Raw genomic sequence first — 144179 nt, forward strand, 5'->3', positions numbered from 1 at the left:
TGACTTCAACAATTCATTTATTCATATATTGGTGGAATATTTACTGTATTATACAGATGAGTGTCACATTTAAAGCAACGACTCCCTGTTACGTGTACCATAGCTGCAGTAGTGCACTCCATGGACAGTTAGAGGGTCCTGTGAACACCAACCTGCGATGGCTGCTGGCTGTGCTGTTTATAGAACGCTTCCAGCTTTGGGATGGAAGCGGCTCGAATCCGAATCCGATCCTTCACACCTAAGACTTTGCTGAGGGGGATGGCGATGACCCTGAGAAGACAGAGACCAGAAGAGATGAGGAGGGAAAAATGCATTTTGCTGCTGTTTTATATATATATGCATATATGTGCATAATAGCAAATGCAACCCTGTTAATAAAACAAACGGGAGTAATTCGTTTTGCAGTACTTGAAGGATTAATGTGTGACGTCATCAACAGCTGCTCGATGTGCTCCAAACACAGAAGAGCAACGAGAGGAGCTCATTACTCCTGACAGCCTGTGGAGCTGCTGCCGTGGCGGGTTGTGCCCAGACAGCCTTTGCCATTATCCGATCCAGCATCAAGAGACACTTGATCTGTGTGTGTGTGTGTGTGTGTGTGTGTGTGTGTGTGTGTGTGTGTGTTACAGACGGAAGGAGACAGAAAGATCAACAGAATAATACAATATGAGGGTATCAGCAATGAATACATGTTTAGATAAACGTGCGTGTGTGTAATTCTATCTCAGAGATAATGATCCTGAAGTGTGCACGCAGGGAGAGATCGGAGATAATGAGAAGGTCAGGGCAGCTTCACAGAGGGACACACAGTGCTCTGGTTACAGGAACACACACACACACACAGCTGTGGCCTGAGAAGATTGCGTGGAGACACACCTTCCAGCTGGCCGACGTCTACGCGAGCACAAATGAAGGTGCCCACCTCTACGACCTCTACGACTCGCACACAGCACACGCCATCATCCTCTGACCCCGGACTACTCTCACAGCTAATGTTACCAATCTGCTAAAACATCGCTGATGAAGGTACAGACGAGGATGCTAATCTTCAGCTCTCACAGACAATACAGCAGCTGACGATGATGATAATGGAAAGGCGTGCGAGCTGTGGTCATGTGGGCCGCGTCGCTGCCAGCCCCGAATAAATTCTTGTCCTGTTACCAGAGGAACTGGTTAACTGTACAAACAGGTTTACTGTGATGTTTCTTTTAAAGCAGCTTTGCTCACAAGCATAAATGTGACTGGCAGAATACTGTGAAAGCTCTCGGGTTCATCAAACGTCTGATTTTGTGCCACTAACATTCTGAAACATTCAATCCTGTAAAACCAAGAAGGCGTTTGAGACACTGAGACAAACGCATCATCAGACCAGATGCACTCACAGATTAACTGTAGCCTCGAATTATTATTATTTCTCTTTAATTCATCCAAAGGGCAGCGTGTTCAAATGTTACGTTAAAAAGAACGCTATGAAATGCGTATAAAGAGGAGTGAAGATCTACTTTCTTGTAACTGAAATATTCGAAAACCAAACGCAGTCTTTTAAGAAGTGTCAGGTATCTGAAGATAACATTCAAATCCCTTCAGCTGTGATAGCAGAAATATTCTGATCTTTTCTAGGGAATCTCTTGAAGCACCGGGAGGACACATATAATAAGCACTAGTAGGATTTTCTGTGCGATCACCCCGACAGCAGCCACTGACTGGTTGGTGTGGACTACACCTTGCAGAGGCTGCTTACAGAGAATCAGCATTAGTAGCCATGCATCGTAAAACCTCAGCTATAAACTTCTGTAGTCGCCATGTCCGAGTGTTTTCCCTCAAAAACACTCGGACACACTTTAACACAAGGCTGGAACGAGCCTGGGGGGAGACGGGACTCTCACACAGCATGTAGCACATGAATAAAGGGAAAAGGAGGCGTTCCTCAGCAGCTTAGCAGCAAACACCCTCCAGACAGCCACCATGACCAAAACAAGTCAAGCAGAAAATTACTTTTACCCCACAAACAGCATCATACTGCTTCCTTCAACTAATTAGGTAAAACTGAAAAGGACAAAGCTGTGCGCCACATAACTTACTGCTCTGCTGATTTCAGCCTAGCAGATAAAACGCAATTTAATGACAACAGCCAAAAAGCAGAGCTCGCCGTGAGCTCGGCCTCACCTCTCAAAGATATATCTGATGGCTATAAAGATCAGAGCTAGTGGCAAGGTGTAGATGAGATGCCTGGGTAGAGGAAAGTGGCCCTCTCCTTCCTTCATCTCCATGTCTTTCCAGTGATTCCCAGGAGGGATCCAGAACTCTTCCCGCCACAGCCACTCGTTCAGCAGGGCCTCCATTCTGTGGGGCATGAAAGAGGAAGAGGTGAGTACTGTCTGGCCGCACAAACACAGTTTACCAGAACGGGAAGCGGATTCAAATTAATGACAAAGAGGAGAAGAGGAAACTCTCTGTTTGCTCACGCACAGAAATGATGGAAAAGAACAACTGCACAGTGTCATCGCTGCTACTGCATCAGCTCACATGGCAAAATGTTTCCATTACATGATCAATAACGGTGATTTCACCTCTTTACATCTAGTTTATCAGCAGTGCAGTGTTTTCCCCAGAAAATATTCACAAAACATTTTTAAGCAATAAATTAAAAAGCACAGCAGCAAATACGACACCTTCAAATGAATTTGAATTATTTCATGTTTCAGCCTTTAACAGGTGACATTTCCTGTTAAATGTAACCACAGAGGCACAGCAGCTGCCGCCTGTCACAAACATGAATCAGATGCAAACCCGCTTGTTCCTGACTCAGTGGGACAGTCAGCTTATCAGCACTTCAGAAAAGAAACCTGGTGTTCAGGTCCAAACACCTGAGCAGCGCATCGATATTATCAGCAGACGTGTCTCTGCGCGCTTTTCAGCAAAATCTACGCAGCGCAGCCTTCATGCGTTCAAGTCTCTGTCTGCACACACACACACACACACACACACACACACACACACACTGTATGCTGTAAGCTCACTACGGTTATTTCCTGTAAACACTCGACGGTTTGCACGGTCTGGGTTTAAAAGCTGCTGCTGCTGAGATCCAATCGATCCGCGTATCGATCAGGTCGTAGCTGTGGAAGAACGTGAGCGCAGATGTGAAAGCCTGCGCAGTCAGGTGACCAGACAGACCATAACCACTGTGCGCCGACTGCACGGCGAGTGCGTCAGATTAAAACACGCAATAATTGATCCATCAGCTGTTATTCGCGGAAGCACAGCAAACCCACGGGTCCATCAACCATTCAACAAACCACCCAGAGAGCTTCGAAACAGCGTTTATGTATCTAACACACCGCAGAGAGGAGATGTTGTGCTCACCTGTCCGCGATCCTGTGATGGAAGATGGAAAGCGAGGCAACAGCGGCAATTTAGAGAGGAGGGGCGTGTGGACGCACCCCGCTCCTACCAGCGAGGGCGGAGAGCGGGCGTGTGCTGTCATCATCATCATCATCATTCTCTGCTCTGGATCTTGCGCCACAACATGAGGATCATAGTATTTTCTCACCAGCCAAAATCTGCTCAGCCATTCACGGGGACAATGCCACGTGCTGCCGACAGGGGGCGAGAGGAGACGCGTTCAAATGAGGCTCGCGAGATTTTCTGCTCGGGTTGTAATTTCACTTCTGTTTATTTTGGGGGGTTTCCAACATATCGCAATTTTGGTGGTTAAACATGAGGCCCGGGGCCAAAATGGGCCAGGAATAACTTCAGTTCGGCCGCTTAGAAAAATATGAAGGAGGGCAAAAAATGTCTTAACTGTATTTTTTCAAAATAAGTTTTACAGCTTTTCCTGCTGACAGAGATTCCCCCCCCCAGCCGTGTATAGTACACCAAAGCAGTCGAGCAACAGTTTAATAATTAAATGACAGAAACCATTTTTTACTGTCTGCGACAGTTTGGCTAACATTTTCATCAATCAAACAAAAGTTTCTATTTTTTAAATATGGGACAGTCTGGACGCTGAGCTACTAGAAACTGTTCTGTAATTTTACACAGTTATCATGCAGAAAACTGAGATTTAAAAAAACGATTTTAGGACTTAAAAAAACGATTTAGGACTTTTGGATGTCCAGTTAAACGTTTTTACACTAGCACAAAGAGTTTCAGTGGTATGTGGCCCTCAGTGAAAAATTAATTTAACGTTCCTGGTCTAAATGTTTCATGAGGCAAATAGAAAATATTAAATTAGTGTGATTTTCTGATTGTCCTGGATACGTCTAGAGAATAAGAGGCCCAATGAGAGCTAATATCTTCATGTTTTTTTCATGTATGATTGTATGTGGCTAACACATCTGCAAATGAAATCTTTACTGTTAAATATTATGAGCGCAGCTTTAAAAGAGATTACAGTGACCTCAGGATGCACTGTCACACAGTTTTACGAGTGATGTTAAAGATTATGTGCTCGTTATCAGCAGACAGGAAACCAGAAACAGAAGCAAAGCAGAGAAAGAAATGTGACACATCCTGTCACTGTAAAATCTTATCAACCTGTGAGTTACACCAGAAAGCTGATAAGCTTTATGAGCATGTTCACATGATGTTGCCTTTCATTCCAGTCATATTTCAACAGCACTATGAATGAAAGAGAAATGCATGATGGGAAGAGCCCCACTCAGCAGTGCTTTATAATATACAAAGCTTTATTTTCTATTTAGTCACTGGGTCAAGGTCATTGAATTCAGTGAAAGCCAGTTAATTTATTTTGACATCTAAATATGTCACAAAACTTGCTTTTCTGCTTCTCACCCAGATGAAAAGTGATTATATAACTGGCTGGATACCAACAACCTGCACAGGTGCCCGATCACATGTCGAAGATGATTTTGTTCTCTTTATTTGGAGCTGTGAACTAATTCAGTGTATCAGGTAATGCAAGAGATTTATTACATGCTATAGTAAAAGTGTGCGGTCTGTTAACATAAAACACAGTTCATGTGGTGTTGGAAAATCATTTATAGTTAAAAAACACATCTCCAAAAGTTGATTCTGTTCATCTGGACGTCTTCAGTGGGAGAAACGTTTGGAACGACTTGTTCAGTCTCAGCTGACTGCAGGTTTCAATCTTATCAACAGGACATTTGCATAATGACTGAAACCAGCCCACTGAAGGAACAATGGGCTGGGAGGTCAGTTCATGATCATAATTATGAGCTCACCCAGTCCTGCACAAACATGTTGCATAAATGTGCAGCTACACTCACATGTAGTCATCAACACATCCCTTTAATACAGGAAATTCAGTTATTTACATACTGAAATGCTTTAAAGTAAGATGTTAGCAAATGTACGAGGCATTATTAGGTAATTAGCACCAACATTTATTTGATCAGGTTGGACCAAAGTAAACAGAAACATCACGGAGCTGAAATCTGGACTCTGAACAATGTCACAAACTGAGCTTTTTGAACACAACTTTATGGATTTGTTGAGCAGTTTTCTCATGAGGACCCAGTTTAGTCAGTGTACTGTTAGTGTGTGTGTCTGTGTGTGTGTTTATGTGCGTGTGTCTGTCTGTGTGTGTTTATGTGTGTGTGTCTGTGTGTGTGTTTATGTGCGTGTGTCTGTTTGTGTGTGTTTATGTGTGTGTGTCTGTGTGTGTGTTTATGTGCGTGTGTCTGTTTGTGTGTGTTTATGTGTGTGTGTCTGTTTGTGTGTGTTTATGTGTGTGTGTATGTGTGTGTGTATGTGTGTGTTTATGTGCGTGTGTGTGTTTGTGTGTGTTTATGTGTGTGTGTCTGTTTGTGTGTGTTTATGTGTGTGTGTCTGTTTGTGTGTATGTGTGTGTTTATGTGTGTGTGTATGTGTGTGTTTATGTGTGTGTGTCTGTGTGTGTGTATGTGTGTGTTTATGTGTGTGTGTGTTTGTGTGTGTTTATGTGTGTGTGTGTGTCTGTGTGTGTCTGTGTGTGTGTGTGTGTGTCTGTGTGTCTGTGTGTATCTGTTTGTGTGTGTGTGTGTGTGTCTGTCTGTTTGTGTGTGTGTGTGTGTGTCTGTCTGTTTGTGTGTGCGTGTATGTGTGTCTATGTTTGTATCTTTGTGTCTGTGTGTGTTTATGTGTGTGTTTGTTTGTGTGTGTGTTCCTGTCTAGCTATCTTTGTGAGGACTGAAATCTGCATTCTACTATACTTGTGAGAACCAACAGTCATTGTGAGGACACACTCACGGTCCTCACAAGTTTGAAGCCTTTTTGAGGCTCAGAATGTGGTTTTAGTGTCAGGGGTACAGTTAGGTCGTGGTCAGGTTTAGGGTCTGGCATTCATTGTTAATGGTTTAGGGTCAGGGGCTGGGGAAACCATTATGTCAATGAAGGTCCTCACTAAGATAGCTGAACGGGCTTGTGTGTGTGTGTTTATGTGTTTATGTGTGTGTGTTTATGTGTTTGTGTGTGTTTATGTGTGTGTGTTTATGTGTTTGTGTGTGTTTATGTGTGTGTGTTTATGTGTTTGTGTGTGTTTATGTGGGGCGACTGTGGCTCAGGGGGTTGGGAAGTGCATCTGTTGCCGGTTTGATCCCCGGGCTCTCTGTCCTGGTCGTTGTGTCCTTGGGCAAGACAGATGGCGCGATATGGCAGCCTGGCTTCTGTCAGTCTGCCCCAGGGCAGCTGTGGCTGCAACTGTAGCTGCCTCCACCAGTGTGTGAATGAATAGTGGAATTGTAAAGCGCTTTGAGTGCTATATAAATGCAATCCATTATTATAATTTATGTGTGTGTGGAACACTGGTGTTCACAGTGAGTTTGTTTCCTATTTTAAAGCCAATCACAACATGAGATGCACAAACACTGCACACTGGTTAATGAGACAAATATTAGAATAACTGTGAGTTTTTCCCCATTAAAACGTCTTTAATAATGTATCCAAGCACATGTTCAGAAACTCTGAATGTCTGCTGCAGTTTCAGGTGCTCTCAGCAGTTCTGTATTGACCTTGTAGCCTTATTGTGTTACATTATTAAATTCTGTCCTGTTAACCATCCTCTCCTGTCCTCAGGGAGGAAAGCTCTCTATGCTCTTTACCTTCTGCATGGTTGGTTTTTGGATTCTTTCCCTTTTTGATACCTGAGCAATCACGACGGGATTACATCACAACTTTAATTTAGAAAAAGACTGCTAGTATAAAGAGACAGCTCTGGTGAGCAGTTTTCTTTATGCACTGTGACCCTGAACCATTCTCGTCATTGCCAGGTGTGTCTGTATGTGAGAACATAAGTGTTAGACATCAAGCAGACTTTATCCAGGGTGCAGAAAGTCTATATGTTGTTTGACGATGTCCTGGTAATTGTCCAGTGAAATGACAATGGATCATTGGTTGGCATGCATCCTGTTCCTGTGTGCTCCATCCTAAACTAAACACAATATTTCAGAAGTGAGAACCTGTCGAGGAGTACTGAGTACTGCTTAGTAAGAATATGTCACCATGCCTGGATTTACAGAGTCATGTTAGCTACTAGTTATTTTTACTTTAATCTCAGGTTATTTACACCAAATAGCCTTTTTTCCCCTTTTTTGGCCATTTAATCTTATCAGCTAAAGAATCTGTAACTACAGTGTAGAGATACATGAGCACAGTGGTGGTTTATAGAGGGAAATGGGAAAATGGGTGGGTGGGACTGTGTTATCAGTGCGTGTATGCGTTCAGGGTCTTTGTCTGTGGGTGTTTGTGCTGATGCCCCTGTAGCGCCTCCCTGAGGAAGCAGGCTGAACAAGTTAAATAAGACCCCCCCCTTTTAGCAATCACCTGGTGACAGTGGGAAGGAAAAACTCCTTTTTAATAGGCAGAAACCTCCAGCAGAGCCACGCTCAGAGAGGGGTAACCATCTGTTGTGAACGGTTGTGGGTGATAAACCTCAATAAAAATGATTCAAATATGAAATGTCCCTTTTTTTGATGTTGCCTAAAGCTTAGGAGATAGTTCCAGTTTACTATCTAACACAGCTGACACGTTGTGTCTGCGAGGAAGCAAAAAGGTTGTGTGAGAGAAACAGTGGTTACTAGATGTAACTCAGGTTCAAGAGAAGTGCCCCTTTAGCCTCCATCACTGATTGGTGTCCAGTGACTTTAGACTTTAGAGCTTTTATTGTTCGGTTTCCTGCACACTGAAATTGGGTAGCAGGACCACAAAGGTGCAAAAGTAAAGAAAACAATCTACAACGAGGAAAAAGCAAAATATATGTATCCATATATGTGAGTAAACTGTAGACATGGTGTATGCGTCGAAACACTGAAACAGAAACATTGTTGGGCTGTATACAAGGGCAGTTATATAATATAATAAATAAATGAATAATGGTGAAGGAGCTATGGTGGATGGTAATTCCACTGAGAACAAAATATTGCACCGAACAAGGAAAGACTGAGATATTGCACATGGCAGCAACAAAGTTGATCAATAGCAGCGTCAGCGTGGTTGTATGGGAGAAGTGTGTTCACACTGCATTAAGAGTTCTGACAGCTCACAGGAAGAAGCCGATCTTTAGTCTGCTGGTTTGCACCTGATGGATCTGAACCTTATCCAGAGGGCAGCATGTTGAATAGATGATGGTGTTCATCACCAACCCTTTACTCCACCCTTGAATATCAGCATGCAAAAGTCCTCGAGATGACTGGAACATATAATGTTTACTTTGGTTACCATTTTAGTTTAGCATTAGCATTAGCACTACAGGTGTCAGGTATGTCAAAGGTAAACTTGTAGAGCTCACCCAGGCAACATGGCTTTTAGGAACGCAACCCCTGATCTGTGAACACCAAATAAAAGAGAATACACTAGAGTGTCACAGGTGTTCACTCACCTGCCTTCACAAGCCTGTGAGCTGATTGAAAAAATTTAAAGAAAACTGCCATCTGCCAAAGTGCCATTAGGTTATATATACTGTGTTTTGGACAAATGAGTAGTCAGTCCTTTACTTCATGAAAGTCATTTATCAATCACACATGTAATTTTCTTAAACATGGTGATTTGATGCTTCTACCTGTTGTATAATTACCTGATGAAAAAAGTTTGGAAAGCTCAAATCTGAATGTTCCTCACAAAAACATTCATAACGAACAACACAGCAGAAACACAGAGTACAACACGTGTGTGTCAGTGTGCTGCACAGATAAATCTCAGGTTAAATAAGAGAGAAAACAACAGGCTTCTCTGCATGCAGGACTCAGTCTGAACACCAGGTATTTCTGCATTTCACCACCTGTATTATTACAGCGAACGAGTGACACACGCTTATGTTGCTGTGCACACACACCTGCATCAGCTGATGATGGTGTTACCTGAAGACTTAAAGAAAGAATCCAGTCACAGTTAACCTTAAGATGGACGGTTACCTTGAAAACGTGTATTAGAGTTCATATAAAACCATATAAGTGAGACATTTACTCAAAATGCAGAAAAGTGAGTCCCACGCTCGTCTCGGGTAAAAAAGTGTGACAAGACTCATGGTGGGAACCTTTGAACAGCAATCTTATAACACTTCGAGTATTGAACATGAAGGAGAAGTTCTAAGTTGTGCCTCCTTTTGTCTTGGCCAACAAAAACACAGCCAGGGAGGTGGGGAATGTGGACAGGAAGCTGCAGGAAGCTACACAGCAGCAGCTCTGAGGTTGGCTGAGCTGGAAGTGAGCGGCCTCCTCCAAGAAACACAGACAGCGTCCCACAGATGTCAAATAAACCCATATTCACATCTCATCTAAACCCATTCAGTGTTTGTCCAGACACACGAGCATGCATGGATGCTTTGCATGTGCTGCATGTTTAACATTTTTCTTCTCTTTCTCTTGTTTTTTCTTGGTTAAACACACTCATGCACGTACATTTAGCTTTGTCCCCTGGTCTCTGTCGGTCCCTTGTTTTGTCAGACTTCTGTTCTGGAAGATCTCTTCCCTTTCTTTGTTTCCACTCTTTGTTTGTTTTATTATTCATTTATGTTTTTCTCCATTTTGCTTTCTATTAATTTCTCTCTTCAAACATTCTTTGTGCTCTCTGCTGTTGTTTTTATTGTTTTGCATTAGTTAATCCCAGAGTGAGACCAGTGAACTTTGCAGCTCTAAGAGCGAGTCTTCGCTCACACAGTCTGTCAGAGGCGCAGTTAAAACAACAGCTGCAGGCTTTCAGTAAAAACGGTGCTGCTGGAGTGATTGGAAGTCTCCTTCACTGACTGACCTCATTCATCACTGACACAGATGCTGCTGTGCTCCTGCAGGGGGCACCAAACATCGCAGGTTAAGCATTGGACAGGACGTCGCATACACTGTGTTTTAAGCATTGCTGCTTTATAATAACTGTGCTTACTTAAAAAGGCATAATAATACAATTTTAAAATGAAAGAACAGATCTGAAGTATTAATCATTTTAAAGTGTATTTGTGCTTCAGTTTATAGCAGTGCCACTCCAGCAGAGGGTGGAGTCAGAGAAGAGAAAATATTATGTGCAGTTGTTTAACCCACAGAAGCGTCTAACCTTTAATTATTGAGATACACAGAGTGTAAACTGGATAAACATACTTTGTGTTAACAAGTTCTGCAGAACTAAAAGTGCATCGAAGGACATTTTCTCCAGAAATCACCAGTTACTGGTGTAATAGTTGTATATAAAAGACTTTACTCTGCTTTTCTTTAAATGAGAAGTGGAATAAGAGGCACAGGCATCAAAAACAAGCTACATTTAACCCTTGTAATGTCCTCGGGATTTCCATACTCCTGTTGCCATATATCCGGGGGTCAAAAATGACCCCAGGACAACACAAGGGTAAAAAATGTCCTTTGATATTTTATTTTAAACAAAAGACAAATTATCCTCCAATTAATTCCTGAAAATAAGTCTCCAAGCCATGACCAATAACTGTAAAGGTCACGGTTATTTTCAGGAGAATAATGACAGCATCGTTGCTCTTAATGGGTTTCCCCTGTAGAGGTAACAATAGAGAAAGAAAAGTGGACGTAACCCGGCCACCAGCAGCACGATTACGTGTGCCTGTGCACAGAAATGTGCTCGCGTGCTTGGAAAAAGGTACATTTCCATCCTTCAAGGGGACCTGGAGAGGTAAACATCATTAGTCTTTGAGACGTTTGATGGTCGAGCATAAAGCCACAAAGCAGCTCTCACCCACCTGTTTACAGACTTAATTAACAGGCAAACTTCAAGCTAGATGGAGGCTATGTCATCAGTGGAACCAGGCTGGGGGTCATGCTCTCATAGCTTCACTCTGGAAGAATTTAAGAGACCTTAAAGTCATAAAATATAACCTCCCAGAAAACCAACCTACGCTGAGTATTGGCAGCATTAACAGTAACAGAACTTATTGGTCTTATAATCAGAAAAACTGAGGAGGCAAGCAGACCACGAGACAAAGCATACACGTTTGATTATGTGTCGTTTAGTTAGCAAAAGGTGAAAAGGTCCATTTTCATCTTTTTATCCACAGTAAATGGAAACAGTCTCACTCGCTGTCACCGTGAAGGCTGATAGAAACAATAGCATTAATCAAAGGCGATTCATATTTATATGAACCATTTTTCATAAAGGATTAAAGAGGACATGAAGAGAAAGGGCACTCTGAAATTAAACTATAGTTACATTATCAGGTTAACGAGGGAAATGTAATCAAAATGTCTTTGCAGGAGGAGGAATTACTCTGCGAGGAAGCGTGGCTTGTCTGTGGCTGCCATCATAAAAAGTCTATTTTGAAGCTTTAGTTTAATGAATGTGACGGTCCCACGTCTGTGACTCAGTGTTTTGAGTTTGTGGTTTCATTTTGGTTCTTGCTGTTTGTTGTATTTCACTTTGTTTAGTTTGAGCCTTTAGTTCGCGGCTTCACTTTACTTCTATTTGAATTCTGGTTTCTTTGATCTTCTATGTCGTGTTTGAGTGTGTTAGGCTCTCGTCTAAGTGTTAGTCAGCGACTTCCTTCTGCTGTTTTCGCAGTCCTGTGTCTCTTCTGTTGTGTATTTAGTTGTATTGGTTCCCTGTGTCGTTACCTGGATTCTGTTCACCTGTGCCCGTTGAACCCAGCAGCGCTCGTGTCCTCTAACTGCCCTCTTGTGCAGATATAGTTGTGTCTTCCTCTGAGTCCTTGTCATAGTTTCCTTTCATTGTTTTTCTGCCTGCATTGCTAATGTAAATGTTGTTTCAGTCTGACTCTGGGTCCTTTTCCTGTAATGTCTTAATTTTAGTGGTTAAACTGTTAATCAGAGAAATCTGATAAATGAATAAATTTACGAGTAAATCAAAATGCTTAAAATGTTTCTGTGGCCCAAAGAAGATTTAACAAAGCCTTTAGTCTTCGAGGTGATCCACGTCTATCATCGTTTGCTTTGTCAAATTCTCCCATTGATTTCAATGCAAAGTGTTTGGAGTATTTCTTTGTTACCTTTTTAAAACAGAACATTTCGTACAAACACACAAATGCACACAGACGCTGGACATTGATTAAATAAAAATGCATATTAACATAAATGTACTACAACAGTCAAAATAGGACTTAATGGGGAAAAAAGATTTGCATTAAAAAAAGAAGTTCTCCTACTTTAATGATTAGTTCGTCTCTCTGCATCACTGCAGCGCAAAAGCTCTCTCAGCCATGTTTCAGTGATTATGCAGCTGCACTTTTCCAAAAATAACCATCAAATAACCGTCTCGGGTTGAAGCAGTCTGCTGTCCAAACGTCTGCTCTGTCTTGATCTTACCTAAAAGTCTTTTGAGGATATTCCAAGAACACAGAGTTTAAGACCAAAAGGGATTTTTCATATTTAGTGTTTCTGACAAACATTTGAAATCTTTCCAAAAGTTCTGGATCTTTGGATATTCCCACAGCCAATGAAACAAAACACCCTTTTCATTCAGGCATTTAGTGCACACATCTGACTTTTGTTGCCATGATGCCAGGTCTCTCTTGGAAATGAGATTTTTAATCTCAATGAGATCTTTTTACCTGGATAAATAAAGGACTAATAACTGGCAGAGATATGATGGGAGTTAAGTACGTTCTCGTCAGCCACTTACTCTGAAGCTTAGTTTAGTTTTCTCAGTGATCTCTTTGCCCGTATCCATGTTCAGAGTATTTAACTCATCCTGTAATCATTCATCAACATCTTTGTAGTGTTCCTCGTGTACCACTTTATAGAAAGGCGGTGACATTTACACTGACAGCGGTGTGAACTCGTCAGTAAGATTTGCAACTTACATAGCAGCAAAGCAACATTTTCTTTATTTTTCAGAACTAAACACAAAAATCAAGCAGGCTAATGTTCAAACACGGTTTCACTGTTGTTCATACAGCATCAGAGGACGTGTCGCATGTCTCATCATGGTGCTACATGCACTCATATAAAACAACAGAGATCAGTGGAATAACTGAACACGTGACTGATGACATACACAGTAAATCACAACACGACCTCCTTTGAAAGAAAAGCAACAATTCTGCAATCAGCTCTGTCACGTGGACTTGGCCACACTCTCTCATCCATGTCAGAACAAATGTTCTCACTTGCCAAACATCTTGGAAAGAACCTTCAGGCGTGACGAATCCAGCCGGACTCTGGTCTGCTGTGATGTCCCTGCATGCCTCATCCACGGCCCGGAGAAGGGTCACGTGTTGATGCGGAGACTACCATACACGTTCCACCTCAATGTGGAGAAAATTCCTCAATAAGGTCGAGGACAGCAGGAGTATCAGGGCGACTACACAGCGGCAGAGTGTGGATGGGTCTGAAACCATTGCCTGCACCAGCTGAGATTGATGGGACATGAAAATGTCCCATTTAACAAGACGCACTGTTTTTCTAATGTAGCCGCACACGGTGATGTGTTGGGTACTTCCTCTTCCTGCTCCATGTTACAGCACTGCTACGTTGCTGTGGAAACCACTCAATAATACTTCATCAGTAACAAACTGGTGTGAGTGGATCTGAAATTTCCATGAACAAAAATGAAGTTAACATCAGCCAACATCTGAAGTGTAATATGTAAATAGTTTTTGGAAATGGTAACACTTTGATGCTGAGTTGGATCTTTGATTTAGCTTCACGTTATCCGAGAAACTGGAAACCCGGTTCTGAAGCTAACGTAGGAAACAATTCTTACTACGGTACAACCAGTCGTGCAGCGGCTCTAAAACGTCTGGAAAGAGAAAACCAGGTGAAGCCCAGCTGCCAAATCATTGCTATCAGCCTTTCGCCCTCAGCTAGGACTACACCTGATGACCTGCTGTTATGCAAACCTGGTGTTTAGCTACTTTTGTTCGGGCTAAAGGTCACAGACATTCTCATGTATACATGTGTTTTGTGGCATTCCTCTGAGCTTTGTTTTATTCCTTCAGCTCCTCTGGTTCGTCCTATCACGGTCCAGTCTCAACAGTTATAATGATAATAATAATAATAATAATAATAATAATAATAATAATAATAATAATAATAATACTTGGTGGATTTGGAGAGAGAGGCTGATTCAGAGAAAATAAACAATCTTCTGAATTTCTTTGGTTCTGCACAAACACATCCACTCGTGCTCGTTCAAACGTGGCCATCTGATGGTCCAAACAACACGAGGGGGAGAATGACGTCACTACGCCATGTTTCACTAAAACACATGAAAGGACATCGACCTCTCAGCACCACTTTGCAAAGTTTGAAGCAGATCACAGGGGTGTCCAGGAAAGCAATTCTTTGATTTAGCAGAGGAACCGGTCAGTAGGAAAGATCCATGGAGATGAAGGGAATTAGAATAACAGCTAAAGACAGGACAGAAATGCATGTAAGTGCAAAGAATCAGTCTTATTCTCTAAGACTCGATTTGCTGACAAAAGCAAACTGATTCTGTTGATAGGAGGACGACAGCCTGCTGTTCCTACTGAGAGCATCACGCTGTCATGAACACACCGGCTGGTCTCACTGCTGTTGGATGAATCCACGTGCTTTTAGCAGGACAATCGTAGAAAACCTCTACAGGTTATTGGTTTTTGTCCTTAAATGTAGAAGATTTCCTCACACAATTGTTGGGTTTTTCTGTGTTTTTCATATTTACAGCAATCATCTTAATATTTGGAAACCAGAAAAGCTCCGATCTGGAAAATCTTGACTCCAGAAGATGCTCGGATTTCATCACCGCTCATCATATTAAGTATACACACATTGTTCTTTTTCGGCCTGATTCCCACATGACCTTAATTTTGTTTGTATTCTGCCAAAAGTTTAAAATACAAACGCAGCCTCATTGATCATAAATTTTGCAAAACTTTCCAGAATTCACAGTTGTGACATTAAACGTTTTAGAGGATTGGCACAGATCGCTCCCTTTGACAACCTCCACTTAGTCCTTCACAATGAATCTCGCGAGCCTTACTTCATCCCAGCTGCCCTCAGCCTCGTCCTTTGGCTTCACAGGTCAGGACGTGCACAGCTGCCTCTCTGCACCTCAGCTTTCATTGTCTTCCCCTGACATCACAGAATTACTCACAGCGCACGTCTTTCATCATCATTTCAGTAATGATTATCATTATCATACTGCCATTAAGTTCTCTGTAACTGCATCATATTTGGCTGACTTCTTTCCCATCTTTAAGAAAAGGGATCACAGGAGGAGAGGAAAAAATGAAGGTTTGGGAGGCGCAGAGGGATGTAGGGTGGAGGAGGAAGGAGAGGTGCCGGGGTTGGGGGTGGAAAACAATGTTCAAGTTGGAGCAACATATGCTGCTGTGGTCATAAGTTACTTGGCCTTATTATTATGATGTAAATACTAATCAGATGTATTATCATCTGATTGTTGGCTCCCAGCAGACAAACACCAGTCCCAGTCTTTTTATCCGTGCTTTTATTGCCAGCTGCTACTTTGATTCTTTCCCCACCACCTCACTTTTGCCCTTTTGAGCTCTGAAGTTGTTTGAAGACATTACACACCACGTCTGCCACATGATCTCACGTCACAAGCTCTTTGTACAAGCAGGTAATGAGTGTGTTGTCTGAGCAGACCGGCCCCTCAGCGAGGCAGGAATGGTCGCCCCGGAGCAACGACGCTTATCATCGGGAACAACAGCCTGGAATGTGTCGGCACGGTTACAAACCTCCTTGTTTTCATAGCGATGCTGTATGTTGGCGAGTGGGTGGGTCTCTGTGAGCTAAATGTTCATTGTTTCCTGCACCTGCTGAACATACACTCACCAGACACTTTATTAGGTACAGCGTGCTATTACCAGCCACAGCTGACCTCCTTCTGCTGTCATTGGACTGAGATCCTACTCAGGTAGGCCGTGGTAATGATGAGTGATTCAATGATGCTCAGTAGAAGGGAACAAAGTGTGCTCATCCCCCATCCCATTACACCACCAGGCAGGATGGATCCCTGCTTTCATGGTGTTTATGCCAAATCCGGACACCTCCATCCAAATGTTGCAGCAGATTCGCCTTTTCCAGTCTTCTATTGTCAGCTTTGGTGCAAATCGTAGCCTCAGTTCCTGCTCTTAGCTGCACCTGCTGTGATCTTCTGCTGTGGCTCTTTTGCAAACCGTGTTTAAAGTGATCGAGTGAAGCAGTTTGACCATTCTTCTCTGACCTCTGACCTCTAGCATTAACAATGCATTTTCAGTCAGAAAACTGCCATGCAATGCATATTTCCCCCTTCTCAGCTTATTCTCTGCAAACCTTTAAGATGATTATGTGGGAAGATCCCAGCAGAGCAACAGTTTATGAAATTCCCAGACCAGCCAGTCTGCTGCCAGCAATCATGTGACATTCAGAGTCACTGAAATCACCTGTCTTAAAGCCTTCCTCCCATTGGATACACAGCTTCTGGCTATTAAAGAAATCAATGCAAGTGACATGTGCTTCCCAACAATCTTCCACCAGTTTTCAACCACACGACTCACGCAGCTCTCGTTAGCTCATTTCTCTTACAGGCTGGCTTCAGTCTGTTACACATCATGTTTTTATCATCTGAGCAATCCTGAGACATTGTCAAAATATATCTAAACTAATTAAAGAGCAGTATATATCATTTTAATAGACAATAAATAGTGAAGATAGCTGGATCATTTCATAAAATGTTATTCCCACGGAGCTGATTCTGACATATCTGAGATGTAAACAGATAGAAACACAGCAGCAGCTTTAAGTAAATCACCATTAAGAGACAACATATTACGTCGCATGGTTTACATGCGGTTTGGTAGGAGCTACACATGTTATCTCTAAAGCTTCGTAAATCTGTAGAGCGAGTGGATTTTGGCACCGACGCCTCTTTCCATTGTGAAATTGAACCGTACGTCATGTCGTATAAAAGCCCGACAGCGTGCACGAACAGCATATGTTACATTTCAGGCTGAATACCACCACAGCACGACGTGAGCCCACAGCTGTGTCTTGCACAGCTGGCTGCTTCCTTGAACTTGCCTGCAATCTCTGCTGAGGTCTTGTATCAACAAAACTGGGATTTTTTTAAACACTGTAAAACCTCACAGCTCCCAGAGAAAAGCCTGAAGTGACTCGTCTGGATTTTCCTCTTTTTGTCTGTCTGTCTTCCCCACTCATGTCTTTGATTGTTATCAGTCACATGTACATCGCTGCATTAAACCTACAATAGATGATCCATTGGCCACTTGTGGGCAGCAGAAACAAGCTAAGATCTCAGCATTTTGTTCCTTTTAAAGGGACAGTTCACAAAGAAATAAAACACACACGGTTTTCTTCTGGCCTGTTGTGTTACTTATAAATCAACACCACTTTTGTGTTGTTGTGCATTTTGTTGTCTGCTAGCTCTTAAAACTACAGTCTTACTCGATGGTGCTTTTATGTTTTTGAGGTTTGGCATCACACTTCATGCATTCTTGGAGTAAAGTGGGTTTTACTTGTCTAAACTGCACCTTGCTGCGAGCTGTTCTGCTTCCAGCTCCTGTCCCTTTAAGGCCACCCTCTGGATGGATAAACAGCACTACAAGCTAACATGTTGATTTGATTTTGGGGTGAACTGTCCCTTTAAGCACATATGGCAAACCTGTCAGCAAGCAGGAAATTAGCATTCAGATGGTCACATAGTGAATGCCACTTCAGTGTTTGATCTCTCCGAGCTCTGTGGGGTTTGTTTGTTTTCACATCTCTGCTCCTGAATAATATTTCAGACTCTTTAGCTGCGTAATGCTCCACTCTGGCACTGCTGTTTGCATGAGCTCTGCCATTTGATATGTCGTTATGATAAAAAAATATGAGCTAAAGTTGCTTAATCTCTCCTTTCCTTTTCTTTGTATGCACTAATTTTAGCTTCTTATCACCTCCACACGGTCCTGTCTTCATGCCTCCACTCTCCTGGGCTCCTGACCCCCGCTGGCTATGAAACTTGACTGATCCCACTCAGGAATTTGCCCTATATCACAAGAGCTGGGGCCCACTGGAGAAGTGAATCACATGAGCATTTTGTAGGTATAATGAAGATGGACGGGCTGCAGAGAGCGCTGACAGTACGAGTCACATTCCTCAGGCTGCTTCTCACTCACACATCCCCACATCACTGTGGTATGCTTTACTGAACTCTAACATTACTGAGCTTAATCCTGATTTATTCAGTGTATTCAAACTTTTCCTCTTCAATATGTAGAAAAAAGACACAAACATACTTCAGTTATGCCATCTTTGCGTTATTAGCACGATCGTGCGTGGACCCTGATTGAGAGGAAAGAGGCCGACACTCTTTCCACACTGTTTCTTCATCTGTGAAGAGAAAACACGACCCTGCTTTTGACAAGTGTGTGTGCTTATGCTTGCTTTCTGTTAATTAGCTCTCGATGTCTGCCTGCATGTGGAGTTTTATTTGGTGACGCAGAGTAAAGTTTGCTAATCAAGTCAAACACTGTGCTGCTGTGGTGGAGGCTTTCAAAAATGTGCAGAACAATCAAACCACCAGCTTTCAAGCAGGATAATGGCGACCACGTTACAGTATAGAAAGGCTTCCACTGGTTTCCTCACTAAGACCACACACAGCTTCAGTGTCATGTCTCTGCTTCTTTTCCTTCTGATTAACATTACAGGAAGCTTTGGGAAAATGTGATGCCAAGGTTTGCTGTTTATTCAGGATATATATTAAAAGTGTTTTTCACAGCTTTGAAAAAGCATGAATTCAAAGAACCACAAAAATGGTGAACTGGCAGCTGAGCAACATCTCTCAAGAGTTCAACAAGTCTATTACTGACATGAGCAGACCCACAAAGCACCAAATATTGACTCTTTCTTAGCCCGTCTTTCTTTAGCGCTGGGCTGGCAGAGCAAACAGCTGGACTGCCACAGCACTGTCTTTCATCCTAACAACCCCTTGTGTCCCACCCCCGGGCCTCTGTCTGCTTGTACACCTACAGCACTGCTTTCTCCATGTGGGGGGCCCGCATCACTTCAAAGCGCCCTGTGTTGGAGCTCCAGTTGGGTGACAAACAGCTATAGCCCAGCTGAGCAGGATCACACTTGTCAGAGCAAAGGAAACACATGTTGGAGAGTGGCTATGGCTAGAGTGGCTACTTGTGGTTTGGACCAAGGGAGTCACTGAATAAGATTGCATGTCCTTACACTCAAACATAAAGATAAAAGCAGAACGTGCATTTATGCTTACAGCCTTTGCCTTAAAAGAGAAACCATGTTTGGCAGATGTGCAAAGAAGGATTCTGAGATCTTTGTAAAAAGAAAGAAAATACAAGCAGCAAGCTCATGGAGCCAATAAATAATTTAATAAATATCATATTTTCCGCACTATAAGGCGCACTTAAAATCCTTAAAATTTCTCAAAAATCGACAGTGCACCTTATGTATGAATTCTGTTTGTGCTTACTGACCTCGAACCGATTTTATGTGCTACACGGCGCTCAAACATCTGTCAAAAATGTTTTAGTACGACTTTGCTAAGCTATGAAGCCGCACGGCTGGATGGATTGTTGGAGCATTAGTCAGGAGCTGCGCGGAGTGATCTGGGTCCTAAACTCCGTCAGATTCAGGTCCCAAAGTCAAACGAACACTGCGGCATCACTGAGAGTTACAAACTGTCTAAATTCTTTCATCTTTAATAAAATAATCAGCGTTGTAACAATTAACTTTAACATCCAGGCATCCATGAAAACAGAATTTATTAAATTTAACAGTTAGAAGTTAGCAGGAAGTTAGCTCGCTAGCTTCCACCTAAACATGATATAGCATGTTCTGACTGAGAGATTTCTGAGAAAATTAAAGCGTACAGCTCTGCTGTCACTTCCAACATAAATGAAGACAGAAAACTAAACAGCAGTGACGTTTGTAGGGTTACTGAAGTTTGGCTAGCTGGTATGTAATGATTTGCTATGTGATCGCTAGCTACACAGCTATGTTAGCATAGCATAAACTAGGGCTGCACGATTAATCGTTAAAAAATCCCGATCTCAATTCATACTTATGTGCGATCTCATTTCCAAATGACAACGATTTAAAAAAAAAAAAAAAAAAAAAGATGACAACGATTGTACCGCATTTTGATCCGGGACATAATCTGCATGAAAACAAGCGCTCACTCTTCCTGCTCAACAAATGACAAGGGCGGAGCCTTATACCACGTGATACAGAAGCTGGCTGTTAAATTGGCAGGGAAAAAACAACGGCGAGCACGTCAGGGATGACGAGAAAGTGACAGGAGAAAATCCGTCCCGGTCAACCACCCAAACATCATTAACGGGAACCGTATACAGCGTTCCCCATACCCGTCGAACTCCCGCAGGCACAAAGAAATTACGGAGGCTATTACTTATCACCTGACCAAAGATATGGCTCCCATCAACACTGTGCAAAACGAGGGATTTAGGAAAATGATCAACAGTCTAGACAAACGCTACACAGTGCTGTCCCGCAACTATTTTTCTATTGTTGCACTACCTGCTCTATACACGCAGTGTCGAGCAACGGTGGAGACGGAATTTCAAGCAGTACAACATTTTGCGGCAACGACAAAACGTGAGACATTTGTTGTTTTTATGTTTATTTATTGTTTTTATGTTCAGTCTCAACTGTTACGAAGTTGATGTGCAGTTAATAAGCGCAATAAATATTTATACTGGAAAAGAAAATCGTGAGAGAATCGTGATCTCAATTCTAAGCAAAAAAATCGTGATTCTCATTTTATGCAAAATCGTGCAGCCCTAGCATAAACACAGTGAAGCTGGAGGATGAACGCTAACTTTTTTTCCCTCGATAAAAGTTAACGTGAAGGTTCCTGATGGTTAGGGACAAATGCAATCGCATGGCAGGATGCTGTAAACGGACCAAACTTCAGTCAGGAGAACAACTGAGATAATCCATCCACAATAGCAGGTTAGTCATTAATATACTGCAACAACATGGGAATAGAGCAGCTGCCAGAGAATTCAACATTCATAAATCAACGGTACGGAAGTGGAGGAAGCAAGAAGAATGAGTTGAGTAAAGTCTGACTTATCTGACTGTTTTGTTTCGCTTAATGTGCCTTATAATCCGGTGCGCCTTATGATCCGAAAAATACGGTAAGTATATAGGTCTGTCTTTCCTAGCGTCTTCCCAGCACGGGGTCCACTGCGTGGCTCTTTCTTCTCCATTTGGATCGATCTTGGGTGTACTCTGGGGCAAGATCCACTCGGTGATTGCGTCCATCCTTCTTCGGTCTTCCTCACGGTCGGCGGCCTCCAGGGTCGAGTCAGAGGGCTGTTCTTGACACTGAATTCTCCTCACTGCGCATACGTGTCCATGACGTGCCCATACCACCATAGGCACACTTCCCTCATCTTCTTTGTGATTGGGGCAACTCCGAGTCGTTTTCGAACAGCTTCATTCGTCACATGATCCAGGAGGGTGAAGCCCACCATCCACCTGAGTGGGGTCCACAGCATTGAGGATCTGCTCGTATTTCGTGGTGGCTGGCCAGCGTTCTGCTCCATACAGGGCCACCAGCAATATGACTGTCTTCTGGATCTTAGCTCTGAGGTGTTCAGGCATCCTCTTATCACACAGGATGCTGGTGGATTCGTGCTATTTAGCCATGCTGCGTTGATTCGTGAGCGCACATCTGGAAGCGTCTCGCCATCCACCGAGACCAGGGACCCGAGGTATTTGGGTGGTCTTCTTTAACTCCTGCCCGTCGATCTGGATCGATCCCAGAGTCTGAGGAGCACATGCTAAAATAAATAAATAGATAAATTACTTCATTATTAAATCAAAGAAATGCCACCACAGAGTTGCAGTTCATTGAATGGCCACTTGAGGGTGTCTCCAAGAGCAACTCATCCTTCACAGCAGACGTATGTCATTATGTTTGTGTGTTAGTGTGGCAAAAGGAAATGATCATCATAATAAATATTATTAAAAGCTGTTCTGCATAGCTCATTTTTGTTGTAGCTGCTAGGCTTCACCCTTACCTGGTTTAAGACACTAAACTGGACTTTGCACACACATGCAAATATTTATTTCCAATTTTTTTGTACATAGTTCCTGATTTTCAGAGTTGATCCCAAGTATTGAACTTGCACCTAGTAGCTGTTCACTCTCAACATGAGGTCCAAAGAGATGTTGATGCTGATGTGGAGGTAAAAGACCAAAATAGAGAGACAGCAACAACATGACGATCTTCAAAAGAAGAAACAAACTGACCAGCTCAGCCTCGGTGAAAGACAACAAAAAACAACTGGTGGATAAACAGAGCTCTTTCTTTGGTTTATAAAAACTCTGTCACAACATCGAGTCATGAACACTCTTAACGATGTGGGTGTATTATTGTGGATTATGGTCCAGGCCTACAGCGCTTTAATGTAACGTTTTCCCCCGTTGTGTATTCAAAAGTGGGATTTCAAATGTAATGCATACTTGTGAATGTACATTTTAGCGTAATGCACAAAATGTCAAACTGTACTTTGAGAACACCGTGGACCACATACAGCCAGACAAGTGAAACTACTGTTAGAAGCCTCTAAAGTGTTTCTCAACACGTTTACCTCCACATCCCTGAGATGTCCTTAGAAGATTAAGTGTAATTTCAACAATATGTCTCAGTGTTTCCACATTATAAAGAAATGCTGTGGTGTCTGAAACCTTCAGCTTGGCTCTTTGGGCCTTGACTAAGACATGGAAAAAAGAAAGTACAGAAAAGCACTGGCAGCTCGTTATCTGCACTTTCCTTTGTTAATCTGAAGAAAATGTCCCGTTTTTCTTTTTAACCCTGTAAAACCGGTCGAGCGGCACGCTCTGTTTTGCATAACAATTTTTAAATCCCGGTAGCACTGCAACCACATAAGCTAGCGCAATAATTTTTTTTGCATATGAAACCGGAGTTGTACTTACATCTTATGCCATCAGCTTGTCCTCGGTCACAGTTTCCTTCCACATATAGCTTTGCAAAAACTGCATAAAAAGCGCTTGCAGCAACAAAAACATAATATTCCAGAAACAGGCTTTGCCGATCCGATCAGCTGTTCATAACACTTCCTCCGTTGGAATAGACGCCAGAGCACTTTCGCATGTCCGCCATTTCCTGCCCGAAACCGGAAGTGACGTCATTTTCGCGGAAATGTAGTTTTTTACCATCAGGGCCTCATGAGCCTATACTGGTGTTTTTAAAAGTTATCTTTGACTTTATGACTTTCTGTGTCGTTTCTGGGATGCTTAGGACTCATATTGCACTGCTGGAAATAGTTTATTTTGACGCACATGCTGCTTTTTTGCAAATTTGCACTATAATATTTATTTTCGTTTTTCCTGCAGTATATAAAAATTGGTGTATTTCAAAAATAAAACTATGAAGACACTCAAAATAAACTTCCTGTGGTGGGAAACTATTTTGTGCAACTTTTTTGTATTTACAGTTTTGAGGGATAAGCCTCTTAAATTTCTCTAACTAGAAATATATGTTAAAAAAACAAAAACGATTTTCAATTTTTTTGTAGTTTATTGCACTTTTTTGCAATTTATGTAATTTCTATGCACTTAATGCATACATATTATTAAAATTTGGGCTATAATGGTTGTATTGATGTATAGCAACTTGAAATGCTCTCAAAAATGGCACTACAGCATGTAAAAATATAATATAAGCTCTGGCGGACTTGGTTCTATGGTAGGTCTTAAAGGGTTAAAAAAGACAAAAATGCTAAAGTGCAGTAACTTTCTGGAGTAACCTTTTTAGTAAAACACTAACAGTAAGAAAGCACCTTGATCTCTCTCATCCAAAATTTCTCCTTCTTTGCAATTTTAACAACCTTCTCGTGAGCTCGACCGTTTCAGTTTCCACTGGTATCTATTCGGCTCAGCTAAGCTTGACTCTGTTTTTAGGGTTTCCCAGTAGGCGGTAGTAGCTGGTAGCACATCAGCAGACAAAAGGCCATACACTGAGCAGCAGGTATTTGAATAAAGACGACAGTATGTGATCAAAGAACAAAGAGGAAGAAAATCAATCCCCCGTCTCCTGCTGCTGTGAAGCAACACCACTAATCCCCGAATGAAGGTGTAGAAATTAGAAAGTAGCTAGCTCCCAAAACACTGTGTACATTAGCAAAGCATCGGCAGATGAGAGAGAAGTACTCTCAGATGCAGTAAACACAGCTGGTCACCTGATGCTTTAAGCCCAAGCTAAGCGACTTTGGGTCGCTCGCATATTCACAATGGGGTCATGACAGTGGGTAGCTCTGCATGTTGGATTTGGCAGATTTTTACAGCGGATGCTCTTCCTGAGGCAACACTGAAGGGATTTGTGCCTCCTCCTGGGATAACCCCTGGATCCTTTCCCTGTTAGGTGAACGTGTAAACCCTACACGGCGGAGCCATTACTAACATTTTGCCCATGTAGTCTTGTGTTCACACAAAGTTCATGCAAACACATTATGTGTCACAACCATTTGTCTAAATTAGAAGTTTTTGAGTGTGAAAATCAACTCATCACCTCTTTAGATCTCACCCCCCCCAACCCAACCCCTTTATTTGGTTTGTGCTTGGGTGGTCCATTGATACGCAGCTTTAGAGGGCCTCACATGTCTTACAGTAATGAAAGTTTGACCCTAAACAAATGTTTTGCAGACGGTCACAGGGTACAACAGGATTTGCTTGTGTCAATTTAGGGTCAGGCCTTCAGTTTCCCACAAAGAGGATAAGAGAGGCATTTTCTCGGATTGTTGTATCAGAACGTATACTGTATATGCTTTTCTTTCTCTTATTGTTAGCATAGTCCTCGGTGCCCGTACCCACACCCCATTCTTTATTGTTTTTGTTAGTTTCTTTCAGGCGTACAATAAAGATTTGTCCCACTGCTCCTTTGTCTTCAGCTCTGTGACTCCCGTTAAAACATTTTCCAAAAACAAGACACAACCGTGAGATAACAGAAGGTCCGGCTGGATGGAAGGAATGCTGACAGACAGGTAGCTTTTAAGAGGAGTTTCCAAGCGCTCCCTGCCATGTAGAAGGCTGGTTCTTCCTGGACATCCTGTTCTCCCATTTGTCCAGTACACCTGCTCTCTGGAGTAAAGAGTTCACGGGGGTTTCACACTCGTAAAAGGATTTTTGTGGCTTTTCCAACCCATAAATTGACCAGAACACACACTTAGCCTTCTAAGGTATGCATGTATATGTGTGTGTGTGTTTGTGCACATATACTACGAGACAAACACATGGACAAATGTACACATGTGTTATTGTGTGCAGAAAAACGTGAGATAAAGCAGACTGATTATAAATTACATGTGCTGTGTGTTTGGGGGGGCTGCAGCTCCGTTTGTCTGCTAATCAGAAGGCTCGATTCTTCTGCAGGAGTGAAGCTAGCATGCTAGGCAGCCACTAAAACAACACAGGCTTCCTCTATGATCCTGAAGTGTTCAGCGCAGTAATGCATTGGTAGTCTGTAGGTATCTGCATGTTGTAGCTGTCTACTGTCACATGTGGGCTACTTCTTCTTTGCTTTAGACCTTCAGCTGCCATCAATCCTGCCTTCTCCAAATCTTTCTCCAAAAGCCAATACATCTGTCTGTTTTGTTAATGCGAACAGTTTGGACGTCACAACAATCCACCAACGCTTTAGAATAACAACATGTTACAGCGGGGCACGACTCACTGTTTTGTAAATGACAATCTTTGCATAATTTGTTTAATTTTTATTTTTACTGCTATAGATTCTTGTCAGGAGCATTTAATGCAATCATGTTGTGTAAAATCGTTTTTGGGGGTGAAGAAGTACAGAAAGATGTAGAGCAAAGTTCACAGCAAAAAGCAGAATTACAACATCAGGGTTGTCTGTGAAGGTTCTCAGTCATCCAGGTCATCGTAGTCAAAGGAGCTTGCAAAGAAAAGCGTCTGGACTTCTTTAAGTTACTTGAAGACGTTTCACCTCTCATCCGAGAAGCTTCTTCAGTTCTAAGGTCAAATGGTGGAGAGTCCCAGATATAAACCTAGTGGGAGTATCCCCCCACAGAGGGACAAAAGGACCCCCTGATGATCCTCTAATCGCCTGAGCCAAGGTGTGAAACTGGGTGTGGGTCCCAATCAGCCAGAGTTTCGGGTGTGTTCATTGTGAAACCTGGCCCCACCTTATCATGCGAATTCCTGAGGTCAGATGGCCCAGGGTTGGAAGAACCAGCACGTGTAAAACAATGTTGTCATAAAGTCATGTGAATTACAATGAGCACAGCTCTTTCTAAACTTCAACAGGTATTTAAGTCTTTTATAATGTAAGACTTCAGTACATTTTGCATGTGCAAATTACTGCTCCGCCGAATCGAGATGACAAGTTTATGACATGCTAAAGTGCAAACATTTTAAGAAGTGGGGCGGATTACATATCAAATCTATTATACTGAGGTTCTACTCGACACATGCTTTCAGAACCCAGACTCCATTTCCTAGCACGCCGCTGCAGCCCTTCCCCCAATCCAACAGCCGGCGAGAGGGGGAGAAGAAGGGCGAACGTTCATTTTTCACCATTTTCCTTTTTAACTCAGTGGCATAAATCATTTGGGAGGACCACACCTCAATATGAAATGCTCTATACTGACCGCAGAGGCTGGGCTGGAGGAAAAGTCTTGGAAGCTTTTATTAAAAAACTATTCACTTTGAATAGTTTTACAGTAAAACTGGTTACATCAAGTCCTGAATCTGAGGCAGTAGATGTAGGAAACTTTAAACAGCAAATGCTTAAACACCAAAAAGAAAAACATGAATCTACACAGTAGTGTGGACAACATGTGGTTTGTATGAGAACACTGAAATGAGTATTTTCACATCTAAATATGAGAATCTCCATCCAGTGACTGGGATCTATGAATGTCTGTCCTGCAGTAAGGTTGCGTCTGTTTGATGGAGGTTGAAGTTAGATGAGAGGATCAGTCAAATTCTCATCTATGAGATCTGCAAATGCAACAACCTCAGTCTCTGGGGTATCACATGCTTGCTGACTGCAAGGTGACTGGACGGGTTGCCTGATGAGAGGCAAACTGTCTCCAAACAACTGGGGTCCATCTTTGACAACAGCTGCAACTGGTCTCTTTGCAAATTTAACAAATGTGGACTTTATTAACATTACAGCAGCACAAGAGTCAGATAGAATTAGAATGAGAGATAAATAAATAAAAAAAAATAGAAAAAAGAAGAAAAACTGCTAAAAATGGAGAATTAGGAAAGTACTTTGTATTATGTACAAATAGCGCTGTATACAGTAAAATATACTACAAGAAATCTCCCGATCTGATTATACCCTTATATACAGGGAGTGCAGAATTATTAGGCAAGTTGTATTTTTGAGGAATAATTTTATTATTGAACAACAACCATGTTCTCAATGAACCCAAAAAACTCATTAATATCAAAGCTGAATGTTTTTGGAAGTAGTTTTTAGTTTGTTTTTAGTTTTAGCTATTTTAGGGGGATATCTGTGTGTGCAGGTGACTATTACTGTGCAGAATTATTAGGCAACTCAACAAAAAACAAATATATACCCATTTCAATTATTTATTTTTACCAGTGAAACCAATATAACATCTCCACATTCACAAATATACATTTCTGACATTCAAAAACAAAACAAAAACAAATCAGCGACCAATATAGCCACCTTTCTTTGCAAGGACACTCAAAAGCCTGCCATCCATGGTTTCTGTCAGTGTTTTGATCTGTTCACCATCAACATTGCGTGCAGCAGCAACCACAGCCTCCCAGACACTGTTCAGAGAGGTGTACTGTTTTCCCTCCTTGTAAATCTCACATTTGATGATGGACCACAGGTTCTCAATGGGGTTCAGATCAGGTGAACAAGGAGGCCATGTCATTAGTTTTTCTTCTTTTATACCCTTTCTTGCCAGCCACGCTGTGGAGTACTTGGACGCGTGTGATGGAGCATTGTCCTGCATGAAAATCATGTTTTTCTTGAAGGATGCAGACTTCTTCCTGTACCACTGCTTGAAGAAGGTGTCTTCCAGAAACTGGCAGTAGGACTGGGAGTTGAGCTTGACTCCATCCTCAACCCGAAAAGGCCCCACAAGCTCATCTTTGATGATACCAGCCCAAACCAGTACTCCACCTCCACCTTGCTGGCGTCTGAGTCGGACTGGAGCTCTCTGCCCTTTACCAATCCAGCCACGGGCCCATCCATCTGGCCCATCAAGACTCACTCTCATTTCATCAGTCCATAAAACCTTAGAAAAATCTGTCTTGAGATATTTCTTGGCCCAGTCTTGACGTTTCAGCTTGTGTGTCTTGTTCAGTGGTGGTCGTCTTTCAGCCTTTCTTACCTTGGCCATGTCTCTGAGTATTGCACACCTTGTGCTTTTGGGCACTCCAGTGATGTTGCAGCTCTGAAATATGGCCAAACTGGTGGCAAGTGGCATCTTGGCAGCTGCACGCTTGACTTTTCTCAGTTCATGGGCAGTTATTTTGCGCCTTGGTTTTTCCACACGCTTCTTGCGACCCTGTTGACTATTTTGAATGAAACGCTTGATTGTTCGATGATCACGCTTCAGAAGCTTTGCAATTTTGAGACTGCTGCATCCCTCTGCAAGATATCTCACTATTTTTGACTTTTCTGAGCCTGTCAAGTCCTTCTTTTGACCCATTTTGCCAAAGGAAAGGAAGTTGCCTAATAATTATGCACACCTGATATAGGGTGTTGATGTCATTAGACCACACCCCTTCTCATTACAGAGATGCACATCACCTAATATGCTTAATTGGTAGTAGGCTTTCGAACCTATACAGCTTGGAGTAAGACAACATGCATGAAGAGGATGATGTGGACAAAATACTCATTTGCCTAATAATTCTGCACTCCCTGTAAAAACAAGGTTGTCTGTCATTTTGCAATTAAATTGCCATCCTGCAGCAACTATTTGGCAATTTGTGGAGGAATTTATGACTGGACTGTGACTATAAGAAATTTATGTGAAATTCAGTGAATTTCTTTGTATTCAGACGGCAACATTTCTGTGACTTTTATCACAGTTAACCGCTGCATCATTACAAACAGATTGCATTTTGCACAAACCACAGTCACTTTGAAGACTACAGTGATCATCGGTCTTTGAAGCAACCAATTCAAGTGCAACAAGATCGCATGTTCATTGCAATAATTTTGTTTGTCTCCAAACGGGTCATCTAAGAAGTCTATGGTTGACTTCTTTTGTAGAGTAAAATTTGGCTTTTGTTTCTCTTAAATTTCAAAACTAATTAGCAGATGTATGACACTCCCATTCAGTCTATGGATGCAGCTTGCTAACCAAGCTAGCCAGTGTTAGCTGATAGCATAGCATTCCACTGTCTAATTTCCACATGTGGTCAATGAAAGGGCCAAAAAACAAAACTGCAGTGGTGCAAACGTCCAAGGCTTCAAAACATGAAGTCAGTGACAAGTTTTTCCCATATTTCCTTTTTTTTTTAGTTTGTCTTCTAAGGTAAGCTAACATGTTGCTAACTGTAGCCTCATATTTAACAGCCGGCAGTGTCTAGCTTGGTACGTCTTGATGCATGCTCAATCATCCAGGTAAGTGAATGAGAAACGTTTCATCACTCATCCAAATGACTTCTTCCCCCACAAAACGCTACGTCCAGATGAACAGAATCAACTTTTGGAGATGTAGCTTGTAACTTATCTTGAAAGTAAATGTGCGTATTTTCACAAAGTTTCCCAATTTGATTTTAACCTGAGTTAAGCTGCTTATGCTGCGCGTTCTTAGAAAGCTTGATCTCTTTCATTTTTAAGGCTAAAATGCATATGCATCTCCATGAAGCCATAATGTGCACGAGGCTGGTCAGGGAAACTCCAGCGCTCGACTGCCCCCCCCCCCCTTTTGCAGCCAACTTTACAGTTGGAACAAGAAATGACCTCACCTCATCCAAGTCTCGTTCCCCCAAGGTTTGAACAGGAAATAGGGAGAACACTACCCCCGCCCAGCTCCTCGCACCCATTACAGCGCTCTCAGAGAGAGAGAAACCCAACATTACCGAACATGGCGAAACTCAAAAATGAAAGATGGTTTTTGAAAAATACAGGCCTGTCTGAGGCCGTGAGGCATATAATGCTTGAAACGTGAGCAAACATGAGATAAACATTTTGTTGTAACGGCTGTTGTGAGTTTTCAGTCTGTGGATTCCAGCCGTTGTTTGGATTCCTCTGAGAGGGAATGTTTTATGCTCCTTTGAAAATACAAAAGGAGTTGCACACATCTGAAAGCCATTAGCCCCTCAAACTGTTAGCAAGCAGTCTGAGGATTCTTTCCGCTCTCGTGGACTCTCGCTCCAGTTCTCTCTTTGCTTCTTTTCTCTTTACATTTCTTTCTTTCACGTTTGCAACCTCTGCCTTTTGCAGTTACAGGGATTGTGGAATTTCACTGCTCTTATCCAAAACGTTTTACTGCGTGGACCCCTTGAAACCGAATTCTTCCACGCTCCATCTGTCTCATACACAACAGCCTTTCTTCATTTCTAGCCCCGCTGTATTCTTGAAGAGTCATTTTACCATGGCCAAGCAGGCTTTGGAGGCTTGCAGTGTGCTCTGTCACTTGGGAGCAGCATCACGTGTATACCCGCCTCTTTCCGCTCCTGGTTCGCACACAAAGCAGGGTGGGGACATGTGAGGCAGGTCTTCCCTCCTCCTCCTCCTCATCCTCTGTAGCCTAACCTTGTCTAAACGGACCAATGTGTTTCTGTGCTCTTTTATTAGATCACGTATTCGCATCCCCCCACCCGAACACTGACATCTTTTGTCTCTGCCCATGTAATACTTTGAAGTTCGACATTCCTCTCCCACTGCATCACTGGGGCAACACAGCTGCGCGAGGCAGAGCCGAGAAAAGCAACGCTCCAGGTGAGACGAGGCGAGTGAGGCTTGCCTCGTGAGCAAACGATGGAAGAAAGAACGGCGGAAGAAGAGGTAAGAGGAAAAAAATGTGTCAAATTCTGAATGAGTTTGTGTGTCTTTCTGTGTGTGTCGTGCAATAATCATATTTTTACCCAGCCAGAGAAAAAACCACAAGTGGGACCGCAAGTTCCCCTGCTGGGAAACCACAAACCCCAAGATCATGATGACACCAACCTTTTAACCCAGACATCATCCTTAGAAACCCTCAGCCCCACCCTAACACACAAACATATATCACATGTGCACACAGATACACACATCTCCATGCTCTGCTATGACCGCTGTGATGTCTCCGTATGAACATAATGCAAAGTGTGACAGTCAGCGATGCACTCAAACAAGTTTGCACTCAAATTTCTGAAATTCTTTCACTATGTGAGGACTTTGACTTTCCGGTAATCGTGATTAAACTCGGAAAGAGCAATCAGAGCGGTCATGATCCTACATCCTGTGTCTTTATTGAAGACACAGGATGCATAAACACTTATTCCATCTCATCATGTATGGCACATGTGCAAACACTTTATTAAGGTTAGTATTCATCGTCCTAGTGTTACCCAGTGCTCTGAAAGTGGTCTGCTGGCAGCTTAGTTCCAACTCTCTGAGCTGAACATCGGCCTGAAGCATAATTCATCTGGGTCTCTAGGAGGTCTTCTAACGTCCCTCCTCTCTCATTCCTTCTGTGACCCAGAAATCGCTCTCGGCACACAGTAGGCACCATAATAGGCACAGACAGAGATGAGAACAGGCCTGTTGGTGGACAGGTACTCCCTTTGGAGAAGCCTCCTCACCTGTGACGTATATGCCTCAATTAATTTGAATACAAATGAACACCTTAAAGTTTAATTGATAGGAATCATAAAAAACTGCAGCAGCTCTGCCACGAACAACCTTTTAAACTTATGCTTTAAAATTACAGCTCTGTAGCAAGAGCATCTCCTTTACTTAAATACCTGTTGCCCGCACTCATATCCAAGATAAGAGGACTAGGATGAGTCGAGGAAAGGTATCGAGGATGTGCCAACTGAGAGGTTAGAAGAGGAGCAAACAGCTCATAAAAGTCTGTTTTTCTTCTTTTCTTCCTATTCTGACATGTTTCAAATCATCAGATGTTATTATGAGCCATGCGTTTGTGTTCTGAAGAGCACTTGGGTTATACAGGAGGACAGCGATGTGAAATACACAGACAAGTTCATCTGTGAACAGCTTAAAAGAAGAAAATGAAGGTTATGGAGTGGACTAGTCACAGTCCAGACTTCAGTAGGACCTCTAACAGGACATTCATGCTGGAAAAGCCTCCAGAGTGGCTGAATTAAAACAGCTCTGCAAAACAGAGCGGGGCCAAAATTCCTCCACAGTGATGTGAAAGACTCGTTGCCAGCAAACGTTTGATTGTAGTTCTTGCTGCCAAGAGTGGCACAACCAGTTATTAGGTTTGGGGGGGTCAATTACTTTTCCACACAGAGCCAGGTAGGTTTGGATAGTTTTGTTTCTCTCTAATAAATAAAGTCATCATTTTAAAAATGCATTTTTGTATTTATTCGGGTTATTTATGTCAAATATTAATATTAGTTTGATGGTTTGAAACCTAGAAGTGTCACAAACATGCAAATATAAGACAAACATGCTTTTTCACTGTCTGTGCACTGTGCCTGCAGGAACCTCTGAACTAATATGTTTTAGATGATAATGGGAATTTAAACTTTGTGAATGTTAACTGTTAGCTACCCAGCCGTACAGAGTAATAATACATAGCTTTGGTAAGATCACTCGTCCTGCGTGTGCACCAGTTTACCTCTATGGGCAGCAGTGCAGTAGGACTAATTCTGAATGAGAGGAAAGTGATTTGGCTCGGTAACGGCTCTCCTGGCTGGGATTAAAGACGATCTAAAAGCCTCCATCACGCACTGGTGGTCTCTAATGGTTCTTTCTTTTAGCACTGGGAGAGAATTCAGCTAGTACACAAGTGCAGGTGAACGTAATTCCTTTGAGTTTACACAGTCATAGAGACACTGCTGAGTCTGTGAGTGATGATCAAAGCCGACATAGACATGGACTCTGTGAGGTGTGGGAACTGAAGCGTACGCGGGCTTTATGTGTGCGTGTCGTGAGCAGAGGGATGTTCATGTGAGGACTTTCAAACATCATCTGGTTCCTGTACTGGCTTGTCATCTCTCATATCGTGTCAGCTACAAGAGGAACCCCGAGCTCCACTCTACACCAGCGGCCGATCTCCCACATTCCTGCTGGTTCGGAGCCAGACGGATGATGTAGTCTGGTCCGTGTGAAACAAATGGCTTTCTATTGTCAGCGTGAGCCCATGTAGTCACCACAACGCTGACCACGAGTCTCACAGGGACCATTTTTCAAGGAGTAATAATAAACCTGAAAGCTTCTTTTACCTTCTTATCTTGTAATGTGCAAGTGTTGAGCTGAACATCGTCCTCTCTGTCGACCTCGACCGGAAAAATCAGTGCACACCATTCGTTGGTCATTCCATTCGACTGCTCCTCCAGACGTGCATTGTTACCTTTGGTCGACACATGGTAGGCCTGCGTGAGGGCGTGTTTACACATGTGTACAAATGTACGTGTGGAAAGTGACAGAGAGCGAGTGCAGAGAGGGGGGGCAGTAAAAGTATGTCCCTGGGCTCCAAAAGTACAATGCAATCCAGACAGTGGTGTGTTTTCACTATAGCCAGATCAATGCTCGGCAAAATGTGGTCCTGTTTAGAGGGAGAGGGTGGAGACACACACAGTGAGCTTAATGCTCCTTGAGGGTCTTTGTTTCTAGTCGTCCCAGTCTTTCATTGTGTCAGTGTGAGACTGTGAGACTCCCCAAGAGCTCATGCAGCACACTGCAAATCATCCCGGGTAACTCTGCTGCATGTCAAAAGCTGGTCCCACAGCATGCTGCATGTTCCCAACTAGAACATCCTGCCATGTCCAACAGCGTGAAGCAACTATGTGGAAGTTTGAGTGTCTATTTCAGTCTCCAAGGAGAGAAAACAGCAACGCTGAGATCCGATTTAAGGGAATATGGCTTAATACTTTCATTGTTGTGTCAGGCGTTTGGTGCCAAGAGCACACAAAGTCTATCAGTGAACACGATGTGGAAATAAGTAACAATAAAACTTAAATACATCCCGTGATAATCACAAGTGGTTTTACATCATCTCTTCTCCGGAAATCCTCACCGCCAGCATTCAGTTTGGCAAATTTAGATCATGCCGTGTCCTGCAGAGACAAAAAAGGATCGCGCACATGGTCGTAATTATCCAGCTTTGTTAATGTTCTCCTCGAAAACGGGCCGAAGATGTTACCACAAAGCTCCTTTGTCAGGCTTCAAGTGGAGGATGTTTAGGGAAATAAAAAGCATTTCCAGGTACCAGGTGTTGTGTAAAAATACTATTTATGACGCATACCAAACCGATGTGCGAACAACCAGACAAAGTGTCCCCTGTAAATACCCAATCGGCTCGTTCTCCTCCAAAGAGTTTGAGGTCATTGGAGGGCTTAATGGTGCTGGTCACGTGGCAAAGGAGCATTTAGACCCTGAGTATTCAGAAACATTAGTGGTTCCATTAGACCACACGGTGCTTCTTTTAACTCTGATAGCTCTCCAAACTAGGGTCAGGGTTAGGATTTTCAGATGACTCGGAGTCCAGCCGTAATGCACCATGAAAGCCGTAACTCTTCGCTGCCAATGTTTTTATCTGCACGTCAAAAGTGACAAAAGTTTAAAAGTTGGTAAAAAGTTGGTTCTCAGTCATCTGGGACACGTCATCTCAGCTGCTTAAGAAGAAGGCAGCTGGTTCGTGACGACGTTTCTCCGCTCATCCAAGACGAGAAACGTTTTCGAGGAACCTAAAGAAGATTTTTTTAAACTCAAGTACACCTCGCTTCCTTTATTATCTTTGCACATGCAGGCAAATTGGTCGGACACTGGCCCTGAGCTCACTGACAGTGCAACTGCAATCCCACCTTTCTCCTTAGCAGTGAATTAGCTATGAAAATGCAACTGACTGCTGTGTTTAAGCCAAGCTGAATCTTCATTTTCATGAGACTTTGTTTTAAAAAAGTCTCCTTTGTAGAACTGCCCTGAACCAGTTAAGCTCTGAGACCTGCTCAGCTGTCCTAACCAATATAACCAACCATGAATGCTAACTTCCTACCAACACTTGTGGCAATAAAGGATGTGTCAGTCACCGGCAGGCGCAGGCAGTAAACAGATAAATCTGTTTGAACAGCAAGTGCACACTTGAAACTCTTGCTTTATACTTAGATGTAAATGAAAAATGAATTGTCTGTGATCAGAGCCTCGTGTGAGGCTGTTGGATTTTTAAAAACTTTATATCTACAACGACCTAATCTCAGTATTTTAAGCTCTGATCACGAACATCATTAGAATCCATTTGGCAGTTTTGCCTCTGTCTCCACTGCCTGATGTTGTGATTCGTTCGGCATCCAAGAATATTTCCTTTGAGGAACTCTTATCTCATCACTTGGTTTAGCCTGAAGGGGAGTTTTGTGCTCGGTGATGATAGTGGAGCTATGTCAGCCACAGTGTGGAGGTTTAGCTACTTGGCCCCTGTTATAACAACTCTAGGAGTCTTGAGGAATGTGGGTTTGTCCTGCAGTCCGTTACTACCCCCCTCTCGCCCAGTGTCTGCCTCACTCTGTGTCCCCTCCCCTCTCCCAAACAGGGCAATTCCCTAACTTTTCTCTTTTTCTCACAAGGCTATAGTTCAATATTCCATTCGGGGGCACATATCCTGTCTCGAATTCCGACGGGGCTCCTCGACGCCAAGGCACTCCAACTGCTGCAAGGTATTAGTACCTCTTGACAACGCTAAAATTTGCTTATCAATGGCTCTGACCATTCTTTCAGCAGCCCGTTGTTTCACGGAGATTATCTCTTTATATGCATGGCTGCCATCTGAAGATGCACAAAGGTAGATGGAAAAATCTAAGAATGCTAACGGATGACGCGCGGATGCTGCACTTTTCTCTCTAACCGGCTTTTTGGTGTTAAAATGGGCTCGTCACGTTTTGCAGATAATGCATTGCTCGCCTTGTTTGAGTTTTAGTGCGGTCTTAAGTTTCTTGCAGAGTATAGCGGAATGAAGAGCGCACTCACCTATTTTTCCATCTGTTGTGTTTCAACTAGTAGGAGTTGATGTTGCGTTTTTTCTCCATTCATAAAGTCGTGGTGGCGTGCAGATCTCTTTTCAGCGCGTCACTATCGTGGAAACTCTTATGTGCTTTTTTTGGTCAGCTTGCAGCAGATGTCTTGAATGGCTGGTTTGCACTTTTTAAGAGTTGGGGACTGAACCAGACACACTTGTGCACAGCCTGCTCCAAATTATCTGTGCTTCTGTGCAGTGGATTAACAGCAGGCTTAAATGAACTTGTAATGTTGCACCTTACGTAATTATTAACTGTTTAGGTGGAAAAGAGTGTAAACTGTACTTGGTGTGATTTGTATCTCTAAGCAAATAGGCTCATTTTGTGCTGCGTTAAAGGGCAAGTTTTGCACCAGCGGCCCGACGATTAAACGATAATCATGACGGATGCTTTACCTGCTTTATTTTGACACCACACTTGCAGAAGTGCTCGGCAGAGCTCGCTCTCCGTAATTGATCTTGCATTTCTTTTGTTCGGCTCTGATCCCGCCTCCACACTCAGCTGCAGGGAGCGCAACATTTTGGTTTTCGAGGGATTTTTTTTGAATCGGTGTTTAGAATAAAAAGCGATGATTAAAAAAGGACGTCGCGTAAAAGTTGTGCCAGATTCATGTTTGGACGCGCTCTGGTTTTTTTGCCTTAAAGAAACGGAAAATGTGAATTATAGTATAATAGTGGACAATTATATTCACATGTCTTTTTTCCTCAACATCCATCCTGCCGGGTTTTGCCAGCTACCTCTCCCCGTGTCTGAGCTCTGCATACTTGATTGAGTTCACGGCTCATCCATCTCTCCTCTTCCATTAAGGATGTGGGGCCATATTTCTCCTGTATTCCAGCCCAGCTATGTGATGCGGTTGGACACTGAGTTTGCTGAGGTTGTATATCACAGGGGGCCCAGAGTTCCCCGTTAAACCCGTAGTCTGCGAGGAGGTAAAGAATGAGCCTCATGGCTGTCTAATGCCGCTGGAGTCGAGATATTTTTCATTTGAATTTAGCCTAACGCCCTCAGGACTGAGTTACATTTAGAAACCAAGGCTCCATAAATCACTCGATGAACACTGTATGAGTGAATAAATGACTAATTGTTCTTTGTTAATGACCAGTTTTCTTTCTGGTTGTGAAATGTGGCATTTTGACCCGACTGATTATCTGATACTGTACACGACTATCTAACCCTCAACTCCTGTGCTTTTCTCCCAGCACGCCGTTAGTCCTGCTCTCTAGCTCCCTCTGGTCTGAAGGCAGCCATTTGGACCAGTAGGTGTGTGAATGAAACCACAGCAGAAGTGCTTCAGTAGCCGGTAGATTTATGTTCTCAACAATAAAGTTTAGCTAAAGTTAAAGATAATATGTGTAAATGACACACTATCCCTTAAGGGGCAGCAGTGTAAAAGCTTCTTCATGGTCCAGTGTCCCAAAGGGCAAAAATAACCTCCCCCTTTCACTTTGTTTTAATTTTAATAGGTAAAATCTTTATTATCCTTTTTAATGTCAGTAAACAACACTGAACGCTGTATGTTTGACACACAGCATGTTTCTCTAATCAGTTTATGACCTCTTTCCCAGTTTTTGCAGTTTTTGGTGTCTGTTGAGTGATAAACTTGTTACGAGAAGGCTTTGAAGTGCAGTACACTGAAAACAGATTGCTAGAAGTCAGAATTTAAGTCTCTCTTCTCTTTCCTTGCGTGTCCACAAATCACATGTTTTCTATTTTCTTACTGTAACCGCCCAGCATCAAGAAGGAAAAGAAGAAAATGAAATGCAAAGTGTTTTGCATCGGAGTATATCGTGTTCTCTTCACAGTGGTCAGAAATCTATGATGGGCCTCATTTATTTCATCTGCTCATTACACAGGGTAGACGTGGAGCTTTAACGATATATAAACTCAATTAATTAACTAGCAAAGTTATCATCATCAATAAGATACCATAAAATAGTTTATTGTAACAACATTACAAATTAAGAGTGTATGAAATTCAGATATCAAGCAGAGAAGTTGAAGTGGTGTTGTTAAACTCTCCTCATCCAAAGCTTTGCGAGGTCTGAGTGTAAATGTGAGGCTGTTAATACACTGCACTAAGATTAACAGCAGCTCTACACCATCGCCACGCCCACCAGAACCTACCGTGTAACCCGACATGCACCTCCCCCCGAAGTGTAACTACACATGACGCACAGGTGTCAGTGCCACTGTTCAACCTGTCAGGTTTTATCCTAGAAGCATAAATCTACTGTCTTCCTTGGCGTGAACCTCTTGGGATGTAACTTTGGTGCTCTCAGAAGACCCAGAAAGGGAAGCTTGCACGAGCAGCACTGTAAGATCAAGATGTCGTCTGAAAGTTCAAACGAGGAACAGATAAAACAGCTAAAATGTAAAATAAGTGAAACTGCTGGCTTCTTGAAACATTGAAGTAGTTTAACTAGCTAACACTGTAAAGAAACAGATATAATAGCCAAAGATAATATAAAGGAGTGATAAATGTAACATCTGCCACTTGAAGAATCAATGCTTAACCAAAACAACCCCCCCAACCGGCTGCAGAAGAGGGCTTCCTGTTTAAAGGGAGGTTTTCCTTCCCACTGCTGTCAGGTTGTAGCTCATAGGGGGCGGTTGTTCGTGGGGGTCTTTACCTTACAATATAAAGCACCTTGAGGCGACTGCTATCGTGATTTGGTGCTTTGAAAATAACATCGAATTGAACTAAAACACTGATGATGTGATGGAGTCATAGAGCTGATGTGAAACATAGTTAAGATGAACTTTTCTGTAATTAGCAGTGTTAAAAACATCTAGTTTATTCAAATGAACTCAGGTCATGCTGTGAAATGGGCCCGTCTGAGAGGCCTGCAGAGTAAATCTGATGGAAAGGTGTTTCCTGTTAGACCAACGTCTGTGTTTAACTTGTCTCTTAACTTTAATATCCTTTCTTCCTCTGTCTAGCCCTTACTGTGGAGTGCACACCGTGATTTGGTCTGGATCCAGGTCCAGGTCCTGCTGCTCAGTCTGGGTCCGTAAAGTGAAGAGTCACGGAGTGAGCATCAGCACAGGAGGGACTCAGGTGGAGGTATAGCCGACCGATGGGATCTGGGAAGCTGACTCAGGCTCTGCTGGGATGGGTGGTGATGTGCCTCGGGGCGGTTCAGGTGGCTTGCAGTCAAACTGGGAATGGCCCGTACCAAGCTAGCCGCTTCACCGGCACCGTGGACCAGAGGGAGGCGCAGCGGGTTCGACGCCGCGGCCAAGAGACATTGAGAGGGTGAGAATCTGTGTGTTTTACTGTCAATGGCCAAGCACAAACATAATACAGAGTCACATGACACTGCAGGCTGAAATGAACCCAAAGTTCATGTAGCAACATTTGTCTCTGTATCTGAACAAGGATTCAAACCATGAATGTTTTCTCCTTCTCTGCTTTCCTGGCAGCCGTATTTGAGCTGCTGTGCTCTCTGGGCTCAGGCCGAGCTCGCCTTATACCAGATCATGCTGCTGAATACTGCAGCGCTTTGTCAAAAACAGGACATTTGACATTAATAGACCGCTCGCCAGAATAAAATCTCCTGTGTTTTGTGGAACATACGGGAAAGCACAGCTTTCTATACAAGTCATGACCCAAATACCCCGACGTGTACTGGCTACGCTATACAAAGGTATTCAGGAATGTAAGGAGATTATAGGCCTCAGTGTTTAAAGTATTTAACAGAGAAATTCAGTGAGCTGGGAGGTGCAGTGCTGTGCAATAATATCAACCACTCCTCATTTCTTTATATTTTCCTTCCCAGGAGTCAAAGTTTTGAGCAGTAGTTCTTCTTTGTTGAAAGTTTTTCTTTGGGCTTTGGCTGCTTTTCAGAGGAGGTTTCTGAGGACTGTCTTTTCACTGTTAAACTACTTCATGCTGACCTTTAAATCATTCATGCATAAAAAGGCATCTAACATACGTGACGAGCCTGTGTCGTGCACCCAGACAAACACATATTTGTTCCCATTTCTTTAGTTGAGTATTTGAAAAATGCCAAACATGACACAGTTTGAACACCAAAGCATTTTACATTTGAACCTATGAATGTTTTTAAAGTGCTGTTTATTTGTCTGTGTGTGGGGAACATCCAGAAACATCATCTCAGCAGCTGCAGCCGCTCACCTCTCCCTCCTGTTTCACGTCTCTTTCACTTTGTTACCTAAACATCATGAATGAGGAACATACACGTCAGTGCATCAGCGTTTTCGCTGTGTATTTCACCTCTTCTTGACAAACAAAGAGTGTTTTGTTGGAGCCAGCTTCAGTGTCTGCATCAGTTGTTCCAATCAGTCTCCCATCTGTCCCAGCTTACGGTTCCCCCGGTGCCAAGTCACAGGAAATGAGGTATTCGTATCACCCACGGGGGGGTATGAAAAGGGCATTTGTTTCACCGTTGCAGGTGACGGAGCAGCTGAAGGAGTAACGTGGGGCTGGAATGAAAGACAGCCGAGTACCAGAGAGGAAAACTATGAGCGCATAGCTGGAGGTTTTGAGTTGAGGCTTATTAGAAGTGCGGGGCGGCGTCACCGAGCCGGTGTTTTCTCTCACAACATGTCCAGCGCTGAACCACAAATAGGCCGGTCTGCCCGTCGCTCAGACTGACTCACATGTTTTTCCTTGACATATTTAAAGGAGATAGACCAAAGTGCACGACCCCTTTACCAATCCTACGACTTATCCTGCCTGACACAAATATAAGCACGGACATGTGATCAGCAATAATTCACATTCACAGTTCGTGTGACAGGCCAGGGGAGAGAGAGGCAAGAAATCAGACGCTTGCACAATAGCGCACTATTACCATCAAATAGAGTGCGGTTTCATGAGAACAAGTAACAAAAGCCTGCAGACTTTTTCCATTACACTGCTGAGCGTTTGAAACCCCACAGTGTCAGGAATAAAATGCTCATGCAGCGATAGTTGCGCTGAAGTGAACTCGCAGCATCTTTGCTTTGAAACTCGGGCGTGTTTAGGCTAAAAAAGGTCCGCTCGCACGCTGGGCTTGGGGCCACGGCGAGTACCACAAACCAGAGTTGTTTAACAAAACGCTGGACTTGGTTTCTGATTATTTTGATTGGATTACTTCGTGTGCCTCGGTGTGCCTGGTAACTGTCACTGAAATGATTCTTTTAAGGTGCCTCCCGTGTATTGCAGCGCTCCGGCCAAAGCTCACGAGCTCAAGTGTCGAATCTAGTTTCAGTTACACTCTGGGGGTCGTTGGCCCAAAGCGACGGCGGTTCATCTGACATCGGGTAAAATTAGTCATCTGCACATGAGCAGCTCTGGACGGAAGCCTCGAAAATGAAGAAATCTCATTGGTGACGAGTTTGGGCTGTTAGGCTTTTGTAGCGCGAGCTCAGTGTTTGTTGAGTTTCATGGCAATTCATTCACACTGGGTCTGTATTCATGTGAGTGGTACTAATCACAGCAGGCTGTCAGTAACTCGGCGTTCACAGATTCTCCGTGTGGGTGATGCAGGGACGTCAGCCTAACGATGGTCATTACGTTGGCCTTGGGCTGAGGTGCAGTGTTTATTTGCTGGCTACAGCTCCAGATCCCCTGGTCTGTCTCTGGCAGTGCTGGGTTTGATGTTGACTGGCTGATTTATGGGCTCCCGCAGCACACCGCACCCTTGCACCGCCTCATGTGAAGGCGGGATCGAATCCGAGCCGGCTGGCTCCGTGTCCCACGGCAAACCGCCGTCTGACCTGCTTTACTTAAATCTGCGATTGACTAACTCAAACGAGTGTATCATTTCTTTATCATTTAGTAAGACTGCTCGTATGTTCGGGCTGAAAAGTCTTGCTACATGATTTCTTTCACCGTTTTAACTTAGCCCTGCTCGGCAGCTCCTCGCCCGGCTGAGATGCTGGCAAACTGGCAGCCAGTCGGCCTCAAACCAGAGGATTACATTTAGTTACTTTCCAGGATAATGTCAATACCACCCTGATGGCCTGGATGGGCTCCTCTGTTTACAGACTGCCTTGGCATGTGCCTGATTTGAACCAGAATAAAGAACGATTTTGGATATCGAAACGCTTTCGCCTCAGACCTGCAGGAGCGTGAGTGCTTTCAGGGCACAGGAAAGAAAGTCCCTCTTAAAAATATAGCCACAGAGTTTCCCTTTCTCTTTTCTGCACATTCGGATCCATTTTGGGATTTTATGCTCGCTGCGAGTGAGCTGACAGGATTATCTGGGACAGCTGATTGGCGTGTGGCTCCTGCTTAATGTCAGACTGCGTCAAAAGACTTAGCCACAAGTTTCCTTCCTTCTTCTGATATGTACGCACAAGAAAACACATTTGTGTAGCTGTATTTGTTTTACAATTACCTTTGTTCAATTAGTCCATGTTTCTTCACAAGAAGCACTTTTCATGGCATGAATAATCTCTGGCCACAGAAAAATAATCACTTCTTTTTATATCGAAGCAATAAGAACAAACACTCGCTCTGGGCCTACAAAACCACAAAACACAGACAGTTACTGTGCTGTAAAACGTTATCTCCCTCAGTCCTTCTGACTGACGCCTGATAAAACAGATTTATTGTAGTTCCTGTTCCTGCTCCGCTTTGGTCGCTCAGCGTTTAGCATCTTCAGAGTTCCTCCTTTTTTTTATTCCAGTCTGTTCTTCAGTTTTTAATTTTCTCGCTTGCCCGAGTTTCTTTCCAGGTTTTAAACTTGATGGTTTTCTTCAGCTGCTTTGAAAGCATCAAACATTGAATCATTTTGCACATATTTAAGGGCTTAAACGTGTCATTCGAGCTGGGCCAGAGTTTTCCTCCTTTGTCTGTTGCACATTATGTTTTTCAGCTTGTTAAAGCCGACTCATAAAAAGTTACCGATCATCGTCAGCTTCGTATCTGTCTGCAGCTCATTTTCTCACATTTCTTTATCGTCAGACTCATTGACTCATTTGTAGAGAAACGGGCTGTTTGAGGCTTCAGGCGTCTGAACCTGTGACCAGTACAATCGCAAGCGTACGTGGGCAAAGACACCGGGAACTGAATGAGTCAGCCCGGCGTCGTGAGTCCGGCTGCTCTGCACTGGCCAACGCAGATCAGGGTGACTAATTTTCTCAGCATACCCGGTTTCTGGGCCACTTCCTGTAACTTTGCCTTCATTCTTCACTTTCCTTTGGATGAGGTGGCAGCTATTTCCCTTTTGTTATTATTAATGGCAGTTAATGAGCGATCCACAGGACGGGGGTTAGCTTCAAAGGCAGCAACATGGCCACAGAAGAGTTCATCTGTTGTAGTTTTAGCTGTGAGAACAGTAGGACATTTCAATATTGGGGGGAACCCCCCGGGGCTTGAACTCCTTTTTATGGCAGTTTTTCATTTTGCTCTTGGTTCGCCCTGTAAAGCCTCCTCTGTGCAACGGGAGACAAGGCGCTGACCCAGAGGAAAGAGGTGAAAGAAAGAGGAAAGAAAACAAACCAGAGCTTCTGACCTCGGGGTCGCGCCTCGTAATTCGTTGGATATTGACATCAGGTCAGCGGAAAATCGTCAGTGCTGCGTGAAGGAATGGATCAGGAAATAATTTTGCTCGCGAGCGCTCGTTAGGCGTTGGCATTCAGATTCTTGCTGTGTCCATTTCTGAACTTCGGTTTGTGTGTTTGCAGAAATGCAGCCCCCTCTCAGGGTCCGTGCAGCTCACGCTGCTCTTTGCTTCGTTTTCATATCTCCGTTTTCCTTCTCCTGCTTCTTCTCAACATAAACTTGTTTGCTTTCTCTCCCACTGATCTCCTGTTCCTTTCCCACCAACCCGTCTTTCCTCTTCCTAATCACCATTCCTTTCGCTCTTTTCACCCTTTCTCTCCAAAGGTCACAAATTGGTTTCTGCAAACACCCTTAAAGAAATTTTCCCCGTTGTTCTTTTACGTGTTTGTCTTCTTTCTTTGTCCGACCGTTTATTCGACCTTCATTAATATCTCTCGTCTGCCTGCCCACCTGTTTTTCTGTCCTGTTGTCCCCCAGTGCCATCTGGGAATGTGGTTGGAGGTGTGCTCTCCATATATCAGAGACTCAAACTCCAGCTGTCATCTTCCTGGTAAAAAACTAGGATTATTGCAGATGCTGCCCAGTGAGGCGGGGTAAGCACACAGGAGCAACTTAAGTTCATCAGCCTCAACGCCTTAAATTCCAGTTTTATTTGGGATTAATCAAGGAAAAGCTGCACTGTGGTGTTAGTGGGTTGGAACTACAAATACATCAACCTGACTTTTACTGGTTTGTCTTTTTTTTTATTCACTAAAATCAACTAGTGTCTCCATAAAATGTTTTAAAATCTAAAATCTTTTCAGCTGTTCCGATTAAAAAACAAAAACAGTTTGGCACATCGACTCCTTGCAAAGTGGAAAATTGTAATTTTTAAACATTTGGGCAACAATTTCTGCACAGTTAGCAAAAAGAAAATGAAATGTATTTAATTATTGAACTTTAAAGACACTAATGAGCCGTCGACCAAGAAAAACTAGCTGCTTTATTCATTTTGAGTCTTAATGCTAAGCTACGCTAACAGGCCTCTGTTCCCACTGCATACGAGGGTGTTAGCATCGTCTCATGAAGCCGAGCTGGTCTGAAACCCGGACACGCACCCAGTCAAACGTCACTCTGTGTTTGTGGCTAGCTTGGTGTTAGCATGCTGTCTGTGCAGATACTTGCAAAGAGCTTAAGCTGTGTTTGCAGCATAATGCGGATGTTTCTGCAGTTTCCACTCTACCATTGCGCCGTTGTCAGTTTTTGCAATAAAAATAACGTCCATATTTCCACCCTCGAGACCTGTATCAATGGACCTTCTCTCACAGAAACCAAAATAAGCCGACTGTAACAAACACACGTAAACAAAAACGCACTTTTGTTTGATTTTTTTCTTTCTATCCACCTGGTACGCAGGTAACTGCAGCGCCTCCCCAGCACAAGTGACGACATACAGTAACTGTAACTGTAAAGTAAGCAGTGAGTTTAGTACAATGATGCGTCACATTATTAAGTTATTGAGACAGGTAATGTGATTACAGTATCTCGTTACTTTGTAATGCATCACAGCCAGCACTGCTGGTGTGAGTGTGTTATAGTTATAAATATGAACGTGTGTGTTATGTAAAGTGAGAGCAGTGTAGAGTGCTGGGTGACCGGAGTCCATTCAGCATTTCTTAATTCGACATTTCTGCCTTTGAGCTGATGTTCTTAGAAAGAAACGGGGCAAAGATATTTCTGTTAGCTCTGGAAAAGTTGTAATGCAGGACTGTGTTGAGCTGCATCATGGGAAATGTAGTATCCAGCTGTCACTTAGGGACCAGAACTCAGAACATCTCAGCTCTGCCAACTTATTTTATGAGTCTGGTTTGTACTGCTTCATGTTTGGTGTTATAAAAAACTTTGAGTAATCTACTTTTACCAAAAAAAAGTTTCTGTTTTCACAACACGATAAATTAAATCCTGGGGGTAGAAAATTGTCCCGGCTAACGGGATGTGATCCCTGTGGCAAATTATTTTACTATGAGCATCTGGATCAGGCTTCATCCAAACTCACCACACTGCGGTCCGTCGCTACTTAGTCGTGCCATCGGCAAATGACCAACTTGGATGACCGCAAACACTCGTCATTATACGCTCTGGACGGTGACTGAGGATAACAGTAGTTTAGCCACACAGCTGGAATCCTGACCGACACTGACCTGAGTGTCTCGTGCTTGCACGAGTCTTTGACGACCGATGCCCGTTTGGACAGCTCCTCCTTTAAATATACAAAGAGGTGTTTTTATTCACGGATGACTGAGATTGTAGAGCTCCTCTCATTAGCTTGTAAAACAGACCTCAGTCCTGACGGCATGTTTATGTGTGTGCTTGAGTGTGTGAGCAGACCCAGTCGGTTCTAGATGTGGTTTAGCCATTTCCTCTGAGGAAAACTCTGTGGCTAACCTTTAAGGCCAGACAAGCAGCCCATGAGCTGTGATGAGTGTTACATCTGTCAGACAGGGTCAAAGTTTGCTCTCTACCACTAAGGATCAGAGCCGACTACCAGCAGGGTCTGTGCCAGAAATCAGGGCGGCCGGGCATATCTTTGAGAGAAAGGAGGACTCTGCACATCCTGTTTTTCCAAGCTTAGAAATGAGCATTGAAGGAAAACAAAACACTGTGCTGAAGGCCTCTTGCATTTCCCTCCTACCAAGCCTGAGAATACATCAATCCATCACTTTACAATGCTTTCATATCAAAGTTTGTTTTTTCTGAAAGCAGAGACCGAGCAGGTTCTGGGCTCCTCAGAAATGAGCTGATGTGTGTGTGTTTGTTCAATGATGTACTGAAGTATGCTGGCAGTAGTAAGTAGTGTGTTTCTTTGTTCTTTTCTCTATCAGACCCAATGTGTGCGGCTCTCGCTTCCATTCATATTGCTGTCCAGGCTGGAAGACTCTGCCGGGAGGAAACCAGTGCATTGTTCGTAAGTTCCCCACATCGCAAAACTCAGCGGAGAAGATAGCAAATAGGCATAGCACGATTTGGTTCGTGCGATTATGTATGGTCATTAGATCGACTCTCCTTTCCGCTCTGTCTTGGTCTTTTCGCTCTCCAGCGATTTGCAGGAATTCTTGTGGTGATGGCTTCTGTTCCAGACCCAACATGTGTACCTGCTCGAATGGCCAGCTTTCCCCGAGCTGTGGAGCAGGAGGTCAGTATCTACACATCACACGCACACACGCACACACACACGCACACACACGCACAGTTATGATGATTATTATCAGCTGTGGTTTTTAATGCTTTTTGATATGTATCAAACAGTATCGCCGTCACTGTTACACCACAACCAAAGCAGGATCCTTTCATGCTGCTTAAACCAAACTCTGACGCTGCCACCTTAATGCCAAAGCAGAGACTGAGACCAGGAAACCTTTGCTTAATCTTCTGTTGTCCAGCTTTGGTGAGCGTGAGCCTCAGTGTCCTGTTGTTAGCTGACAGGAGTGACGCCCTGTCCAGCGTTACCTTCCTATCAGCTCCAAACAGGCTGGTCATTCTTCTCTGTCCTCTGGCATCAACACAGCATTTCCCAGAGTTCTGTGACTCACGTGATGCTCCTTGTTTTTCAGCCCATTCTTGGTAAACCGTGACTGTGTGGAAAATCCCAGCAGTTTCTGAAATACTCAGTGTGGCACCAACAAACATGACACATTCAAAGTCACTTTAATCACCTTTCCTCCCCATTCTGATGCTCAGTCTGAACTTCAGCAGATCATCATCATCATGTCTGCATACTTAAATAAACTGCTGCCATGTGATTGGCTGATTTGACATTTGTATTAGGCAGCAGTAGATTAAATAAATCAAACAAAGTCGCTTTCTCTCTTTGCCCAAAGATTAAAACCTCTGAAAACTCAACACACAGAATATCTAAGCAGGACGTAGCCAGCAGCATCTTAGCATAAATATGAGAAGACCCATCGAGTTATTCAGAAGCAGAAAACCTTTAGCTGTTTCTGCAAATAGTCGGGTACCAAATTCATGTAAAATGACATCATGTAAGAGTCACATGTATCTTGTATCAAGTCCTAAACATGAGGTGGTTTCTTTTTCTTCAAATTCAAGCCTTTTGCCTGAGAGCATGACGTCCACTTGTATGTTTTCTTACCAGCACAAGCAAAATAATCAGCTGTCACTGTTATAGTGGAAAGTGCAGAGATGGTGTATTTCCTTTAGCCCTCTGAATGGTTTCAGGCCTTACTTCACTCTGCTGTTCGAAGCTGTGAAGTGTTTCTTTTCCTCTGCCACACGTCTCTATCCCACCTTACTCTTATAGTAACACTCAGGCCAGTGTAATAGCAGTGTGTGGAGCCTGTTCAGGTCACAGGGTTTGTCAGGATTAACGTGGAGAGTCTGGCTGCCCGGCTCAGTCTGCTGGATTAGTTACAGACCACTCAGGATGTGTGTTTGGAGCAAAGTGTTGTACTTCACATACAGAGTGTGTGAAATCATGTTTGTCTTTATGAGATTACTGCACAGTGTGCGGCTTTTCAGTATAAAGTTAATATGTGCAAGACACACTGCAAACATTGTTGTTAAGCACCACTGTGGGAGCAAGAAAGTTGTGTCAGTGTGTGTTAAGTAGCATGCAGTGCGTTCAGCTTCATTGCTTTAGTGGGCCAAAGTCAGCTCATCAGTCACGCCTGGCCCTGCCAGACCCTTTGCACAGACTCACATTCCTCCAAGCCCACTAACACACACGGTGCACACAGCGAGACAGAGACACTCGAAGCTAAATCCAAACAGACAGAAAAATGCGTCTCACACACACAGTGATCATCATTTGGCTCAGAGCTGTAAAACAGGATCTCTTCCCGCCATAAGTAACGATTAGGAGAAGGCTGGAGGGCGGGGTGAGGAAAACGTGCCTTTGACCTGTCTGGCAGAACACGCACAGATGTGCAGTAAAATCTGTGCTCTGGCTATGAAGTCATGCTCCTCAGGGGCGTGAGTGTGAGAGCTTGGACCAAACTTCCTGTCACACTCCCCGAGCCGGGTTTACCCACGGCAACGGCCACGTGACCAGTTCACTGACAACTTTACAGCTCAGTGATTGGTTGATGGAAAAGGTGCTAAAACGGTGGAGCGCGTGACCGTGCAAGAATGTCCGCTGGCCTCTGTGGCTGCAGTAATCAGGGTCAAAGGTCAAACAACTTTATGGCCAGAGATGAGTCAGTTTACCAAAGCGATCGAGGATCATGTTGTAACTTCTGCTCTGTAATTTCAAACGTGAAGTTATAATCCTGCCAAACCTTTCCTGCCAGCTTCTCCTCCAAAAAGAAATGAACGAGTGATAAAGAAGAGCGTACACACAGGTCTGAATCAACTGGTAGGAGTTTGCATGTTCTTGTTGTTCCTCTTTGGAGTCTCTCCAGCTTTGCCCCACAGCCCACAGTCATGAATCATAAACCAACTGTAGGTGTAAGTGTGTCTCTCTCTGTCCACAGTGGATCCTCCTTTCACAGTCAGTGGTTGAACTGCTGCTTTCTGAGCGAGCAGACGAGAAAGCAGAGCCTGTGTGATTCCAAAATAAAGGCTGCTGCAGGAATCAGGCCTGCGTGAAATGAAAGCAGGAATTCTTTTCCACAAGTCAGCAGATAAGAAAACGTTCTTAATCTTCAAAAAAGCTCTCAGCTGGAAGAAACTGGCTTTGTTTAGAAAATGTCACCTGAGTTGTAAAAAGGCTGTAACTTTGTTGACATGTGATTTAAAAGAAACCGTATTCATATGAGCTGTTGGGTCGCTGTTCCTCTAAAGACGAGATTGTAGGAAAAGCTTCCAGCTGGTGACCCAACCAAAGAGAGGTCCGCTCTGGTGTTGTAGCTCTGTCCGTAGTCGATTGTTAGGCTTGACTTGTTGAGCCAATTCTGCAGTTTAAAACGCTTTTTAACCCCAGCAGTCTCACAGGGCTCAGCTACACTCTCTGTGTGGCTGTTGTCCCAAATATGCAAACTCCCAAATTCAGCTTTGGCCAGAGTCCATCATTTAACAGGATAATTCAGTGCAGTTGGAAACAAATTGCAGCTCTATGGAATTCCATTTTTAAATGCCAATTTCTCCGCCTTAATTATACGGCCCACTTCTAGCACCCTGGTCTCCAGAGCTATAGATAGTGTTTTTATGTTTCACGTCTTGCCTGTGGAACGCAGAGGTTTACATAAATTAGCAGCACAGTTGTGACTTCCTTCACGTGACCCACGTGTCTGTGATGACTGCTGCGTCCACACAGATGGCCGTGATATTTTTTAACTAGCTCTTCCTGGAATCTTGTGTTTGCCAGGAAACAAGGCCAGGCAGGATTTGGGAAACGTACGCATGTCCAGAAGAAGGAATGTTGAATGTGTGTGAAAGCAGGCCGATCGAATAAATGAGTCACATTTATCGATAACCAGAAAGTATGTGTCGCTTCCAGACAAGTCGCCCTTGTTAGCAGCCGAGTTCTGGCAGAGCAGCTGTGCTGGGGTGTCTTTAAAACCTCGTCTCGCAATAACCGTAATTACAGAATCGTTACCAGAGATGCGCTGATGCTGAGAAACAGCTGTCTCTGAGCTCTGGGACTGGAGAGACGCAGATTTGATCAAGTCTCAGTCAGACATGGGTCATGTTTACATGATTATGTTTACTTGGCTCGCTTAAAGAGCCACTATAGTCACTGGTCTTTGTCTGACCTTTAAACTGCTCTCAGGTGACTGCCGTGCTTTAACCAGCATTACAGTTTTTCTGGCTCATTTCTTTCAGCTTTGTTGAAGTTCACAGCTCCTGCATACAAAACATGCATACTTAGAAAAACCTGAAGCTCGCCCCAAACCATGAATTCATTTGTTAAAATGAAGTTTTTGCTTCAATGAATAAGTCAGTGGCACTAAAATGACAAATTCCGTTGACACTGTGCAAACTTAGGTAACCCAAATATTTAGATATTTTCTCTGAATGATCGAAGCTTTTACAGGATTTCCTAACAGCATAATTACTTTTTTGATGATTTTTATGAGGATAAATGACGACTATATATTAGCAAAAGTGACTCACTTTTCGAGTGCAGGGTTTTCTTAGAGAACGAGCAGCCTATACCAGCTGCCCCAGGGCAGCAGGTGGGGTACACCCTCTCACCTGTCTGTTTCAGGGGTAACACAGAGACACAGACAACCAGAACCACGAGTTAACCAAACCCCACTAACTGCATGTCCTTGGACTTTGGGAGGAACCCGGAAAGCACGAGGGGAGAAGATGAACCGTCCCACAGAAAGATCCTCCCAAAGTGACCACGCTGCCCCTAAACTATTAACAGGAACAATGAAAAGTTTACACGCTTTTGTTTATGTTTGCTTATGTTTATTTTATTTATATAGCACATTTCATTACAACAGTAGCATTGGCCAAAGTGCTGCACACAGATACAAATTAGACAGTAAAAGGACTTAAAATACTGATACAAAGTAACAACAAGAGAGAGAAAAAAGCATTTCTGTGTGAATTTGTACATCTGAGTAACAACACAGGGCCAGCCTGTCTTTCACTTCACCACAGGTGTGTGTGTGTGTGTGTGTGTGTGTGTGTATCACCTGCACTTTTTTCTGCATCTTCTTATTTCTGATGTCTTCCCGTTTGCTGTGCTGCCACACATCCTTACTGCTCTACGAGGAGACACGTTGCACGCTGATTCGAAGGATTTCAAACAGCTCAACTGTGTCTCAGGAGTTTTGTGCCAAAGCAACTGAGAAAAACTGTAACAGCTCCAGATTGTGGCACTGGTGATGCAACCAGTGTGTGCTGTCTTTAATAAGAAGTAAAGCTGGAACCCACACAGGCAGATTTAGAGACTTATTGAGTAAATGATCCTGTAGTTATTCTATCGTACATGGAGGATACGTCTGAGTGTGTTTCATGGGAAACTGAGGTTGACAGTTTGACTCAGCAGTCAAAACAGAAAAAGCATCCAAAGACAGGGATTTACGATACAGCTTATCTGCTAATGCAGTCAGAGTCCCTGGTCAGTCACCTCTGTGGTAAAGAACCAGCACGATCATTCAGGCTTGAAACCAACATCATATTCCATGAAAGGAAAGGAGTGCAGGGTTTGAAACCAGCCGCTCCACTGCAGTTTTATCTTGCACAGAAGTGAGTCTCTGTGCTGTTTGGTGTAAAGTTTCAAAGTGCAAATAAAACAAAAGAGTTGTTCTCATTAACCCAAAAGCTGATTGATGACTTGAGCGAGGTACAGAACTAAACAAAAGTTGGGGAGGGTTATTTTCCTTGAACTCAAAGACTCCTTTGTGGTTGGAGCTGCTTTGAGAGCATCATGTGCAACCTTTGTTTTCACTGCATCACGGGGACTTGTCACAGGTCTCTGGGGTGTGTGTAAATCAGGACACAACATAGCTATAAAGCACCTCAGTTTTCCATCACACTCCCGCTCAGCTCCAACACACACTCACGCGCGAGCCTCGACTTCCTGTGTTTCTCAGATTCTCGTAAAAAACACCCAGATGTGAGCAGCTTACCGACGATACAACCAGAACACAGAAGCGCATTGTGCTGCCACAACCCTGCACCCCTGCTTCTTTGGATGACACACACACAGCCTCCCAATCATGTTGTTCTGCACATGCAGCTTCCCATGCACGGGTCATTGGGGCAGACCATCTCTTTCCACCTGCAGGAGATGGAGTGTCATGAGGAGAAGCTATCCAATGAGATCATCTTCTTCTGTGTCCAAATGTGGTCGTTCCTCTCCTCCTCCTGCTCCTCCTCCTGCTCCTTCAGATGAGCTCCTGTAACAGAGAAAGCTCGTGACATGAAAGCTTACCTCCAGTGTCTCTCTCTTATCCTCCTGAGGAACAGAGGATGATAAGCAGACAGAGAGCCTCACACTACAGCGTCTCTTGCTGTTAGCCAAAGTCTTTCCCTGCTCTTCCTGGACCTATTTAAAAACATGTTTTTGTGAGGAGCCCTGAGTTTAGGGGGTTTTCTTCACGGTTTGTTTCATGGTGGGGAAAATTGTAATCACTGACTGCAGTCATTATTTATGATTCACATGACTGCTTCTATTGCTGGCCTTACAGACAGTTGCTGTAATCTTCCATCTTGAAGGAAGGCGAGGTTGAAAGCTGGGAGCAAAGCCGTACCCGAGTCCCTAAAGGATGAACAAGAAGAACGTTGAAAGACAGAGGCAGCCCACTAGTACACTGACCTGTAAATGCAGGCTCCTCCAGAGTCCCAAACTATTTGCTTTAATTTATCACCATGTGTTGCTATGAGGAGCAGTCCAGACAGAATGAGCTTCTGCCAGATCTGTGCATGGAGCCTGCCAAGAGTTGCACGTGAGAAAGCTAACTGGGACTTCTAGATGCATTCAATCTATGGAACAAATGAGAGCTTTGTAAACCATTCCTGTGAAAAATACCTCGCCTTACACTTTCCAAAACTGCACAGGATCCAGATCCAAGGATTCGTGCCATTGTGCTTTGACTCATGTACACTAAAACTTGGTGCTGCGCGAGTTTCCAGTAAGGCAGAAATCTCAAAATGAAAAGCTACTTCAGAGCGTATTCCTTCATTATGATTCACACAAGGCATCGTTAGTGTGTTTGGGTACAGTCAGAGTAAGTGGGTGGATTATAGTGGCTGAAATACCTCCTGTTGGCAAGTGTGCAAACTCAGAAAGTCTCATTAGACAAAGTCAGCTCTGGGGAAGCTCAGTCATTTCCCCTCTGCTGCAGAGCGCTGCATGCCAGAAATGTTAAAGAGAGACAGACGCGCACACAGACAGATGGAGGGAAGAGAGAGGAAATTAATGTTGAACTTAAGATTCAGATAAAAACAGAAGAGCATGAAAGGCACAGAGTTTATAGGGGAAGGAGGACTAAAGGACAATAAAATCAACTTTTGAGGCCCAATGAAGACGGTCAGGTTCTCTGCACGTCGGTGTCTCTGCTTTGCTACGTTCAGTCAAAAGCTGGCTCAGCAGAAGCTGCCTGTCTGCCAGGAACGCCAATTAGCTGCTCTTAAGGAAGCTGCTCCTACGTGTCTGAGATCGTCACATTGACCCTCTCGACCAAAGCAGTCTGACAGCCTGGAAGGTTTTTACAGAGACACCACTTATGGCTCTTTTTTCATACTCTTCTTCACACCCTGTTGGCTTTTGTTCTTCTTCTTTGCTTCTTGTGCGCTCTTCTCTTTGCTCCCTTCCCCCAGTTTTCTTTTCAGCAAATTCCTGACTGGCTGTAGCCTTCAGCTGGCCTGACATATTGCCTAACCCCAGTCCGTATGATTAGCTCCGGATTTGTAGCTTGGGGTGTTTTTGAACAGTGTATGTTAATCTGAACCCTCCAAACATGTGTAAACTACCAACATGTGTAAAATCCATATTTAATTAAAATGCAGATGTTCAGACGGAGCTGCTGATGGGCCTTCTGAGCCAAACCTTTCCTCTCTCTTACAGTTCAGTCCTGTAATGTCAGGTGTATGAACGGAGGCAGCTGCGCCGAGGACTCCTGCTTGTGCACAAAAGGATACACCGGCAACCACTGCGGACAACGTGAGTGCAAAACTGCTGAGTCGGCGCGCCTGGGTGCGGGGCGGTGCGCTGTGCATGCACATATGTGTAACTTGCATTAGTGTCTTGTGTGCTGCGCAGACCACGTGTGTTTAGAAGAATGTTTGATATTCTTCAAGTCTGCAGAACTTTGGTCACGGTTTTACGCTTAAACCTCATAAGAACAGAAGCGAGGACATTTGAAGTTCACGCCAACAGGCCTGTTGCTGCTGTCTTTACCTGCTGAGCGTACAACCAGAAGCATTCATTACAAACACAATACAGAATGTGGTCGTGACATTTCTGTAAGAAACAAAGAATTAAAGAGAGTCTGTATTTCTCACTGAATCCATTTGTCCTCTGTCTCGGGCAGCTGTGTGTGAGAATGGCTGCCAGAACGGTGGGCGCTGCATCGGGCCCAACAGATGTGCCTGTGTCTACGGTTTCACTGGCCCGCAGTGCGAGAGAGGTGAGCGCTCATCCTTATTGCTGTGTTTATACTGTGTGAACTGATTCTCTTCCTTTGAGGAGGCCTTCAAATATGAATCCCTGCTCGGACTTTGGTGGGAAAAACACCCTCCTCTCGCCATGCTTGCTGTGGTTGAACGCGTACATGTTGTATGATATGATAATCTGTGTGCCTGCTTTTTGTTTCACGCCCAAAGATGCTGTTGAGATGATCTGGGTAAATTAAGGTATTGTTTGTACACCTGCATTGATTCTCAGCAGCTACTTTAACACTGTAACAGAGTAAAATGGCTAAAAACTGAAAATAAGAGGTTTGTGTGTATTTGGCGTTTTATAATTCGACCGGACCTCTTGGATTGGAGGAGTGATCTGTCTTTCGTCAATGCCCTTCATACCCACGCACATGCACTAATGTTAGGAAAGATATCAAACCAGGAAAGCTTTGATGTTGTGACTGAGTGTTGTTCCTATCAGCAGAGCTGGTGAGACCTCGGGCTCTTCTAAGGTGGATGACTTCATAGCTCAGACAGACAGTGGGTGTTTGTCCTGTGCTTTGAACCGTATCCTGTGGTATGTGTGCTGTGGGGAGTGATGGCAGGGAAGTAAGTCCCAAGGTCCGAAGAAAGATCGCCGTGGTTGATTTCTTAATTTCCGGTCGTTTCTGTTCAGTTTGTTAGAAAAACAGAATCGTCAGATACTTTCTGTCACGTTACCTTTTGTTGACCTTCATCATCCACTCCCCTTTTTGTCTTTCTTCCTCCCACCTGCTGTTGGCCAGGATAACTTCTCAGCCTGTAATCACTTCATCCTTCTTGTGTGTGTGTGCGTGTGTGTGTGTGTGTGCGTGTGTACCTGTGTAGCTTCTTTTGCATGACCTGTCAACTTAATCAGATTCTTTAAACACTTTTCCGACCTTGTTAAAAGTCTTGGTTCCTGTTTTCTTAGAGACTACAACACCGTCAGTGCTGAGTTTGTCAGCACAACATCTGGTCATAAAGACCCCCCCACACCAAAACAACCCCACAGGACTAAGAAAGGAAAGTTTCCTTATGGACTCGTCATGTTTCCTGATGAGAAGTGGGACAAGGTAGGAAATCAGAGCAAGAGAAAGAGGGGCGATGGAGGAGAAGAGGATGGGTGGGCCGGGGTGAGAAAATGGACTCCCCAGCTGTGTACACACAGGCTGTTGGGGGTGGGGGTAAATGTTTTCCTTGTTAAAGGAGTCGGGGGACCGACGCACTTTAAGGAAATCACAAGAGAAATGCTTACAAGTGTTTTTGGTGCCTTGTAGCTGCTTCAGATTGAAAGTAATAGTAATAGAGTAACAGGGAGTCTTATTAGTACGAGACATGAAGAGTGTCTCTTGCTGGGATGAAGGTTGAAGATCAGGTATTAGAGTTTAAATTCATTTGTAACTTACTTCCTTTGTAAACCCTTAAAGCAAAATGACTTTATATATATATATGTGTGTATTTTTTTCTGAGTCCATGCATCCGTTAGCTGTCGAGTGGCGATGGCAGCAGGATAAACATCTCAAATGTTGTTGACCCCAGCAACACGTTCCAGCACCTCCTGGGGGGAGCCTGAGGCATTCCCACGCCAGACGAATAAATAATCGCTCCACAGGGTTCTGGATCTACCCCAGGGTCTCCTCCCAGTTGGGCGTGTCCGGAAAACTTCCAAAGGGATGCGCCTAGGATGCATCCTAACTACTAAAACTACCTCCTTTTGATACTGAGGAGCAGCGGTTGTCCTCCATGACGCTAGGTTGATGATGGATGGATGGATGGGGCAGTGTTGTCACACTGACCATAACAATAATTTAAAGTCCAAAAATTATCCTGCAAGTCTGAGCAGCAATTTTTTAACATTGGGTTTGGCCTGAAAAGGCCACAGTGTCCCTGGTGTGTGCTCGGGTGCGTTCGCCATAAGGCTGCATGCGGTTTTAGAGTTTGTGTAACTGAGGCCATGAGTCAGTAGATTTACTGTGTGATGCAGTGAAGAGACTGCTGATGAGCTGTGATTATGGAGGGAGTGAAAGTCAACCAGTATGGGTGAACGCCGTGTGATGGGCTCATGGGAAGCCCCGGCAGGCGTGGGGAGCGTGAGCTCGTGCAGCTATGCGCGAACAGCCTACGCTCGAGGTCTGGGGATCATATATCATCTGTACAGTCGCCATGGTTATTTGATGGATACAAATGTGTGTACCCATATATCTGTCCAAGCAGGGAAACCTGCAGCGTCATGGGAGTTAATGTTTGGCCATAACATCGATGAGCTTGACATTAACACACAACGTTAACCGTGTGGTCTTCCTTTGTGTTCACACATGATGCACAGTAAGAACGAGCTGAGTCTGAAGCTTTGTGCCTCCTCTGTTCCAGGTCTGGTCCAATCTGTCGGTCTCTGCAGACCTATAAAGTCTCAAACGCCAGTTTGTCTCCAGTCCAACCCAAATATAATAAGAATCACAGAGGAGCAATTTTGTACATCAGCGAGTGTTGACGTCAGGGGCATTTGAGGTGCTGGAATTGGAGGAAGTTGTGCTATTTCTGTTCTATTGATTCTGGATAAGAGCGGACAGAACATGGCTGGACAGGATGGCTGCACCGCTGGGCGTGTGGGGGCGCTGGAGCAGGCACGGGTGGAAAATATCCCCCGGTGACAATTTAGCGAGAGTCAGCCACTTTGGAGCCTGGCTAAATTTGACCTGCAGAAAGCCTTTTAATGGTCCATACGCAGAAACTTCTGCAGTAAAAGACAAAATAAATCGAACCACTAAGGAGCAAATATCAGCCGAGAGGCCAGAAAACTGCTAAAAATGTGCAAACTCGGTGAACTCTGGCGTAACCAATCCTGTCCTTCATCCAGATACTTTTTATGATTACATGTTCTGAGTGAAATCATCCTGTATTTATTAAACATAATTAGGACTGTCATGTTTCACTAGCTGTTTTAGTGTCTGCTTTCATGGGGGCGCTAAATGTAATGATCCATCTCATTCATATCGGCATTTAAGTATCGCTGCTCCGTGGTGGTGGGCGGGGGCCGCCTCTGATTGGCTGGTTGAAAAATGGACTGATTTAGTTTTGCTCCAGTTTAAAAAGACTCTACAAAGACTCTTCCACTGTTGAGGAAGGAGAACGGCTCATGAATGGCTGCTGTTGATGCAGATTAGAGCCCACTTGACTGACTCTGGCAGCGGCTCTGTTTGCATTCATGAGAGTGAGGATTATTGTTCCACTGTTAGACAAGTTTCCTAAAGCAGACTAAAATACTGTAGCTGCAGAACTCCAAATACATTGTACAGTACAATGGGCGCGATATAGAAACAATAACAGGAAGTGCAGCATCCACAGCCTCCACTGGATACTGGCTGTGTGAGCTGTGCCTTTACACAGTTTGCTTGAGGCAAAAGGCTATCAGATCTTGAACGCTGAGGGCTTCTCCCACAGTTGTTGGCCTTTCTTGTGTGTGCGTTAAACATTTAGTCACGTTTGAGCGGCTGCTTTTTCAGTGTGGAAGAAATGAAAGGAACAGGCTCCTTAAAGAATCATTACGGCTAAAGGAAAAGAGCAATTTCAGGCCTGTTGATAATGGCACTGATAAGACTAACACAGACTGCTATGGTTGGCCGGGAGACACGGACAGACATGCTCACAATCACACGCATGCAAACAAACAAGCCCACACATTTGAATCATTTATTTACATCCACATCAGCAGAAGGACACACAAACACAAACAAAACGCTGCAATCAGAAATTCCACAAGACCCGCCAGACGTGTGCTCGACACACACACACACACACACACACACACACACACACACACACACACACACACACACACACACACACACACACACACACAGCTGGTTTTCATATCTCTGTGGGGACATCTAATTGGCATAATGCTTTCCCTAGCCGCTTACCCTAACCATCAAAAATGAACGCCTAACCATAACCATAACCTAATTGTAACCCTGACACTACAACCTCATTTTGAGTCCCAAAAATGTCTTCAGACTCGTGGGGACAGGCACTTTGGTCCCTACGAGTATCCGGTCGTTAAGTCTGACGTCACTAGCCGTGTCTGGGCCTAAACTCCGCTGCAGGTCCATATATCAAACGATCACTATGGCATTACTGAGAGTTAAAAACTGTCTAAAGTCTTTCATCTTTAATAAAGTGATCAGCGTTCTGCTCTACCAGGTGTAACAATTGAGTTTAACATCCAGGCATCCATGAAAACGGAATTTATGACATTTAACGGAGTTAGAAGTTAGCAGGAAGTTAGCTCGCTAGCTTCTATCTAAATACAATATAGCATGTCCTGACTGCGGGGTTTTGGAAACAAATTCAAACGTACAGCTCTGTTATCACTTCCAACATAAATGAAGACAGAAAACTAAACAGCAGTGACGTTTGTAGGGTTACTGAAGTTGGGCTAGCTGGTATATAATGATGTGCTACGTGACCGCTAGCGACACAGCTATGTTAGCATAATATAAACAAGCTAACTTTTTTTCCACTCGATAAAAGTTAACGTGAGTGTTCTCGGTGGTCAGGAACAAATGTAATTGCATGGCAGGATGCTGTAAAAGGACCAAACTTCAGCAGGAGAACAACTGAGATAATCCATCCACAATACGAGGTTAGTCATTCATATACTGCTGCATGGGCTGGGCTGTAGTTACATCCTAAGGTTTTAAAAACTGAGCTTAAATAAATGATTAGCGGTAATAAAAGCCGAGGGAGGTCAACAGTGATCACTGACTGTTTTAGGAGCTTTTTGAGATTAAATAGAAGAAAATACGGAACATTAAACATGTTAACAACACACAAGCCATATTAAACGCAGACTACTTTAGGCCCGGAAGTAGGATTCGTCACGTCATCACTTAACGACTGGATAGTAAACATCCAATGTTTGGTCCCCACAAAGATATGTAAACACGCGCACATACACATTCAAAGGCTTTTGTATACACGCTTTATTCATTTGACTTGTTGAACTCCTGTCATAGGCAAGTATGTATAAATGATAATAGCCTGATTTCCATGAAAAAAAACCCTACTGGGTTTCTTATTTTCCCAGACTTTCCCTCCTGGGAGTTTTATAAATACTTCAGCGATTATTAATGAGTCTGAAATGAGATTTTTTTTCTTCCCTTGTGCCATTTCTCTTCCCCTCTCTTTTCCTCCCAGTGCTCAGGCCCGTGCCCTCTTCATCTTTGTGATCCTATAGTTGGAGACAGTTGATGGGAAAATGTTTGCCTAGAGTGCTTTAAGTCCCAGACAGGATTTACTAATAAAACAAGATCATATGTGAAAGCTTGCATTCTGTTAACAGTGTTTGATGGCTGACTGTATAAGCCAACAGAGGTGGAAGTGCATCAGTCACATTAAGCAGACTCTGAGCTAATACACGGACACACTGCTGGTGACAAACTGAAGCAAGTTCACGAGCCGTCCTAACAGGAGAGTAAAGATTCTTTATGTTGCACAGAGTGAGTGAACGTAGCATCCGTAGCATGTGTGGATGAAACAGGAGATTTCAGAGTCCCTTGATACTGGATTTAGGAGTAAGGAGTGAGGAGGATAGCAGGATGTTTTTATCTGTTCATCGTTCTGAGCTTTAATTAGACGAAATTGCTTCCAAATGTTGTCAGCCAGACATATTCAGGATTTTTAATTTCTCTCCCGTCCAAACCAGTGCTCATGCTTTCATGTGTCTACTAAACGTACATGTATAACACACCGATGACATCACGCTCTGACACACGTGTTGAACTCTCGGCTGAATGCTTGAGCACAGACAGGAGAGCTTTATTCACTGGTACTCTGTGATTGCTGCTCCAGTCTTTGCTTGGCTAAACGCTGCAGCTCGTGCAGATGTTGTGTTTTCCATCATGTACACAGACAAGCAGACGCATTCTTGTGTGTTAATGTGTGTCAGAGACAGACAACAGTGGGGCATTGCTTGAGAAAGAATGTGCATGCATATATATTTAATTTAGCACAAACGAATACGCTGATGAACTTGGCCGCTGCGTTTGGTTATGCAGTGTTGTTCGATGACTTGAGCGTGAGAGAGTCCATTTATTTTTGATGCAGGGACAAAATTAAACACACGAGGCTGGAAGACCCAACTTTTATTTTTTTTATTTGGATTTTCTTCCTTTTGTTTCTTTTTTAATGTCAATTTAAACTGTTTGGTTTTAACGGGTAAAGCAATCGGAATTTGTTTGCTTCTCTTATCTGTCTTTCAACTCGCTGTGTGTGTGCGTGTGTGTGTGTGTGTGTGTGTGTATGAAGCTATTCTTCTATGTCTATGTATTTTTTGATAAAGAGCAGTGTTATTAGTTAGACCTTTTTCATTGATTGCACTGGATTTATTGACAAAAATGTAAATTATAAATTACCAGCAGCTTTATTCTTTTTCTGTTTTATTCATTTTTAATCTGGAATTAAATGTGCATTTTCTGTTGTGCACAGAGGCGTTTGCATGCATTGTGTTGCTTTAGAGCTAACCATGAGAAAAATGCATCACATACAGTCGGCCATGTGACACCAGGTCACATGAAGATGAAAGCTCAAAGAGCAGATGAGGGAGGCAAGCAGGAAGCAGACTAGAGTGAAAGACAAACAGAGCTAAAGTAGACAAAGAGAAACGAAGACAGATGGGTGAGAGTTGCAAACTGCTGCGTGCTCAGTTTGACCTACTTTCTGCTCTTTTTTTTGCCTCTCCTACTTTTTGGCCCATTCTCTGTCATCCCCTTTCATATGGCACAAGGAACGAATAAGGGCAATAAGACTGGAGAATGACAGCCACCACTTCTCGAATCCTCCAATCTTTCATCTCGTTTCGTCCTTCAGAGCTGAGCGGGCAGCTCTCTTTCTCTGTCACAGCCTTGGCGAGCCAACCATGCAGTTAGCCTTTCATTTCATTGTTAGTCAATCTAACAATCTGCTTCTTTTTCTCTCGTACTTTTATTTTAATGAAGGCTATATTAAGTTTGGCGCCACTGCAGAGAACTTAATAGGCTTTCTCCCACAAGAGAAGCAATCATTAGGCTGTATGTGACTGAGAGGACGAACATCGTGTTGCTGAAATGGTTTCAGCGTGAGCTCACCGAGTCTGATTTCTGAAGTGCAGTTAACAAGATTATGCCATTTACACTGGCAGGCAGCAGTGCAGCACGAGAGTGGTGATTGCTTTTCTCGTGCAATTATTTTTGCCGTTGTTACCATGTGTGTGTAGTTCTGAATGTCTAGAAAAATACATGCATGTCCAAAAACAAAGCCCGGGGGGGGGTGCGGCGAATTTCCAGCATTAACTACTTACACTGGTGTCCTCAGTAAAGTTTGATGAACTGATCAAACCGGAGCTCTGCAACGTGTGAGCTCAGTTTGTCACAGCTGCACGAATCAGTCTGACGTCTGAGATGCTCGTGTTCATTTCAAACACAACATTAGTGTCGGTCATTAGCAGCAATGTGTTTTTGCACAGCCAAAATAAAAGGCATTGTCCCCATGATAGATTACAGAAGTGTTCAAAGGCCCTTTCATTTCTTCTGTGGCAGTTATTTAGCTGGTTGAGTCATAGCTGTGACGGAAATTAGAAGCTCCACTGTTTAGCCTGCTGTCAGCTCCTCGTTAAAGAGCTGAAACGTGCTTCAGTTTGTCCGTTGAATGTGGTTCTAATAGAGGCTCTAAATACACAGAAGTTGTTCTTATCAGATTGCCAAATTCCTGCTGAGTGAAACCACTTTTACAGCCTAATGTGAGAAAATTTAATAAGCTAATGTTTGAAATCTTGAAATCTGAACTAACCTGTTTTAGTGGAACCAAGCCTCCTGTTGTTTATCGAAAGTCTTGGACTCCTAAACTTGTCTCCTCTTGTTTTTAAGCCAGTGCTCGATACGTTTAAAGAAACTAAACTGCAGGCATGTGTTTGAAAGGCGAGTCATCTCTCCAAAATGTTGCACCAACATGTAGTAAACAAAGAGAGGCAGGAAGAAGTGAAAAGACTTGCAGGAAATATACCTCCTGCATTTAGAAATGTCTCATTAATGTACTGTGTGGTTTCATTTAATCCTGCACCAGATGTGCTGCAGGAAATGAATCACTGCTTTATCATTAATCAATGAAGTATTAGGTCAGCCACCAATTAACAAAGGATTGATCTCACTGTTAAACTGCAGACTACAGGACGGGGCCATGTTTCACCCAGGTGAACAACCAGATGTGTCAGGGCCAGCTCAGTGGAATCGTCTGCACCAAAACTCTGTGCTGCGCTACCATTGGCCGAGCGTGGGGCCACCCCTGCGAGCAGTGTCCTGCCCAGCCCCACCCCTGCAGACGAGGCTTCATACCCAACATCCGCACTGGAGCCTGCCAAGGTCAGACCTCGCTCTCTCTCTTCTTGTCTACACACCTGGCAGAACGTCTTCACCGCTTCATGTTAACAGAGATGAAAAAGGACGCACGTAATAACACACGCACGCACACAGACGCACACACAGCACGATAAACATCCAAACCATCACTTTATCCATCATCGTCTCAGCTGTACAACATCCTCAGACTAGTGATAACAGCACAGAGCGTGTTTACATGTACACAGGAGTCCGGATACGAGCTTGTATTTTCCCGTTAAGGTCTTAATTTAGCTGAAGCTGTCCGTGCGGTGCCTCTGAGAGGTGACGCCGCACGCGTAACGGGGCCACGAACGGTAAAGGACGGGAGTCGACCGACACGTAGTTTGGTTGTTTTGAACTATTTGCTCCAAATGTGTGACATGCTGAGGAAATAAAGCCTCAGCCTGTTAGTTTATTAGTTTCACAGTCCTAATGGGAAAAACTTCAAACACTGTCATCTGTTTTGTTTTTTTCCAGCGATTTGTCCTGATAGTAAACCAGATTTGGTGCATCCACAACCTAATAAGCTACGAAAACAGAAAGTTTCATTTTATTAGAATATATGAAGGATCATTAACCACTTAGAGGCAGCTCCATTATGTAAAAGGAGGATCTTTTAAACATCGTGGGATGGCTCAACAACACATGAAGGTTTGTTTTCTAGTGAGGTACTAAATGCATGTAGTGAGAACAAAATGAATGAAATGAAAGGAGGCTTTTATTTTGGCTAATGCACGAGCTGTATACAAGGAGGGATGCACAAAAGGGAACACAACCAAACAACCTGACAAAGAGGACGGGGACGGGTTACACAGCGACACACACGAGGGAGCAGAATACACGTGAAAACCATCAATGCAAGGTGACGGCAGTTACAAACACCGAGGAACAACCGCAAACTAAGCTTCAAACAGGAAGTAGACCAGAAGTGAATACCAAACACAGAGACGAGATTCATGCTAAACATCATATAAAGACAGGAAAACACTGGGAAAGCTGGAATAACAAACAGAATCGAAACACAGAAACAAAATCGGAGACATTCCAAACTAAAAGTCCAATCCACCAATCCCAGGGTTAGGATCCGCTCACGGTCACAGCGAGACAAAGAGCAAAGAGTCACATTCAGCCGACTCGAAGTGGGCGGGCACTGAGACACATTTTTCTGGACTTTTCTCAAAACTAACCTAAAGTAATCTCTGCACAGAGGATGGAGGCTTATTTAGGGAACGGGAATGTCTTCAGCTTTCAGTAACAGCAAACTGCTTCCACCGAGAACTGCACCCCCACAAAGCATCCACATGACATTACTGCTCTTTAACACATGCAGCGTAGACATAACACAGTGATAAAATCAGGCGAGCAGAGCCACAGTAACATGAACTGAGAGTCCCCCTCTTTGATCGACACCCCCCTCAGATAAAACCGGACTCCCTCTGCGTGCATATCTTATAACCTGAGGCCTTCTCCATGTTTGCCTCATGGGGAGGTCATGTCCACTGCACAATGATCACAGTCAGGCCCTTTGTTGCTTCATCCTGGTGGGACAGTGTAGACTTTAATTTAAATAATATAATTTAGTGCTAAACTCAGCTAAAGCCAGAGCCTTAAACCTAATAACTGACAGGATGCATGTCAGCCTTTATTTCTTTACAGCTTGAAGCCAGCTGTGTGCGGATGCAGTTTTTGCTAGTTTCACCTCTGTCAGGTGACATAGTGCATCACTTGTAGAGCAGAGCAAGGCCCAGAAAGTCCAGACACAGCAGTGTCAGAGTGCTGGTAGATGCTTACGGTAAGTATTCAGCTTATCACCTCAAACACAGCTGGGATGAATGCTGCGTGTAGCAGTAATTATTTATAGGCCGAGTGTGTCTGATGAGATGGTAATTCCACAGTTCACTCATCTATATGTATAATTGTCTTATTTATGGGGTAACTGGCAAATGTAAAGGATGTGGAACCAGTAATAGATTTCCATTGAGCTCCTCAGCTTCCTTTCTTTTGTTGCCAGGTTGCTCATGTGTCACTAACTCCTCTCCAGGAGTCTGTGCTTCCATCTCTCTCAGAATATCTGTTTCTGTCTTTTTCTTGTCTTTAACTCACTCACACACTAAAGATACCTAATGCCCAGAGAGCCAGGAGCAGCGTCTTTCCTGCAGCAGCACAAAGCACACATGACTCTGAATCCAAATGTAAGGACTGAGCTCCAGGCTCCGCGTCAGGATGTTGGCCAGTAGTTGCTTTCTTTCCCAGCCTGTGCCACGGAGAGCTCGTTAACAGGGACGTTCTCTCTGAAGATTGAACAAACTGTTTCCCATTAAAGCAGCATTGTATGCAGATTTATTCATGTTGCTCAGTGTTTTTGAGGGATTAGCCACTCACGGTGCTCCGACTCTACTTAGTGGTCGGCCCCAGACAACATCAGAGGTATTCCCATTTGTATGTTTTTATGCTGAAAGGAGTACGCCTACTGACATGTTCCCAATACTGGTAAAAGTGACTCACATTGAATGCTGGGAAAAATGTACATTTAAAAAGCCATTTCCTGTTCAGGCAAGAGCTGAAGCGGGTCTTTCTGGATGTGGTCTCAGACTCTGCAGCCGGTGCCAAGTCAGTGCCTGTTTTAACTCATTCTCTTAGCAAAAAGAAAAACCAGAGGAGAGTTACAGCGAGAGAGTATTTGCCAGACACAAAAAGATCCTTTGAGCCGTCATTAACTGACACCATGAACGCTGCATCTTGTTGAAGTTAGTCTGTGCAGGTTTCATCTTTATAAGACGCTGTGCCTGCCAAACTTCGGGGACTCCAGTAATTACTACAACCTTTGTTCTCATGTGCGTTTGCTTGTCATTAATTTCAGTGTCTTTGCTTCCTTTTTGTAGATGTGGACGAGTGCCAGGCAGTGCCAGGGCTGTGCTCTGGGGGCAACTGCATCAATACCGTCGGCTCTTATGAATGTAAATGCCCTGCTGGCCACCGTCAGAGCGAAACCACCCACAAATGTGAAGGTAAGCCTTCAGTAAGAGTTAAGAATATTTTAGAACGACTATATGAAAAAATCTGCGTAAATAAAGTGAGCAGCGAGTAAGTCAGATAAGTTCCCATCTATCTTTCTTAAGCGTTCTTGAGCAAGGCATTGTTTTCCTCCTGAGTTCATGGTGCTAATCTGCATCTAGTGGCTACAGATAATTAACCAAAAGCATTAAATGGACACAATCGTGTCAAAAATAAAAAACCTCTAAAAGTAAATGAGATTTTGTTGATTTAACAGGGAGGCAGTCGAGACTGTGTACTTTACGATAACTCCGGGTTTGCTGGGATTGGCTCGACAAATCTCCACAGGCGCTTTAACAGCGGAGACGTGTCCAAAGTTAAAGTAGTCCTGACATGTGCGCATAAATACACACAAACACACTGAAGCACGTGCACGCACACAAGCTCACATTACAGCGTGTTGATTGGGTGGAATTTAAACGATGCCCAGGTTAAACAGTCGGATAGTTAGCGAGGCAGGGGTTGTGTCTGTTGGACCGAAGCCGATGTGTTCGTAGTCGTCTGAGAGGATTACAGAAAGCTTTTAAACAGTTTGAGCCAGATGACATTTATTCTGCTGAACAAGACCGCGGGTGCACTGCGTCAGCGTGTGAATCACTGTCCTGCTTTATGAGCAGGAGTAACAGCAGCAGCAGATACCAGAAGAACACAACTGTTTATATTTGCTGGGAACTTTGGTTCCCACCTTCAGATTCATGAGAGGCAGTTACCGTCACGCACAAAAAGTAATTTATGTCTCTGTGAATGGAGCAGGAAATGAGGCGGATGAGTTCACTGAATCTACCAGAGTCACAGACGTGATTTTAGCGAAGCGCCAGCTCAGCTCAGGATTTACAGTAAGAAGAGAAGGAGCAGGATGTATGAAACCCCTGAGGCAGGGGCGGGGAACTCCAGGCCTCGAGGGCCGGTGTCCTGCAGGTTTTAGAGCTCACCCTGGGTCAACACACCTGATTCAAATGATTAGTTCATTCCCCGGCCCCTGGAGAATGTCAAGACATGTTGAGGAGGTCATTTAAATCAGCTGTGTTGGATCAAGGACACATCAAAAACCTGCAGGACACCGGCCCTTGTGACCTATAAGCAGATGATCATCTTAAATTTGAATTAACATCTACTACCCTTGATTTAGCCTAATACTGACCATGAACACCACAGCTTGCTCTGCACCCGTGCCAACAGGATGCATCACTGCAACCTTTCACCTCATTTTAGGGTTTATTCGACGGTTGTAGGGTTGGGTATTAGTTCGGTGTTGTAGGGTTAGGTAACCCTAACCCCACGTATTTCATCTTTATTTATCTTATTGTTATTTCCTTTTGTTGCTCCCTGTCTGTCCACAAGCTTCTGTGCCTTTAGCTTGTGGACGTGTTGTGGGCCCAGCTGCACAGAAACAGTTTGTATGTTTTGTGATATTTATTGAGCTGTTTGAAAAATGTGAAACTACCTGCTGGTTTGAAATACGCGCTCATCCTCTGTACGTCTGGCTGGAGCCTTGAACCAGATGCTAAAGTTTCACAACCACAACTTTATTGACATCTGCAGCATGAACGCAGCGATGAGAAGAGAGAAAAGGAGCCGTGTGTGGACTGTGGGATGACTTTATTTCTTTAGTGCTGGTCAAAGCACCACAAGAGTTCCCACCAAATATTTCCCATTTTAAAATTGCTCTTGGGCAATCAGATCATAGAAAGCATAGATGACCACTAAGACACAATGTAATCTGATTACTCAGACCACTCGTTGATGTGGCCTGGGAGACATTTGAGCACATATTTATTGTGAAAGCAGCCTGCTGCCTGTCTGGCTACAGCCTGCCTGAGACTTTGGGATCCTCTGGGACTGAAGCAGTAACAGAATATGAGTAAGTATGATCATAATAATAGCAGGTGACAGCAATGAAATTCGTTTTATCCTCAGAAAAAAGCTGAAATAAGGCGTGTCGTGTGAAACATGTTTGGCAAACGACTTCTTTTGGTCTTATTATTAAATTATTTTGAAATTTGGTTGAAAAACGAGCCCTCGTGCTGTTTTGTTGATTTCATTATTTATATTGCCATTTGTTTGTTTGACTCATGCAGAGTGAAGGAGTAAGAGTTTAGTGTTTGCAAAGCTTGTAAAAAACAAAAGGACAATTGTGGCGTGTACGTCACGGATTCGCAGGAAACCCGTGTTTAGTGAAATCTCCCTCACAATCAGACCAGATCCTGTGGGAGCGTTTTTATTGAACAAGCGGCCACAATGAGAGCTTTCATTGTTAGAGGAGTCGTGTTTTGGAGCGCTTAAGACGTCGTGGGTGTCTGATCACACAGTACCTGAACCCACCGGGACACCTGTTGTTTTTTTGAGCTCGGTCTGCTTAACAGCCTCTGCTTTTTACCCTCCTTACCCTGTTTCTGCCTCGCCTTTCATTTTTCTTCCATAAATACAGTGGAAAGGCTTTGGCTCAAAACCAGCTGTTAGTGCTGAACAAAGAAACACTTAACAGCATCTGGGAGACATAATCACTGCACAGAGACCTCACTGTTGCCCTCAGATTCACATGCATTTACTCTGGTTTTCACATATAAAAGTTGCAATTAGATTAAAAAAATGAATATTACACTCTAGCTTATCTACATGTATGTGGGAGTTTTTCCCGTGTACACACAGTCGTGCACACGTAGCAGACTCGATGGCTGTTCGCAGACATTTATTCAGGTGACACACGTTTCCTTTCACACACACAGGCAGTCCCTCAAGCGCTGTTTCTGCGTGGAGTAATGTCTGGCTTGCTGTTGCTGACGTAAGGTTTATTTGCCTGGGCTTTTACAGCCTCACCTCGGCCTTCTGCCACTGCTGTCAGCGGGGGGAGGACAGCCTGTAGCTGCACACTGAGATGCAGGCACATAGAGACAAAGGACGCGTGGATTTAAGTTACACACTCTTCACTCCTGCAAAGACAAACACTTACACCACGCTTTTCACTTTTCTAGCTGATCGCATTCAGCACACTCACTTGTGCGTTACTGCACGAGCTGCACCGATGCTGTAATTATACCGAGCGGTGGCGCAGTAATTACATATATGGATAAATAAGCGTAACACACCATAAAACTTAGGGTTCCCTCATCATGGAGCAACAAGGACCTCTCTCACAGGATAATACAACTTGAGCTCGACGCTGTCGTACCTCGATGCTCTCAGACCAGCATGTCTGAGTCACGCCGTGCTACGTTTGGCTTTTATCCTGTTCTGAATTTAGCCTCAAGTCTAGTCGTAATTTATAGATTGAAAGCAACTGTGGTTACTACATTTACATTACTGTTTATTTCTTTTTTTCATTGCACAACAGGACTCGTTTTAACGGAAACATTACCTGTGCATGAATTTATTCTCTTTGCTTATTTCATACACTTATTGGCAGCCACGCTGGAGGCCCGGGTGGCAGTGCAGGCTGTCCACCAACAGGGCTTCATTTTCAGCTTTTTCTGCTTAACCATGGCCAAGACACTAAATGTAAGAGCGAGGGAGACGTGCATGAAAAGGTTCTGTGTTAGTCTGGACGTGTCCCGTTCACAGCCTGTGATTGTTGTTCTTAGTTTCTTCTGTTTGTTTGATATTTTGTAATCCGATTGGTTGTTTTGATGTTACCGTGATGCATTGGTCAGCCGGATGTGCTTTCCTTCTCCGAGCCGTGTGGTTTACTATGTGATTGTTCCTGCTATTTACACGTTTGGCTGATGAGCTCGAGTTTTAGCCAGAACAGAACAAACCAGAAGTGAAGTAATTCCACTTTGTCAGGCTGCATCCATTTGGTTTCCCCCGAGGGAGAAACTCTTGCTCCAGTGTAATAAACTTTTACTGCAGCGTGCTACTGCATCCTAACAAAGAACTGAACATTTGAACATCAGCAGATGTGCTCCATGATCAGATGAACGGAGGTATTTATGATGTAACGGCCTCTTTCAGACATCGACGAATGCAGCACCGTTCCCGGTGTGTGCGACGGAGGAGAATGCACCAACACCGCCGGTAGCTACGTCTGCACCTGCCCACGAGGCTACATCTCCAGCACAGATGGCTCCAGATGTGTGGGTGAGTCACACACATAAACAGTTTCGACGTTTCTTTCTCTGACAGTTGTGCACTTCCTCGCCCCCTGGCTCGCTAAGAGCTCCACATCTGGCTGGTAACCTCCCTCCCTCCTTCGCCGCTTCCTGTGAGTGGAGTTCTGGTGAATCGAGCGGCAGACCTGTGGTCGCCATGTGCGGGAAAACAAACTTACACACATTATTTGTCCTTGACAGCATTAATCTGCTCTAATGTTAGCATCCCTGTGACTCATTCACACACAGTGACTCACACACAGTCCGTACCAAACTGACATGTCGAGTCAGACTCTGGAGTATTAACGGAGACCGTATGGACGAGGATTAGCAAAAATGCAAAGGGATAGTTGATATTTATATTCTTATGAGCCTCGTAATATGATTTACTTGTGAAAGTGGCCTCTCTATGCAACATCATTTTAGGAATCAGTGTGTGATGATGTGACAAAACTGCAAACAGGGGCACTTTCATGATTAAATATGAGCGAGTACAAAGGTAATATACACGTTTTCTGCTGCTTTCCCATACGGACTCCCCTACAATCCTCCCCCCATATGGAGCTACAGTGAAACGCAGCATTAATATGTCATGTTGCTCCAAAACGGACGACTCACCGTCAGCCTATCTGACAATTTTAAACATCGGAGGGAAAAGCAGCCTGTCTTTGCTTCCATCGTGCTTTCTTGAATTTAACATTCCTATATTTAAGTTATTTCCTAGTTTCACATATGTCATCCATCATCCGTGGAAGGTATTTGGCTCGCTGACTTTGTTTTGGAAAAAGTGGAGCTTTGTGTGAAAATGTCGAGAGGAGCCTCGCGCAGATGTGCAGATGTGTGCATCCGTACAGCGCGTACACAGAGCGCGGGCCGATGTCACAGGTAGAGAGCTCGCAGTCATGTAGGGGATTGTTGAGCATCGAGCACGTGGTGAAAGAAACAAAGAGCGAAGAGATTCAGACAAAAGCTGTGACCTCTAAAGTCAGGACTGAGGAGTGAAATGTACGTCCCTGCACGACTTCACCCGTTTCCAAACCTTGCTAATCGATACGTGTGCTGACGACCTCCATCACTCAAAGAGAAATGTGGTTTCTTTAGATCGATCGGTCAGCGTGTTAGTCGCTCCCCGCAGGAATGTGACAGTACATGAAAAAGGGGTCGTGCACGTGTCTGTGGTATGTTTGTATTACACTGACTCAGTGCTCCAGTCACCGAATTCAGTCCTTCTCCATCTGTTTGTCTTTATACGAGGCCATTTTTCTCCCTTTATCACTTTCAGCCCCGTTATTCTCCTTTCCCCTAAAGTAAGACCTTATTCTCTCACTTTATTCCCGTCTTTCTCACACCGTCCTTCTTCTGCCCGAAGCATGGCTCGCACCACAGCTCGTTCCCTCAGCTAGCAGCTCAGTGATTTACTCTGGAGCTCATTTTATCTATAAGTGGAACAGTTCTCTTATTCTGTCTCCTTTTTAAAAAAAACCAAACTGGAATATTCTCACACTCCCATCCTCCTCCATTTTTCCCATTACATCCCTCTGACATCCATATCCTGAGCCTTACTTCTGTGGGTTGCGGTTTGATGTTGGTCTTGCTCCTGTACATCCTTGGAAAGGCTCGATTGAGAGGAAACCAAGAGGAGATCAGTAAACTTCAACCTATCAAAAAGTCCACAAAACTGGGCTTAAAAACAAAAGACAATCTGAGCTTGTTTCCTCAACATGTGACTGTTGGGCTGTCAGCTCCATACGTGATCTCTTTGGTTTTTTGTGGTTAGAGTAAATTCACAGGAGCGAATCATTTTTACAGGGCATACTGTTTGTTTGCTCTCGTGTTTTAGAAGCAGCATGTTTGTTCTCGTCTCTGTTGGATGCGCTGTGCTGTGATGAAGCGGACCGCTGGGACCTGTTGGGGCCGCTGACAGTAATCAGAGCCTAATGCGCCGTCACACAGTGAAAGTTTGGAAGAGAAAAAGAAAAGAAGACCTGTCCAGTCAGTCAGTCTGTAAAAACACCTCACCAAATGAAAGCATATGCTCGTGCACTGGAGCAACACTAGTGAGCAAACCAACATCTGGATCCAATCGAAGTCATCAGCATCCTCATCAGCACCTCCCTCCCCGCTCCCTTTCTCCTCCACCGTGCCTAAAGCTCCGTCGTACCGTCTGGATCTTATAGTTTGTGGAGTTGGTTGCGTGCACTGTGTACTTGCATGCGTGTAAAAGCATATGTTTGTGAATATGTATGGAAGGTATACCTCAGTGCTGCCTGCAAACATGAGCCTGCGTGCTGCACTGTATATGTGTGCTCGCAGACGCAGCGCAGCACCGCATGTTCTTTCTAATTGGCAAGAACTGCGCCACATGGAACTGATTAATTCCAGACTGCTGGCTCATTAGTGAGTTAATCGACTTGCACTCCTCCCTCAGCCCCTGACCCCCACCCCGCTCCCTAGTTTTTCCTTTTCTTAAACATCTCCTTCACGTTTGTCTTTCAGTTTATAAAAAGATAAAAATGCACAGTCTCTCTGACACTTTGCCTTGATTTTTTTCTGTCCTTTGGTTTTTGCTTCCCCCTCAGTCACCTCCTTACATACGCTCATTGAAGCCCCGCCCCACATCCTGCCCCATTGACCCCGACCTGGCCAACTGTAACAAATAAGACCTCTCTTTTGGAGGCCCTTCAGATGCCTGCTGTTAGTTGAAAGCCCAGGCAACCTTTCCCACTGCTAACCTATAAAGAAACTTCCTCCCAGGCACCACACAGAGGGCAGCACAGCCTTCTGACCTAAACTTGTGTTGATTTGAATGTTTTAAATCGTAACTCAGCGGCCTGCGACAAAGCTTTGTTTTGCTGTCCTGTTTGCATGAAGTCTTTAAGTTAAGCAACCTGATATTCTTCTCTTTCTTCAGATCAGCGTGCGGGAACCTGTTTCTCTGCTCTGGCAAACGGTCGCTGTGCTGCAGATCTGACTGGTCAGTACACCAAGATGCAGTGCTGCTGTGAGACGGGACGATGCTGGGCTTTAGGGCAGATCCCTGAGATGTGTCCCGTCAGAGGCTCTGGTGAGTATATGTGACACACGTCTCTCATGTTTTAGTTCAGCTCATTTGTATTCATATAGCACCGACACAACACAGTCACCTCGAGGTGCTTCGTGTTGTGAGGAAAAGGTTTTACAATAATGGAGAGAAAACTCCACAATCAAATGACCCGCTACAAACAAGCACTTGTCAAGGGTGGGAAGGAAGACCTCCCTTTAAACAGGGAGGTCTTCCTTCTCTCAGATGGCCCCGCCCCTTCCTGAGCCTGGTCCTGCCGGAGGTTTCTTCCTCCCCACTGTCGCCAAAGCGCTTGCTCATATGATTGTTGGGTTTTTCTCTGTATGTATTATTGTAGGGTCTACTTTACAATAGAAAGTGCCTTGAGGCGACTGTTGATGTGATTTGGTGCTGTGTAAATAAAGTTGAATTGAAACAGAATCGCTGTGACTGGTTGGGTGTGAGGGGACAGGACAAAAGACACGCTGTGGAAACGATCCAGACAATAATAACAACTACTGATTAAATGCAGAGAGCTGCATAAACACAAAGGTGACTGATAAAGAAACACCCAGTGCATCATGGGAATCCCCCAGCAGCCGCCTGTTGCAGCATGACTGCTCCAGCTCTGACTGTAAGCTTTAAAAAAGCCTCATCATAAAGGTAGCGAGGGCGTCCTTCTCCCAAACCCAAACTGGGAGCTGTGGTCTGGAAGCTGGAGGCTCTGCCTCCCGTCTGTACTTCAGCTACACCATGTTGGCAACGCTTCTTAGAGAGTTTTTAGGAGAAGCTGATAATAAAAAATACATGTTGGCTCATTCTGTGAGATACATATGAGATTAAAATAAGGAAAACCCATCCAGCACCTTCAGCACAGTCAAACTAAACAACGCTGTAAGCGTGAGGCTGTTTTGAGTTTGTGTTGCAGCTCTGACATAAAGGTAAGGGCATCATCCACTGATGAGCATGATGTCATGAACAAAGAGCAAACAAAGAAGCATGGAAAGGACTTATGTGGACATAATTACCCATCATCCCCCTGCTCAAGCTGCATGAGACCATGTGACCCAGACTCTGTTACAGAGTGCTCGCTCTCTTCCCCCGTTAAACTTCGGCTCGTGTGTTTTGATTTATCGGGACTTCCCAAACTAAGAGGTTAACATTTGTCCATGTTAACTGCTAAAAAGCACGTGTGCATACATAGCTGCATGTCTATTACGTGCATGTCGTTTTCATCATATTACTCAGTCAGGTTCTACTCGATGGCCTCACTGCAGCTGAAGGAAGCGGATATTTCAGGTGGATCCACTCTGCAGCTTTAAGCGGTCGAGGCCTTTCAGTCCAAATCGCTGTAATAATCCACGTAAATGGTTTTTCTTGGCTCTCTGAATCAAACAGTTGTTGGGATCCACTGATCTGTGCTCTGCTTTCTCTGGTAGATGAGTTCAGGCGTCTGTGTATTGTGGGCGTTCCTCAAGTACACGGTTTCTCTCAACACCACAATGGACACTACCCCTATGGATTCAAGTTCCCCAATGGCAACGGTAACGGAGGGATCGGCAACGGAGGAGGAACGTTTGGAAACAACGGAGGAGGAACATTTGGGAACAACGGAGGAACGTTTGGGAACAACGGAGGAACCGTCCAGCACATAAGTCTGTCCCTCTGTGCATCTGAATGATTCTTCTAAATGAGATTTAGATGACAGACTTTGTGTCTGTGCTGTCTGCTTCACGGGCCTGTTTTGTCTCCTCAGGCACCGTTACTGTGAACGAAACGGTGGACGTGTGCAAACACTTTACCAACCTGTGTCTGAACGGACGGTGCATCCCAACGCCGACAAGCTACCGCTGCGAGTGCAACATGGGCTATAAACAGGATGTTCGTGGGGAGTGCATTGGTAAGAAACACGCTGCATGTTGTGGAGGGTACATGCAGCGCCGCAGTTAACTGCATGCACTGCACTGCCATCTTCTGCCAGTCTAAGGAAGTTGATTCAAACGTGGGTCTGAAATGTGAAGCGTGGTGTTCGTGTTAAATCCATTTATTCTGACCTTTTATGTGCTCTTATTTTCCCGCTCCAGATGTGGATGAATGTGTGAGTAATCCATGTGTCAATGGAGACTGTGTCAACACAGATGGATCATACCACTGCAAGTGCCACGAGGGGTATCAGGGAACCCCCACAAAACAGGCCTGCATTGGTATGTCTGTGAAAACAAAGTCATATCATAAAAAATGTGTTTTCCTTTCAAGTTTTTTACTTTCAGAGAGCATTTAAGGAGCCGTCTTTCTACTCTTTTTTAAGATATCGATGAGTGTATTGTGAATGGAGTGATGTGTCGCAATGGCCGCTGCGTCAACACTGAAGGAAGCTTTCAGTGCATCTGTAATGCTGGCTTTGAGCTCACCCCTGATGGAAAGAACTGCATCGGTAAGGAGCAAAACCAGAGACGCCTGAAGCTCACATAAGCCAGCAGCTCTATGAACGTTTCCTCTCGGTCCGCTCTAGATCACGACGAATGTGCCACCACCAACATGTGTCTGAACGGCATGTGCATCAACGAGGACGGCAGCTTTAAGTGCATCTGCAAGCCTGGCTTTGCACTTGCACCCAGCGGGCGCTACTGCACCGGTATGTCGATTTATTAAGTACAAACGCAGACTAACAGTCAGCCGAAGACGTTCTGCTTCAAAACGGCGATGACAGATTTGGTGTTGTTTGAAATTCTGCAGATTCTCCGTTGACCATTTGAAGTTTTGCTTCAGTAGTCAGAGTATTTGAGGCTTGCCCCAAAATGCTTTTATGCAGAGCCCAGAAAAAGAAAGATTGATGAATTTCTGAATCTCTGTCGAGAGATTTTGTCTTCAACATTCAAGAGGAGCCGCCATTCCCATGACGATCGTACCATAGTACAGAGAGCGCTCGCACGGCCAAAACACACACGGCTAAACCAGATCATCTAAACTCTGAGTGACCTCGTTCTGTCTTCATGTACCTGCAGACTCTGAGAGTTTATTACAAATTTATCACCAACAACAAGATTTTCATCTTTAGCCCCAAACATCAAACTAAACCAACACTATTCTTTTTTCATCGCTGTATACAGCAGGCTACTTTTAATAAAACTAAATAGAACAAAATAACTCTGCATGCACTAAAAGAACATTTGAAGCAGCTGTGAGAGAGTAATGCAAACAATAAATCATTCTGGAGGAAACCGGTTGTAATTCTGGTTGTTATAGTCTTGTATGACAAACCGAGCGTGACCCGATGTGATGCATTGGCACCGTCTCTCTGTCAGATATCGATGAGTGTCAGACACCTGGCATTTGCATGAACGGCCGCTGCATCAACTCTGAGGGCTCCTTCCGCTGCGAGTGCCCACCGGGCCTGGCTGTCGATGTGGATGGTCGAGTGTGTGTGGACACACACATGCGGACCACCTGCTACGGCGCTATCAAGATGGGCACGTGCTCGCGCCCGTTCCCAGGTGCAGTGACCAAGTCGGAGTGCTGCTGTGCCAATCCGGAACATGGCTTTGGGGAGCCTTGCCAACCTTGCCCTGCCAGAAACTCAGGTACCCTCTTTGGTCCATCTTACACTTGATTAGCAGTTATGGTCTGAAAATGATAACGAAGCCAAACATTCAGCTCGCACAAATCTAATTTTCATCACATCCTTTCTGCCCAGCTGAGTTCCAGGCCGTGTGCAGCAGTGGCATTGGCATCACAGCTGATGGCAGGGGTGAGCAGGAAGTTTGAAAGTAACCACAGTGTTGTTAAAAAATCTTCAACATCATCTGAATAAAATATGATGTTTCCCAGATATCAACGAGTGCGCCTTGGACCCGGACATCTGCCAGAACGGCATTTGCGAGAACCTCAGGGGAAGCTACCGTTGCATCTGCAACGCTGGCTACGAGTCTGACACCAGTGGCAAGAACTGTGTTGGTGAGTCGGTCTGAAGTGGTTCGTAACTGTGCTTTTCAAAGTTAGCTGTGCAGCGTACAGAAACTCATTTTTGACCACAACGTTTCTACTTTTGCAGTTTCAGCTGTTGGATACATGAAAATGTCAAAAAAGAAATAACTGAACAGCTTAAATCACTGCACAAACATGAACGTGTTGGACTCATATAAGCTGTTGTTCAGTTCTGTACGATACTGACAGGCCTGCAGAGCTAGAGCAGCTAGCGTTAGCTCAGCTGGTACATGTCAGAGAGTAAACATTACAGGTTCTGATGGTTTGCATGTTTGTTTCTTTGCATTACTCCTGTTTTGACGCAGTGACCAAACAGCACTCTGTTTCCTCTTTCTGGCAGACATCAACGAGTGTCTGGTGAACCGTCTGCTCTGTGACAACGGCCAGTGCAGAAACACTCCTGGCTCCTACACATGCTTCTGTCCTAAAGGGTTTGTTTTCAAGCCGGAGTCAGAGACCTGTGAAGGTGAGCGCACGCACACACACACGATAACAAAATGTTGTGTGTGTCAAACGATGATGATGAATTAGAATCAGCTCTGACCTCAGCTGTGTGCTCGCCTGTGTTTCAGACATCAATGAGTGTGAGTCCAGCCCGTGCATCAATGGCGCATGTCGTAACGTGGCTGGGTCTTTCCACTGCGAGTGCACCCACGGCAGCAAGCTGGACTCCACCAACACCATCTGCGTGGGTAAGATCCTGCTCCTCCTCAATGGTCAGTGCAAATTAAGGAAGCACTGCGGGGTCCAAGACACAGCTTGTGTGAGACAATTACACCAATAATTTCTTGCGAGAGTCTTTTCCTTCGAGTGATTTTAGTCCATGTCTGCTCTCCACTTTTGTAAACAAACGCTGAGGTTTTCAGGAGCGATCCAGGAGGATTATCATCCTCAGATGGTCTCACAGACACAGCAACACACAAAAAGACTTTTCAGATAAACACTTGCATGCCTGGCCTTGATTCTTTACCTCAGAGAAATCTGCCACAGATTTAAAATCACTTTTTAAAGAGGTTTTATTCGTTTTTGGAAATCTCTCCGAAGCAGCTACATGCCATCACTACAGCTGGAAGGGTGAATGAGTCATTGAATGAATACTCATGCATAGTACATGAGCCAGTTGTGCTCGTCTCTGGTTCCTCTGGCTGAGTTCAACTTGCTATGTTGAGAGCCCGTCCCGTGGAGGATGGAGGATGAAAAGGTTTTATTATTCAGCTGTGAGGCAGGAAGGAAAAGGCACAAACGGCTCGACAGACTCAGAGTAAAACTCCGAGCAGCTTTGCTGCAGACGCCTCACAACAAAACAACACAACACATGAACGTAACTGGAAATCCAAACGAAAGAACTTTAGAGGCAAACTCGACGACAGACTCACACAGAGAGGGAGACGCAGACATGTACACACAGAGGAACATGAGGGAACACAGCTGTGACCTGTTCCCTCATTTTGAGACAAGCAAAGCGAAACAAAACATAAAGCACACGAAGCAGGAGACTATCAAAATAAAACAGGAAACAACCGAGACACGAGCAGACTTTTTTCATACGGGGGCCAATAAAAATACTGGGACACAAAAACAGAGAGTGCAGGGAGGGGAGGGCGTGGTGACGGGAGGGACACACAAAGTGATGCAGGAATAAATAACAAGTTCACCTTTCAACTCATCGTAGGGCGTCTCCCACTCATGGTGCTCACATTTATTAAAACTATTACCAACATGGGACAGTCAGGACACGACAGACTGGGACCGGGAGCAGGCTGGACACCAAAGGGAACAGGAAGCAGGAACTGGGAATAACAAAGTCAGATGTGCTACAAATACTAAAAGCCTAACTGAAACTAGAATATGAATCTGTCTCCTAAATCTGAAATAACGAGACCGCGACACCGTGTGCTTTTACAGCAAAGCTGTCACTGCGACAGCGATACTTTACTCACGCTGTTGTTCTTTGGCTCTACAGATAGCATGAAGAGTACTTGCTGGCTTACGATTCAGGACAACCGCTGTGAAGTCAACATCAACGGAGCCACGCTAAAGTCTGAGTGCTGCTCCACGCTGGGAGCTGCGTGGGGCAGCCCGTGTGAACCCTGCGAGATCGGTCCGTAGACTCGTAGATGTGTTAATTACAGCTACATACGTGTGGCAGTTTATTAAATCAAATATAAACCAAACTATTGCTTCATAGAAATACTTTACATCACATCTTGATTTCTCGTGGTTCTCAGACACTGCTTGTTCCCGAGGATTTGCTCGCATGAAGGGCCTCGTCTGTGAAGGTGAGAACATCTGATGTCTAACTGAGAACTGACCTTTGTGGAATAATTACTTCCTGTAACGTGTGCCTGCAGATTGCTTCAAAATATTTTTTTGATTCTCCAAATGCAGACATTAACGAGTGCGAGGTGTTCCCCGGAGTATGCAAAAATGGCCGCTGTGTGAACACCCAGGGCTCGTTCCGCTGCGAGTGCGCCGAAGGTCTCACCTTGGACAGCTCTGGGCGCACCTGCGTGGGTAAGAGGACTGCCGTGAAATCAGACACCATCCTTTCTTCCAAAGTTCTGGGACAAATGACTTTCATTTTCAATTTTCTAGACATGCGCAGTGAGCAGTGCTACCTGAAGTGGCACGAGGATGAGTGTGGCGAGCCGGTGCCTGGGAGATACCGTCTGGACATGTGCTGCTGTTCAGTGGGTGCTGCCTGGGGTGTTGACTGTGAGGAGTGTCCCAAACAGGGCTCACCTGAGTACAGAGCCGTCTGTCCCCGAGGACATGGCTTTGCCAACAGAGGAGATATCCTGACGGGCAGACCCTTCTACAAAGGTCACGCTCCACTTCCTGAATGTGCACAGCTTTCACACGTTCTTTTGCTTCACGTTATCTGCGTTTGTTTTCAGATGTGAACGAGTGTAAGGTTTTCCGTGGTCTGTGCACCTACGGCACCTGCAGAAATACCATCGGCAGCTTCCGGTGTCGGTGCAACAACGGATTCGCTCTCACCTCCGACGAGAGGAACTGCACAGGTGTGAACGATGGGCGCAGGCCGCAGCTAAGCGCAACGTTACCGTCTCCTGTAACGAGCACGCAGCGAGCTCTCGTTCTGTGTTTGTGTTTCAGATATCGACGAGTGCCGAATCTCTCCCGACCTGTGCGGTCACGGTACATGTGTCAACACGCCCGGCAGCTTTGAGTGTGAATGCTTTGAGGGCTATGAGAGTGGCTTCATGATGATGAAGAACTGCATGGGTACGGATGAAACACGCTCAGAGAGTTTTGAGACGCCACACTGAAAGTGACGTCAGTCCAGCCGATATTTAGCTTTGCCCTTTGACTTCCTCTGTATCCTGCTGTCTTTTATTGCCTCACAGACGTTGATGAGTGTGAGAGAAACCCACTGCTTTGTCAAGGAGGAACCTGCCTGAACACAGAAGGGAGCTACGAGTGTGAATGCCCCCCTGGACACGCGCTCAGCATAGACGGATCGGCCTGTGAAGGTGCGGCGTGCGTCACACTGCCAGTGCCGTGCATTCATTCATCCTCCTAAGACGTCTTTAATAATTAACCAAAAATCGTTTCGTATCATTTTAAAGTCTCTGCACTTTGTTGTTGGTTCAGATGTGAATGAGTGCCAGCTGAGCGACAACTTGTGCAAGAATGGCCAGTGCGTCAACATGATGGGAACTTACCAGTGCTCCTGTGACACCGGTTACCAGGCCACACCAGACCGACAGGGCTGCGTTGGTGAGTAGAGTCATACTAGAGGGCGTGTGAAAGCGAGGCACCAGCAACAGCAAAGATGATGGGAGCTCAGGAGGCGGAGCAGGTCATCTACTGATCAGGAGGTTGGAGGTCGTTCCCCGGCTGATCCTCCAGTCTGTACACCAGAGAAGAAGAAGAAGTTGTATGAAGTGCTGCGAGTCTTCAGCTAGAGTAGAAAAGTTCACATAAGAACCAGACTGTTTAAGGCTGTGCAATCATTTGGGTCCAGTCATCTGCAGAGCGGATGCAGCAGAGAAATAACCGAGACAAGCTTTAATGATTATCATGCAGGACAGAAACATGAGTGGGGGCGCAAAGGGAGACTGACACCGTTTATACAAAGAGTAATGAGGCAACAGGTGGGAACAGGTGGGAACACAGCTGCAGACAACAAACCAAACAAGACAGGAAGCGACACTCAGCTCACGACACACTTACCAAAATAAAACAGGAAGAGAGACACGACTGAACAGGCTTCCACAAAGATGGGACTGCAGGAAGAGAACGGGAATGCTAAAGGGAACGAAGAAAACTAGAGGAACCAAAGCCCCACATCAGAAGATAACAGAACTGAAAACATAAAATAAAACTATGACAGAACATGAACTTTAATCGCTTAGAAACCCAAACGCCCGAATAACACAGACGATGTGTGTTCTCATTGCAGATATCGATGAGTGCACCATCATGAACGGAGGCTGCGAGACCCACTGTACCAACTCAGAGGGCAGCTACGAGTGCAGCTGCAGCGAGGGATATGCACTTATGCCTGACCTCAGGACCTGTGCAGGTAAAAAGACAGCATGAAGGAGAAATGTTACTGCGTCGCTGCGTGTGGAGACTGAACGGTCTGCCTGTGCCGTCAGATATCGATGAGTGTGAGGAGACTCCAGACATCTGCGACGGAGGCCAGTGCAGCAACATCCCTGGAGACTATCGCTGCTTGTGTTTCGATGGGTTCATGGCCTCCATGGATATGAGGACCTGTATCGGTAGGCCTGTAATTTGAGTGCGAAGCCAAGCAGTCATCTTGGTCTGTAAATCCGTTTCCCTCTTTTGTGATTTTGTGTCTTTTTCGTCTGCCGCCTTCATTTATTCATTCAGTCTCTGACGTGTTTATAAATATAGATGAGCTTTCTGTGGCTGCCCAGCATCTGTGGGACTTCCACTGTCACTCTCATTTTGTGTCACTCTAATCTCCACGGTGAGAACATTCATGTATAATCTTCATCTGTCCATCTCAGATGTGAACGAGTGCGATCTGAACCCAAACATCTGTCTCCATGGTGACTGTGAGAACACCAAAGGCTCCTTCATCTGCCACTGTCAGATGGGATACTTTGTCAAAAAGGGATCGACGGGCTGCACAGGTACATCAGAGGCCGAGCTGAGCGGCCTGAGCTTCTGTCGGGACTCTCTGAGTCAGCTCGTTCATGCATACAAGAGTTCCCGATCCAGAGTTTACAAATTATTCATTCAAAGTGAAGACCTGGCCAGAGTTGTCCTTTCCTTAAATAAAGGAGAATTTCACCTGAGTAAACCAACATTATTAGTGCTGCCTGCTTCTTCTTTGACTCGTACCGGGCTAGAAAACAAAAGTGGCTGATAGCTCTGAATATTTCCAGATGTTGACGAGTGTGAAATCGGATCCCATAACTGTGACATGCACGCCGCCTGCGTCAACCTTCCCGGAAGCTTCAAATGCCGCTGCCGAGACGGCTGGGTGGGAGATGGCATCAAATGCGTGGGTGAGTGGGTATTACTGTGTAGTTTATGTGGAGGCATCGGGTTCGAAAGAGCATAAAAGGAATACAATTACCTCGTTAAATCCAGAATATGCTGACGTGACGCTTTCCACTTCTGTCTCCTGCAGATGAAGACGAATGTGCTGCAGAGGACCACAACTGCAATCCCAACGCAGACTGCGTCAACACGCCGGGATCCTACAGGTGCACCTGCAAAGAGGGCTTCAACGGAGATGGCTTTTCATGCTCCGGTAAGACTGTCGGAGCTGTCCCGATTAAAGCCAGCGACTGCGTGTCCAGCGCACAGTAAGTTTTTAACATATCTCTCGCAGACATGGACGAGTGTGCAGACAATGTGAACCTGTGTGAGAACGGCCAGTGTCTGAACGCCCCGGGAGGCTATCGCTGCGAGTGTGAGATGGGCTTCACTCCTACAGAAGATAGCAAGGCCTGCCAAGGTGCTGCGCGTCGCTTCACTCGTTTTCCTTCCAAACAGGTGGTGTCAGAAAGACAAAAACCCAAACTTGTCTCCTCCCCACAGACATCGATGAGTGTAACTTCCAGAACATCTGCGTGTTTGGAACGTGCCAGAACCTTCCAGGGATGTTCCGCTGCGTGTGTGATGATGGCTACGAACTGGACCGCAGTGGAGGAAACTGCACTGGTTTGTGCTTCTGTCTCAGCTCATTAATGGTTTCTTTCATCTGCTTTTTCCATTTATATGAACACGTTTTCTGATTGCATGTCAACGCAGACATCAACGAGTGTGCGGACCCTGTTAACTGCATCAATGGACTCTGCGTGAACACACCAGGAAGCTACCTGTGCAACTGTCCACCTGACTTTGAGCTCAACCCCACAGGAGTGGGCTGCGTGGGTGAGTCACACTGAGAAACGCAGATGTTGTTTGTTCTGTGGATGGGTCACACAGCATAATGAAGTTTAATGTGTTTAACATATTTGTGAGCCGCCCAAAATGTTGCTCGTTTCATTCTTGGACTCGCTGCCGTTCTGTGTCTTTTTCAGACACCCGTGTTGGGAACTGCTTCCTGGATGTCCTCGCCCGCGGCGATGGAGGAATCTCCTGCAGCGCAGAGATCGGAGTGGGTGTGACCCGAGCTTCCTGCTGTTGCTCAGAGGGGGTCGCCTGGGGAAACCCCTGTGAACTGTGCCCCCTGCTCAACTCCAGTATGCACAGACCCGCTCGCTTCATTTATTTACAGTGTTTATTTCCAAATGCAAACCTGCATGTGTGTCTCTGTCTCGTCTGCAGCCGACTATAAGACTCTGTGTCCGGGAGGAGAAGGTTTCAGACCCAACCCCATCACTGTCATCCTGGAGGGTAAAACGTTGTTTTCTGTCCTGTGTTTAAAGACAACACGTTGGTGTCACTGATGGATGCAACAAAGCGAATTCTTTTCCAGATATTGACGAGTGCCAGGAGCTTCCAGGCCTCTGCCAGGGTGGAAACTGTGTCAACACATTTGGCAGTTTCCAGTGTGAGTGTCCACCAGGGTACTACCTCAATGAAGAGACTCGCATCTGTGAAGGTGAGAGCTGAAATCACAGTTAAACATCCTGTTTCGCCCCTCGTTATAGACACTTCCTGTCAGAGCTACACCAGGACGTACGTCTGCTGTAACCAAGGAAACATGCACAGACAAACTCAGCTACTCTGAAACAAACCAATGAGAAACTGCAGTTTAAGAATTGAAATAAGTGAACAGGTGTGAGGAGAAACCTTAGCAGTTATTTTTAAATATTAGTACTAATCACATGTGATATAAACTCATACGCACAAACATATGAGGTAAACATGCAGTCGGTACCCGCCCCCTGAGCCCGGGTCATGTGATGATGGAGCGTGTCCCGTCCCTCCTGTCCTTCTTCTTCTTCGCCTGCTGAGGTCTGACAACCGTCCTCCTCTTATTAGAGTTCTTTCGGTTGTACGACTGCATTGTTTTTATTTATTGAGTCACTTCCTTTCTTGTTCACCAGATAAACAGTAAAGTCAAGATGTTTTTAATGTGTTTATTTTGTATTCATTTGCTGCCTAAATGCACACAAAACAACAACATTCAAGCACACAAACAATTACAGTAAATTGAGTTACACAGTAAGGATACCCAGTAATCCTGTACACAGCCACACGTCAGTGTCGTTTCTGTTTCTCTTCACGTCCTTAATATGATTCTCACCACTGTGCCTGTACAATATATGTTAATTACAGAGGCTGGTAGTAACTAATTACATTTACTCAGTTACATTTACTGAGTAACTTCTTGGAAAAATTACTTTAGGAGTAGTTTTACTACATTACACTTTTTAATTTTACTCGAGTAATATTATGATGAAGTATCGCTGCTCTCACTCGAGTGAATATTAAACACGTTTGAACCAAAAATGCAGGAGACACAAACCTGCAGTTTGCTAGTGTTACTCCGTCTGCTCCGCCTGTTGGAGATGAAGTTACACCATCACTCTGTTCTAACATGTATTTATATAATTACATCTATATTACCTAAATATTAGTTTAATAATGATTTGGAAACGTTTCTCTGCTGCTTAGATTTATTCTTTTCAGTCTTTAAAATACCAACATTTGCACTAAACATTAAATCAGATGTTATGATCAGTTACTCAGTACTCAAGTAGCCTTTTTTACTAAATACTTTTTTACTCTTACTAGAGTAATTTCTTGGAGGCTACTTTGTACTTTTACTTGAGTAAAACTATGTTGAGGTGGTGCTACTGTCACTGTTTGGCTTCTCTGCCCACCTCTGGTTACATTGTTTTCACTTTTACCCCCATTACATGAAATATGTAATTAATACATAATTTGTTATTAATATTACAAGTAGTGGTGAGAAATGCGGACACATTTTGAAGTAGATAAGTACATGAAATAGAACATTTTATTAGTTAATGCTGTTGCTAGTAGCTGATATTATTTGTGGATTAAATTATGGATAAAAAGTAACAAAGTAAAATTGTAACGATAATAAAATGTCAGATCCAGTCTGAAATAAGCGTGACTCAGATGTCCAGAGCTGATAACGATCACCCAGCAGCAGGTCTTTGACACGCTGCTCATGCTTTATTTGCAGATATCGATGAGTGCACGACTCACACTGGGATCTGCGGGCCCGGCACCTGCTACAACACTCTGGGCAACTACACTTGTGTGTGTCCACCTGAGTACATGCAGGTCAATGGAGGAAACAACTGCATGGGTGGGTGGAGCTGTTGCTTATTTAATGACATGTCCAACAGTGTCAAACCTTTCCTGATGACTACTTTCCTTCTCGTATGGCAGACATGAGAAAGAGCGTGTGCTACCGCAACTTCAACGACACGTGTGAGAACGAGCTGTCCTTCAACATGACCAAGAAGATGTGCTGCTGTGCCTACAACGTGGGAAAAGCTTGGAACAAGCCGTGTGAAGCCTGTCCAACTCCTGCCACCAGTGAGTTCCAACAAAGTCCTCGAAACACGAGCTAAAGCCTGTTTTCCATCGCTCACTGGATTTCTTTTTCTCCAGCTGAGTACCAGCTGCTGTGTGGTAACCAGGCTCCTGGCTTCATTATTGACATCCATACTGGCAAACCAATTGGTAAGTATTACGACATCAAGAGCCCCACCTGCTAATCGTGCATGTTCACTCCTGTGCCTCGTAAACAGACCACGGTGGTGATTTTCTGCAGATATTGACGAGTGCAGGGAGATTCCTGGCATCTGCGCCCATGGAGTGTGCATCAACCAGATTGGGAGCTTCCGATGTGAATGTCCGATGGGCTTCAGCTACAACAACATACTACTGATCTGTGAAGGTAGCACTCAGGCTTTCAGTGACATGTGGTCTGAAATGTCCTTTGTAATCCTCACACCATCCTCAATGCGACAGGGGAAGACTGTGCACACTCGAATTAATACTTCGATAGTTGCTTTTACGGTCACTTCTACCAATATAGTCATTGCTGCCTTTACCAACAAGAAGTATCTCCTTGTAAAAAAGCACAGTGGCTCTAAGTGGAAGTACCTGCCAGAGCCATCAGTCAGCCAGTCAGCAGCTGTCTGTACTGTATCAGAGCCAAAATGGCGCTGTTGTGTTTCCTGCTGTCCGCGAGCTGACGGCGTGCTCTGACCAGACAGTTACAGAGCCTGTGATTGATGCCCACTGTTTCTCTCCTCCTTCCTCTGGCGTAGATATCGATGAGTGTAACAGCGGGGACAACCTGTGCCAGCGCAACGCCAACTGCATCAACATTCCCGGCAGCTACCGCTGCGAGTGCTCGCAAGGCTTCAAGCTGTCTCCCAGCGGGGCCTGTTTGGGTGAGTCCACACTGTGTGACAGGCTCACAGAGCGATCGTGTGAGGAGTCCAGGGAGACACGAAATGGGTTTAGGTTCATTCAGCTTCTCTACATGTAAAAAAATGTATTTAACCTCCTCGGACCTGCGTCCACATATGTGGACATCACATTTTGGGTTATTTAGACCAAAATACTAAATTTTGCTCTACAATGGCCTGATATCCACTTGCGAGGACGTTATGCTGCTACTGTTCTTTCAAAATTTTAAATGAATATCCTCATACGTGGCTCTCATTTTTCTTAAAAACAAAAATAAGGTAAAAACAAAAATCTGGTAATTCTTTGTTTTTACATTCATCGGGCGCCAATCGGCCCAAATATCAAAGAGACATTTAAAATGCTGCTGTGGAAGAGTTCGGGTCTCAGGAGGTTAAAGATGTCCGTTTAGACTTTGGGAATCTGTCGTTGAGTCTTTAAGACTCGCCATGATGATCATAACTAAACTTTTTATCGGTGTGCTACGTTTTGCTGATTTTCTGTTGTCCCGTGTCCACAGACCGCAACGAGTGCCAGGAGATCCCCAACGTGTGCAGCCACGGCGAGTGTATCGACACGCAGGGCAGTTACCGCTGCATCTGCCACAACGGCTTTAAGGCCACTGTTGACCAAACCATGTGCATGGGTGAGCAAACCACAGAGCGCACACTTCATCTGCTCCAACCACACAGAGTGTGGAAATAGAGAAGAACTAAAGAGGAGGAAACAACAACTATTGTACAAAAACATTTCATTTAGACTTTCGGTTGCTACTTTTAGTCTTTTTCATCAGTGTTGTGCAGAGGGCCAGTGTCAGAGGGAAGGTTAAATCAGGACAGGAGTTACAATAAAAATACAATTGTGTACATTTGGGCTTAACGTGCAGCGTCAACAAGCTACTGGGTCTAAGTTCATCAACAGAGTGGTTCACCTTAATATAAATGCACTTTACTTTGATGTTGTTCTGTGTGTTTCAGACATCGATGAGTGTGAACGGCAGCCGTGCGGTAACGGTACCTGTAAAAACACCGTGGGATCCTACAACTGTCTCTGCTTCCCCGGCTTTGAGCTCACTCACAACAACGACTGCATGGGTACGAATCACTGCTGTTCTCCTCCACAAAGGTCAACGGCAGTTTGGGCTTTGTGTGAAAGGTCAACGTCTTCTTGACAAAGCTGTAGTTGTCATGTTATTAAAAGCTGCGCCCTTACAATTCAATAAAAACGAGCTGCCCTTTGCTGCGCTGTGACATTTGGACTGACGTGAAGTAAGATTTAGATGTTCGCTCTGTTCTTTGTCAAACTGTATTAAACGTCTTTGAACTTTTTCCTGAAGGCAGCTTTGTCACAGAGTCTGCATGTTAGGAGGAGAAAATAGGTTTATTCTTTCCAAAATAGGAAGAAATTCAGACGAATCCTAATCTCTCCACCGTTTACCTCACAGATATAGACGAGTGCAGCGCTCTCCAGGGCCAAGTTTGCAGGAATGGACAGTGCATCAACGGACTGGGCTCCTTCCAGTGTCTGTGCCACGAAGGTTATGAGAACACGCCTGATGGGAAGAACTGTGTTGGTGAGTCATCGGTCAAATCCTCAAGAGTAGGAAACCAGGTCGAGGTACGATCAGGACAAAAATGCCGAGCTGTCACTGGAGAAAGCATCATGCTGTAAGAAATCAGCTTAGACTTGTTGATGCTCACAAAGCATCAGGATCTAAAAAGTTCTCACAGGGTTTCCAAGTGTCAAGAAAAGTATCGTCAAGACATCCAAAGAGAGCCAGAACGAGGCTGGAAGATAAGGATTTTAAAGACTCTGGAAAGAAAACTAGTGAGAGACGTGTCTAAAGACCCCACAGCAACTACGAGACAATAACTACCACGAAGAAAAGTCGACTTTTGCTGAAGCGACACCTTCAAGATGGGCTGAAGTGTGCTGAGGACAACCTGAGGAAAGATTAGGTCCTTTGGTCCGTTGAGACAAACGTTCTTTAACCGCAGAGACGATGTTTGAGTTGGGGTGGGAGTGCTATGCTGCAGGGAAGCCTCAGTGGTCAGGTTTCGTCTTACAACCAGACGAGGATCCAAAGCATCCTGGTGAAGAACTACTTCCAGAAGACCAAAGTGAAGAATAACGAGTGGTCTGAACAAAGGTGTGACGTAACTGGAAGTCTGTGGGATGAACTGAAGACCAAGGTCCACGTCTGAGGACCATCAAATGTGGAAGAGCTCGAGAGATTCTCCAAAGAAGAGCGGGCTCTGATCGCTCAGGAGACGAGTGTGAGACAAACGGCTGCACGCTGTTATCCAGCTAAAAGGCCTGTTAGCATCAGGCTAATCATTTTGACTCTGGTCATTGTTGTAAAATAACATCTGAAATACTAACGCTGCTACTGTATGTTTGGAAAAGCTGTGGTGAAAGTCCCTGGCAGCGCGTTTGACACACACCTGTGTCCGGTTTTCACAGATATCAATGAGTGTGTGAGTCTGCCTGGCACCTGCTCTCCGGGAACCTGTCAGAACCTGGACGGATCCTTCAGATGTATCTGTCCTCCTGGCTACGAGGTGCAAAATGACCAGTGCATAGGTAAGACACGCAAAGAGTCCGCTTAAACATCAGGGAGTCAAAGACAGTCAGGCCGTCTGCTCATGCACACACGCTCTTTTATGCTCACCTCCAAGATATCGATGAGTGTGTGGATCTCAGCCTCTGCCAGTTTGGGACCTGCACCAACACCCCGGGCAGCTTCCAGTGCTCGTGCCAGCCGGGCTTCGTGCTCTCTGACAACAAACGACGCTGCTACGGTGAGAGAAGCTGTCGAGTACCGTCGAGGCACGTTGATAAACTTGGAGGAGATCTTTGAAAACAAAGCTGACTCTTTATTTCTGCTTTGCCAGATACCAGAGAGAGCTTCTGTTTCACCAAATTCGAGGCAGGCAAGTGCTCGGTCCCCAAAGCCTTCAACACCACCAAGGCCAAGTGCTGTTGCAGCAAGATGCCCGGAGAGGGCTGGGGACTGCCCTGCGAGCTGTGCCCACGAGAAACCGACGGTTTGTGCAACAGAGTCATTATTAAGCTGTTCGAACACACGCAGTAGCATGCTTCAAATATTAAAACCGTCTTTTATGATGTGTCTCCAGCTGCCTTTAACACTCTGTGTCCCTACGGCCACGGAGCCCTGCCTGGACTGGGCGACGCTCGCGAAGGTGAGCGCTGCAACACCGAGCGAAGCGCTTTCATTTGAAGAAGAGTGGCGAGAGGCTTCGATGGGTTAACGCTCTGTCCTTCTCTGTAGATTTGAACGAGTGTCTGGATAACCCGGGCATCTGCCAGAACGGCATCTGCATCAACACAGACGGCTCTTTCCGCTGCGAATGCCCCTTTGGATACAACCTGGATTACACTGGCGTTAACTGCATCGGTGAGACGTGCAGAGTTTGCATTTAATTCACATTTTTTTGCCATTGCTGTAACAATGTAATGTAATGTACTGACTTTTAAGCAGTTCATCATCAGGAATATCTCCAGTTTTGTAGGCAAACACTGGTCGTAGTTAATAAAAAGCACTTCTCTTTAGGAACTGTCGGCTGCATCACCGTTATTATTCACCAAAATCAACGCCGTGTCCGGGTCGTTTCCGGCCTTGATTTATTCTGGGATTTAACCTGCTAATGAATGCTTTGGAAATCTACGGTGCAGCATCAATTTTTGCTCAGTTTGAATTCACGTGTCTGCTCTCTGGCCTCTGCAGACACTGACGAGTGCTCGATAGGAAACCCCTGTGGAAATGGAACCTGCACCAATGTGGTGGGAGGATTCGAGTGTTCGTGCGAGGAGGGCTTTGAACCAGGACCCATGATGACCTGTGAAGGTCAGTCATTCAGCAGCACGAGTCAAACTGATATCAGAGGGCAGTTAATAAAATAACGTCTCCAACCAACTGTCTCCTTCACTGCAGACATCAACGAGTGCTCCCAGAACCCCCTGCTCTGCGCCTTCCGCTGTGTGAACACGTTTGGCTCCTACGAGTGCATGTGTCCCGCTGGCTACGTGCTGCGAGACGACCAGCGCATGTGCAGAGGTGAGCCTGCCACCGCTGATTCCTTATTAAAAGTGCTGCTTTTACTTTGTAGACAGCTCACCTTCCTGCGTCTCCGTGTTCATGTGTGACGAACACAATCGTGTTTCGTGTATTTTCTCAACAGTGTAACAGGTTTTTTAGTGCTTTAGCTTTAACCTCTCATTCCTCTGAGCAGACCAGGACGAGTGCTCGGAGGGACTGGACGACTGTGACTCCAAAGGCATGACCTGCAAGAACCTCATCGGCACCTTCATGTGCATCTGCCCGCCTGGCATGCAGCGCCGACCGGACGGAGAGGGATGTATGGGTGAGTGACAGTGACACGGGGAGAGATGGAGTTCTCGCACATGCAGCATTGTCCTCTTCACTCGTCTCTGTACCCCTGCAGACCTGAACGAGTGCCGCACCAAGCCCGGCATCTGCAAGAACGGCCGCTGTGTCAACACAGTGGGAAGCTACCGGTGCGAGTGCAACGACGGCTTTGAGCCGAGCTCCACTGGGACCGAGTGTATCGGTGAGATCGCTGCAGCATAAGAGCCTGCTAAGCACGCAGCGCTGGGGTGAACGGTAACTAAAGTACTGCTTCTTTCCCTCCAGACAACAGAAAGGGCTTCTGTTTCACAGAGGTCCTGCAGACCATGTGCCAGCAGTCATCAACCAACAGGAACAGCGTGACCAAGTCTGAGTGCTGCTGCAACGCAGGTCGGGGCTGGGGGTCGCAGTGCGAGCTTTGCCCGCTGCCTGGCACCATACAGTACAAGAAGATGTGCCCACTCGGTCCTGGCTACACCACTGATGGCAGAGGTGAGACGCTCAGTGATGAGAAAAGATTTTACTTCGGTTTTTCTGCATTTAATAATATTTATTTATTATTATCGACAATTCTAACCTGTAAGACTGGAAGAATTAATGTTGGGACACAAAGCGCGCTGACACAGCAGAGCACGAGGCTGATGTTGTGTTTCTCGGCGTGCGTCTTCTGTAATCTCTCATCTCTTCCAGACATCAACGAGTGCCAGGTGATGCCGGATCTGTGTCGTAACGGTCAGTGCATCAACACCATCGGATCCTTCCGCTGTCACTGCAACGTGGGATACAAAGCCGACTTCACAGCAACCTCCTGCGTCGGTACGTCTGCTCTCTGCTTTGCCTGAACATTGATAAAGGATGTCTCTGTGTTCTCACTGTGGTCTTACTTTGTCAGATATGGACGAGTGCGCCCTGTCCCCGAAGCCCTGCAACTTCCTGTGCAAAAACACAGAAGGCAGCTACCTGTGCTCCTGCCCCAGAGGATACAGCCTGCAGCCTGATGGGAAGACCTGCAAAGGTACCCACTGCATCTCTCTGTAGCTGTGTCCGAATCACAAGCTGTTTCTATTGGTCCTGTTTGTAGCTGCTGTCGTCGCTAAGTTCTGTTTATTGAACTAAAGTCGAAGGTTATAATTCAACGTAACAAACATATTATAAGTATTAGTTTTATGGTTTCGAGGCGTCTGTACCCCCCTGGTGAGCAATGACAGTACTGCATCATTTACAATAAACACAGATAATTACATAATTACATTTTAATAAGAGTTCGAACCTAAACAAACACATCAATAATCAAATTATGAAACTCAGATCTGGTTTAGCACAGTTGTAATTTTTCACTGGGCCTCCAAATGTTTCCTGCTTTCAAACAAACAGATTCTTAAATTATGGAAAAAGCTTTTCCAACCGCTGTGATTCTTTCCTCTCTGCTCTCTGAAGATCTGGACGAGTGCGCGACCAAGCAGCACAACTGCCAGTTCCTCTGTGTTAACACCGTTGGGGGCTTCACCTGTAAGTGCCCCGCTGGCTTCTCTCAGCACCAGACTGCCTGCATTGGTGAGTGCAAAAGAAAAAGGAAACCAGATCAACCTGAAACTGGTTAAATATGAGACAAGCGTGTTTTTACACTTCACGGGTGCAGAAACACTTTTTCAATGTTTCTTAAATGTTGCCAGACAACAACGAGTGCACCGCTCAGAGCAGCGTGTGTGGTTCCCGGGCCTCGTGTATCAACACGCCTGGTAGCTTCAACTGTGAATGCTCCAAAGGTTTCTCCTTGGACACAACGGGCTTTCAGTGTGAAGGTAAGGTGTCCTTTACAGTCAGAGATCAACGAGTGTTTCTGCTGAGATGATCAGGCTGCAGAGCGGGATCCAGAATTGTTCTTCCACTGATTCGTGTCACTAAGTGAGAAGTTTTCATGTTTTTCAGATGTGGATGAATGTAGCAGCAACCACCGCTGTCAGCACGGCTGCCAGAACATGCTGGGAGGCTACCGCTGTGGCTGTCCTCAGGGCTACGTCCAGCACTACCAGTGGAACCAGTGTGTGGGTGAGTAGCCTGACCCAGAGTCTGTCAGCGTCTTGTTCAGGGCAGTAAGCAGTACAGAGACCAGAATAGAGGAGCCAGTGATTTTAGTTTTTAATGAAACTATAGATTCATATTTATAATAATAAGACAAGCTGGAGCAAAAAATGAGATTTAGATAATACAGAAATATCTGGATGTTTGAGAGCTCTGTGTGCTATGAAGTATCTTTATTTATTTTGTAATAAGTGTTGTCATAATCAAAATATTCAATTCAGCTTATTTATACAGCGCCAAACCACAACAGGCGCCTCAGGGTGCTTTATACTGTAAGGTCGACCCTACAACAACACAGAGACACCCCAACGATCACATGACCCCCTATGAACCAGCACTTAGGGACAGTGGGAAGGAAAAACTCCCTTTTAACAGGAAGAAACCTCCGACTGAACCAGGCTCAGGGAGGGGCGGGGCCATCTGACACTGTACCTGCATCATTATTCAAAAATGTCTTCCAGTCTATTGGCCCATGTGTGCTCACTTTAATCAACTCTTCACTGGCGTCTGGTATAGTTCATGTTTATTTTAAAAACGCTGCTATTCTCCCACGTTTAAAACAACCTCAGCTTGACTCCTCTGTTTGGAGCAGCTACAGATCAATCTCCAAGTTACTGTTAATCGCTAAGCTTCTAGAAAAGGTTGTGGCTAAGCAGCTTATGGCAGCTCTGGACAAACATGGCACTTACGATAAGTTTCAGTCCGGTTTTCGTAGATTTCACTCCACGGAAACAGCTCTTCTTAGGGTCTCTAGTGATATTTTGATGAATGATGATGCAGGAAAATGCTCCGTTCTACTCATGTTGGACCTCACATCAGCTTTCGACACAGTTGACATCACATCCTCATTGAAAGGCTGAAATATTGGGTTGGTGTATCTGGAACTGCATTAGAGTGGTTCTCCTCTTATCTCCATCACCGATCCTTTTCTGTGGCGGTCTCCGATTTTAGGTCATCCTCTACCTCCCTTACTTGTGGTGTCCCTCAAGGGTCAGTTTTGGGGCCTTTATTGTTTTTAATATATCTTCTCCCCCTCCAGCATATAATGGGCTCTTTTGAGGACATTTCTTATCACTGTTATGCTGATGATATTCAGTTGTACGTTTCTTTTAAGCCTGAGGATTTATCTAAGCTTCAGCGTCTGAATGATTGCTTAGATTCGATCAAACGTTGGATGGCTGCAAATTTCCTCCAACTCAACGAGGGGAAAACCGAAGTCCTCGTATGCACCCCTGATGGGTTTCTATCGCAGATAGTGAAAGCCCTTGGTCCTCTCTCACTCTATGTTAAATCCTCTATCAGGAATTTAGGTGTCACCTTTGACTCGAGTCTCACATTGGATGGACATGTGAAATCTCTGGTTCGGTCTTGTTTTTATCATTTCAGAAGTGTGGCTAAGCTAAGCCCGATGTTATCTCGCTCTGAACTGGAGATTGCTATACGTGCATTTATTTCGTCACGCTTGGATTATTGTGATTCGCTGTTTATGTGTCTAAGCAAAGGTTCTCTGGATCGTCTGCAGGTTGTGCAAAACGCTGCAGCGAGGCTTTTGACTAAATCCTGCAAGTACTCACATGTGACACCGTTGTTATCTCAGTTACACTGGCTTCCTGTTGAATTTAGAGTCAAGATCCTGGTCTTGACCTACAGAGCTGTGCACGGACTGGCACCAGCCTACATCTCTGATCTGCTACAGCCCGATGTCCCCAGCAGGTCCCTCAGGTCATCTGATCAGGGCTTACTTGCTATAAAAAAATACTAAGAGGAGGACTGAGGGTGACAGAGCTTTTGTCACTGTGGCCCCCAGACTGTGGACTCTCCCCCCCAACATTAAGAACTGTGGACTCAGCAGCTGTTTTTAAAAAACAACTCAAAACTCAACTTTTTAAAACTGCTTTTGGTTCATTTTTTGCCGGTTTTATTTTGTCTTTTTTTAAATCTTTTTATGACTTGTAATCTTATGTGCAGCACTTTGTGATTCTGTCCTGAAAGGATAAATAAAAATGTTATTTATTTTATTTATTCATCTGCTGCCACAAATAAATACATTTCCTTTTTTTCTATTAGAGCGTCTGTGCGGGCCTTTAGTGTAACACAGATTGTAACATTTCAGTGTTTTCTGCATCCTCTGCTGTTCATTCATTGATAAACAATAGAAATGTTTTCATACACTTTATTAGGCATATCATATACCCGGTTGGACCTGCTTTGAGTCTTCATGACAGCTCTCTGTAAACCCTAGAAGTCCTAGTAGTTTCTGAAACACCAGCCTCTCTGCCTCCAACAAACATACACCCTTTCCCCCCCAGATTGAACTTCTGTACATGTTTACATGCCTAAATGCTTCAGATCACTACCATGTAACTAGCTGGTGAGATCTGTGTTAACTAGCAGTTCAGCTGGTATATCTCAGGTGGTCAGCGAGTGCATAAGAAGTTAAGAACTTCCTCTCTTCTTTCACTGCAGATGAGAACGAGTGTCAGGGAGCGTCGGTTTGCGGCTCGGCCTCCTGCTACAACACGCTGGGCAGCTACAAGTGCGTGTGTCCCTCTGGCTTTGACTTTGATCAGGGTGCCGGTGGCTGCCAAGATGTGAACGAGTGCACCACGTCCACAAACCCCTGCATCTATGGCTGCTCCAATACTGATGGAGGCTACCTGTGTGGCTGTCCTGGAGGTTTCTACAGAGCAGGACAGGGGTGAGGGGCTCACATTTCACCAGAACATTTTTCCCGATGCTGATCGTGAAACGAATTTTCTCTGCGCACACGCTGAACTTTGCTGATGTGCTTGTCTCCACCCAGTCACTGCATAACCGGCTCAGGCTTCCCAGGCCAGCACGTCGAGGGTGAGGATGAAGACAGCCTGTCTCCCGAGGCCTGCTACGAATGTAAGATCAACGGAGGAGGAAAGAATGGACGACACAAGCGCGATGCTGATGAGAATGAGCTCAGTCAGGTATATTTGTTAGCTCCTTCTGGTTTCAGGTTGAACTTTCTTAGATTATGAGAACTGACAGCCATCCTCTGCATCCTCGCTCCCCCTGCAGGAAGCAGCAGTCAGCATGGCCAGTGTGGACACGCAGGCCTCCATCCCTGTTAACATCTCTCTGGCCTCCTTGCTCAACAAGGAGCCTCTGCTCGAGCTTCTGCCCGCCCTGCAGCCCCTGGAGCACCACGTCCGTTATGTCATAACCCACGGCAACGCCGACGAACATTTCCGCCTGCTGGAACGCCGCGACGGAAAGAGCGTGCTCCGACTCGGCAAGAAGCCGCCTCCACCTGGATCTTACCGGCTGGAGATTGCCAGCCTTCGGCTGTTTGGGCCCCGAAAACTGCACCAACTAGAAAAGCAGCATGACATTGACTACCTACAAGGGGAAATAGGTGACGCCCTGCGCATCAGGCTCCACGTCCACCTGCACTGAGCTCAGAGTGCCATCCTGCTCTGGACTGATCTCTAAAGCCTTTTAACCTTTTATCCAGTAACTCCTACACAGAGTCCCCCTACAGGACCCCCTCACCGACGGGGGGAAATCGAGGGCTACGAAAGACTGAGTCAGCTCTACCACCACCTTGTTAATGTTCAAATTATTCTGTGTTCTTGTTTTGTGTTTTTGTTCTTTTGTTTTCCCCTCCACTCCTACCCGACCCAGCGCTCGTTCTCCACCCGGAGACCCAGCGGAGGAGACGCAGAGAGGTGTCTTTGTGCTTGGACCACGGCCACCTCCACCCAAACAAGACAAAAGCAGACAGGAGGCTCACGAGTCCATGAAGCACTTTTGTAGATGAGACACAAACAACAAAGCTTTAATTAGAAGTGAAGTGCTGAGAACTGTGTTTAGACGAGTATTTAAATCACAGGCAGCATCTACAGACGTCATTGTGTTTAGTAGCGTCGAGAAAAATAAGGTTGAAGATAAGCGTGCCACTATGGTCTAAGAACAAGCTCACTTCTCTGTGATCTTGGGCCCCTCACGTATCCTAGTAAGTCATTTATTGTATTTGTGCTGTTCAGAAACACAAAGGACTGCAACGTTCGCTCTCTGTTTGATATCCAACGAGTCTTTTTAGAAAACAGCAAGTTCTCCTCTCGTGTGCCTGATGTTGGTCCTGCGTGTTTGCGCGTGTGTGTTGTCACGTTCGGTTACCTCAGTACTTCTCAACACCATGCTGTGATGCTAACTTTAAAACAAAAGAGGGTGCTAATGTCCCTCAGCATCCACCGTGAGCAGGGAATGCAGCAGCGAGTAGCTCGGAGACTTTAAAGAAGATAGATCAGGTCAGATCAGGTATTTAAGCTTTCAGTGATTTTGACTTCACTGATTCAGGACCTGTGAGCCTTCATGTAACCAACAGTCTTCCTACCAGTGTTGGCTGTCGGAGCCTTGCAGCTTCTTTACTACAGTCACACATTTAATGACATTAAGCTGACTTTATCTGCCTTGTTTGGCTTTACCGTGAGCTCGGTGTCTGAGGACTGAGCCATGTTTACATGCACTGCAGCCCTGAGGACACAGACGTCCGTTTCACTTGAACTCGAGAGCATCTGTTGAATTCACCAAACGGGCGTCGCTCTCGCCTTCTTGCACGCTCTACACAGACGGCACCGTCCAAAGCAAACGGAGCATCTCCAGAAGCCAGAACCATCTCCTGCCGCGTGGGATGTCGTACCAACCCCGTCCTCCCGACGCTTCCCAGAATTCATGTGTGAAAACAGCTGAAGGGACGTACACGTGAATGCGGTAGCAGCCTCAAAGGTACACGACATGTTAAGCTGTAACTAACAGCAGTGCTTTACAGAGTAAGGGCTTGCACATTAGAACGCAAAACCTCACAAAAACAAGAATATGCTTCAGGTCATACATCCTTTGTCATGATTTTTTTCCTCCTGAGGGGAAAAAGGTGCTACGTGATACCAAACGCTGTAGAAGAAGCGCAGTCTGTTTTACCAGGTTTTATTGCTGTTGTCTCCGTCTTTTGTCTCAGTGCTGATAAACCAATATTATTAAACTTGCTTCTTGAAGATTTAATTGTATATTTTTAAGTGAAATGTAGATTTTTTTTTAAATGTCACAGCTGCCAGACCAAATACTCACAGATTGACCAAAAGCGAGCATGCGCTTGGTCACCACTGACTGACGCGTTAAGGCTGCTGCAGTCAGATCAGTCTTTGAGATAATCAGGAGCTCTTTTATCACAACAAGTAGGGAAGCTTACACTGTGTGTACAACGATCGAGGCCAACATGCCACCGTGCCCGGACCTGTGGTGCTAAATGCTAATCCTTCTCTTTGAACACTTGAGGCATTTCATCGAAGACGACGTTTCTAACACATAACCACGTTCTAACCTGGGAACCTTTGTATACTTTGTATCTTTATTCTCATTTTGTATTTTGTTGTTTTTTTAAACTTGCCACTATGTTTTTGAAAGGGCACCGTGTTGCCTGTGCTTACTGTATCTCAGCTTCAGCGTCAGACTTGAATATCGTCATCATCGTCGAGGTATCCTGTGCTTAACGAAAGCAGCATTTGTCACACCTGTTGATCCCAGAGTTTAACTGAAAGCTGATATGACAATCATCCAGTCACACAGCATCTACAAGATGAGGATCACGTAATAAAGCGGCCATCGCGGGACATCCTGTGACATCATCTCTGAAAACCAAAGATTTATGACACCAAAGGGCAGTCTGTAAAACTTAGAGTCCTTCCTATTATATTGTAAACCTTTGTCCACTGACATAAATGGCAATAAAGTATTGTGGGTTATATTTTTAAGTTGTGTATTCTTGGTGCTGTGTCTTTGTGGAGAACGCATACGATAGAGTGCGAAAAGAGGAACTGAGGCATGAGGAGGTGTGACAGGTGGCTGAACTAACATCAGTGATCTGCTCTGACCCCCGTCGTGTTTATGATGGCGACGGACAGGCTGACAGATGAAGTCAGGGAGGAGTCTCCGTGGACTGGGATCTGTAGCGAGATCAGGCGGAGGAGAGGTGGGGGTGTGCTCTGGGGAGAAGAGGAATGAAAGCATGTGTGTAACAATGGAGATGGAAGCAGGAGTTCAAATACCTGGAGGTCAGCTATCCGACACTGCACGAGAGAGGTGAAGGCGAGAGTGGAGGCAGGGTGGACCGGCTGGAGATGAGCGTGTGGGGTTTGGAGACAAGGTTAGAGAAGCTGAGAGGGTTCGGACATGTCCAGAGGGACAGTGCAAATACTGGACAAAGAGGAAGGCCACGGAAGAGGGTCATGATGTAGTGAGAACATGCAGAGATCATTAGCTGGGGCAGGAAAAACACTAGATTTATTATTATCTGCACTTCAAAATAATACATTTTTAAAAGGTCCAGCGGGCCTCGGTGCACGAAACAGCTGCTTATCTCGTCTCCTTTTAAGGCCTCGTTTCCTTTAAGACAACTTCCCTCTGATTGGCTGCTCCTCGTAAACGGAAGATTTAAAAGGAGCCGAGTCTGTGTAAATGCCCACAGCAAAAGTGACACGAGGAGACTTTAACTAGCAGTCCTTTTATTTCATTTCAAACATGAACAACATGGACTACACACACACAGTCCAGCATCAGTGGAAGTTATATAAGAGTACTTGAAGAAGAAAATCATAGTTTTTCACTGTTTCACTCCAGCGTATCAAAAACAAAGCGTATAGTCAGAAAAATATTGAATTACAAAACTCAAAAAAGCAAAGTGTTTTCCTTTGCCTCCTAAGACTGGGCTGCAGGACTAGCTCAAAGTTCTAGAGTCTAAAGGTTGACACAGTAAGAGGAAGAGAGAAAAGGATAGCAAAAAGGAGACTCCAAAACCTGAGTCGAGAATAGAAAAATAAAGCTTTGTTTCGCCTAAAGGTTGCCGTTTGCCTCATCAACACGCTCAGCAGGCTGACTACAGCAAAGGACACGACCGGGTAACACAAACTCTACTCGCAGTAATACGGGATTATATAGTTTCAGTATGGCTTCTCAGTTACAGACACAGACACACACAAAACATACACAGACAAGATTTTTATAGTGCCACAAACGACCTGCTTGGGCCTTAAAAGCATCTGGAACTGTTCGATGTAATCAGTCTGAATAAGCACGATAAAGGTGAGTGTTTGTGCTCCTCGCCAAGCACTGAAAGGTCACACGCTTCGTGACGGGCTTCGGTTCATTAAAGGGGCATCTGCTTAAATGTAAACTCCTTCAGCTAAGCTCTGGCTGTGTTTATTAGGGGTGCAACGATACTCGTATCGATATTGAACCGTTTGATGCAGTGCTTTCTGTTCAGTACGCATATGTATCGAACAATACTAAATGTTTAATTTATTTTATCAACTTTTCTTCTGACGATGCTGTCTGTGTTGAGAGCTCAGTGGATCTGCGTTCGACTACTCCACCTAGGCTGCACTGTCGAGCGCAGATCCACTGAGCGCAGCGCAAGCTAGCAAGACAGAAGCTAAGCTCGTTGCGACATGGCAAATTGAACCTCCCCCACCCTCATTCAGATCTGGCATTTGGAACTATTTTGGTTTTCATGTGACGTATGACCCTGAAGGTAAGCGCGTCATGGACAAAAGTAAAACAGTATGTCGGATGTGCCACGCAATGCTCAATTACATGGGTGGGAACTAGTGCGTTAGCGCAGTTAGCTCGTTAACATCCAGCCCCACGCACGGGGCGATCCGCGGTAGCTCGTTAACGGAGATTTGCCGCGTTGTGGCGTTAACGTCATTTCAGATTAACGCTGACAGCACTAGTGGGAACACAACGAATATGACTGCACATTTACTCCGACATCATCCTCGTGCAAAGACAAGTGGAAGCAGACAAAAACAACAAGCACGCATGCTACAAACTTTACCCGAGTCATTTAGACAGCCGTTAGCACAGGATTCTCCTTATGGGGACCTGATATGTTTAATATGCTGCTGAGAATATAGCCCAGAAGAAGCGTATAGTATAGCTTTAATTTGGAAAGAGACATTTCTCTGTAATAAACTCTCTTTTCCAAAGATGAGGGATTTCTCCATCAGATAGATTTATTTTTTTATTACTTTGTTTCAGCAACATTAAATTTAAAAACTGTACTTTTGAATTAAAAAATATATTTATAATTTTAATAAATGACAAATTAAAAAGGCATGAACATTTTTTTGTATCGAAAAAATATCGAACCGTGACACCAAAGTATCGAACCGAACTGTGAATTTTGTGTATCGTTGCACCCCTAGTGTTTATGCAAGTGGAGTGGGTTTTTAAAAAAGAAATCTAGCTTTGAGGTTAGTTGTGAGTGAATATTTCCCAAATCCTGTCCAGCTAGCCCTAAAGTGATGCTGTGGCCTGGGTAGCATGTTTCCCCTGTTACAGTAGGTCTGGTTAAGGCAGCTGTGCGTCGAGCCTCATGTCGAACCACAGTCGTTATGGTTAGCTGTGGTCCTGCAGCCGCGTATTTACACCAGTACACGATGACAGTGACACAGTACAAACTTCCTGCAATAGTTGACGTCCTTCTTAAGCAGTGCAGTCACAATGTTATGTCCCTCTAAACCAGTCCGTGCTTTAAAACAGTGTCTGTGTGCAATGACACGCTCCCCTGCGCCGTGCCCCCCTACACCAGTGCATAATCAAACTGACCCCTCTCTAGCCCCTCCTTGTGGTCAGTCCAGGATGATGCAGGCATGCGGCTGTAGGGGTCCAGAAGGATCCTGAAGCATCTGACCAGCAAGAAGACCAAGAAGAGCATGAGGAGGCCTACAAAGGCCAAAGCGGTACGCTGCTCCGTGTCCACCCCGACCAAGGCCAGAGGAGGGCTGCTGCTGCCGCCGCCATGATTGCCGGTGAGGGAGGAGCTGGCTGGGGACAGCAGCAACTCGTAGTCAAGCGTGGGCACATCGTTCATCCTCCACGGGGCCCGAAGACAGGGCTTACACACTGACTGGATGGTTGGTGTGTTGGGTGGAGGTGCGGAGAAGGAAGGGAAGGCGTTCATTTAGGAAATGTTGAACGTTTTTAATATTGCAGACCCTGTTTATTTATTTTTAGAAGAATAGTTACCGAGCGAGAGGACCGCAGAGCGTTTGTCTACGATGAGCGCAGTCCCATGGTCGCCACTTTATTGGATCAAATGTAGGCCAGTCAAAGTGACATGACCCAGACAGCTTTGACTCTCATGTGTTCTGACAGAGTGTCAAACACACACACTTTTCAATTAATAAGGACTATTTTTTGTGTAACACATTTGCCTAAAGAGTCTAATGACGCTCAGCCGTTCCTATTTCAGCGCCTGCCCTCCGGCGCTCATGTTTTTAGTGTATTTATCGGAGCCACACCAGCTCTCATTCTCACTCCGTCTCACAGAGCAGACAGGACGTGACACCGCCTCCCGCTAACGCAAACGTCACTGATGGCGGTCAAGGTCAGCGTGCTCTAAGGGAGTTAATAGCGCGCAGATGGACTTCTAACACCAAGTTGGGTTCAGCTGTTTCAGCACGCGTCTCCGTGTTGTGACGCTAAAGTGAAACGCAGACACGAGCGGCGCACTATTAAAGCGCCTGCAGAGGCCGGCAGCCCGGTGTGTGCGCGTCTGTGTGGGCACATGTGTGGCTGTTTGTATGGAGCTAATCAGATTGGGAGGTCAGCTGCTCAGTGGCCCTGAATATAAAACAATGCATAACCTTTCCTGAAGCTGTCTGCTAAATGCTAAGTTTTCCCTTCGACCGGCTGGAGCGTGATAAGTGGGTCAGAGCTGTCAAACGCTGAAGCCACTCCTTTCCGGCGCCTCCTTCTGGGGTGATCGCTTCAGAAAAACGCCCTCCTTGACAAGCAGAGAAGCAGCGAGAGGTAGAAAATGTTTATCTGATGCGTTAGGCTGTCGGTCACAGATGAAGAGTGTCTTCATTCAGATGCAGATTGGCAGAATCTTTTTATGGGCTCGTTCCACTCCTCGGCCGATACGATGCGGGCCAAGCGTCGTGAGATTGTCCGGATTAAGCTGAGCAACCACTCCCACACCTGAAAGAAACACCAAAGAAAGCCACCTGGTTAGAAAATTGCCCCTCGTCTCTATATGCCTAAAATCATGACATTCAAATTTGCACCAATAGGATGCACCGTTTTTAATGTGAAGCATAACAAGAAGATGAAGTCATTTTCCCCACAATGTGATTATTACAACCCCGTGCTTAATAAGCAGCAGTGACAGTGATATAAACCATCTGTGAGGAGAACACAGCACCAGCATCCCGATAATGACTCAATTAGGACTCTGATTACGCTGCCATTACAGCCACATTAGCAGTAATGAATGCACGATTATAAACACCGATACCACGCTGCCTCGCCCATATTTGTCGGTGCACTGTTACACCAGGACTTTCATTCACTCGCTCACACGACTGAGGGGAAGACAATGTGCCGAGGAGCCTCATTAATAATCTAAAATCTCCTGCGGCCGACCAGGTTTCAAATCATTGAGGAAAGATGATACGAAAGCATTTTTACCTGCTCACCTGTCTGATGGGTGGCGGCTACGCTATTTGCTTAAATAAACATGATACCAAGAGAGGAGGGGTCACATGTGGTTATAAGAAAGAGCAGTGAGTGGGAGAGATGGGTGAAAAAGAAGGACAATTGAAATTGTCATTTAAGGGAAATTAGTGCAGGGATTAAGAAGTGTGCATTTTTTCGTAATTCACAGCCGCCCTGCACACAGCATTATGGCTGCGTTAAAGAAGAAAAACAAGCGAGCGACTCGGTGTACAGGGAGTCAAACAGGAGTGTAGGAGGAGCCAAAGATGGATGAACAGAGCAGGAGTTCCTGTGGCGAACAGGCAGCAGTACAGAGGAGAGGTTTGCTGGCACAGACTGGACTGACTCTCCTCTGCGTGACGATGGCAGAATGCCTTTGCCGTACGTCTCTCTGTGTGCCGGGTTCAGTTTAAAGGTTTTCTATCTGCTGCTTCATCATCCTGCTGCCCCAGACCGGCAGCAGGATGACACACTCGGGAGGCGCTCACGCTGTGAATGAACGTGCACGTCCGTGCGTGTACGAAACAGAGCTGCTGCGCACGTGCCGGCAGCTCCAGATTTTTGGCCTTTGAGTGACGTGATCAGCAAAAGTCCTGAAAACCTTGAAACCGATTTCAAAGACGAGGACGACGCGAACGGACGGCGTCACACGTCTGAAACGCGGGAGAAGCTTTGAAACTGTTGCTACAGTTTTGCAAATGTTGGAACTGGTTTATAATCCTGACGCATGCTCGATCAACCAGGCGAGGAAATCCCCGAACTCATCTGGACGTCTTCAGCGTTTCGTAGGAGAAAAGCTGCGTTCACAGACTCGATGTTTAACCTCTCAGTTTATTTGTGGCTCACTTATACAAACCACTTGACATACTTGGTGTATTTTGATACCACTCAGAGGTGGGGCTGTTACACAGACTGCTGTCTAAACTGAAAAGACTCATTTCAAAGCTTTTGATGTCGCGGGTCAGTGGGGCTGTAGTTCTATAATGCATTTATAACGTACAGCATTTCTATCTAACACGCAGCAGCAGCAGATTTCCAGCAGCATGATGACCTTGAACCAGCACGACCAGCTGGAATACACTCAAAAAAATGATTATTTGCCCTCGTAAACATGAAGCAATCGTTTTGAGTAAAATGTCACAGAAATATAGAAAATTAAAGGTTGATTGAGTCAAATAATTCATCTTTAAGGGAACTATGCTTGATTTTTTTTTTTTTTTTTTTTTGTGTCCCGTTTGGAGCTTTAGCCATCAGAATTGTTGTCTTAAGGCCAAGAAAGATGCCAAGCGGATTTATTTTACCAAGTGGATCATCATGGCCTTGCCATATTGGTCCATTTGATTGACCTTTATTATAATTATGTATTTATTTTATTTTCGGTTGCTACAAACGGGACAGACGTGACTGGGGGATAGGACAGGGAGAAAGAATGAAAGAAAGAGAGGGAGAGAAAGAAAACCAAAGGGGAGAAGAGATGGTGAGAAGGGGGGGAAGAAAGGAAAAAACAAACAAAAACAAACAAAACGCCTGGATCACCTGTGGAACTATGCTATGCTTGATTGATATACATTCAGTTTACATCTAGTTGGATTGGATAAATTTCCATTTTACTTTGTTTACACGTAAATGTTTTTCAGTTTCTTAAAGTTAACCCTTTGGGCTTAAACATGTTTTTGAGTGCAATTTATTGTTCTGAAATAACTAGACAGCCGTTAGTAGGGACTGTAATTTTCATCATAAATATAATAACATGACCTGTTAATGACATAAATAACACGTTTTTGGTAGGAGGTCTTGGTAAAGCATATTATTGTAGCTTTTATAGAAACGGGTGAGATCCAAGGTGAATGTAACAAGTTGCAATAAAATAGCAGACAAACATCAGACGTCCAATGACAGTGAATTCTAATCCAGTAATGTACTTGTTACATTCTTATTTTTAGTAAGTGATAAAATTAAAATGTCATTAATAACATCAATGACTAAAGAATGTAGACAAACAGAAAACTGCTGCAGTTCCACTAATGGCCACTTGAGACTCTGAAAGCAAGTCAACCCCGACAGACTTGAACCAGCTAACATGACCAACATGTTCTGATGAGGTCAAAATATGTTTAGTGTCTCTGTAGCTTTCGTTTCCTGTAATAATAACTGTGCAGGGACATAACTCACTGCTACCTCTTTGAGCATTTTTCTACACAATAATCTGACACTTCCTGTATGGCAAAGTGTACTAACAGTCTGGTCTGTGCTCAGTGTTAAACTGCAGCACTGTTTATCAGTCCGTTAGCACAGATCAGCAGGTATCAGCGCTGAAGCTATCCAAGCAAGCTAACGTTAGCTGATAGCTTAGCATTCCAGGCTCTGATCCAAAGCTAGAAGCTTAATACCAAAGTGAAGACGTCACAGCAGCTCGACTCCTGCATGGAAAAAGTCCAACATACAACCACAAATACACACGTGTATCATTCTGCTGCAGTTTAGGTACATAAAAATATGCACGAAAAAATATTATCGTGCATATTGTACAAGTTACCTTTGTATTTCATTCATTTTTGCACTTTTTTTGTTGTACCCTGTCTTTTATTTTTTTTAATTTTGCAATTTTTATTGGTTTCTAATAAATTTCTAATGGACTTTTTCTTCCTCGGCCTTGTGCTGCTGTAATTATTGAATTTACCCTGTGAAAGATTAATAAAGTCTATTTATCAAAGGCATGTAAAGTCTTACTTTAAACCTGCAACGTGCATGCATGTAACTTACAAATATAACCTCTTCATCTGATTCTAATCACTCTAAGTATTTGGTGACAAAGAATTTTTTAATAAAAACAATTTATTGTATTTGAAATAGTGAAATTCATCATATCAGACAGCAGGTATCCGACTGCTCCTACGTGGCTAATGCATATTGATTTATTCAAGCAATGAGCTGGACTGAAGAACCGTGAGTGTAAAACATACAGGATACAGAAAAGTCTATTTTTTTGGCCACATACTGTAGATAAGGTTTCACAGAGTGTGTGTGTGTGTGTGTGTGTGTGTGTGTGTGTGTCAGTCATTGGGAGGTAGAGGGAGGACAGACAGAGATTGCTCAGCTTATTTTCCTCCTCGTTAAGTCTCACTCCCACCATCACACACACACGTCCATCAGCCTCGTCTCGCATTAGCTCTCGCCCACTCCATCTCTCCTCCAGGACACTTCCTCCAGGCAGTGACGAGACCCCTGAGATGAAGAGGATTGAAACGGACATTCGTCAGTCTTCGTCAAAGAGCCGTTAAACGCACACCTCTCTCACACAGACACACAAAGAGTGCACCAGCAAAAACAGACAGTGCAACAGTGGGCAGACTCTTGTTCTCTTTAGCACCACTCAGACGTACACAGCATGCGTAGGATGAGGACACAGACAGACACTAGGGGGAAATATTTACAGCAAAACTATGACTCGTATAATACTTTGAGTATTAGGCGGCCACACAAATGGGGGTCTGTGTTAGTGTGTCCAGCCACCACATCATCAGCTCTCTCTGTATAATGTGGTGGTGAAGATAAAAGCAGGGGGCGATCGTGCTCAAGAGTTGGCAGTTCGCCAGAAGGTTGCCGGTTCAAAGCCCGGCTCCGACAGTCTCGGTCGTTGTGTCCTTGGGCGAGACGCTTCACCCGTTGCCTGCTGGTGGTGGTCAGAGGGCCCGGTGGCGCCAGTGTCCGGCAGCCTCGCCTCTGTCAGTGCGCCCCAGGGTGGCTGTGGCTACAATGTAGCTGCCATCACCAGTGTGTGGATGTGTGTGTGAATGGGTGTGTAAAGCGCTTTGGGGTGCTTAGGGACTAGTAAAGCTATACAAATACAGGCCATTTACTGTAGATTATTCATCTAAATACTAAACAAAGACAAAAATAGTTACATTTTTGAACACAAGTACATGTTTAGTATCACGTAAGAATTCATCATAACTTTTCATATACTGATTATATTTTGGTCTATCTTTGGACAGCAAAGGCAAACCTGCGGAGCCTTTCTGTAAAAATGAATTAGAAATGACGATTTTCTTTGCCCTGTGGTCTCCATCATCTTTTGGCTGCCGCTCTCCGCCCACGATACCCACTCTCATGCAAATTTCACACCCAAACCCAGCATCGGCTTTGCAGCCGACACAAGTTGCGCAGACCGCAACCGTCCTATCGCTTCATGTACGCAGATAGCCAGCCGTGCAAGGCTCTAAAGGTTCAGTGCAGAGACAGCCTTGATTTGTCATTATTTATAGCCCGAGTAAAGCCACTCTCTAAAAGTAATTAGACTTTAGAAACAAAGAGAAAGGGAGGAGAGGGAGCGAAAGCGAGAGAGATGGTAAATGTTCCCAGCCACAGCCTGCTGGGAATTGAATTAACCCTTTCCAATTTGCTACTTATGAAGATAAAGTGGACCTGAAGAAAAGGCAAAGGGGAGCTGCGTGAGATCCACCAGCTCAGCTGGGCATCCCCACTCCATCAATGGAGGAGTAATGCTGTTTCCAGGGCATCAGAAAAACATATCTGCCCATAAACTGCACACACATGCACGCATATATTCAAAGAGCTGGAGGCCCCTGTGGAAGCTCTTTGGTAGCACTGATGAGAGACTGGTTTGGGGGACTTTATATGTGCGTGACTGTCTCGCTTCATTTGTCGCCTAAGGGAGTTGACAATTGGCTAATGAGGACAACAGGGACCAGGTCACCTTGCATTGTGTACAACAACAAACGTACTTCAAAAAAAAAAAAAATCCACCTTAACGATCTCGGACGCGTCTGGCTTGAACCTGGAGTTCACAGCAGCTCCGGTCTCTTGTACATATGCAAGCATACTAACATTTAATGACCCGCACACGACTGTCTAACAGGTATTTTTAGCATTTAAACTGAGACAGCACAGAGCGTCTGTGTAGCCGTTGCACTTTTTACTCTTGGCCAGCAGATCGCCCGTCATAATTGGGCTGGCAGACAGTCAGTGGCTACAGTAATGGTGATAAAGTCGGCCAATTAAATATTCCGCTGTTCCGACGCAGCCATTCGTTCGGCTCCGTGGACACACTTGGACGAGAAGGTGTGTATGTGTGTGCGAGGACAGATATAAAGACACAAAGTGAGAGAGAGCGAGCGAGAGAGCATCCTGTTCTTTTACTGAGTGGACATGCAAATGAGACAGCAGTGCACTCAAGACTGCTGACCTCTGAAAACAAAAAGGTAGATGCAAATAACAGAGCGCAACACACTTCATACTGAGGGACCTGTCAGTCCACAGAAACACATCCAGATGCGTGCTCCCACACAGACGTTTGGAGATCAGGCGCTTCTACAGCAAACTTTCTTGGTGATGGTTCACGTGAAACCTTTGATGTAGTGAACCAGGAGAAACAAGGGATGAAGAAACAGGCAAAGACAAATGGAGCTGTGCACAGACGAGGGAGCAAAGGGGCAAAAACAGTTCTTCTGTGATTCTCAACAGCAGCAGCGCAGCTGAACAAATCCATCTTCAAAGCTGCGATCTATCATTTTATCACAGCCCAGATGAGCACAAGTCTCGTTTCTCTATCAGCATATTTAGGCCTCTTCAAGGTCACCCCTGCATCAACAGTGAAATAATACAATATTCTTCATCACTGTTGATTCATTTTTTATTTTTAAAGACAGGCCTTCTGCTCTACATGAGCACGGCGAGGCTTAAATCCCCCCGAGAGGCTCGTGTGCTGTACACTGACCTGCGTGTTACTCCAAAGAAAAGTGGGATCAAGTCTACTGACATTAGGGGGAGGGGCCTGCTATGTACTTAGTGTCCAGCGTGCTGCGTCCTCTCTCCGGGATGTTCGTGTCACTCTTCCTGACAGCCTGAAGCGGCGTCTGACTGTCAACAGGGAATATTTTGAAGGAGTCGATCCTGTGGCTCAGTGAAGGAACGGGACTGGAAGTCCTGCTGTGATCTGGATCCTTAACATTTAAACATTCATTTGTGCAAGGCGTGCAGATGTGAGGCGTTAACCGATTCATACCAAATCAAGCTCTACAGACATAAACGGTGCATATTTACTGATGTGCCCATTATAGTCTACGTGTCCCGTCCACCTTTGACATGTTTCTTTGGATTAATATTGACAAAATTGTGCACAACAACCCGCAATATACATGTTGTTTCATGGTTATAATGCAGATCAAACTCTGAGCTGTAACAATGGTATGTTATGGGCTCTACTTAACATATGGCTGTAGTTACTGTGACATCAACCACTGATTACTTCCTGTTTTAAAGCAGTGATTTTAGTACTGGGGCTGGGCCATATCATACCGCTCACGGTGATACCGGTGTAATGTTGGGCAACCATAGGAAAATGAAATTTCGCGATAGAATATGGTTAAAGCGCGCATGCGCCGTGCCTTTGTTTACATACGCACATGGCGGCGACGCAGAATGAGAAGAGCGAAAGTGGATCGTTGAGTGAACCGGATGAACCAGAACTGGTTTGTAAAAATGCTGCAACTTCAGTGGTGGAACTGGTTCAGCTTTCGTCCGTCAGATACACAACAAATTACTATTTTTGGTAGAGCACGCTAGCGGGCCGTCGTTATTACAGTGTTGTTTGGAAAATACGACACTTAAAATCAATCCTTTGATTTTTCTGAAAGTCGACAGAGCCCCTTATAATCCCGTGAGCCTTCTGTATGAACTCTGGTTGTGTTTAATGACGTCGAAATGATTTTATGTGCACGGCGCTCGAAAATGTGTCAAATGTTTCAGTACGACTTTGCTAAGCTACGAAGCCGCACCGCTTGATGGATTGTCGGAGCATTACGGCTGTCGTAGGCGGAGCCTCGCGGAGTGATACGTACTGCGCTTCAACATAATATTACCGTATTGTGTGTGTATAACCTCTTTTTAAGTTTTGTGGATATTATACATGGTTATGCTGAGGATATGTCGGCCAGTTTCCACTGGAAATGCCTTTTGGTTAAACTGTCAGCGAGGAATTTGCACTGTTACATTTTTATATAACTTTAATGCACATAAAAAACAGCTGCTTGTTTAAGTGAAAATACATTGATGGGGTTTTGGTTTTTTTTGCACTAATAAAGTTGAGGAGTTGTAAAGTATTTTGTTTAGTGTCAATTATATCGTCAAATTTTCAAATGTATATCGTGATAAATATTTTTGGTCATATCGCCCTGCTCTATTTAGTACTGTGGTCAATGCTAGGTGATGTTGTTTCGGAGCTAGAGGAGACCATGCTCGTAGAAGAGGTTAGTACCCGGCAGAGTTCTTGGACGGGTTGCCATTACAGTTAACTAATCAAGAAGCTGTATTATTTGTGATACAATCCAATTATAAATGCTGCGACAGAGACAAACGCCAAAAAACACAATCAAGAGCTGAAGTTCAGTGATGTGAATTAGCTGAAGTGATGGTGGGCAGCAGCTAGCACCTACAGCCACCTTCACACACACTTATTACTCAAAGGTCCAATTCCTGCTAACTTACAATCCATCCAACCATCCATTGTCTTAACTGCTTATCCTACTCAGGGACATGTTGGGGCTGCAGCCTGTTGCTGTTGTCATCAGGCAAAACACAAGTTTAACAAAACATGCTCCATAGAAAAGTGAGGAAGGGAAAATCATCTATAGAGACCGAGACCGTCTATTCAATTTGATTTATCCAGCGCCACAACAACAGTCGCCTCAAGGCGCTTTATACTGTAAGGTAGACCCTACAATAATACATAGAGAGAAAAACCCAACAATCATATGACCCCCTATGAGCAGCACTTTGGTGACAGTGGGAAGGAAAAACTCCCTTTTAACAGGAAGAAACCTCCAGCAGAACCAGGCTCAGGGAGGGGCGGGGCCATCTGCTGTGATTGGTTGGGGAGGGGGAAAGAAGACAGGATAAAGACATGCTGTGGAAGAGAGACAGATTAATGACAGGTATGATTCAGCAGAGAGGTCTGTAGTGAGTGACGGAGGCGACTGAAGTCTAATGAGCTACACTGTAAATGTTTTTTATTTTTTCTATATATGGGATTAACTACAAAATAAAGAAATTCTAGGACGTGCACGGCCTAATAAGTTACTTTGTAACACGGGACATACTGTACAGATGGTTTACGTACAATATATGTATAAATACCTTTAATGCATGAGGAAAACACCTTAAAAGTGAACACTTAGTAAATGCCACTGTTTTCAACTACAGTTTCTGAAAGCTGGACATATATACACCACTTTCCAGATTAGTGGGGATAAGCAGATCTCCTTGTATTTTATGGACTGTTTCACTGGAATTAATTAAATTTAAATATTAAAACACAGCTCAAGAAATGTAAAATATCAGTCCTACAGGGAAGGAATAAAACAATAGGAAAATCATGAGATTTATTAGTTTAAAAATATATTCCCAACTTTCCAGTGTGTTTTTTGTGTGCTAATAGAAAGCGTTACACAGAGTTGAAATATTTGGCCATGATTTCAGAGCATAAAAGACCTTTGTTTGGATATTAAGAGCATTACATGGTGTGTTCAGTGTTTTATTGCCCTCCTCCACTGCTAAATAAGGTTACTGTAAAATAAATGTCATAGAAAATATTAGCAGCTATAAAAGTATTACTAAAAAACCCCAGAAAGATTAAATGCACACACTCACAGAGTGAATTTTATTTGACCAAGTCGTGACTCTCTAAGCTATAAATGTCATTTTTTCCTATTTACGAGACCTTTGGGGGTTGACTCAAAGCAAAGACACTCCTGAGAACACGTCTACCTCACCGATGCAGGTGTGCTGACAGGACGCTCCTGTTCACCACCGCGGCTCTAATCAGGTCGAACCCATCCGTCCCACCAGTCAGTGTGAATAAATGTCAGCCCAATCATATCTGCCTAGATCCTATGTTTAATTCACAAATCACAGACATAAAATATTCACACAATGATGAGGATGAAAGGAGACCAGTTCACAAGTTTGAGCAGATCAGCAGTGGGTGGACAAAGGCTCGTGAGTGGGCTTCTTAAAACATTTTTTTATTAATTTAGAGAAAGGATAAGAGGATGAGAGATAAGTCGAAGAACATACAGCAGCTCACCTTGAAAGACCTCACAGAGAGAGAGCTGGTGGTGAAGTGAGGAGTGGTCAGACAAATGGAAAGAGAAAAGCAGGAAGGTGGCGGCGCTAATATCTGTGACTCAAGTCTGGAAGTTCACACAGAGCAGAGGTGTGTAGCTAACAGGGGGGGGGGACATCTGCAGGTAAGAAATCTGAAGGAGGTGAAAGAAGGGAAAGCAAACAGATGAGATGGAAGGTGTGCGAGTGCATGTGAGGAGTAGTATGGAGATGTCAGCACTCTTAAAGCCAGAAGGCAGCACTTTCCTCCCATCACAGCCATTCTGTCAAGCCCACTGGGACAGAACAGAACCTGTGCCAGCCAGTCAGCCGGGCCCAGGGTGAAGGCCATATATTTTACATGCCCTGCCCACACGACACTTGCTCAGATCCAAGGTGGAAAAGGGCTGAGAGTCAGCATAAAGAAGGAAAAGGCAAAAACTTTCTCCTGGACAGTAAAAGGAAATGACCCTGAAAGTCAGAGTCCGGACGTAAAACAATGCTTTTCAGTCAACGAGGGAATAAAAACTAGCGGCCCCCACCCAACGCCGTGAAAGTAGAATATCAGGGTGAAATGTTCAGCAAATCTGGTCTGCCTTTAAAGAATGAGAGGAGTTTTAACTAGTGAGCAAAGTGCTGATTCAAACTGTGAAGCTGAAATAACTTTGCCCAGCAGGGTGCACACGGCTCTGATCCCCGGAGACAAAAGAAGCCCCGAGCCGGAGTCCTCAGCACAGAGGAAGAGTCAAAGCAAAACCTCGGACATCTGCTGAAGTGACGCTACGCTGTCCTGATCTGATTACCGAGCTAACAGTGAGCTGGGGTGGGGGGTCTTAAGCCTCCCAAATACCTGGGGCAGAAGAAAGGACAGCTTATGTGCACAGTGTGCATCATGAGCCGTCGGCAGAGTCACTCCAGTAAGTGAACTGGTCTCCCTTTCTCTTTCCAGAGGAGTTAACAGAATCGTGTGGGGGAGTTTCTGTCAGTGCTTCGAGCTGAAGCAGAGCAAATAAATCCCAGAGTCAGATACAGAAGGCTGATAAGTTATGGGCTTGATGAATATTTGATGGCTGATCTTCAACGAGGAATCCAAGCCGGCCACGTCACTCTTACTGGTTAACGTTGAAGACCTACAGCGACTTTGCTGCATCTCCTCTGACACACTTTCTACCTTCCTGCTGGTTTTGCAGAAGGGATGTTTATGCTCACTGTGCTGTGGTGCTACATGATGTACAGTTCAAATGAATCATGCTTAGTGTAACATACAGGTGATTCAGGTTCACACGAAGAAGTCGTTTCAGGAGTGAAATTAAAATGATGCAGCAAAGACACGCGAGCGACTTTGTCTCCTTATTCGGCCGATTTTAAACGAGGGCCAAACAACGTAATAAAGCAGCCACCCTGGTGAGCAACAGAGAGTAAATGATGTCAAAGCTAATAACAGTGACTGGCAGTGACACAGCGAGACACTAACGTGCTCCATGCTGTAGATCCTGACAGGCGAGGAAGATGGGCTTAAACCCACCTGGGTTCCCTCTTTTCTTTCCATCTCTCGATGTCATTACTCGATGACTGTGGCACTCAGCGTTACTACGCTGTGTTTTTATCTGAACTGGTAAGCTGAGAGTAGCCACGGACCATTACTTCAGATTCATTTCTCCCTTTTTTTGTAAATTCCTCTTCATCCAAACTGAACGCTGCGTACAAACTCAACTCTTCCAGGTAAAACTCTTACCGTTTGCCTGCATATTTAGTCTGTATACAGGAGGAGAAAGCAATCCATGGCTCTCGATTGTCATGTTTGCCTTGCATGAAGGTGCCTTGGCTCGTCAATGTGCAAGCAAAACCACAGAAGAAGTCTAAAAGCTGCAGTGCAGCGAGATACCAATGGAGTATTTAAGAAAAACAAAACGTTTTTATGAAATATGTAACTATGCATTACAGCACGATGTCTGTCTGTACTTTAGACAAATGAAGCTGTACTTTGCCTCACTGATATGCAGCCGCCAGCACAGTGTCGACACTGGAGAGAGTCTTTTTATTGGTTCTATTTTAAGCCAAGACAATTAAATAGCTCTCTTTTTGGGGTATCACTTACATTTTAATCTGAAAGCTCCAACTGGTCTCCAAAGCACCGAACCTCTCTGCTCAGCAATCACCATCAGATACCCAAACTTGGATTCCTGATTACAGTTAGCGAGGCACGGTAAATTATTCAGCAGTTGTCACTGTAACAGGAGACAATATGGATGGAAGAAGCCAAGGAGGCTGTGGAGCATCCAGTGGCTGACACAGATTTATACTTTGATAAGTTAACGATACAGTGCAGGACAGGCCAAAACCCACACGTGACTCAAACTGCACAGAGCCGATCACAGTGTGCAGATGGATGGATTTCAAATATACGAGCAAATTCAATTCACGATGAAACCAGCGTCTATTTTTATTCTGACCAACGTTGAAATGACCCCAGTTCTGCCATTTGTGTAGGACGTATGCACCTGTGCCATCTTATTGTCCTACCTGATGTCCTGCAGGGCACTCAGAGAGCAACAACAGCCCATTTCAGCAGGATAATTCAATCCGTAGTTCCTGAAGGAGGCTTGCACAGGGCTATGAGCAGAGAATGAATTCTGTCTTTCAAGAGGACAGTCAGAGTAATTTCATGGTACAGTGGGCCATAGCATGTTTTTTCAAGCATATCCAGGTGAGCAGGTGACGTGGTTACTGATCTAAGGTTACCTTCTTAAAACTGCAAAAACTACGCTGCCTTGATAAACATTTTTACAACATTTCCAACAGATGAAACAATCAGACGATGATGGAAACGATGCAGCAGCGTCTGTCTGTGTTTTCAGTTTGGGTCGTCCGACCCTTCGATCTTCACCCCTATTTATTCCCAAACCTACAGGAGCATTTACTGCTGCTCTCTGGCACAAACACTGTGATCAGCTAATAGTGCTTTGGCAGGCTGGGGCTGAGCTCCAGGAGGACAGAGCACAGAAAGTTTTGCCACAAATGGCAAACGGATCGTCTGCGGACTTTTGAACTTGGAGCCTCGAGCGACACGACGACACACGGCACTCGCACGAAGGCGCCCCGCTGAACATTTGAGCTGTGATTACTTAAATGATCGCTGCCTGCCTGCTGTTTTTCAGTCGCAGTCATTACAGAGCTGCGTGCCCGCAGATCTCTGCCCGTCATACGACACCAACCTGATTCAGGTGCGCAGTACGTGCGTCCGCTGCGTCCAGACAGCTGCAGCCACAAACTTTAGGATGTGCTCGGCTCTCCTCCTCCTGCACCTCCGCTTGTTCCTCCTCCTTCTGCTGCTGAGAGTCGCTTTGCTCCGAGACGCGACTGGAGGCAGGCAGCGACTCTTAAAGCTCCCCACCCACTCCGGCCTCCCGCAGGGCGAGCAGCCAATCACAAATGTGGTCTCAGCACAATAATACAAAGACGATTCATACGCGAGACAACTTTGTCGTAAAGAAACACTTGAATGTGTCACAAGGAGAACATGAGAGCAAAGACCTGATCATTCAAACACAGCTTAGACCGACGCAGGCGGACGTGCAGGTGTGAAGGTCATTATTTGTATGGAAACTGATAAATATCAGTAATAAGTCGGTGTTTACCTGTCAAATCACAAACCACTCTGCTGCTTCCGCTAAAGGACCAATAGAAATGCTCAGCTGAGTATGGAAGTTATCAAGTGCCAAACTTTGTTTAAACTACTTGACTGAGATCAAAAGAAAAAATCAGTTTATAGCCACACGAGTCCTTTATGTTTTTAATTTCATGCTCCAGTACAAAGGTGATTCAGGCTCTTTCTGGTACCTTAAAGTCATCGGCAGCGTCCGGGGAGGACGAACACACAGCACAGTCAGTGCAGTTCACTAAAGACTCGGGATTCCTCCCACAGGAAGACAAATCACGCCTCACTTTTGTTTTCTGAAGCATTTTAACAGCACGATTCAGCCACGATGGTTTCATTTCATTCTGTCACACTAATCCTTCCTCAGGTTCTTATCCTAACCAAAGCCAGTCTGATCCTCGTGCTTCCACTGCTCTTCCAGTTTCAGGCTTCCAGGTGGGGGAGCCACCTGCTGCCAGGAGCTGCCGATGCCAGGCACAATGCCCACGTCCACAGGAGAGCAGGTCATGGCAGGTGGGAAGTTGGGGCGAAGAGGCAGCATACGTTACTTTACCATCTAGAGATGGATTTCTTTTCTGGTCCTGAGAGTTTATTTCTTTGCATCTTGGCAAACATGTAACCAACAAAAGAGCTAAATGTGAAAATGTGCCAGTTTGTAAAGGAGTGATAAACCAACCAAAGCTGAGGTTTAATGACTTTTTAAAAAATTCATTTCCTCTGATTAATATCAGCGATTTCTGTGCAGATGCCACCAGAACACAGGAAGGCCGCGTTACGGAAACACGGTTCATCCGTGATGCTGGGAACATGTGGGCTGACACAGAGCAGTGCTCAAGCCTTTCAACAGCTCACCTATTATCGCTGTGCTAATTTTAATTAAAGCAATTTTCTCTTGGAACAAAATGGCAGCTTCACATTAGGGGCTGTAAAACGTCCGTGTATGTTCGAGCGCGTGTTTGTCCCCCGTGGAGTGGCTGTGTGGGTGAGAGCGAGTACATTATGAATGTGGAGTGTGTCATTTTTCCTAGGTGTGTTTGCTGAAATGTGTGTGTGGGAGTGGGGACCTTTGATTGGAGCTAGAGAGCCCATATGTGTCATCCTAACTAGACTCTGACAGGGAAGCTGAATAAATGTTTCTGTCCTATCTTTTTTAAATTTTGTGCCCAAAAGTTGTTCACTTTTAACGCAAGTTATTAATGCAAAAAAAAAAAAATCTGCAGGCTAAGAAGTTATATAGAAGGAAATTCTTGATGCTCTCGGTTAAATAAAACATCCTTGCAGGATTTAAGGGACCCTTGCAGTGCCTCTGTGTGCGAGGGAAGTGCAATCATTTCTACTTCTCTGTCTGTGAATGTCATTTAGGGTCTGTGTGTGTGTGGGTGGAGGGGCAGGCGGCCATGACTAATCAATACGCCTGATAATGAGATCTGAGCGGTGTCGTTGCGGCGGCCCCTTGGGCGAGTAACGCCTCTTGTACCGTAAAGAGCATCGTTGTCTCCTTTTCCTCCAAACAGAGCACACAGCTCATTAACCTTTGGAGCCGCACAACACAGACCAGACACCGTTTACAACTCCCCGGATGCTGTTCGCATTTATGGTTTGGCAAATAAAGCTTTTTCTTGCGTTGGAGGATATGTTGCTGTTTCTTAAATGGTCTGAAAAAGATGACGTGTCTGCTTTTTTGGGCTGCAGCTCGCAGGTTTTATCAGCTTTGTGCTGTACGGAACGTTAGTGTTGAGATGGAGCGTTCGGCTGCATGTGATGCGCAGCATATTCATCAGTTTAGAGTCGAAAAGCCTTTTTTGTAGACGTAGCGTGACGGGTTATAGTGACGTGTTGGGCTGTGAGAGACTGAGGTGTGATCACGACTGGCAGAAATGAAAATTAGCGTGATATTTAGGATTGCATCACACTTTCTAGAGACACATGTGGCTGCAAACAAACTGAGCAGCTGTGATGACACAGTGTTCTCGTGTGTGTGTGTGTGTGTGTGTGTGTGTGTTTGGGAAATTTCACCCAAACAGTAAAAGATTTCTCCTCATCCCTGCAGACAGGTGTCACTCAGGGCTCATGGGTGTAACATGCATAAAAAGCAGCTGCTTTGAAAGTGAAAGTGGGAGAGAGAGCAGGCTGTCTGAAAGTCACAAAAACCTCTGGGAATCAGACTGTTTTGTAGCCACTGACCTTCAGAGCCGTGTCACTTCCCCTGTGGGGTGCTATTGTATGTGTGTGTGTGCACTTTGTGTGTGTGTGTGTGTCTGTGCACTTTACTGTGTGTGTTTGGCTGATTGATCACCACAGAGGAGCCTGGATGACATCACAGATACAGAGGTGCATTTGCAGCTGTGTGCCAGTTCCTCGAAAAAAGATATTTAGAAGCAGCGTTACGAGGTGTTGAATGTGGGATTCAACTAAACGCACAAACATTAATTGAAATTTGGTGAAGACTCTTCAGTGGATGAAGAACATTTCTGTATCAGCACATTTTCCCCTTTCTTCACCATCTCTGGACACATATTAGAAAAAAGCTGAGGTTATGCATCGATTTACATTTAGGCATCAGTGTGGACCTTCAAACAGAATCCAGACACTCTGAACAAAATCATATCAAGTTTACTGGGTTTGCTGATATGTGCAAATATTTAACTCTGAGTCAACAAGGCTCAGAGTTGGAAAGCTGATTTTTTTAAATGTGTGTGTGCATACAGTAGGCGTTTGTCTTTGTGTGTCCTCTGCTGAAAGCAGAGACTCTTTCCCCGGTGGTTTCCTTCAAGCTCCAGGGGAGGTGATTGGTGGACGGGGTTTAATCGTCCCCTTTCAGTCCTGGTTAGGGGGCAACATTCATCATACGGCCTCACAACTTCACCCTGGATTGTCCCAGTGCCATACACTGTGCAAGCCTATAGTCCTTCCAGAGTCTCTCTCACACACACACACACACACACACACACACACACACACACACACACACACACACACACACATCAATCCCCAACCAGCTGAACTACACTTCACGGTCCATTTGATTCTCTATTTTTCTTTAATTACTCAAAGTGTTTAAGGCTGTGCCGGGATTTCAGTGTCTCTGTTGTGACTTGATAACGAAGCAGCTCACATGTAAACACGGCAGCTTCACTGTACAGTTATTTGTATCATTTTGTTCACTTCATCTGTTTTCGATTCAATCAATAATCTGAATTTTGAGCCACAAAATGCTTTAAATTTGTTTTTGGGGTTTTTTTCTTCACCTGCTGTCGGCCGTGGCTGTTCCACAGACCTGTGAACATCCAGTGCATCACATACAGTACATACAGCTTTCATGTCAGCATATCAGGTCTGGATCAATACCTAAGGAAGCCCATCACTCTCCAGTTACCTTGATGGCAAAATGGGATCTTAATGAGACGTTATCGCAGCCCCTGACCTCGGTAAGAGCATTGTAAGGGCTTATTTTGAGAGAGCTGCGTGGTTAAATGCACGGCCTTAGCTATTCATAAGAGCTTTAATTATGCATGGATGTTCAATAGCAGTAAACAATCCCCGTGCAGAGTGAGAAAGCAAGTCCCCAGTAAAAGACTTTTTAACTGCTTGATGCGATTCGGAGCCCGAGGACATTCATTACTGCCAGACGTAAATGATTGATGACCATTTGATATCAGCTCTGGAAATTAAGTGTAAAGCTGTAAAGGTCTGATCACGCAGCAGCAGCGCACAGTGACTGGAGGAGTTTGTCAGAGCAGGCTGCCAAAATCATTTTGTACCGCTACTCACGGCGTAATTTTACTTCTCTGAGAAGAAGAGAGGGGGGAGCAGGAGCGGTGGGAGGGGGACTGAATTAAATTAAAATGAGAGGACACTTGGTCCAGATAACATAGTGTGATGGAGCCAGTTGACTGATGATGCACCGTTTCAAATTCTCTCCACACGATTAACATCACCGGAGGATTCATCCTGGCCACATTTAAAGTGATTGATCATTGCTATAAATTAATGAAACAAATAATAAATATATTAGTAACGAGTGAGGGATAAGCCTTGCCAGAAAGGCAACCAGCCATGTTTCTGCAATGCATCAATTTCAAATTCGCTATTTGCATTTTTTTTTTTTACATGCCATGTAAGGATATTGCAAACACACACACACACACTCATCCATGAATCTTGTCAGCACCTAGTTTATTTTCCTGTGGAGACTCATGGAGTTGATGCGTCCTGCTTAACCCTTCACTACTCAACTTAAAAGCCAATGAGTCCAAACCATCAGACAGCAAAGGCCAGGAATCAGCCTCCTCTCATCCACGAGGTAAGATGAAATATTAACGATGGTGCAGAATTTCTCTGATATCAGTAAAGAGATCAGGTTTTGATCAGTGTTGAGCAGGATTCCCTCAGCAGAAGAAAGAGAGCTTGTAGCCTTTAAAAGATGTGCTCAGGTTTTTGCTGCAGTCTCTATGCAGAGCTCTAACGACTGCAAGAAACCTCAACTTCACTCACTGCAATGACATCATCTCAGCAAAAAAAAAGCTATTACTTGAAGTCAGCTAGCTAGTGAAAGGGGAAATGTTCATGTAATTACCATTCTTAAAGTTGATGCCGTGGCCGAGGACGTTAATGATCATTTATTAATACATTTTGTTCATTTTGTGAAAAAGGAATTGTCAGATTTCTTTGTGAGTCATACAAACCATTCATACATTATTAAACTTACTTACAAATCAAGTTCAGTCCATTTTTGCGACTCTTTGTCAAAAACATTTCCAAGCACTTCTCAGCTGCCCACCTCTGTGACTCATCCGTGACATCAGCGACTCAGGAGGGAGCTCTGCTGTTCACACAGGAAGAGAAAAGCCTACGCGCCGTTTAGAAAGTTCTCTTTCAATGTGACACCTTCAGGTGATTTATAGAGAGCCAGAGAGGAAAGAATGCTAGCATTAATCTCACCCACCTCTGCTACAGGAATGTCGTCAGGATCTTAAAACAGGGAAAAGCCCAGAGGAGGAACCGTTACTGCCACAGTGAGGTGCATAGGGTGGCTTTTTGGCAGTGTACACATATACAGTTGTTATAGAAACAGTTTTCAGCAGCATAAGTAAAAAAAGAAAATGTTTTTTGACACTGATGAAGCAGTCGTATCCCAGACCGGACGGATTTCGCTCTGCCAGGTTTGAAAATCGATCAACCTTGGTTTAGCTTCTGCTCTTTGAACTGTGACAAATGTGAACTGTGACAAAGTCGCTTAGCTCTGTGTCTTATCTATCTAATAATCTCCTCTTCTTCACCCCTCTTGTGTCATCTGTCTGTCGCACTCCTTATCTCTCCTCCTCTCTCCTCCCCGTCCTCCTCACGCCTTCAGCAGCGGCAGCCGAAACCTCATCAAATCTCTCTTCTTTTTAATCTGATGGTGAGATCATAAATGTATAGATTATCAATTATTTGAACACGTGAAATCAGATTACAATGATTACAAAAAAGCTGGGATAGAATGGAAATAAAAGCAGAATAAATTTATCTGGAAATCTCATAGGTCCACATTTTAATCACAACAGAACACAAAAACATATCAAATGTTTAAGCTTTGGGAACTTTAGGTAAAATAGTCACTTTTTAAAATAATTGGATGGCATCTCAAAAAAGTTGTGACACAACCATGTTTAGTACTGTGTGTTTAGCACTGTGTTTAGCACTGTGTGTTTAGCACTGTGTGTTTAGCACTGTGTGTTTAGCACCGCGTTTCTTAACAACAGTCCATAAATGTCTGTGAACTGTGGAGACCAGCTGCTGCTGTCCTGGGTCTTTATCGCTGTATTTCTTTAAACTGAACTGCAGGCCGAGACTCTTCTCCTGGGAGGCCATGCTGTTGTAACACATGCAGTGTGCGGTTTAACATTGTCTTGCTGAAATATGCAAGGCCTTCCATGAAACAGACGTCATCTGCAAAGGAGCATCCAGACCTGTATATGCCTTTCAGCACTGATGGTTTCCAGATGTGCGAGCCACCAGTTCCACAGGCAATGCTGCGCTCCCATCAGAGATGCAGGCTTCTGAACTGAGTGCTCACATTAGGCCCAAAGGTCGTCTTTAGTTTGAAGGATACCGATTTCCACTTTGCCTCAGTCCGTTTTAAAAAAGCTGCGATGTTCCTGCATCATGTTCATATCTGACTTGAGCCTTACACTTTTCACAGTCTTCTCAATTTTACATTGGTCACAATTTTTAGAGCCATTTTCTTCCAGCTCACAGTTTTTATACAATGGTCAGTTTACTCACTTTAATCATTTGATATGTTTTCTATATTCCGTTGTGAATAAGATGTAGACTGTATAAAGTGTTATGTAAACCCAACTTTCATTGTGTTTGTATGAGCTGACAGTCACACGACAGGAGCACGCGAGTGGATGCTACGTCACCGCTACGCCGTAATAATTCAGCACTGGATTTGTTTAACATTATTCTGATGCTTTTACATTAAAGTGTCACATTTAAATATGTGAATGAACCTTTTTAACAAACTGTAGTTAACTGCTGAATCTGATGTAGCCTACAACCTGAGAAAAGACAGTAAAATATACTTGGATTAAAGACCTTCTATGTGCTCGTGAGCAACTTCACGGGAGAATTAGCCTTTATCTTCAGGCACACAGCACCTGCTCGAGGAGGAGAGTTTGCTCCACTTGTTTTATGAGAAAATTCAGAGATGTGGAGCCACAGAGGAAAGTTACATGCCTGGTTAACCTTAAATATTCCTTACAGCTTTTCAGCTGAAGCCTCTTTTTTTAAATGTCCCTGAACACGATGCAGGTATATTTTTAAAGGTCACCAGAGCAGTTGGTAAAAGTATTTAGTAACATAAGTTATTTTGTAAGAGACAGAGATGCACACAGACCGACACACGTGTTCAATGCTTTACCAGATGTATGTGTTCCTACACTTCGTATGATCTTTTCATTTAAAGCTGTTTGCTTGTTGGGAAGCTCTGTTCCTGCAGTGCTTTGCAGACCCATGTAAGCCGATACTGAACAAAGTGATAAAAACTCAGTTTTAGAGTTGTTTCTATGCCAAGAATGCTAGAAAAGCAGCTCGATCCAACAGCTACACACTGTCAGCCATAATTCAGTACCTCTGAACCTAAGCTCGTTAAAGCACGGCCGCTGAAATAGGGAGAAAAGTAGAACTAATTAGGGCCCCAAAGGCAGACGGGGCTCTTGTATGAATGAACACTTTATTTCCATTTTTCAAAAATCAGTTTATTGTTATAATTGATTGAATAAGTCAATTGGGTTAAAGAACCTTGATGCCACAAATACAAGAGCTTCTGTGACGCCACTTTCACCCCTTACAAATGAATCAAAATGGTTTGGACACCCTGGACAAACAGACCCTGTATTTTGTAAAGCACAGGTCATTTATTCTAGAGAGAGAGCAGACTGAGAGAAGTCACCTGTTAATAAATGTCTTTCAAAAGAAAGGTAATTACAGCTCAGCTAACAGGCTAGCAATAGGTTAGCTATCAGCAGTTAGCCAATATCAGCTGTAGCGGTGTAGCTATCAAAATGAGCTAGCTCAGCTGAACAATGTGAAACCTGGTCCTTCATTTCAGAAAGCAGCAGCAGGTCTCACCCAAGCAATCGTATCCAGAACAGTTTCAGCTGGAAGCTTAGCATTGCGCTTTACTGCATGTTAGCTCAGAGGCTATTGTGAGGAAGCTAGCGTGTTTCAGGCCAATGAAATTTGAAAACACCACAGAGACGTTGTTTTGTGTCAGGTAAAATGAAATAATCGCAATGTTGCTCCAAAGCTCTGAATGTGCAGCTGCACAGTGTAGGTCGACGGATTACCTCTTCATCCCTTTGAAGCATACAGTCATGGGACCAATTTATGAAATGTTATTATAATAATACTGTTGTTGTCAACCTATCACAGAGACATACAACCATTTCCTCTGTAGAATCAGCAGTTAACCTGACAAACATCGACTGTGTGGCTCAGCTATTTCTTATATTGGCTCGAGTAACTAATCCAACTTGATCCTTCAACGATGCTCCACGCCGTGAGCCGCCATGAATGAGAATTTTGGGGGTTCGTAGATGAGATTTGGATAACCGGTGGGAAGTGGAAGGGCTCCATCCGCTATGACTGAAACAAATAGTCTGACTTCTAAGATTAGCTTCTACACGGTTGAACGATTTGACACAACGATCTTTCATAAAGATAAGTTTAGTTTATTTTCCCTGAAATAAATTGTTTTCTTGCCTTTGCTGACAACCATGCTGAACATGGCAATCATCTTTCACATGAGGTCAAATGGGGTCAGAAAATTAAAAAGTAGCCATAAAAGGGTAAATGCACACATAATAATAATAATAATAATAATAATAATAATAATAATAATAATAATAATTATTATTATTATTATTATTATTATTATTATTATTATTATTATAAAAGGGTAAATGCACACATGAGAGCAGACGATGAAAGGTGGCCTTCAGGGACACAAAGTAACGTTTGACAATTCATGTTGAATGACCATCAAGGAGCACAAGAGATTTCTTTGTATATATATCATGAACAGCGGTGAGACTGGGTTGCAGACATACTTACATGTGGACTCTAGATCTACAACAGGGGTGTCCAACATACAGCCCGGGGGCCCGAGCCGGGCCAAAGGTTTCAGTCTGACGTACTGGATCGTTTTGAAAAATGTAAAGTTGGGCATAAATAAAAGGGTATAACACTTTGAACTGTATTTTCACATGTTTTAATGCTTTGGCTACTAATAAAGACCTCCCCCACAGCTCTGCATACTACACTGGAGTAAATAAGTAATAGATAAACGGTGACATTACAGAAATAAATGTGTAGTTAAACTCTTTTACACTGATAGAAAGCAGAGTTTTACTGGTCCAGCCAACTTCAGGGTGGATTGCTGGGTTTAACTTGAACATGAGAGACTGGAGTGTGTTTTCTGATTCAAACACAAGTATTTTGTGTAATTATGAATTGAACCATAACTTCAAAGTTCTGTAATTCAACCCAAACTCCAATCAGTCCCTTTACCACGTTCATAAACCTACACGAGGTTAGAAAAAAGAACAGCTGGTGGTGCTAATTTCATCCTATGGATGCAACATGAGCTCAGTCTTTATTTAGGCTAAGGTCGCGAGCTGCCACATAGAAAAGGTCTCTTTTGATCTCACAGTAAGGAAGATTCAAAAAAGTCCATTTCTCAAATAGCAAACATATTTTAAGAATGCATTACTGATTTAAAACAGAGTGTATAAGCATAAAAACAAGTTCCTGTGTGAAGGTGAGCTGAGGTACAGGTTAAGAAAGCAAGAAGCAATAATGTGATAAACAGTTCTTCTATCTGACAGAAGGATCTCTGTCTTTCTGCTTTCACTTGTAGTTTGAAGAGAACGGAAACATTTTGGTGGCATGTGAGGTTCAGGTATATTCTGCCAGTGGGCAGGTATTGTATGGTTACCTTGGGAAAACTGTGAACAAGGCAATTATTCAGAGCTGTATGGGTCACGGGCAGAAATGCTTCCTGTGGGAGCTCACCTGAACTGTGCGAAGTAAAGCGAGTGCACAAGAACCTTCCTGCTGAGGCTAGCGGGCATGCACAGACCAGACAGTATGGCAGGGCCTAAAGGGGACTCATGAAATATTCAAAATCGCCTCCACTCTTTTCATCAGTCACTAGAAATGGAAGTTGGGGAGCAAGGGGGCACCAGTTTTGATATTTTTGTCTGGGATTTAATTTCCTCTCTTTGCATATTTTATCCCCCCCCCCCCTCCCCTGCTGTCTTCTCTCTGCTATCCATCATGTGATCTGACTTTAATATGCTTTACAGAGGAATATAAGCCATTCATCACATTGTGGCGAGGCCCAGGACATTGCCATGCTGCACATTTCATAGACCAGTAAGCCCAAGGAGTAGCCTGGGCCAGCTGCAGAGCTGCTAATGCCTCTATTTATTCCGCCAGGCAGGCCTGGCACAATCCGTCACTCCAGCCGTGACTACGCTGACTCTGTGGCACGCCTTTTATGGAGCCACAAGCTGCTCCTTAGTAAACATCTCTCCAGTCACCTGATCGGCCTTTGGGAAGGAAAGATGGATGGGTAGTTAGATCCACAGAGAGGAGGAAAAGTTATGCTTGGGAGGTGGAAGAATGGGAAAGTGGGAAAATGTTTAAGCGAGCAAGCTAGAGAATGAAACAAGGAAGAGAAGATGGGAGCAAAAATGGATGCCACAAATAGAAATGGCCTGGGTTTAAATGTTCTGGAGTCAGATCCTGTTTACCTTTCCAACATCGTGACTCTCAGAGACGATGTGTTGGTCTCATGACAAAGAAATATCTATTTGTTAACGATATGAATTCAATTATGAAGTCGAGATTTTAGTGTTATGTTTATGAGCGATTTGGATTAATATGAATTTGGCAGCTCAGCATGATAACTGTTCTCTGTGATGCCAAAAGCAGGTCACAGTGTTAAATTGCGCCACATTACATGACTAACTTTGCGTGTGTCTCGTGTCTTTGGTCCGGACGTTTGCTTTAACGTGACCATAATGTTGACGTGTGTGATTCTGAGTGAATCGCCTCCTTTCAGGACAAATCATACTAATGTTCTTCCCATTAACAGGGCCAAACTTTAATTAGCTCAGCATCAAACACCTGCAACTCCTCAGCTTGTCTTTGTTGTCAGTTTGTGAACACCAGCACTTAAAGCAAAGGGCTAGCCCAGCTGTGATAAGGTGGAAGGCAGGTACACCTGTGAACAGGTTGCCCATCTGTGGCAGGGCTGAAATATAGAGACAGATAACCAGTCACACTCACATTCACACCTATGATCAGTCAAGAATCTGCAGTTAACCTAACATTCATATCTTTGGACTGTGGGAGGAAGCCCGAGGACCCGGAGTGTACGCACACACACCCAGGAGCTTCCTGCTGTGAGCCGATACCTCGCTGCGCTGTCGTTCTCCCGGCTTTCTGAAGGTTTTCACTCACTTTGAGTCCAGTTTGTGCTCCTGGCCTTTTTCAAACGTTGTTTTCTTCTTGTTTTTTTAATTAGTGTAAAGCCATTTAACACTGACCCATGAAACATTCAAGCACTGACTCAAGGGACGACCCAGGGTCGTATCTACACATAACAGACACCTCAGTGAAGAACGAGTTTTAAATTCTCTGTAACCAGCGGCCTGTTGCCAAAGGCCATGATTCCTTTGATCTCTTTAGTCAAATCTAACACAGTTTCATGTAATACAATCTCTGGGTTTCCCAAAGAGCCAAAAACTAACCAAAGGGTTGGCTGGTGTGTCCTCAAAACCTGGACCAGTAGAAGACAAAGCAGGAAGTGCCGGACCTAAAAACACCATCTACAGCAGATGAAAAGTAATCGTGTCATTAAGAAACAGGGAAAATGGAGCAAAGACCTGACGCAGGACCTAAAGATGCATCTGGTTCTTCAATCGATCGAGCCGCTGTTCACCGAAGCCCCATCAGAAATGTCTCAGTGGACGATTGGCTGTCAAGAACCGTTCTTAGGGGAAATGCTGAGTTATGCCATATTACACAAGAACTGGACTGAAAATCAATGACGATGGGTCTCATGGTGATGATTCCAAATGTTACATTTTTGCTAATTAAATTAACAAATTATGAAATTATTGATCCACTTGAAGAAATGACCAGAAAGCTTGCCTGAAGGATAAAAGTGATTATACCGAATATTGGCTTTCAAGCTTATTAGAATTGTCCAAACTCATTCACTGCTTTTCCGTGTTTCAATAAATCGCTGCACCTATTTCACATTTTCCCAGCAAAATATTTTAAAAGGGCTGGCTCAAGACTTATGCACAGTGCTGTACATTATATTTTCCAGATGACATTGCTTTTGTTTGCCTACAAACCCAGCAGGGATATAACACGGGGACAAAGTCATGTTCTTAATGTTTGCATGAGATCAGAAACCACAGCTTTCTTGCCACAGTCACAGTGGGGGGTGTGGGATCACTGGGAAACAGAAGACTGAGGGGACGATGAAATCATATTATCAAAAACCATTCACGCATCACTTTTAAATGACTCCAATTATTCTTTGAAGCACGATTAGCCTGTGGAGGAGTCTCATGAGAACAGTGCGGTGGATTAAATATGTCAGCCTGACACTTGTGTAATTTGACAGGAGGCCGCGAGGACAGATTGCGAACTGGGGGACATACAAATGATGGTACACTGTTATTATGATTTATACTGCCAGGTCTCAGACCATAATTATGACTCTTTAATCAATGCTGATTGATTAAAGTTCATTTCTGTAGAGAAGGCCACATGAAAAAGAACAGACTTGGACTAATTAGCCGTGTGAAACCTCGCTTTATCGCAGGTCATCCGATTCCTAAATCCTCACGTAAGCTGACATCACTAATCCTTAATGACTGTTGATAATTTGTGTAAAGGGGACATTCAAATATGTGACCTCTCTGTAAATGACTTGTGTGGCATTGCTTGGAAGAACAACCCACTCTGTGCCCTACATTTCGCAGCAGCTGGTGAAATACTGAAAGAAGTCCTGAACGTGTATCACTGCGCCGTGCGATGCACAGGTGACTTTTCGTCCTTGGGTCAGTTTGCACTATTTGATCTCTGATGTTCCTCCGTGAAGTTTTCTTCTTGAATGCGCTCAGCTTTCAGCACTTCCTGTCTTTCTGCCTCCAGTAATAAATAACCTTTTGCGTCTGTCTCTCCGACCCTGACCTTGGTAACTATTGATGAGGGGATGGAACACTATTCACAGCCTCATCTACCTGTCATGTTGATGGAGAGAGAACAGCAAGTCAACCATAGTATACAGACACTCGTGCATGCTCACATCGAGAAGCAGAAGGTAATAAGAGAAAAACGATTTCATTTTTAGAAAACAAACAGATTTTATGGGCAAACGAAAAGCTTTTAATCCTGAAGGCAGTCTGGTGTACATGTGGAGCCAGTTTGTATTAGATTGCTATGAATCAGACACATTTAGCAGCATACAGAATAATGTGAACTTTTTAAATTTGTTGCAGCGCTCTACACCAGAAACCCCCAAAATTTGGCGTCCAGCCTGTGAGATTAATCATATAAAATAGTTCATGGGTTTCTAATGGGTTCACCTATTATTCCCTACACACTGTGGATTAGGGTGTGTCCTGGATTGACCTTTGATCTCTCTGAGGACATCCACAGAGGCCGCATTTAATGAAAAGTAGTCTGTAATTTCCCTTACGCACTAACATTCGTTTCAGCAGCCGCTGGGCTCCATGACTGATAAGACATGGTACCAGCGTGGAAAAGTTAATCTAACCTGGCCTCCATCATCATTAGAGTTATGGGAGAGGGCGGGCAGGCTCGCAGGGCAGTACCTGTAGCCCACAACAGCTGTCCTTTGGCCTCAGCCCTGATCTAATTTACTCGTAATGATTAGCTGTCACTGAAGGTGAGGCGATCTGTCACTGTGTCTGCCCACAGGCAACCACTGAGCGTGTAAAGAGCATATTAGAGGAAAAACACCAGAGTCCTGCTGTATTAAATATTTTAAATGAGTCATTTTATTATGTTGAACCTCTTTTTATTCTCTGCTCATTGATCTGCTCTGAGCTACCACACAGTCGTGCCCACATACATCTAAGCCTGATACACAGGACCATTCCCATTTTTAAAAAATGTTGCATGTCTTTATGCTGTGCTGCCACTTAAGATTTATGCCGCTTCTTACGTTTGTTTTTTCATTTAAACTCCTCCCCCTTCACATCTACTACTATTTCTACTATGTCAGTATCCACGCCACTAAATCGTATATATCGGACGTCTGAGCAGGAAAACTCGGCCCGTTGCAGGGAGGACAGAGACACTGGCTGATCAATAGAAACAGCATCTGCTTCCATTGTTTTCCCTCCTCTCAGCAGAATCGCTGTTCTCATAAGGAGACTGCTGCCTGCAATTAGAGCGGGCTAGCTGACGGTGTCTTGGGTGGACGGGGATTCGTACGGTGGCCCCTAGAGACAAAGCACGTACAAACTCCAAAACACATGCAAATTCCAAAACACTTGCAAACTCCAAAACACGTGCAAACCCCAAAGCACGTACAAACTCCAAAACACGTGCAAACTCCAAAACACGTGCAAACTCCAAAACACATGCAAACCCCAAAACACAACGGAAGTGCTCCAGGACGCTAGGGGCAGTGTTGAGCTCGATTTGCAAAATAAACGGCAAGTTTGTCTGTATGGGACGGTCTAGTCTCCGTCTCGCTTCCCAGGTTGCCTAGCAACCATGATACTAACCGCTGGAAACGTGTCATACAACTTTGTTTGACAGAAATGAAGGAGAACATATTTTGTTCATTTGTTTGTTTGTTTCTACAAGAGCTTTGTGTGATTTGATGAGTATCTGAGGCTGAGACCACAGGACAGTAAAACATGATTTTTGGGCTTCATTTCTGTACTGAACAGTCATTTAAGATTAGCTAGTAAATAACAATTAGCTAATGTTGTTCATGAGACTAAAGTCATATTGCTTTGGTAACGTAAGTATATTATGGCCAATATTATAGTTATTATATTAATCATTATTAGCTATTACAGCAGTGAACATGAACTCTGTGTCAAATACTGAGCCTCAGTACAGATTCAAGTTGTAGTTATTTATATGTCTCATCACCTTAAATCTTCACTCAAAGACGAGTATCTTTGACAGTGCATATATAGGTGTATCATATATAAGAGACATATGTTGTTCCTTCAGTATGTTGGCATTACTAAATTTGGCTCATTGCTTACATATATTTATAAAAAGAAAATGTACAAGCTGTGATAACTGTTTCTGATAAAATGAAGAGTAGGCTGATATATTGAATGTTCCTTTATTGGGTGAGAAAATCAGACCATGTCATAACTGCTTTAAGTCATACAGAATAGACATCAGAGCCTTAAACAGGCTGACTTCTGCTAAATGGGTCAAACTGGGCAGAAAGTCTACAAACACATAACATCCTTATAGAATATGATGTAACACTATAGATCAACTTAGCTCAGAATATATAAAGCATATAAACAATTACAGCAATATGATGCAACAAACACAGCAGCTACTGATCCAAAATACTCAAAGCTTCATAGAACTGAAACAAACATTTATTTTTAGCTCCATTCTGCTGCTGATACAGACTTTAGGTTTCTGAACATTAAACTTGTTGCTGCCTTTCATAGTGTGTAACTTGAAGGCCCTGAGTACTTTCTCCCACACTGAAAACACTGGGTGATCACATTATTTGAACATTACCTAATAAGACTGATTCAGGACAGACAGTGATGTTAAACTTTCCTAGCAGTCCTTCACAAACAGGGAACAGTCTGTCTATTCTCTCCATCTGTCAGCTGCTGCTGGCTCTTCCTCCTCCTCTTCCTCACACACTGCTGAGTTTGTCCTGGTGGATCATCAGGGCTGCAAAGCCTCACAGATGATGTGCAGCAGTGGGTCCCTCAGTCTGTCCTCACTCTGGACACTTGCAGTCGTCACACATGGAAATCAAATGTGTGATAAGCTGCAGGATTCAAACACAAGTGTAACTTATAAACACATGTTCATCCTTTTATTCCACAATCAGAGAGAAAGAAACAGAGAGAGAGTGCAGGACAGACAGACAGGTGACAGTCTCAGGTGTACACACTGCTACACAACAGCACCAGAGAAGGAGGATTTAGTGTTTGTGTTATTACGAGTGTAAACAAGAAGAGTTCCCAGATGGTCCAGTGGACACATGTGTGACTGCTGTGATTAAAGCATCTTTCTTTCAGCTTAACGAGTGAACCGTCAGCTCGTTCAAACACACGTTAAAGTCCGTTTGGCTCGACACCACCGAACAGAGGCAGCAATATAACATAGCTAACATTAACAGTGCAGTGAATCCTGCTTGTGCCGTGATATTCAGGACTGCAAACCGAGCAGCATCACTGACTTTCAGCCTGTTGTGTTTGTGGATATATGACTGACTTTAATTATCCATAAAATCATCACATTCTCTGTAAGATTAAAGTCAACTATTGAACGGCGTATATTTTGAAGTAAAGGCTTTAAAACCAAGTTAGTACAAACATCGCTAATGTCACATAACTTTCCCGACATGTGGCCAACAGTCATGTTTTAATGTTCTTCATTATAAAAACATTTGCGCATAAATAAGTGACATAATATTCAGTACTTACTTCTGAAAGTTTACTCTTCGGCGGCTCCGCTTCCGCCGTTTTTTTCAGCAAAATTATCCACACCACCGCCGCGCTATGAAATCTGGGATATGTCGGGCCATGAAGGCTACACCGACCCATCCTTAAAATTCAGGGAAATTAAGGACGCATCTGAGGGCCGCATTTCGAGCAGCCTTTGAATCGGGACAGCCTTCGTCGTGTCGCTGTGACGTAATCGGCCTTAAAATGCGGCCTTTAAGGCTGCAGACCCTGAATTGGGATACAGCCCAAATCCGGTCATTGGTACTTCCTGGCTTGTGTAGTTACTAGGTAACAAAAGCTCAACACTGCCCCTAGCGTCCTGGAGCACTTCCGTTGTGTTTTGGAATTTGCATGTGTTTTGGGGTTTGCATGTGTTTTGGAGTTTGTACGTGCTTTGTTTCTAGGGGCCACCGTAGATTCGATTTAGGAAAAGAGATTGGGAGGTGGAGGTGGTGCTGTGTGTGCATGTGTGAGCGCATGTGAGCGCGCGTGCATGTGTGTACGTGTGTGTGCATGTGTGAGCGCGTGTGTGCGCATGTGTGAGCGCGTGTGTGCGTGTGTGTGCGTGTGTGCATGTATGTGCGTGTGTGACCGTGTGTGTGCGTGTGTGTGTGTGGAGGATAAACTTAACCGGGTTATGGTCAGATGTGCTGGTTACTGTTTACTTGGATTTTTAATAGATGAAAGTACAGCAGCTGGTTTAAGTCAAAGACAAATGTGATTCAGAGCAAAAGCAGGAACCTGTGTGCAAACATAATACATTTAAATGTTTGCAGAATATAGAGAATTATACTTGTCTTAATGTGGTGTCAGTCCCAGAAAGAAAAAATGACAGAGGACGGATTGAACGTCCACAGAAAGTGCTTCATGACCCGGGGTGGCCTCGCTCCCACGCAGACAGCGATCCAGCCTGAGTGAGAATTTATCAGCAGCAGCGCATGCAGTCACACAAAGCTCCGTCTGACAGCGTCCGTCCTGTAAGAGCCATCGTCCCACGTTGATGCTGTAATGTGGGCCCTGCGAGCTCCAGCACGTCCCGCTGGTCTCTGGACGAGCATGTTTGGGTGAGGGGGGGCTGGTTAGAGCTCTCTCATTGCCTGTTACTGCTGAACAGGCACATCTGACCCTCCACAAATTGGCCTGCTTTACCACTCATTTACAATGCTAAACGAATGCTGTCTGTCTAACTGTCAGCACGCTGCTAAACGAGAGTTTCAGGGGGAAAAGCCTTGTTTCTTTTTCTTTGTCCTGAAAAGAAAAAGATTCTTGTTGTCTGTGTTTTGTATTGATAAAGATATTCTACCCAATACTGAGCTTTTGTTAATGCACTGGTTTGCACGATTGTCCAGCAAAGTTTTTAGGAGTAAAACTAACGGATCCACACAGAAACGTGCAGTCATGCAAACCGCACCTGGAAATCCTTCTTCATCTGGTTTTAAGAACAGCATGCTGTTTAAGATAATTAAGACTTGTAGGCGTTTCCCCGGCAACTCCTTCAAAAAAATTTAAACTTATCCAGTCTTTTTCTGATTGTACTTTCATGAACTCTAATGGGACCCTGAGCCTGGTTCTGCTGGAGGTTTCTTCCTGTTCAAAGGGAGTTTTTCCTTCCCACTGTCGCCAAAGTGCTGCTCATAGGGGGTCGATGATTGTTGGGTTTTTCTCTGTATTATTGTACCTTACAGAACAAAGCGCCTTGAGGCGACTGTTGTTGAGATTTGTTGCTGTATAAATTAAACTGAATTGTGTTAACTCAGACCTGTGAGTCTCACATGTAGTTCTTGGGGTTTTTTGCACTGCATGGTTTGGGATGCTTTGCTGGGATGTGCATTAGTTTGCATTAGTTTGCTTGGATGCATCTTATTTTTCTATTTAAAACAACAAGTCTGTCCTCATATGGAGACAATAAGTTTACTTCAAAGCACAATACATATACAATGATTGGTGTGAAATGTTAGCTTAAGAGGTCAAACATGTTATTTGATAGCCGTGAGCTATTTTATGGTTGCTTGAAGAAATGTAGCCAGAATAAAGAAGCTTCTCACAGCAGCTGAATGTTGTGCTAAACCATGGCAGCGATGATTATATTTAACAGTCTCTGCAGTGCTCTTCCATGTCTCTATCTTCTCCCCTCTCCTTTTTATTAAAGGTAAAGGGATTCTCATAACACGTGTCCACATGTGGTTCTCTTTCTCTGTGTGATATCTCTGTTCGATCTCAGGGGTGTGGAGCGTTATATGAATATGAGATAAGGATATATTGACCGCTGACTTTCATGAGAAGGACAGCTTCTCGATATTAGATCGCGAACACAGCAGCAATAACAGCAGCAATAACGAGGCCAGCTTTATGAAAAGATGAAGCAGATAACCTTTGAAAGAAAAATGTAATTTTAATGCGTGTCAATATCCTCAAACAAAAGTCTCAACAATCTATTATTGAACTGTCCTCACCCGTAGTTACATCAGACACTTTACGCTTGTTGTCATCTGAAACAAATCGTTATCGTGACAGAAACATTTCTATTAAAATTGTTGGTTTTTGGGGAAATCATCACATCACACGTGATTCAGCAGATAATAAATGAGAAAATCCATTAATGAGAAAATTTACATATTTTTTCCCTTGACTGTAATGGCAGCGCAGATGTTTTGGTTTTATTTTTCATTCAGACATTTCTGCCTCCGTCTCATTACTGCAGCAAATTGGGATTTAATTCCATGTTTGCGGAAATGAAGGAAAATCAGTTAAACGGCTCGGCGTAGATGTGTTTCACTGGGCTAATGTTCAGATTTATCCATAGATGAGGAAGTCATCAGTTCATATAAGACGCAAAAAACTGCTGACAGAGCTTTTTCCCCATTTCTGATTTCTTTTTTTCAGACATGCGTGTTTCTGATCCTCAAACACATTTTAATATTACACGAAGACAACCCGAGTGAAAACAAGTTTTTAAATAAATATTACAAATAAAATAATTAAATTTTCTAAACCTACCTGAATTTCATGGATTTAAAGATCAGCTGAACGTATCTTAGGGGGGAAATTACCTCGTGAAAAGAAAATAAAGAAGATAATTGTGAGTTTCTATTGTTAAACCTGATTTAACCTTGTTGTAACCTGCTGAGATTTCTTTTTGCCAGTCAGCTAATTAGAAGGCAACAAACGTGTGAGTGTGAAGGACCTACATGCACAGACAAGAATATGTCTCTGCTGAAATCCTCCAGCGGTTCGCATGTTCCCGTCTGATTTTGCGCCTGGCTTTGGGGGTAAACCCAAAAACGATGAACGTGGCTCACCAAGCCGAGTAAACCTTTTTTAAAATCTTTCTTTCTTTTATCTTTTCTTATGTTTTACAGTTATTAAACCTACATATCCTCAGTTTTAATCTCTTTACCAGAGAAGAAAAGCTCTGACCTGGCGTCCAAACACGTCGCCGCCCCTGCGTATTCCCTCTCACACCGGTGCACCTTTCTGGCCTTTCCCCCTGGACTGCTGTCCGACCACCTGTGTGAATGAGCGCGCGCGCGCGTGTGTGTGTGTGTGTGTGTGTGTGTGTGTGTGTGTGTGTGTGATTATGAGTCAACACGTTGGCCCAGTGTCCCACTGCACCGGTGAATCTGGGTCAAAGTGAGCACCTGTACAGCACACGCCTGCACAGACAGAAGCCTCATCTTTCCAGCACACTTGCTGTGCGCAGTGCTGAGCCCAGCTGAAAACACCTGGTGGATAAAAATGCTGTTTTTCTTTCATGATCAGTGAAGTGAGCTGCTGTACAGCTACAGAAAAACGCTCGACGGGGTTAACCTAGTTTAGCTTTTGTGGCAAATCTGTTAAAATGGATAATTAGATGAAAGTAGAGAAGTGCAGATGCTAAAGGAAACGGGGCTGTCAGGGGAGCTCAAGGACGGCATAGTTAATGGGGCATCACGCAGATGACACAGAAGAAAGGAAACCGGGTGGATGTTGAATAAAGGGATGGCTGGCAGGCTCGGAGCACTTAGCACGTGTTGAAAAATGTCCTTTTGTGATATAAAGATGAACAGGAAGTGTAACACCGCAGAACAAGAAAACAGCAAGACGTGTTCGGGAAATTAAAGCCAGCCTGTTATCTAAATGACATCAAGCTTCACAGTCGAGACTTCAGGCTTCATAATGTAAGATTTGGATTTACTGCTATCTTGAAATTACAGAGTACAATGTCGTTGAAAGGATGTCTTTACACACTAAAGATATTGGCTGAATTATGACTCATCGTGTTGTCTGACTTTTGAAAGTTCCTTTTCTTCCTGTTGTTGTCACTCGGCTTGTTAGTCCTGCTGCAGCTGCCAACCTGGAGCCCAGGCAGGATGTCAGCACTCACCCATCAAGCGAGCGAGTCTATGTGACACTTGCGTCCTACTTTGTTGACTTTCTTCACCTGGCACCACTTCTCTCCGTGCGTGGACAGACGTATGCATGAGTAGCCCCTTTTTATAATTTTATAATTCATAGATTCAGTACATAAGTCATCTTTTCAGGATTAATAAATATGAAAATATATGTATTTACATAAAGTAATGTTACGTCACTGTTTGGGACTGGAACCTAAAAAGGGGGTACCTCTCAGTTTAAGTATGTAAGTGCATGAAACCCTGCGTGAGGGGGAAGGGGCGGAGCATGGAGAGGTTAGGAGTCTCACGGTTTTCCGACCGTGTGCACAGGTACTTCTGGATAACTGCTTTGTTTTGGAACGTTCATGCTTATTTATGAAGGAGTTCATTGTTCCATCCTCAGTTTGTAATAAATAAACAGTCTTCAAGTCATAATGCAACTGGAAGCATTTCTTTGGGAACCCAGGAACACGCCATAGACTCCCTTTGTGAACTTGCTTTATTGGAAATTACCCTACGACGCTCTTGCCACCCATTCAAATACTGTTGGCTCGTTTAAGGCTGGGAATAAGAATTCTTGTTCTTATTATATGCACAGTGGAGCTGTTATATAATATAGTTTATTCACTCAGGTGTTCATGTGTGTCATTCACTTCCACCTGAAGTAGTAGCATCAAAGTATAGTGCTGTAAACACAACTGATGACTATTTGATGCTGCACACTGTGTGAGCTCATCATCAACGTGATAGCATATGGAACAAACACAAATGAGTCGGGTCTTCTCTCGGTCAGCAGGAGCCGTCTGACCAGTTGTGAATTCTCCAAGGATGCTCCTCTGGACCCCGAGTGGGGAGTGGTGTGTGCGAGACCACCGAGGTGCACTGTGAGCGATGAGCACAGCTTAGCAATAGTCAGGATTCATCATCCAGGACAGCGCTTGAACAGTGGAGGTGCTGGTCTGCATGTACAGACATGCAAGCCTGTTTATGAGCAACCACCAGCCGCTCTGTCGGCTTCTGTGAGCGACACAGGACCAAATGAATGCAACACTGCATTCTGCTCAGCATCTGTCCCGAGCTGCCTCGTTACTGCTGCAGACAATGAACATCTGCTGCGATCAGCACTTCATCTGGACTGAAAACATTTACTCACCGGCAACTTTACTGGGTTCAACTGCACATTAATGCAAATATGTAATCAGCTAATTCAGCGCATTTATGCAGGCAGACATGGTCACGGTGACCGTGAAGGTCACACTGAGTGTCACAATGTTCAGTGACTCTGAACATGGCGGCTTGTTGGCTCCAGACCGGCTGATCTGAATGTTCCAGAAACTGATGATCTACTGAGATTTTCCCACATACAGAGAGCTAGGAACTAACTCAAACTAAATTATTACTAGTACTACTAATAATAAATACATAAATAGAAATATATGATTGAACGCACTGAGCTAGCCCCAGCCCAAACTGACCCTGAACTTCAAACTGAAGAGTCCAGCTGCAGCCTCGGTTTCTACCTGTTTGTTTTCTGAAGTAGGATCACTGTGGCGATCACAAGTGTCTTTGTGCTGGTTTCATCTTTGCTCCTGTCAGCTGTGAGTTCATACCTGAATACTGAGAGAAAGGTCGCTTGTGTCTTCATTGCGACAGGAACTTGCGTTGGTGTGCGGGACTGTAGCCTCAGCTGTAATTCAGCTGAAGCAGCAAAGTAATGTAATGAAATACTTTCTCCTGGGAGTAATTAAGTAACATACGCTGCTTAGCAATGGGGGTGACTGTCACAGCGAGCCAGTGAGAACCCAACAGACTCAATGACAGAATCAATAAAGGATCGAATCAATAATTGATACCAGTAATAGAATCAGAATCCAACTCCCATTCCAGGTCGGATCACATTTGGTGAAGGAAACATGAAAGTATGGATCCATCCTGCTTGTATCAGCAGTTCAGGTGTAATCCTGTGGATCTGACACTGTGGGCCCCTTAGCACCAACTGAGCATCGTTTAAATGTCACAGCCGAGTATTGTTGCTGACCATGTCCATCATTTTATGAAAACAGTTACCATCTTCAGATGGAGCTCACTGCAGACCTCAGTCCAACAGAGCACCTTTGGCATGTGCAGCTGACACTCTGACTGTAACTGTGTAACGCTGTCATGTATGGACCAAAACCTCTGGGGAACGTTTCCAACACTTCCAGTCTGTGCTGTGACATAAAGAGGGTCCAATACAGTCCCAGCAAAGTGTACCTAAAAATAAGTCCAGTCAGTGTACATCAGAAAAGCATACTAATAAAGATTTTGTTGTTCTTTCATGAAACTGTCTGAAGGTGTTACAAAAGTTATTGAGCAGACACAACAGAAATAAAACCGTAGAGATGAATTCTTTTTGTCCCCAAACAGACTGGAGATGCTTCAGGTCCCACGTGGCCTTTCTAACCTCCACGTTTCTGAGACGAGCTCCCGGGATGCTGACTGTACAACAAGGCACAGTGACGCTGGCGCATCACAGCACTGAAGGCCGAGCGGTCGCACCAGAAGTCACTGAGGAGAAACACGAACGGCACGAATCGCGGATGGCGATGAAACAATCCAGTTCACCCTACATCGTGACATCATCACACTGACACGGTCGCTGAGGTTCATCCAAACAAATGAGTGCTCAGCCTCCGCTCAGCCCTGGAGATGTTCCCAAAGGAAATATGACATCAAACAGTGAAATCCCACACGAGGATTTAATTTAAAAAAATAATTAGCAACTGCCCTCGAAGGAATCACATGATCTCGTCCCAAAATGAAGGCCGAAGCGTAAAAAAACCAAAAAGGTGGATTGAAAGTTGTTTCCAAAGGTGACTGTTCATTTTATTTCTTATAATAAATATAGACTCTTACAGGTCAACAATCACACTGAAGTATTATCATACATACAAGGACGACAATCCTCAGTAAAGATGGGAGCGCACTGATCGGCACTGGCGAAAGCAGCCACTGTTACCTCTTCCACCAATCAGGTGCTGGCGTGCTGCGACTTCAGGACCGGCGTTTGCCTTAGTCCTGAAACGACCATCCCACATGCTTGAAAACCAGATATTCCATAGTGTTGTGCAACAAAGTTAATTTTTGGAAATAAAATCACGGCAGTGGTTTTGTTTTTTTGCAGTAGCACCTCCCACAGCCACTGGGACCAATGGGTCCAACTCTGGGCCCAGTAACTTTATGGTGTGTGTCTCTTTTTGATGGAGAAAGACGGTGGAATAAAGGTATACGGTGACATCACGGTGACAGGATATGAAGGAGTCTGTTTGACGACATAAGTTTTAGTTACACATCTATTGGGCTGATTCCCACATAATTGCTTCCCATATTGATAAAATGGCATCAATTATCTTTTAAAAGCCAACAATGGCAGAGCTGCATCAAACAGAAAAGCTCAGCCTACAGGCTGCAAGAAGGACTTTGGATGAATGTTGTTGGTGGTCTACTGCCCCCAAGTGTGAGCCTGAGGAACGGTCAGGAATAACTGACGGAGCAAAGCCAATAGATGGAGAAGCAGCTCGAGCTTTCAGCAACACTACTCCACAGTGTTTCCGTAGCAAAGGCCGGCCCCCACACGTCCACCTGTGTGTGTCCCATCCTCCCTGACTGTGAGTGTTTAGTGCACATCAAAGAGTCTTAGAGGATCTGCTCCGTGCTCGAGGCGGAGATATCCAATAGTCTCCAGGCAGCGTACGGGTTGAGCTCTTGCTGGTCTCGGCAGAGAGCCCACACGTACATCATCCGGAGGACTTTTTCCTGGAGGAAAAATGACAGATGAGCGCACTTCACTTTAAATTCAAACAAAACAAATAACACTGATGATACATCTGTAAGCGACTGATTGAACCACGACACAAACATCTGTTTTGCTGCTGGCTTGATCGAGGGAGGGGCTCAGCCTGTGCAGATAGCTTCATTTTCAGTTCCAGTCAACATCCAGACGTCGCATTAAAAAGTTTGAAAGACGAAAGACATGGAAACAGAGACGCTGAGTCCAGGAGCCATAAATGGTCGAGTGTGTCATTTAATGCTCAGACATTAGCGCTCAGCTTATAAACTCCAGAGGAACAGTACATCCACCATTTATCTTTTGGCAGAAGCCCTGTATCCTGAGCACTGGGCATCTGCCAGCTGCACGGTCCTCAATGGATACTTTGACCTCGCTTCCAACCACACGCGTCCCCGAGCTGTCCTCGGGGGCTGATTCACAGCCCATAAAGCTTTCTGGGTCTGAATACACAAAGGCCTCGTCCAAACAGCTGAATATGACTCCACCGTCTCGTTGCATTCACTTAATGATCAATTTAAAAGATCTCACACACGTGTGAGTGTGACAACATGCCAGCTAAAGCTCTGCAATAGTTCATGATCAACCAACAACTCTGTGTGTGTGTGTGTGTGTGTGTGTGTGTGTGTGTGTGTGTGTGTGTGTGTGTGTGTGTGTGTGTGTGAGAGACTTACAGGATCTCCTTCCACCACTTCTCCTTTGGTGTTTCGGATCACCATGACTAACTGAGCCTGGAAAGTGATAATCAGCACTGGACCCTGGTCCATCATCTTACCCAAGGCCAGCTGGAGAACAACATGCATGAATATTTACTGACCAGAATTCAAGCAGTTCCCTTCATCAGGTGAAACATTTACAAATATAAAAGTCGAATCAGTGATCAGAGTCGTTACAGCTCCCGTCAGCACACGTATGAACTGCAAACTGATGAAGTGTTGCTATTTTTAAACCTGAGATTGCAAAGAAGAGCCAGTAGTCTGAGTATCAGCCTGCAGAGTCTCGTCTTACGCAACTTACATCAATACTGTCGATGTCCAGAATCTTGGAGTGGAACTGAAGCCCCATGGCCTTGGCTTGCTGGATTGGATGTGCCAGCTGGCTGTATGTCTGCAAACCCAGTGAAGGGAAAATGGAGATCACATAATGACAAAGACACTTCATGAAAAACTGGCCACCTGCAGAGAATCAAGGCACAGCAGAGCCATGGAGCTGTCAGTCTACTTATTTAAACACGCAGAGCCAGTGTGTGCAAACGGACATACCGCTTCATAGCACCAGTCCTTCAGAACCTCCAGCTCCCCTCGAATCATCGCCTGTGTGGAAAAAGGCTTAAAATGGTCGTCTAGACTTGTTTTATGAAGGCAGTGCACAGTCGTACCGAGTATTCTCCTTTTGCAGAGGTACACTTTAAATGACAGTTTATCTGCTGAGATTGGCGTTACCTCCAGTATGTTGGGGATGATGTCTCGCTCACACTGCTTGAGAAAGGAGTCTTTGTCAAAGGACGGGTCCACCTTCAAAATCTCTGTCAGTACTTCAGACATCTCAGTCTTTGAAAACAGTCCACCTTTATGCACACGGACGAGCAGGACAAAGATTTTTAAAAGATTCATCAAGTATATGATAAACAGCGATATAACCTCCAATAATATAAAGACTTTCATCTTTACATAAGTCAATCCTCTTCTGCTTATCCAGAGGCGATCAGATGTCTGAATCACCCCAACCGGGTCCTTTGGATGTGGAGGTAGGGCTGTTTGATACAACGATATATATGAAAATGTCTATCGTTTCATATCGTTTACTTCCTGCTGTCGCAAAATAAACTGTTTACGGCAATATTTTTTCACCGTTTTGATGGTCACTGAAGAATTAGCTTCTTAAAGTTCTCTCTCTTATATTTAATATAACCACACTACGGACGGACAAGCGACTGTTTTTATGCGTTGTCGTTAGCAACAACGACAGTAAAACCACCGCCCGCTTGTTTATTTTCCACATAAACCTTTCACAATAAAGCTGAAGATCCTGTTGAGATTTTTCAAAATAAATTGAATCACGTGAAAGATGCAGAGTGTTTACGGACAAGAAGCTAAAAAGAGCCGTCAGGTGCTAAAAAATAAACCTTAGAACACGCCGTGTAATAAATACTCACAGAGAAAACGGCGCCGTTACAGCTTATGTCTAAAAATGTATCGTTTCACGCATCGGTTAAAACACTCGACTCCAGGCACACGACGCCCAGCTGGAAACACTTCACACAAGTCGAGCTGCCCGAGATTCACAGAATGGACAGAAAATGTAATTTTTTTGTGAAATATATCGTTGTTGGACGATAGATGTCTTATATCGCGATATGAGATTTTGGTCATATCGCACAG

At 44.3% G+C, this 144179-nt stretch overlaps 4 protein-coding genes across 8 annotated transcripts in view; 1 reads left to right on the forward strand and 3 right to left on the reverse strand.

The window, feature by feature from the left end:
- Nucleotides 1-3608, reverse strand: part of LOC146362255 (ceramide synthase 2-like) — a 10781-nt gene extending 7173 nt beyond the window's left edge. The window contains exons 1-3 of one of the 3 annotated variants that reach the window (XM_084921334.1): nucleotides 3367-3608; nucleotides 2167-2343; nucleotides 153-270 (exon numbers count right to left, since the gene is read on the reverse strand). In XM_084921334.1, coding sequence (XP_084777460.1) covers nucleotides 153-270; nucleotides 2167-2342 — 294 coding nt within the window. In that variant the 5' untranslated portion in view covers nucleotide 2343; nucleotides 3367-3608. Of the gene's footprint in view, nucleotides 1-152; nucleotides 271-2166; nucleotides 2344-2790; nucleotides 3331-3366 lie in introns of those variants that run through there. The other 2 variants (XM_084921336.1, XM_084921335.1) reach the window with 2 other exon arrangements.
- A 32453-nt stretch (nucleotides 3609-36061) lies between these two features.
- On the forward strand, nucleotides 36062-99796 carry fbn3 (fibrillin 3). The gene is made up of 65 exons (XM_084921217.1): nucleotides 36062-36212; nucleotides 39513-39828; nucleotides 46950-47032; nucleotides 47165-47260; nucleotides 54551-54646; nucleotides 55017-55112; nucleotides 63321-63518; nucleotides 66419-66544; nucleotides 70539-70664; nucleotides 73587-73739; nucleotides 75155-75370; nucleotides 75472-75615; nucleotides 75800-75919; nucleotides 76024-76149; nucleotides 76228-76350; nucleotides 77021-77296; nucleotides 77410-77463; nucleotides 77544-77669; nucleotides 78040-78165; nucleotides 78272-78391; nucleotides 79663-79800; nucleotides 79928-79978; nucleotides 80088-80213; nucleotides 80295-80522; nucleotides 80597-80722; nucleotides 80817-80945; nucleotides 81068-81193; nucleotides 81315-81440; nucleotides 82126-82248; nucleotides 82325-82450; nucleotides 82703-82828; nucleotides 83084-83206; nucleotides 83332-83454; nucleotides 83536-83661; nucleotides 83745-83867; nucleotides 83958-84080; nucleotides 84230-84391; nucleotides 84477-84545; nucleotides 84628-84753; nucleotides 86311-86436; nucleotides 86520-86669; nucleotides 86745-86816; nucleotides 86908-87033; nucleotides 87410-87535; nucleotides 88072-88197; nucleotides 88529-88645; nucleotides 88996-89124; nucleotides 90015-90134; nucleotides 90230-90352; nucleotides 90446-90598; nucleotides 90689-90754; nucleotides 90844-90969; nucleotides 91300-91419; nucleotides 91507-91629; nucleotides 91805-91936; nucleotides 92018-92143; nucleotides 92227-92433; nucleotides 92632-92757; nucleotides 92834-92956; nucleotides 93379-93495; nucleotides 93615-93743; nucleotides 93871-93990; nucleotides 96490-96721; nucleotides 96827-96980; nucleotides 97072-99796. Exons 2-65 carry the CDS (start codon nucleotides 39650-39652, stop codon nucleotides 97447-97449), a joined length of 8631 nt encoding a protein of 2876 aa, XP_084777343.1. The 5' UTR covers nucleotides 36062-36212; nucleotides 39513-39649; the 3' UTR covers nucleotides 97450-99796.
- Nucleotides 99797-100536: 740 nt separating this feature from the next.
- Nucleotides 100537-117051, reverse strand: ctxn1 (cortexin 1). 2 transcript variants are annotated; one of them, XM_084921962.1, is made up of 3 exons: nucleotides 116886-117051; nucleotides 107681-107775; nucleotides 100537-104034 (listed from the first exon to the last, which is right to left on the reverse strand). In XM_084921962.1, exon 3 carries the CDS (start codon nucleotides 103010-103012, stop codon nucleotides 102632-102634), a length of 381 nt encoding a protein of 126 aa, XP_084778088.1. In that variant the 5' UTR covers nucleotides 103013-104034; nucleotides 107681-107775; nucleotides 116886-117051; the 3' UTR covers nucleotides 100537-102631. The 2 variants fall into 2 exon arrangements, with proteins under 2 accessions (XP_084778088.1, XP_084778087.1); XM_084921961.1 differs by lacking the exon at nucleotides 107681-107775.
- A 21402-nt stretch (nucleotides 117052-138453) lies between these two features.
- timm44 (translocase of inner mitochondrial membrane 44 homolog (yeast)) overlaps nucleotides 138454-144179 on the reverse strand; it is a 9410-nt gene continuing 3684 nt past the window's right edge. Inside the window, exons 9-13 of one of the 2 annotated variants that reach the window (XM_084921353.1) lie at nucleotides 143241-143365; nucleotides 143061-143111; nucleotides 142816-142905; nucleotides 142473-142583; nucleotides 138454-141767 (exon numbers count right to left, since the gene is read on the reverse strand). In XM_084921353.1, the coding sequence (XP_084777479.1) occupies nucleotides 141648-141767; nucleotides 142473-142583; nucleotides 142816-142905; nucleotides 143061-143111; nucleotides 143241-143365 (497 nt within the window). In that variant the 3' untranslated portion in view covers nucleotides 138454-141647. Of the gene's footprint in view, nucleotides 141768-142472; nucleotides 142584-142815; nucleotides 142906-143060; nucleotides 143366-144179 lie in introns of both variants that reach the window. The other variant, XM_084921352.1, reaches the window with a different exon arrangement.

This window comes from Perissodus microlepis, chromosome 23, assembly GCF_051167445.1.
Source record: "Perissodus microlepis isolate ML-2025 ecotype Zambia chromosome 23, ASM5116744v1, whole genome shotgun sequence".
Taxonomy (NCBI): domain Eukaryota; kingdom Metazoa; phylum Chordata; class Actinopteri; order Cichliformes; family Cichlidae; genus Perissodus; species Perissodus microlepis.

Coding starts and splice junctions, on each gene's coding strand:
- fbn3 (XM_084921217.1), top strand. CDS start 39,650: ATGGGATCTGGGAAGCTGACTCAGGCTCTGCTGGGATGGGTGGTGATG. Junction 73,740..75,154: donor GTGTCCCGTCAGAGGCTCTG/GTGAGTATATGT, acceptor TTTCTCTGGTAG/ATGAGTTCAGGCGTCTGTGT. Junction 78,166..78,271: donor GGAGTCAGAGACCTGTGAAG/GTGAGCGCACGC, acceptor CCTGTGTTTCAG/ACATCAATGAGTGTGAGTCC.
- ctxn1 (XM_084921961.1), bottom strand. CDS start 103,012: ATGAACGCCTTCCCTTCCTTCTCCGCACCTCCACCCAACACACCAACC.